At 36.7% G+C, this 143,283-nt stretch overlaps 1 protein-coding gene and 1 non-coding gene across 3 annotated transcripts; both read left to right on the top strand.

Annotated features, from left to right (window-relative positions):
• The first annotated feature begins 28,828 nt into the window (after window positions 1-28,828).
• LOC131050177 (uncharacterized) lies at window positions 28,829-116,323 on the top strand. Of its 2 annotated transcripts, none has more exons than XM_057984362.2 (20): window positions 28,829-29,282; window positions 60,538-60,672; window positions 60,871-61,017; window positions 61,154-61,244; window positions 78,866-78,984; window positions 87,249-87,439; window positions 87,646-87,856; window positions 104,269-104,512; window positions 104,977-105,165; window positions 105,277-105,518; window positions 110,395-110,590; window positions 110,919-111,127; window positions 111,747-112,100; window positions 113,577-113,669; window positions 113,843-114,061; window positions 114,153-114,392; window positions 114,528-114,737; window positions 114,838-115,077; window positions 115,165-115,368; window positions 115,543-116,323. In XM_057984362.2, exons 2-20 carry the CDS (start codon window positions 60,559-60,561, stop codon window positions 115,702-115,704), a joined length of 3,675 nt encoding a protein of 1,224 aa, XP_057840345.1. In that variant the 5' UTR covers window positions 28,829-29,282; window positions 60,538-60,558; the 3' UTR covers window positions 115,705-116,323. The 2 variants fall into 2 exon arrangements, with proteins under 2 accessions (XP_057840345.1, XP_057840346.1); XM_057984363.2 differs by having other exon boundaries at window positions 28,830-29,282; window positions 105,292-105,518.
• On the top strand, window positions 96,883-96,953 carry TRNAI-AAU (transfer RNA isoleucine (anticodon AAU)). Its single transcript has one exon. It is a non-coding gene; the product is annotated as a tRNA-Ile (tRNA).
• Window positions 116,324-143,283: the final 26,960 nt, after the last annotated feature.

The raw sequence follows: 143,283 nt of genomic DNA, 5'->3' as shown, positions 1-143,283 counted from the left end.
AAATGGAGGTAGAAATGGAATGCAGAATAGATATTTAGAGATAATGAGATATAGAAACACATGAAAATAGATCTATAGGGAGATAGAGATAGAGGGGACAAGAGAGTTGATAGAGATAGGTAATAAATAGGTATAGGTAGAGGAAGGTAGAGGGGAGAGATAAATAGAGAGAAGAGAGATTATTAGAGAGATATAGAAATAGGGGGTGATAGGGATATAGTGGGATAGGGAGAAATAGGAATAGAAAGAGGGAGACATATGTAGAGATAGATATAACTTGGGAAAAATCTAGATGGGATGAGAAAAGGAGTGAGATAAGTAGAGGAGGAATAGATAGATGAAAGATATGTTTGTGTGTTTGTATATATATATATATATAGTAAGGGAAAGGGAGGGAGATGGATTTGAAAGTGAGATATGAGAGGAGGAGAGAGTGAGATATACCTAAGTAAATAGAGAGAAGGATAGAGAGGTATATAAGGATATTTTCTCCTACGTCAACTTCGGCAAAGGTATGCATAGGATTAAAGACAACCTTCTATGATGATTTATGTAAATTTTTTAGTCTCATTAGTATGTAAATTTTTAAAAAATCATTATTTGCTACTTTATAGATGTTTTAATTCTTTTAGGATCAAACAAATGAACAAAAAAAAGACTTTATATGCTAAATTTCTAAGTATTTTAAAAAGTTTTAAAAATGGAGCATTGAATTCAAAAGATTATAATTAATTTTTTGTGTACACTCTAATAAAATTACCTTACCCATTTTATATGTCTCTAAATCGCCTTTTCAATGCCTATAAAAAATCAAAATTTTGATAAGAAATGCAAAAGTTATGCCCATTTTACTAAAGTATGTTTTTTAGGCTAAACAAAATGGATATCCATTTTGGAAAACATGACATCATAATAATGATGTCAAGAAATGCATATCTATTAATAACAGAGTACTCTTACTAACATATATTCATTTTGGTTTCAATATTAACAAACCAAATTCAAAAATGTCTAACCCATACAAAAAGTCAAAGCAAAATTTGTCGTGTTTAACAAAGTTTTGTTAGATTCTATGAAAAGCGAGAACCAAGCCAACATCTAATGTATCACATGCAACTCCAAGCAACAGATGATCGAAGATCAAAATAGCTAAATGAAGATAAATCTAATATGAGAGAAAAAATAGAGACAAGAGAATTTTGGAGAAGACTCTCACCAAGATATCACTGAACTAGTGAACGTGAGAGTATAGTGCTTATCATATAGAAAAATAATAACATATACATCCAAGAGGTGCATTAAATCCCACCTCCATAAAAAGTGGGAGGTTTTACCTACTACCCCAAAAAATGTGGGAGGTTTTTACCTACTTAGTAAATGTCAAAACATGTGGCATAACCTCCTTACATGAAAACAAAAAAAAGGAGTTATAAGAGGTGACACATAAAGCTGAAAGACGGTGAGAAACCTAACTACACCATAACCCACTTAGGAAATGATAAAATAGTTGTTATGAGAGGTGGCACAACAAGCCAAAAGAGGGTGTGTAACTCAACTAACCATGTGAGGTGGAGAGTTACACATGCATTTGAAGTATTTTGTCATGTGTCCTCATATTAACCACTCCTAATAACCTAAGAAAGCTTAATAATATATGTGCAGGAAAAATAAATACCCCCTAACATAAGGAAAATAAAAAACCTACACTAACACCCCCCTTTTAAGCATAGCTTAGGTGGGTGAAAAGATGGGTCCTGAAAAATGAGGCCATGTTAGGTACCCATGTACATAGATATCCCCCCAAAAGAAGAAGCCCCCCATAAGAGGAATAATCGCTCTCCCCTCCCCTCCCCCCTAAAGAGAGAGAGAAAGAATGAATGATTAAGAAACCCCTCTTGAAGTAGACACCTGTCACATCCCAAACAAATCTTGCAAATGAAGAAACTTGCTTTCGATGAAGGGTTTGGTGAACATGTCTACAGTCTTCTCTGAAGTAGAAAAATACTTAAGATAAATGATGCCTTTCTGAATCAAATCCCTTATGTAGTGCATATGTATCTCAATGTATTTCATCCTCTGGTGATGAACTAGATTTCTTGAGATTTGTATAGCACTCTGATTACCACAAAAGATGATAGTAGGATTTCTTATTGGAATACCAAACTCGGTGAGAATATTTTGAAGCCAAATAGCCTCATTGGTGGCATTGACTACCCCTTGATACTCAACCTCTGTTGATGAAACAACAATTGTAGACTACTTGCTCTACCAACAAATTGGACTAGAACCAAGCGAGAAGAAATACCCTAAAGTAGACTTGTGATTCTGAGAATCACCTGCCCAATCTGAATTTGTATATCCCACCAAGTCAATATCCATGCATGTTGAATATTATATTCCATAATTGTGAGTACCCTGAATGTAGTGGAGGATCCACTTAGCTGCTTCCCAATGCAATTCACGCGGCTCTAAAATGAATCTAAAGACCATCCCACAACATATAAAATATTTGTTCCTGTATGGGTCAAGTAGATGAGGCTCCCAACAAGTTGTTGGTATAAAGTGCCATCAACAAAGGGTGAAGAACACTTAGCCTCAAGTTTGACCCCTAACAAAAATGGAATTGGTGCAAGCTTATAGTCAGTCATGCAAAATCTAGAGAGTATATCAAGTGCATACTTCAGTTGTCCAAGGAAGATACCTAAAGAAGACTAAGTGATCTCAATCCCCAAGAAGTAATGTAGAAGACCCAAGTCTGACATCAAAAATCTATCATGTAGAGCAGTTTTCACTCCCTTAATGGTGGATGAGTGACCCCCTGTGATCAACAAGTCATCAACATAGAAAACCAAAAATGCGAGTATCATCCTATTGTAGAATGTATGTGTTTAGATAAGAATGACATCGAGTGAAACCAACTGTTAGAAGGAAAGAGTCCATCTTGGCATACCAAGCTCGAGGAGCCTGTTTGAGGCCATAGAGAGACTTTAGAAGTCGACACACAAGTGAAGGATCTTGAACAAACCCTTATGGTTACTCCATGTAGATTTCCTCCTAAAGGTCACCATGAAGAAATGCACTCTTCACATCCATCTAATGAACCTCCCAATGATGGGTTGTAGCTATAACAAGAACAAGTTGGATGGAATTCATCTCAGCGACTGGAGAAAAATTCTTAGAGTAATCAATCCCTGAAACTTGGGAAAATCCTTTTACTACTAAGCGAACCTTATACTTATCAACTGACCCATCTGCTACAAATTTTGTTCCATAGATCCACTTGCATCGAACAATTTTCCTTCCCTTAGGAAGAGGATCTAAATCCCATGTGTGATTCCTTTCCAATGAATTAAACTCTTCTTGCATTGCAACATCCCACTCGGGAACACCTGAAGCTTCTCAAAAATATTGTGGATCAAAAGTTGAAGCAATGAAGAGATGTGAAGCCTGCTGAAATTGTGCCCTTCTTCTTCTAGTATTTGATGGATCACCAAGCCAATCTCACACTGACTCAAATGTTTGTCGAGCCCAAAGAGGCATTGAGACTTGAGAGTTTGGGGGAGAATCATCAACCTCTTAATGATGACTATGAGAGGAATGTGAATCCTCATCATCATTGTCGCCATCTGAAGTAGAAGAAGAAGATTCCTCATCTAGATTAGGAGGATTAAGATCCTCTGAAGAACTGAAGAACTATCATCATGATGAAATGTCTCTAATGTGACAATGGATGGAGAAGTGGTATGAGAAGAACTAGAGGAACTCTCCTCAAAACAAACACTCCTCTTAATGAACAACTCATGAGTAGTGGGCTGGAGAAGTCTAAACCCTTTGACATCATCTAGATATCCAACAAATATACAAGGCTTGCTCTACGGATCCATAGCCTTGTGTTTCTCTATTGGAATGTGGGCCCATGCAAGAGAACCAAACACTCTGAAGTGCTTAACTATAGGTTTCCAACCAGTCCAAGCTTGAAAGGGAGTTACCCCCTTCACAGCTTTATGAGGAACTCAGTTTTGGATGTAGCACACAGAGTTGATCACCTCCACCCAATACTAAGGTGCTAAAGACTTGGAGTGAATCATACAATTGGCCATCTCCTTCAAAGACCTGTTCTTGCATTTTGTGACACCATTTTGCTGAGGACTATATGAAACTATGTGTTGCATGTTGATACCTTCAAAAGCACAAAATTGTTCAAACTGATAATTAACATATTCACCCCCATTATCTGTACACAAAATCTTGATGAACTTCACAAATTGTTTCTTTGCAAAAGCTTTGAAATCTAGAAAATTCTCCAAGACTTCAAAGTTTTGTTTTAGAAAGTAAACCCATGCATATTTAGAAAAGTCATCAATAAATGTCAAGACATGTCTAGCTCTACTGAAAGATGGTTGTGGAAATGATCATGCCAAGTCATTGTGTACCAACTCCAATAGTTGTGTAGCTCTCCATGATTTGCCTTTATCATACTTCTCCTCAAGATGCTTACCAAGAATGCATTCTTGGCAAACTCCATCTGAAAATTGAGTAGAAGGCAACCCTGAAACCATGTCTTGTTGACTAAGCTATTGCAAGTAATGGTAGTTCAAGTGGCCAAACTATTTATACCACAAACAACTCACCTCATCTGCAAGAGTGAGTAATGATGTCGAAGGAGAGTCAAGAATAAAGTGAGAAAACTAATATAATCTGGAATAATTATATGCTTTTCCCATAAAAACAATAGACCCATTATGCATTTCACTGATTACCACTGTATTTGGTGTGAACTCAACTCGCTTTCCAGAACCAATGTGAGTGATCTGAAAAACAGATAGGAGATTAGTTGATAAAGATGGAACACAAAGGACATCCTGAAATGTTCCTTCGCCCACATCAACAGACCCTCTCCCATGCACTTAAACAATAGCGTCATCACCCATTAGGGTGGAAAGCATAGAACATGGCTCTAAAGAGGTGAAATCATCTTCTAAAGAAGCCATGTTGTGCACCTAAGTCAATTATCCAAGAATCGGGTTGTGAAGCAACAACAACTAGGGCCTTACCCTTTCCTTTCCCCTTACTCTTATCTATGTCCTTTGAAGATCCTTCTAATGAACTTTGTTTGACTGAATCAGACACCTTGATATTATTCTTTTCAAGAAGATGTGAAAGGTGATCAATTTGTTTCTTTAAACATTTATGTTCATCACGACCAGGCCTCTTACAATAAGAACACCTGGCCTTCTCCTTCTTAGGTTGTTCACCTTTTGATGAAGAATTTTGATTATCTGCTTTTGAAGCAGATTTCTGATATTTCTTCTTCTCTCCTTGGTTCTTTTGTTTTTTATCTTTCTTATTAGATACTTTATGTTCTTTTGTGCCTTGATTTACAACTAAGGCATATGACCTAGAGGGCTTTATTGTACCTGTTTGAACCAATTTGTCCTACTCCCTAGTGAGTTCTGCAACAAGTTCATCTAGAGAACACATTTTGAATGTGGTACCTAGGGCACATTTTATAGTATAGAATGTAGAAACAAACATTGAATAGTTAGGACCAAGCTTAGAAACAATACTCAAGATTAGTTGCTTATCATCTTTCTTAGTTCCACATTGTTCCAACTGTAATCTTACAGACTTGAATTTTGTGAAGAAGTTTTGTATAGTGTCAAAATTGGTTGGATTCAACCCTATGAGTACATTCTCCAACTGATGACCTCTTAGCTCATCTTACTTACCAAAGAGATTTTCCAAAAGAAGGTCAAGGGAGACTGACATACACAAAGTACCAAAAGCTTCATCACATTTATTAAACCATTTAATCTTTTTTGCATCACCCTGAGGTTCAGTTTCAAGTCCCATAGTAACACGATGATATCCATATCTTTTCAGATATATTATCATCTTAGACTTCCATTCAAAATAATTATATGGTGTTAAAACAAGAACTGTAGATGCATCCATGATAGCAAAAAAGAAGATTGCAAAGAACTGGAACAAGAGCAAGAAAGAAGACACAAGAGACAACCCCCCTTTCCACTAGTCTCATAAATCACTCCCACTTTCCACTAGTCTCAAAAATCACCCCCCCTTTCCACTAGTCTCAATAATCACCCGCCCACCCAAATATTACAAGGTTGGCACTTTATAATTAGTGTGTTTACAAGGCTTTTTATCTGATTACAATGCTTTTGAAGGCTCCAATGGCCAAAAAATAGAAAGTTTTAATACAAATAAATTTGATACAAAATCTGAAAAAAATAGCCTTATAGTTGCATCATACTTTTCAATACCTTTCCAACAATTATTTGTTTTTTTAAAATAGAGTTGTGAGGTGAAAGATATGACTTGTAGAAAAAAATGCAGTTGCTTGAACCTGCAATATCTGATGGAAAAAGGAATATTTTTTTCATGAAACCTATGTGAATGGAAATTTCTTGTTTCCATCTTTCCGTCAAGTACTCATTTGCAAAAATATGACACCCGAGGCAAAAGCTATGCAACTTTTAAGAGAGGTTGTTGAATCTGCCAGCTAGAAAAATGGATCACGCCCTGTTCAAACTTGATTTATGCAAAAATTATTTATTTTTTGGGAGCAAAACCAAAAGTTTTTCGATACTGGGAAGAAAACCCAAAAATATTTGTTCCTGCAAATGAGAAGAAGCTGAAATTTTGAAGCCAAAATGAAAATAGCTCCAGTAAAAAATAATTCACTCTAGTTTTTTTACAGTGTCCTCCAAACTCCAATTTTGGTGAAATAAAAGTCACTTTTGACTTTCTCAATCCTTTTAGACACTCTGGAAATGTTGAAGAATCTTCCAATATTACCAAAAATTTGCAATCACATAGATCTCAAAAGAACACATATATATAAAACCAAATTAGAAGCTTATTTTCCTTTAAACTGTTATGATTCTCTAGGTCACACGAGAATGCAGGAGAAGAGAATTTCTGGTTTATAAGAAAAATATTAGCTATCTAATAGTCTCAAATCTCTCAAATATATCAGAAAAACAATGAGCTACACTAGACAACACAACTTTGATACCATGTTAGATTCGGCGAGAACCAACAACTGAGCCAAGATCTGATGTTGATCGTAGATTAGATGAAACTCCAAGCAACAGATGATCGAAGATCAAAATAGCCAAATGAAGATAAATCTAATATGAGAAAAAAAAATAGAATAGAATTTTGGAGAAGACTCTCACCGAGTTATCACTGAACTAGTGAAAGTAAGAGTATAGTGCTTATTATATATAAAAATAATAGCGTATACATCCAAGAGGTGCATTAACTCCCACCTCCATAAAAAGTGGGAGGTTTTACCTACTACCCTAGAAAAGGTGAGAGGTTTTTGCCTACTTGGTAAATGCCAAAACATGTGGCATAACCTCCTTACATGAAAACAAAAAAGGAGTTATAAGAGGTGTCACATAAAGCTGAAAGAGGGTGAGAAACCCAACTATCCCATAACCCACTTAGGAAATGACAAAATAGTGGTTATGAGAGGTGGCACAACAAGCCAAAAGAGGGTGTGTAACTCAACTAACCATGTGAGGTGGAGAGTTACACATGTAGTCAAAGTATTTCACCACGTGTCCTCATATTAACCACTCCTAATAACCTAAGAAAGATTAATAATATATGTGGGAAAAATAAATACCCCCTAACATAAGCAAAATATAAAACCTGCACTAACAAGTTTAAAATTTGTTTATTTCCCTGTTGCCAATTTTTGGACCCTCATGATCCTGCACACACCCCCAAACAAGATAAAAAATAGATAATCCAAATAATAGACATGAAATAAATGGATGTGTGGTAGAAACAAACCTTGTTGTGGAGGAAAATTTCTATCATGCTAAATAAAAGATGTATAGACAACTTTGTAAAAGACAATAAAAGAGAGCATTACCAATAGCTTGTGGATCCTCTCTCGAGACAATCTGATAGACATGACATTTTGGAAGATGAGAAAAGTCTTGATTGTTGTTGATGCTTTAAAGACAGAAGAATATTTTGATAAAGCTTCACTATGAGAAATAAAGAAAGAGTGAAATGAGCAATAAATGTGTAAGAGTTGTGAGAATGAAGGAGAAAGAAGGTTTTGTTTGGTCAAATGGTGAGGGAATCTATTAAACATATGTTTGGTTGCTACAACATGCGTCAAGGACAAAGTACGTAGAATATTCTAATTTAATTTTAAAAAATTATCAGGACATAGTGTGTTGTGTAGATGTCAACACATCACACTATTGTTTGAATAAAATGTGTTGATTTTCAAACCAAATACTGATTAATGCTTTGTCATTACCAAAAGCAAAATATGTAAGTGTGAAATTGACATCAAGTGTAATTTTTTTATCATAGTGGTGATTGGAGGGTCCAACTAACCATGACTCATTGTAAGTTTGATTTTAGCCAATAGTATGAAACCTTACTTTCATCTTCTAAAAGGTCCTCTAAACACACACAAGCCATATATCTTCTTTTAACCTATCAAGATCAACGATTGCCTCTTTGTTATGCCCATATATACGAGAAATACAACTTTAGAGATCCCAAGAACACCTGCAAGCAAAATACCTATCACAAGAGAAGAATGGAAGCAAAAAAGCAATAATGGCTTTGAAGAAAAAGATTATCATTAAGAGAGGGAATCAACAAAAAAGTACAATACAATCCTTATAAAAGGATATTAGCGACCCTGAAGGTGTGCAACCCTAAAGAAACCCTAAAGGGATAAAGTGTATTTAATAATTAACATAATTATTAAATACCTACCATATTATTAAATGCCTAAGTTTAGCTTAAGTGTAGAGGATAATAGACTAATAATTAAAAAAATAATTATTAGTTAATACATGATAACTCTAACACCCCCCCTTAAGATGAACTTAGGGAGTAGCTAAAAACAACTAAGGACTAAAAAATGCATGTAAAAAAATGCATGAAAGTAACAATGGATCCCGACAACTAGGCCTAACGAGGTACCCAAGTACAAAAGATCTTTGTAAAGCAGAGAAATAGAGAAAACCTCATGGGAAAAAACTCTACTCCAAAAAGAGATGAAGGCTAGTGAAGGATTAAGAAGCCTCCAAACTAGGAAATGTCCCAGAAAAAAGGAACAAAGGATAAACATGAAAACACCACTGAAGCATGAAGCTGCAAACATTATCGAAGAATAACTGTCGATCTTAAGAACCTCCACTGAAATAGAAGATGATCAGGTAGAGAAGACTGCAATATGCATGAGTGCCCTCAAATAACACTACTCAAATCAGATGGCAAACAAAGGCAAACAACTGAACTCGAAGATACAGATGGAAAAAAAACACCAAATTCTGAAGAGCTGATGAATCGAAGATGGAATATTGCCTCCAAAAATAGGAATTAAAGAGTGTCCATATGGTAAATGATCCATCTCACTGAAATAGATAGGTAACCAGCCACTGCATCTGCCTAGTAAATAGGAACAAATATTGAATACATAGCTCACTCCAACGAACCAAGGAAGCATTAGAACCAACAACCAACAGGTGAAACTCCCCCATAGTGCTGACAAGGGAGAGGTGTCAGGTACACTAAAACTGAATGCCAAGAAAAACTGCATGACGAAGAACCAGGAACGTCGAGAGTGCAGCAGAAAGTACAAACACATATAAAAGCTAGTGTCGTGGAAGGAACACTCACGCAAAAAAATGTAGATGGCAAACAAAGGCAAACATAAAACCCCCCCCATGGCACTTTATAATGGAGTGCGAGTACAATAAGGCACAAGATGTGCAAGATCCCAAGCATGCAAGGCATAGTGGCACTTTATCTTAGTGTGTTTGCAAAAAGGAAAATTCTTACAAAAATAATGTATACAATGCTCAAAGAAGACAAAAGGCTGGAAATACATGAAGAATAGCCAAAAACAAGTCATCCCACGCAAACGAGAAGCTTCCACGATCTCATATGTCCAAGTAACTCACTAGAGTGTGAAAACACAAAAGACTAAATAAAATGTACCTGGAGCAAAATCTGGAAAAGTTGCATGGATGGTTGTGAAGAGCTCTGAAACACCGTCCCAACGCCACTAGAATCGCAAAAAATGGAGAAATTGGCTAAAAGATATGAGCTCGGGACAGAAAACAACACCTTTTGACTTCAAATGGCTATAGAATGTACCAGCAACAAAATTAGGTGATAAAACCCACAAATCTGGAAGGTAGACGAAACCATCTTTCCGACGATATCTCGTTTACCAAAAAACGATATCGTATGCCCAAGTTATGTCCAAAAGAAAAAAAGAAAAAAAAAAAAAAACCCTCTTTTAGGCCACAAAGAGGGTCTCAGGGGCCATGCAAAGTTGTCCATACTGCTGTCATGCTAACGTCAATAAAATGTTCCTAGAATATTCCCTGCTTGTTGGAAAAAAAAAATGTTGCCTGAAAAACACGCCTGAAAAAAAAATGTCGCCGAAAAAATTTGACGGCTGCTGGATAAAATACCACCTATCAAAAAGGGATCGTCAGTCAAAAAAAACATTGCCAGAAAATATTGTCAGGCATCGAGAAAAGAGCTTCTGGAAAAAAAATCCGATGGGTGGGGGCCTCAGTAGTGACGACGGCTGGGAGGTGGGAGCTAGGGGCTGGAAGGCGATGGGCAAGAGGCGACTGAGCAGGTGGGCAACGGGGGCCCAACAAAAATTGTCGGCCTTGCTGCAACCGGAGGGAGCACGAAGGGGGGGGGGTGTATTGTAGGCCGTACGGATCAGCAAAGGCCCCCCTCCCCCATTTGCTTTGCAAAAAAAAATTTACAAGTTTTTTATTTCGCCCTGGGTATGCCATAAAACTACCCCCCAAAAAAAAAATTAATAATTTTTTTATTGAATTTCGAGTTATGCCCAAAATTGGGAAAAATCAATTTTTTTTTCTAGAGGCTAAAGTTGTCCAAATTGGACAAATTTTATATGAAAATGGGGGTTTTTGGGTGTTTTGAGGTCAATGGTGAGGTCCGTTTGAGCCCAAAATGCCCAAAAATAAAGAAGCACCCCAGATCCAAATACAAAGCTCTAAAAAAACTTGAAACCCTAGCCTCAAAAAATCTTCTAAAAAATCAAGAATGGGCAGCAACAAATCTGAGCTATGATACCATGAAGAAATTGAGAAATACAACTTCAAAGATCCTAAGAACACCTACAAGAAAAATACCTGTCACAAGAGAAGAATGGAGGCAAAAAAGCAATAATGGCTCTGAAGAAAAAGATTATCATTCAGAGAGAGAATCAATAAAAAAGTACAATACAATCTTTATAAAAGGAGATTAACAACCCTAAAGAAACCCTGAAGGGATAAAGTGTATTTATTAAATGCCTATGATATTATTAAATGCCTAAGTTTAGCTTGTGTAGAGGATAATAGACTAATAATTAAAAAAACAATTATTATCTAATACATGATAACTCTAACAATTATGCCCATATATACGATCAAAATTTAACAATAACTTTGGTAGATGACACCAAATCAAGAACTTTTGAAGTAAGAAATAGGAAAACAACTTAGAATCAATTATGTGATCCATTTGTATTTATAAAAAATTGCCACATATGGTATTCTTTGCATTATCCTATATACAATTACTTTTCCTCTTTGTAATTTGCTTGATTGAAGACCTTCAACATTGGTTTATTTAGATGCATGCTCCTTATTACTCTCTTAAGAAAGAAAATATGTTTTGAGTGATCAGTTTATCAAAGAAGTTGATAATGCACTTTGAGATGTTAGATCTTGAACTTGTTGAAGATGAATACTTGAAAATCTTGGATGTCTAGTTCTAGAATCCATTTTGACAGAAGATTACTTAACCGAGAGAACCAAGAAGACAACCTAAGCACAAAATGACTGATATCGGGTGAATTGACCAAGCAAACATGAGAGATCTAGAAAATACATGCAAGAAGACAACTCTGGACTGACAGAGATATAACCTCGTACAACAGTTTAATAAACTTCAGATGACAATTTAGATAACAGTCCTCTGGAGTGACTATAATCTCACTCGTAGCTAAGTGAAAAGTGTTGATGTCACTATGCCACCTCTCTACCAATGTTGTCAGTAAACCTCAGTTAATGATATACCGAGGCATGTCCAACAAAGAGGACAACCCACGTCTCTCAATAATATCTCTATCTGCCTATGTCAATCATGGAATCAGAGACCATGGCCTCAAAAATCGCTCTCGCAACTGAAGAACCCCAAGCCACTCCTGTAACAAACATAACATGTCCAAATATCAATTCCCACATCAAATTTGATATATCCAATCACAAATTCCATATCAACTTGAAACAATGAAAATCAAATCTAGTTTCATATAAGAAATCGAACCCATATCCAATCACAAATTCCATATCAACTTGAAACAACGAAAATCAAATCAAGTTTCATATAAAAAATCAAACCCATATCCAATCACAAATTTCATATCAACTTGAAACAACGAAAATCAAATCAAGTTTCATATCAGAAATCAAACCCATATCCAATAAAAAATTTCATATCAACTTGAAACAACGAAAATCAAATCAAGTTTCATATCAGAAATCAAACCCATATCCAATCACAAATTTCATATCAACTTGAAACAATGAAAATCAAATCAAGTTTCATATCAGAAATCGAACCCATATCCAATCAAAAATTTCATATCAACTTGAAACAATGAAAATCAAATCAAGTTTCATATCAGAAAATCCAACCCATGTCAAAATTGAAATTCATATCAACTTGAAACAAATCCAAATCAAATCAAGTTTTATCTATCAAATCCATATCGAGAAATCAACTCAAATCCATATCAAGAAATCAAAATCCATATCACAAGACTCATATCAGGAACCATATCAGAACTCCTATCGGACATCATATTCACGACAAAAAAAAAATCAAAGATCTAAAACAAAAGACAATCAGGATCATCATTCAATCACTCAGCTTGGAAATTCAACAACAAAGACAAATTCAAAATCTATCAAAAAATCACACATCTGCACAACAGACACAAAGATTGGCTACCACACCCATCCAGGAACACTTGGCAGACACCTACTCACCCCAACCTATCTCCCTTCCTCTAATTTTACCCCGCAACATCATATTTTCCTCCTAAATCACTGTATTTTTTGCCCACACGCTAAGACATCTTCCCTATGCACTAGCTAAACTCAGCTATGTGCTGTAAACTTTACCCTACGCACTAGACTTACCCTATGCGCTACCCTATTCCACCCATGCACCACCATCTTTCCCCTATGCGCTAGGTCTACTCTATGCGCTACCCTTTTCTCGTTATGCGCTATCCTACCCCCATGCGCTAGCCTAAACCTGCTACGCACTACCCAACACCCCCCCCCCCCAATGCGTTAACACGTGAAAATATGACAACAAAAAATGAAAAATGTGCTCAAAATCGACCAAACAAAAAGCAAAAGGGGCAAAATTTAGATGACTTATAGGTGGACCATATGTGGCAGGCCTCCAGTATCGATGAACGTGCTCGAATCGGTGTGAAGCATAGGGAACCAACATTTTGTCACTCTCCAACTGTCACTATCTCCAAAAGTCAACAAGCACAAATGATGCAAATAAAATCACTTTTCACCTTTTTATAGGGTAAAAGGAAATTAGGATTAGTAGGAGGGGCATGTATTTTTCTCATGCTCTCGCTTATAACCCTAGAAAACATCATTATCGGGAGATGAATCAATTAGCACGCATTCAACACAAACAAAATTCTAAAATGCGCTTAAATATACAACAAATATCAACAACAACCAACTTTCAATTTTTTGATTCATCTCCCGAGGGGGCATCATCAATACCATTTATCAAATCTATGGCACGAAATCGATAATATCGACACACGATATCACACCAATCAAATTTTGGCAACACATCAATTTTCTTTGAATCAACATGTGCAGACATGTCACTTCAAAGAGGGGCAAAATGTAGACGTATAAAAATGACCACTTTCCTAAATGAATATTTAATGTTCATTTTATTCTCATTCCTCTATTTAGTTAAATCTAATTTAATTAAATCATCCACATTCCTCTATTTGATTAAATAAATTATTCAATTTATTTATTTAAATTCACTTAAGTCTTTCATGTCATTTAATTGAATAAATCATTTTATTTAATCCCTTCTCTCTCCTTTTAATTAAATTTACGTTCAATTAAATTATTCACTTCAAATAAATAAATCTAATTTATTTAAATCCCCCACTTGCATCTATTTTGTTGAAATAAAGCAATTTATTTTAAATTAAAATTATCCTTCATCCACTTGCATTCTCCTACATCTCCCACATGCCTCCTAACCCTCTTTTTAGATTCTTCTAGAACCTATCTAATCCTAATCAATTAGCCTAAACCCTTCAATTATCCCCTTTCCCTAAATTTGAGGATGTCATTTCTCAAATTTGGAGTAAATTTTTCCAAAGGCATTAAAGCCTTTATGCCTTCAACAAGCTAACTTGTTGAGTTCCCCCAAATTTGGAAGGACTCTTACAAATTTGTCCCCAAAGTCTTCCAAACCATTAATGGTTAACTAACCCTTTTGGCATGGTTAGAGACTTTTTGCCTAGCTCAACCTTCATCTAATCCAAGGGTCTCATCAAACATTCATGGCTTTACCCTTGGTTATCCCTTTAACCCTTGCACAAGAGTTTATCCTTTGGGTAAAAGCTTTATCCAAAAGGTAATCTTAACCTAACCTTAACCCTTACCCCCTAGGGTAACCATGAGGTCTTCTCAAGCATTTAATGCTTCTTACATCTCCTCTCAAACAGTCTCTTGTTGACAGTTGTCACCATTTCATTGGTGAGAATTGTAAACATGGATTGATAACTTTCAATCCTGAACCTTGATAGGATCATCCAATCTTGACCCTTCATTGCCCTATTTTCCCTATAAATAGAGCCCATTCCTTCTTCAAAAGAATCAAGTCTTTAGCATCAAATTTATAGACATTTTACTAAGCATCTAAATTATTTTTATATAGCATTTAACCTCTCTTTGATAGAAATAGTCAAATCATCTTTATTTGTATAATCATGGTAGACTAGTATGATATGCTAGGATAGTCTTGTTACTAATCCTTTCATCTTATCATCATACGCATGCTAGTTAGTTCATCTTTTAATATCATGCACATTAGGATTGCATTCATGTTAGATTGATCAAAAGTATCATTCATTCTCATGATTGTCATCCCTAAGTCACTTTACTCAGTGATATGAGAGCAAAGGCATTGGCTTAAGGGGTCTTGTGAGATAGAGAACAATGAAACATCCCTTGGGAAGTTGAGCTATTCCATATAGCTCCATAACTTGCACCAAGAGTCCCATTGGTGTGTGGACTAGTCATGATTTCATAATTTTTGTTTCATTGCACCACTTTTCCCGCATACAATATCAATCCTTGAGATGGGATCCTTTGTGCTCCAAAATGGGGAATATTTATAGGTTTTCCAAGGCCAGGGGTGAGGTGGCAGGAATCAACGGTCAAGATTGAGTCTGGAGATATCAAGAGTCAAATTGGAGGAGGTTGGAGAAGAGGTTGGAGGGGGGACACTTGTCATCTCTGTGGTGACAAGTGCCAAGGAATCTTGCTCACAAGAGGGCAAGTGTCCAAGGGAAGAGACATGGCAAAAGTGTCATGTGTCTCAAGGGGAGAATATCCAACCCATAGGAGGTTAGGATAAGGAGGCTAGGATGTGCAAGATAGGATAGGGTTAGTTAAACCCAGGATTAGGTGGAATGGGTTAGGTTAGGGGGTAGTTATAAATTAGGAGGCATGTGGGGAATTTGAATTTAAAAATTCAAATAATAGGAAAAGGTTAATTAACTTTAAACAACTCGTAAATTGATTTGTTTTAATTAATTAGGGGAATAGAAGAATGAATTGAATGGGGGGGGGGGGGGGGATTAATTAATTTAGATTATTAATCAAAGGGGACTATTGAAATGGACTTATTAAATAAATCCTTAGATTTATTAATAAGTAGATGAATGGGGAATTTAATCAAATTGCTAGTGAATTCAATTAAATTGGGAAGGGGGATTAATTAAATAATTACTTATTTAATTAATTATCTTGAGACCATTTTTAGGTGTATACATTTTGCCCCTCTTTGAAGCGAGGTGTGATAACGCATTGATTCAAAGAATAACTCGATTGATGATGTTGATGTGATATCGGTTCGATGGGATGCCCTAGCCATTGATTGCTAAATTACGATATGATGATGCCCCCTCAGGAGATCAATTTAGATAATTGACCTTTGGAGTGTTTGGATATTTGCAAAATTGATTTCCCGATTAGAAATGATTTGATTTCTGCAACGTTAATTGATGAAAGTGTGAGTTCTTCGATCACTTTGATGTGGTTCTTGATGTGATGATTGATATATTTTGATTGAATTGATAATATTGATTAGATTGATGAGATTGAGATCAAGTCTAGTTTTTGGAATGACACCTCCTGTATAAGACAAAGATGATCAAAGCGACTGGTTTCAGGAACGATATATCCTATATAAGACTTGATAAAAACATCTGGTTCCAAGAAGGATACATCCTGTATAAGACATGATAGCATGGATTAGATGAGATGGATTGATAGAATTGATACGATTGATAAGATTGATTGGATAAAGAACTAACATTTTGTTGCCTGTTGCAGGAAGATTTAGATGTGTTGATGTTGGTGCATTCGCGGGAATAACATAAGATTCACTTTGGGTTGACAACATCTGGAGAGAGATGAGTCATTGTTCTGATTGTGTATCCACCTATGATGACACATTGATTATTTTTGCGATAGATTTGGCCTTGGATAAGATGAGCTTTTGTGATCCTATGCAAGAATGAAACGCAAGCTAAATGCAAATGCAATGCAATGATGCGATCGGACTAGTTACTGGGTTATTGCTTTGTATCATCATTGAGCTTTTTAAAATGTGGGAAGTGAGTGCAAACATCGATGGTATAATTGAACCATGATGATCTGAGAACTACTTTCCTGGATTTTGATATTGCAAGTTAGCACAAGCATCAAGGTATAATTGAACCTAGATGACCTAAGTGTTGCTTGCATAAAACAGGCAGTATTAACCATTTCTATATGTAAATCAGAAATGTCTTCGATGATACTCCAATGATCATGTCCTGAGATAAATTTGCACATTAATGATTAATTTACAGACAACAGACAAGAAATCATGTTCCTTCCGCGTTCCTCTAGTCAAAGACATCCTCGAGTCACTCGAAAATCATGATAGCGAAAATCAAGATAGACAGGTTGAACCAAAGTGTTAAAATCATTAGTCAAAAGATATCATCCATTGATATGTGTGTGATGTACTTAGACTGACATGTGATAGTTTGATGGTTGACAAATTGATCTTGTGTGCAACGTTGGTTGTGTCTCAGTTTTCACTCGACAAGTGTTGGCTAACAGTTGTTCTACCTATTTGATTAAGCTCAAAATGATTGAAAATGTTTGCCCTTGACTAGGTGCAAAATTTTGCCCCAAGCTTAATTATTAGGATACACCCAATGATCCAAACCATGGTGAGAAATCACTCGTGATGCCTGCGTATTTACAAAGGCTTTATTATGAATATGAACAACACTGATGAAAATGAATGCAATCAGAAGGATGCATGAACTAATAAATGGAAGAGCTAGTTGATAGATAGCGCCTATTGCCAGGTTTTCACCATCTATGTTTATTGCACTTTTTTCTCATATTTGATTTTTTTCCTCTGTTTTCGTTGTTTTTGTATTTTCTGATTTTCCACAGTTTTTTATTTTTCTTCTTTTTCATTGTTTTTTATTTTTTTTATTTTTCTTCTTTTTCACTGTTTTTTTATTTTTTTATTTTTTAGACATAAAAATTCTTCAGATGCATGCTATTGATGGGTTCTTCAAGATGATCCTCGTCTAGAATTGATAGTTGATATGCTCCTAACCCAAATGTTGTTGTGACCACAAACGGACCCAACCAGTTTGGTTCAAACTTCCCTTTCTTTTTTTGATTTAACTGGTTTCGTGGATTTTCCTTTAGTACCAATTCTCCAACTTGAAAGGCTCTTGGTTTGACCTTGTGATTATAACTTTGACACATTCTTTGTTGATATGCCTTCAAATGATCAAAGACATTTTGTCTTCGTTTATGGATCAATTCTAACTCTTGCAGTCTAGATACTCATTGTTCTTCATCTGGGATAAAGCCTTTTAATGATACTCGTAGAGAAGGTATCTCTACTTCTATTGGTAGTATTGCTTCTGATCCATAGACAAGAGAGAAAGGTATGGCACATGTTGGTGTGCGGATACTGGTATGGTAGGCCCATACAGCAAGGTTTAATTGAATATGCCAATCTCTACCAACACCATTCACTCTTTTTGAGGATTTCCAAAATAGTTTTGTTTGATGCTTTTGCTTGCCCATTCCCTTGTGGATAGTAGGGTGTGGAGAATCTGTGTTGGATCTTGAGTTTCTCATATAGCTCTTGTACATCTTTATTCTTGAATGATCGCCCATTATCAGTGATAATGGTCATGGGTATGTCATAGTGACATATGATGTGGTTTGAGATAAATGTAGCAATTGTTTTCCTATGATATTTGTGAGAGGTACTGTCTTAATCCATTTTGTGAAATATTTTGTAGCTACAAGAATGAATTTGTGACCATTGGATGAAGGAGGGTTTATCTTTCTTACTAGATCAAGACCCCTTGGTAGAAAGGCCATGAGGTTGCCAAAGCATGAAGTTCTTGTGCTGGTGCATGAATTAAATTTCCATGGATCTGACATTGTTTGCATGTTTTACCTATCTGAAAAGAATCTTGTTCCATAGTTGGCCAATAATAGCCCAAGCGTATGAGTTTTTTTGAAAAGGTAAGACCACTTGAATGAGTGCCACAAATGTCATTATGGACTTCATTTAAGGCCTTCTCAGATTCTTCTTGCTCGAGACATCATAAAAGAGTACCGTCTAGACCTCGTTTAAAAAGGGTATCCACAACAAGAGTATAATGGGAAGATTGGTGGATGAAATTTCTCTTTTGGTTTTTTGACAAGTCAGGAGGGAGGGTGTTATCTTTCAGGTATGTATAATTTTGGCCATAGCGAGAGGAATCATGCCCAACAAGGTGACAAATAGTTTGGGAATCAGGACAATTATGAGCAGGGTAAAACAACTCTTCCACTAGGAATTCGTAACACTCTTGATTTTCCTGCGTTTGAAGTAGAGAAGCAAGTGTTGTCATGGCATCTACTTCTTTGTTGTCATTCCTCATAATCTACTCAAAAAGTTATTTCGACAAAGTACTTCTTGACATCATCAACCCTCTTCTTATAAGGCATTAGCTTTTCATCCTTTTTTTGGTAATTGTCATTGATTTGATTGATGACGAGCTGAGAGTCTCCAAAAACCTGTAATTGTGTAATGTTCCATTTTATGACCATTTTGATTCCTGTGATCAAAGCTTCATATTCCGCTCTGTTATTGGTACATGGAAAGCTTAATTTGTACGCTTTTAAAATTGTATGACCTTGTGGCGTGATGAATAGAATGCCTGCTCCTGATCCATGTTGTGTATATGAACCATCAAAGTACAATTTCCATGTCTTTGTGCTGACCGTTAGGATATCAACATCTAAAAATTCAATGTGTAAAGGACAATCATCTTGAAGTGGTGCCTTTGCTAGTTGGTCTGCAATGACTTGCCCCTTGATAACTTTTATGTCCACATACTCAAAATCAAACTCGCTTAGGATCATGATCCATTTTGCTAATCTTCCTGTTAATGTCGCCTTGCTGAGAAAATACTTTAATGGATCGATTTTAGCAATCAGCTTGATGGAGTGAGATAATAGATAGTGTCTCAATTTTTGAGAAGCAAACACTACCGCCAAGCATGCTTTTTCTATTGATGAATAGTTGAGCTCGTACCCCACTAATGTTGTACTGATGTAGTAGATAGCTCGTTCTTTTCCTTAATTATCCTATTGTGCGAGCAAAACTCCTAATGATACTTCTATGATTGATACATATAGTAACAACAACTTTCCTTGAATTGGTGACATTGGGACTAGTGGTTGCATGAGATATTCCTTGATTTTGTTGAATGCTTATTCACATTGATTACCCCATTTGAAATGGACATTCTTGTGCAATAGATGTGTAAATGGTTGACATTTATCTGCTAGCTAAGCAGCAAATCTTCTGATTGACTGCAGTCTTCCTTGAAGTGATTTGAGTTGACTGATATTCCTGAGAGATGCCATTTCCATGATTGCTTTAACTTTAGTCGGATCTACTTCTATACCTCTAGCTGAAATAATGTATCCCAATAGCTTACCTGAAGTGACACCAAAGGCACATTTCTTGGGATTGAGTCGTAGCTTGTATTGTTCTAACCAGTCAAATATCTTTTCCAGTATTTCTAAATGTTCTTCTCTGTTGTATGATTTTGCCAATATGTCATCCACATAGTCTTCCATGAATGTATGCATCATGTATGGAATATCATTGTCATAGCTCTCTGATATGTAGCACCTGCATTCTTTAATCCAAATGGCATGACGTTCCAGCAAAAAGTACCCCATGGACATGTGAAAGCTGTCTTTTCTTGATCTTCTAGAGCTATTTTAATATGATTATATCCTGAGAAATTGTCCATTAGAGAAAACATGGAATGTCTAGTAGTTAAATCCACAATGATGTCAATATTAGGCAAAGGAAAGTCATCCTTTGGACATGCATTATTGAGATCTCTGAAGTCTGTGCATAATCTGATACTTTTATCGGGTTTAGAAATAGGAACTATGTTTGATACCCATTGAGGATATGCTACAAGTTTGATGAATCCTGCATCTAGTAATTTCTTTAGTTTTGCTTTGACAAGAAGAGCAATAAGAGGATGCATCTTCCTTAATTTATGTTTTACTAGTTTAGCTCCTGGGGTGACATTTAGGTGATGCATTATAAGATCTGGATCCAACCATGGCATGTCTGCATATGACCAGGTGAAATTGATTTGCCATCTTTTGAAAAATTCCATATATTTATGCATTTCTTGTTCTGATAGGGAGGTTGCCGGATGTAGAACCTTTGGTTTATCTATTGTCCCAATGTTAACTGCCTCTGTTGGTTTGATCAATATGGATGACGTTTCTTTATAATATTGAGGTAAGGTGTCAAATCTCCCATCTTTCGATGCCTCGAGGAGGTTTTCACCGTTAGATGTGTCCTTTCTTTTTACTTTTTCTTGGTCTAATGTTGCCAATAATTGGTTTTTAGCATTAGACCTGATATTGTTTTCTTTATTTTCACTTTTGCAACTGGGAGATTTGGCACCCAGTTGACTGGAAGATGTGTTGTTGAAATCCCTGGTGAAAGTTGTTGCGGGTTCAATTGGATTAAGATATAAGGATATGGCACGGTCATTAGGAAAGGTATCAATGGCGATATGTCTTTCATTTTCCCAGTCAATAAGTTCAGGATGGATTAGAGGTAAGGGGTCCTCAGGTTGAGATGCTTCAAAGGTATTAAGGGTCATGATAGAGATGTCAAAGTTTTCGATATGTATTTCAATGTCTAGAACGACACTCTCGTCGGAATGACCTCTCACAAGTAGCTCCTGATTGTCCTCGATTAAGTCCAAGTCAACTGAATGTGATTCTAAATCTAGTTCCTAACGTTTGTCCTGCATACGCATGAACTACATCAACACCTACAACTTCTCCGAAGCAAGATTCTTCAGTTGATTGTTCAGAATGATAGGAATCCCATTCCCATTCATTAGAATTTGTCTCACTTGCAGCTTACAATCTGCAAATTTGTTCATATAGTGTTTGATTTGTTTCTTTTGTTTTTCTTGCTAAATATTTTCTTCTCTCATATTCAGCTTCTTGTGGGCTGATATTGAGTTTTGTCAACCTTGCTATCAACTCTCCTTGATTTATGCTAGCTTCTTATCTATTTTGATTAGGAGTTAACTCTTCTTGGGAAGTGCCTTTAGTTTGTTTTTCCTGTTGATTAGAAGCTTTCTTCTTTTGCCATTTCATGTTTTCTTGTTCTCGTTGTTTGGTAGATGTTTCTTCCCTTTCAATTGCAAGTTGCTCTTGTCTGCCATCATGTTCATCTTTTTGTTGCCTGAAAGATGTGTCCTCTGGTAGAGTAACTTGTCTATACTCTAGCTTGATTTGTCTGTATCCTGCTGAATACGAGGTTGTATAGGTTCTGAGATACCTTCTCCCACATGACCTATTCAAGTGTATCCCATTTTCTGAAGGATTTTAAATCCTTTTCCATATTTTTCTGTGGGTATTCTGACATTGTTGATTTTTTGTTGAACTTCTTCATCCTTATATAGACACTGTAGCATATCTTTGTCTTTTGTTTCCTCAGATAATGTCCCAGCACTAACAAATGCTCCATCAAATATTGGAAGATGTTTCACAATTGGTTGTTGTTTAGAGTTTGATGGTTTTCCATAGGATTTAGGAGAAAGTGGTAACTGCGACAGTGAAAACTCTTCATTCCCTCAATCTCTTAGCTGCATTTGTTTTTCCATACTTGACAAAATTGAGGCAAATGATTTTTCCTTGGATTGTGTGCTTGAAGATGATGCCTCCCTATCATGAGGAACAGTGACCTCTTGAGCCAGTTTCAGATTACTACAGTACTGGAATGGATTTAAGTCTGCTGAGATCGTGATTTCCTTCCCATTGTATGGAAAATTTAGGCACTGATAATATGTTGATGGAAAAGTTTGTATGTCATGTATCCATGGTCTTCCCAAGAGTATGTTGTATGATAAATCCAAGTCTAGAACTTGGAATGTTGTTGCTTTCTGCAAAGGTCCCACTTTGATGGGTAATACCACAATCCCTTTAGAGGAACACTCTTCTTCATCATATGCTTTGATTGTGATATTTTTTCGGGGATCAACTGCATCTTCAGAATAACCTAGAGCACAAACAAGACTTAATGAGCAAATATTTAGGCCAACTCCCCCATATAATAAGACATGTTTAACACACGTCTTATGAATGAGGACTTCGATATGAAAGGGAGCATTATGGGGATGTTGCAAGGACATGCCATCTTCTTCAGTGAATGATAAGCAGTGAGGGGTTGTGAGGAGTCCTGCCATGGGTTGGAATTGATCTACATCATGATCTTTGGACACTATTGTATCTACTAATTCTCTTTTTAGAATTTCTTTGTGTGCAGGTGAAAGCCTTAAAAGTTCTAAGATGGATATTTGTGTGGGAGTTTTCTGTAGTTGATCCACTAGATTGTATTGTTTTGAAGTGGATGACGTGCTAGTTGTAGGCCCAGACAAAATAATTTTGGCTTCACTTCTTGTGATAGCATGAGCAGGTTCTTGTTGTTGTTTTTCTTTAATCGCAATCACATTTACCACATTGTCATATGCATGAGCATAGTTCACCTTTGCTTTACCCTTACCATTTTGTGTTGCTAATAATTCACCCTTCTCATAGTTAGGAAGTAGAGTTTTGAAAGATGTATGCGATTCGTTTGTCGTATGTCCATCCACAGTTATCACTCCATTATCAATCAAACCTTGGATGACATGTTTCAATTGCTGATAATTGTCCATTTGGTGTCCTTTATTTCAATGAAAATCACAATAATGGTTGTCATTCAACCGAGAAGGTTTCACTTGGGGTTCAAATTTTCTTCTTTCTGGCAAGGTAATCAACTTGTTTGCAAGAAGCGTCTTTAATGTTGACCCAAGTGGTTCACCAATGTTTGTAAATTTCCTACAAAAGAAATTGTTGAAAGTTGATTTGTGGTGATTGTTGTTTTGTTGAGTCACTGCTGAGTGATTGGATAAATTGAAAACTAGTTGCTTTGGTTTCACATTATTGTTATCAACTATCCCATCATTGATGACATTTTGATTCCTGTTCCAAAATTTGGGCTTATCATTGTTGTTGTTGCTAGTATTGTTGTTAGGAGGACTAACTCCTTTGCATAGCTTCAACTTGCCCTTCTTTACCATGGCTTCCTCCATCTTGATTCCATTATCAATCATCTTTTCAAAAATTTGATGACATTGCATTTTTAGATGATAGCTCATTTGTTTGTTTAGGTTGTCAATGAATATGTCCATTTTCTCATATTCTGACACCGTACGAGGATATCGTGAAGCTAACCGTCTCCATCTCTATAGAAATGTCATGAAAGGCTCTCCACTCTTTTGTTTAGTATTACATAGGTCTAGTATTGTGACCTCATGTTGTATGTTGTAAGAGTATTGTGAAACAAACTTATCCACCAATTCTGTGAATGATCTAATTCCAAGTGGAAGTTTGGAGAACCTAGTCCACTTAAGCTCTTTGGAAATAACCTCAACAGGTATGTATCCTCATGTGCAAACTCCATACCCATTGTGCAAAATTCTCGTATATTATCTTGGGGATCAGTGCTTCCATTATATTTATCATATCTAGGAGTTTCACAACCTGTAGGAAATGGTATCATGTTTAGATTTTTGTCAAATGGGTAAGTACATATCTCTTGAAGCGAGTACCTTCTAACTGTTCCTCTCTGCATATCTTGAATTCGTGTTTGCAACGTTTGTATTTTTTGTGTAAGAGCTGTGAGAGGATTATCAACATGATTTTATTCTTGCATAACCATGAGTTTGCGTTCTAGTATGATCTCGATCTCTTCTCATATCATCCCGACTCTTTCTTGTGTCCTCATTAGATTTGGCATTGTTGAGAATTTCTACGTCATCCTTTTTGGGAATGGAAGTTTCCTCATTAGATCTTGTATTATCAGGAATTGATGTGTCATCCTTTTTGTGACCGGAAATCTCCTCATGTCGTTCATTATCATGGAAAGGGTCACTTCTCCTTTGTCCTAAATTGCTCACATCAAAATCTTGGGGGAGTGTAGCACCAAATTTTTCTAACATTAGGAAGTATTTTTCTTTTTCTCCCTCCAATATTTTCTTCATAAATTTATTGAATTTAGGATCTTGTTTGATTTATCTGATATGTTGATCTGTTATGTCCTCTTCTTGTATTTCGCTTTGGTATGTCATGTTCCTATGATCTTCATCTATTTCAAATGTTTCTATTTCTGTTTCTTCGATCTTTCACCTTTACGCTCTAGTTAAAACGAGCATACACGTGTGTTGAATATTGTGCAAGGATTCAATTGTCTAAAAGGTGTTTCGATAAGTGACCGACTATCAATGTAGATATGATAGAGTGATATGACACAAAAAGATAATTCAAGTATTTGTAAGTTTGTAAGGTTTTCGATTTTAGGTTGGAGTGCAGTGATGATGATTTTGATAAGACCAAGTCCAATAGGAACGATATATCTTATGATATGGGATGAGGTTATCCTGATCAAATGTTGTAGTTTCGTGATCAAGAATGATAGATCCTGATGAGAAACTATTTTTTGAGTGATTAGTTTATCAAAGAAGGTGATAATACACTTTGAGATGTTAGATCTTGAACTTGTTGAAGATGAACACTTGAAAAGCTTGGGATGTCTAGTTCCAGAATCCATTTTGATAGAAGATTACTTAACCAAGTGAACCAAGAAGACAACCTAAGCACAAAATGACTGATATTAATTGAATTGACCAAGCAAACATGACAGATCTGGAAAAGACATGCAAGAAGACAACTCTGGACTGACAGAAACAAAACCTCGTATGATAGTTTAATAAGCTCCAGATGACAATTTAGATAGTCCCATACGATAAAGACAAAACCTCATACGACAATTTAGAAGCAACCATACGACAAACCGATAACAAAGAGTCCCTAGTAATCTGACTCGTATGACAATTTAGACAGAACAAAATAGTGAACTAGCTTTCTCGTACGACAAAGTAGGAAACTTGTACAACTTATGACAGAGCAGAGACAAAATTTTGACTTTGACAAATTTTTGACCAATGATGTTTAATGTTTTGATAATGTTTTCCAGTTTTGGATGTTTTAGTTTCAGTGCCAAGGATGAAAACACATCAAACACGCGATATGATAAGTGATCTCAAGCACAACATGCTAAATCCTAAGGAAGTTGGTTGAGAGAGAAAACCTTTGCTTGCAAACTTAGGTACACAACCAATAGCTAATCAAAATATGGCAGCTGAGTCTCACGCAATGGATTATCAACGCCGTATTATTCGACTCCAAATGCTAATGGGGGCATGATATGACAAGTGTCTTGGGAGAGTTACTATCTCTCTTGCACAAAGATTATCCCCCTTTCGGAGGTGAACTGAGTAGCTTCTATCTTAGGGTTCTTAGTAAGGTTTTCTGTTTGGAATTACCCCTTGCAGTCGCGCAAGCGCGATTTAGACACATAGCCCAACAAGGTACCGAAACAAGAAGTAGTCATGCAAGCGTGATTAAGACCGTGAGGCCCTACTAAATGTCCGATATGAGAGATCTCAAAAGAGAAAACTCAAATAATCCCATCCTCTGAGACTTTAATCCCGAGAGGCCTATTTTTTAGAGTGAGTCAAAAAGCTTAGGTCTAGTTGTACTCACTTGGGTCATTTTCACAGGGTGATTACTTTTTCCCACTATGACAAGCATGCTAAAGGTATTCAAATCTCAAACTAGAAGCGCTTCAAGGGTTGGGATTTCTGATTGTCCATACGGACAAGAGCATACTCTCCTACCATTAAGACAACTTCTCAAGCATAGAAGACGAGATTGTTCATTTACCAATAGCAAATTAAGTGTGCCCAGAAAAATTTAAGAAGACATAAAGTTTGGTTGATTTTCCTTAGGCAACCTGCAAAACCAATACATTAGTAATCACATTTATTTTGAGTAATTGATTCTTTGGCCCACATAATCTTGGACAAACGTTCTGCAGAAAACTAGTTAGGTTGCTAGAAAACTCACAAACAAACCAGGGTTAGCATTAGTAGTAGCCAATTTTAAGCATAAAAACCCTAAAATGAACTCTGTTTATGAACAGATAGAAACAAAAACTCGTACGAGTTTTCTCACCTAGCAGTACGAGTATTCCAACATACCCATACGAGTGCACAAAGAAACTCGTATGGTACTGAAAAGGTACTCGTACGAGATTCTGAAGACAGTACGACCAGATATCTATGAGATTGAAGATTTAAAGATGCAAGAGGCCAAGAAATGAGATTTCTTGCCCCACTGTGGGTGCCAAAATGTCGTGAGTGTGAAGTAGGGTACCTGCAACTATAACACAAACACTCAATAGAACATTACAAGCATGGTTAGCAAATTGAAATCAAATAAAAGATAAACCATGGCAAAGCGACCTATCGCCTCCTAAGAGATGCGAGTGTGGATTTTCTCTCAGATCTAGATGAACAATCCCAGTGATTTGACTACACCAAGATAGAGGATTTAAAATGATATGATGTGCAAGCTAGATGAATAAATGATTAAGCTAGATTGATCCAAGAAGCTAAATATGCTAATGATATGCATGATTATGCTAAATGATAGATGCAATTAAACTAGATGAGAGATTGATTATGCTATATGATTAAGCAATTATCCTAGAAGATGATCAAATTAAGTTATATCTAAGATGCAATAAATGACAACAATGCCAAACTAGAATGCTAGAAATGATATGCCTATAATAACAATGCTTGAGATGGGATCCTTTATGCTCCAAAGTGAGGGATATTTATAGGATTTCCAAGGCCAGGGGTGAGGTGACAAGAATCAATGGTCAAGATTGAGTCTGAAGATATCAAGAGTCAAATTGGAGGAGGTTGAAGAAGAGGTTGGAGGGAGGGACACTTGTCATCTTTGGTGACAAGTGCCAATGAATCTTGCTCACACGAGGGCAAGTGTCTAAGGGAAGAGACATGTGGCAAAAGTGCCATGTGTCTCAAGGGGAGAATATCCAACCCATAGGAGGTTATGATAAGGAGGTTAGGATGTGCAAGATAGGATAGGGTTAGTTAAACCCAAGATTAGGTGGAATGGGTTAGGTTAGGGGGTGGTTAGAAATTAAGAGGCATGTGGGGAAATTGAATTTAAAAATTCAAATAATAAGAAAATGGCTAATTAACTTTCAACAATTCATAAATTGATTTGTTTTAATTAATTAGGGAGTTAGAAGGATGAATTAAACGGGGAGAGGATTAAATAATTTAGATTAATTACCAAAGGGGACTATTGAAATGAACTTATTAAATAAATCCTTAGATTTATTAATAAGTATTTGAATGGAGAATTCGATTAAATTGGGAAGGGGGATTAATTAAATAATTGCTTATTTAATTAATTATCTTCAAACCATTTTTAAGTGCATACAATTATTATATTATATTTTAATATTTTTATTAAATTTTAATGTTGCGAAAAAATCTATAAAGACTATATTATTATTATTATTATTATTATATTATTGTATCATTCTATTTTTATTTCATATCATTTCTTATCTTATCTTGAAAAAAATTAGATTCTATGTAAAGACATTTTTAATCTCCATAATTAATAATATTATTTCATCATTAATTATACTATTATTTTATTTTGTTATTTATATTTAAAACCATGTATAAATATATTTTTTATTTTTATATATATTTATTAAAAATATTAATATATTAATCTTATAATAAAATAATATAAAATTAAAAAAATAATAATTAAAAATATTATATTTAATACATTTATTTTTCATTCACTGGGTAGTGTAATAGGCCTTGGGCATAATTAAAATTTTTTATGCCCAAATACAGCGCTTTTGATGTTTGGAGGAAAGGGCGTATTTTAATTAAGCCTCTATAGTGGGTATTGGGGTTTGGGAAGCTCACAAGAAGAGGAGGGTTTATCAGGCTTGTTTCAAATCCTTTGGAGGTCGATCATTTCGTTCGTCGTACTCTCAGCAAATAGAAACCTAAAATCAGTGTTGAGAGGTTGAAATCTTGACCAGGACTTGGAGAGGATTTGGAATATATTTGGAATAAGCAGTAAGGAAATTTTTGCGTCCAGAATAGAGGGAAGGGAAGGGCAGATTCATAGCGACGTTGTTGGTCTTGCCAGGGCCGTAGAAACCTATTCCTTCTGCTCCACATGGTCAACGATTGAAGCCAAAGTTCCATTAAGGGGTGCTGCCAACCAGTCACCATTTGTTCAAAACTATACTAGATGAAGGATAAAAGATAGTAGCTGGAAGAAAACAATCGGGAAGAGGTAAGCTAAATAAATCCCTTTGCAAAGTATAGGAAAACTACTGTTAATATAAATATTCATTTACATTTTAATAGCAGTAGCTGAGACGCGACTCCATTATTGTTAAAACCTCGTTCTCAAACTTGGCACAACACAGGGTATTTGAACTTGTTTACAGAGTTTCATTTACTGTTCTCTACTTTGTCTTAAAATTTTAAGGTGCAAATTTGTCGACATGACTTTATTTTCTTCAGCGATTTTACACAATTAAAGGTAATGTGCTGTTGTCGTTGTACGTTCGTAAAACATGCCTCTGTCACCTTCAAAGTCTCTTAGATTCAGTTTACTTATGCCATGTTGTGATGGATGGTTGGGAATAGTTTAATACTGTCATGCCTCACCATAAAGAGCAAAATCCAGATTTACCTATAGACTTATTAATACAAACTGGGCGGGGGAATTGATAAGGGCCGACCCAGTTTTTTAATTAAAAAATAACAAGTACCAGCAAAGGGCCGACCATAATTAAAGGACATCATTATTATCTAGAGGGCAATCAGCAAACAAATGATAAGCAGCGATTACTTTAATTAATGAACAGCGATTATACTTCACGAAGCAATGCTTAGAGTTGTGTCTCTTAGAAACGAGATATTCAAAGACTGTTGTAACACTTCAAATTGAAAGGTTATGACCCCACCGTTGAAGGTATAAGAGTAGGAAGATTCATTTTGGTAGAGGAATCAGTCAGCCACTGGGCGATTGGATCAATTATAAAAAAATGAAATATAGTGGTTTATGGTATAAGCAGACCAGCAGAATCATCAATCAGCAAGTGGGAAAAGAGAATCAATCAGCCATAGAGCGATTGAATCATCAGTGAAGATATCTATTTGGAATAGGAAAAATGTGAGAATTGAAAGGAAATCAGATTATAAAATAGGCACAACTAAATACAGCAGAAACAAATTAATATAGAATATAGATTGAGAGCAGAAATAAATATATTACAGAAATATAGGATAAGTAATTATTTAGTATTTACCTATTGTCCATCAGCAACCATGTTTGGAATCAATGCGAAATGTTAAATAGGAAGATGCAGCAGTACCGGTCTTCCCTTATCAAGTATGCTGCCCAAAGATGGATGGAATAGAGGTCCTGGCATACTTGTGGGTCAAGGGGCGGAATGGATTGGAGGTTCATTCTGTGCCCTTGGGCTTGGGTGAGGAGGACAGTTTCTCGCTGTCCTATCAAGTTTTTCCATCCGATTCCTAATATGGTTGACTATGGGAATAATCTATGAAATAGATATGAATGATCTTTGGATACTTCAATTTTTTGTATATGATCATAGATTCTTGATATTAATGCTTTTATATTAATTAATATTGTTTTTCTTTAAATTGATATTACAATTAGGTAATTTTATTATAGAATGCTATTTGTAAATGAATTGTAGTTGTTGGAATTGCTATTTTTTGGCAAAATCAGGTTTATCCCAAAAGGGGACATAACAATTGGTATTAGAGCATTGATCCTGCCAGCTTGCAGGGGAAAGATAAAACAATGGATGCATTCTAGTCAAAGAGACTTGAAGGTCTAAGAAGGGATCTATTAATTCAGTCCAAAAATATAGTTCAAAGTGTATAATGATCATATGATATACTAGTGCTTATAAGTAGATGACGGTAACCAAGTAAGAATGGCAAGTTATGAGGGAGCTTAATTCCCCACGGTTCAATATAGGCCAGTAAATGATAGTATTATGTTTTAAAGTGTCAAAGGGTAAAATGAAAACCAAGAGAGCCAAAAGATTCGTGACATTGCAGTGATGTTCACTATTCCTTTGGTATCTTGTTCTTCAACACATCTGTGAGGACACGTGTTAAGAATAAAGACAATTATAAGATATGCATCTACCCAAAGATACATCGGTAGGTCTTGATCATGGACCATAGGTTTGGTTGTCCCTATGGTGGACCTGTTCTCCCTTTTTTGATGTTTGCCTCCCTGCAATAAGTGTCAAACTCATTTAGGGAGCAGTTTGCATTTATAAATAGCTGCCCCATGTCTTCTAAAGATTTGATGCTAGCTCATCTATAAGAAGGGTATACGCTACACAATTTTGGTAATGACTGCAGTTAACCCCAGCTACCACCTAGGATTACCTGTACGTCCTATTACCTATTTTCTCCCCTTTGAGCCAAAAATAGCCTTCTAACGAGTTATAGGTCATATTTAAAAGTTTTAAGGGGTTTTGAATGGTTAAGAATGTCAAAGTATTAATCAAATGCTTTGGGTTTTATTGGGATGAGTGTGAGAGCATTAAAATTCCGCTTTTGTTGGCCAAAGTCTTGAAAAAAGGCAAAAATCATGGTTCCCACATTGAACAAACCAAAGTAAATTCATGTTTTAATGGAGGGAAAATAAAAGTTTAAAACAATAATCTTATGTTGCATTTAGGGTTTCTCTGAGTTTCACTTTGAGTTGACTTCACATCTTGCCCTTTCATCGCGGAAAATGGAAGTTTCTGAGAATAGGAGCTGCATGCAAGCTTTTCACACTGCTGTTTCATCGCCTAAGATTCACCAATAAGCTGTGATCTGAATCATGCAAAGGTTTTAAACGTGAGAAGAGCAGTTCCAAGGTTGTTTACAGTCGCTTCAGAGCAGTCAGGGGTTTATTTCAAGTGTTTTGGACATGAAGCATGCATTATGACAGTGAGATATATGTTGGAAAACCTTCTTTGAACCTGCAATCTGTCATGCAAAGCCAATGCACACCATCAGCTTTAAAGAAGGTCAGTTTCATCTTTCAAAAACCTTCCCATTGTCATTTGTAGAAGAGAAATTAAGGTTGCATGCATAGGAAAGGATTGTATCTTTGTATCCTTAATGCAAGATCATTGTCATATGAGTAGATATTCATAAAATTAATGTTTTGTCTCAGTCATAAAGATAACGGTTTCAAAAGAGTTGTTACAGTCATAATGCATAAAGGGTTTGTTATTGATATATTTCTATAAGATCTTTTCCCAAAACCCTACAAAGACATTGAAAAAGAAGGGCAAAAAGATTGTTATGTAGCCATGAAACATCAGAAATAGACGAATATCAGAAAGACAGCCCTCAAGAAGCTACAAAGCATGATCATATTCAAGGGAAATCAATTTGAACTTCAAAGCCATTATAAGAAATGCACAGTGTTAGTGCCAAGACTCCAATGTAAAAGAGGGATGTCACTATTAAAGCATAAGATACTCAAGGAGCCGGTGTCCTAGTAACATTCTCAAGGAGGAAAATAGTCTTGAAAAACCCTTCAAAAACTTTCTGAGGATCTTCCTGCACAACCAAGAGTAAGAGCAGATTAGACCAATGAAGTCAGATCTAGAAAATGTTTGACAGTCACTCCATAAAGAGTGAATAAGGAAGCAATACTGAATAAGGTGCAGAGACAGCTTGCAAGAAGAAAGAAAAGTACAAAAGGCATTAGTTAGAAATAGAACTCATCATGACATGATGCAAGAGTGACCTAGGATAGTGAGATGACTGCTCAAAAGGGCAGAGATATAACAATGCTTGGGATCATTATTGCAGCACCATACCTAGTCGGCAGTGAAAGGGACAAAGTGTATTGGAACGGGCAAAATGACAGAGAAAAGAAGTTGCAGAGATCTCAGTCAAAGCAATCCAAAGATCCACAGTCCAGTGGCAGATTGGGGAAGAAAGGACAGCTTGAAGAATGATGAAATGCTGCAATAATGATGGACTGCCAATAATAGTGACAGTCATAATGATAAATAGAAGATGCAGGCCTGTCGAGGTTCTTAGGAGCCATAAATGAAGACATAAAAGCAAAGAAGGAGCCACAACCAAGGATCAAGACCTAAACAATGAGTTTAGACAGTGCTATGATGCCATGGATATAAAACCATCAAGAGCACTCTTATCAAAGACTCGCTGCCATCGGCAAAAGATAGATATGAGAACATGGTCTCAAAAAGACAGAGATCAGTTTCCAAGAGACTGTTAAAAGAAAGAATAAAGATTGCAGTCCATGTTAGGTTACAGTCTCTGAGAAATTATATCATCATAAATCTCAAGAATAACAGTCCATATGACTGTCATAAGTTTTGACAGAGATAAAGATCAAATGCATAATACAGAGTAAAGAGCAGACGGCAGTCTTGAAGATTTAGGGTGGCGATTCATAAAGAGCAGTCCTAAAAAAGACACAGAGTTGCAAGTTGAAGATTATCAAACTTCATTCATAGGATGTCAAAGACCTATAATAGTATGCTATGGACATTTCAAAGAACTTGTCACAGCCACAAGAAGACAATGAATGACAGAGAGAATAAGAAAGTTTTAAGTGCATGACAATGATTGTGAAGAGGTGTATGAAGAAAAGGCATTGTTGCAACATATGAAGGCAGGGGACAATATAAAACCAGAGCAAAAGGACAGTAGCAGCATCTCTGAAAGACAGTGGGCATGTAACAGTTGAAAAGACAGTCCAAAAGATAATGAATGTGCAGAGGTTTGGATTGTGAAAAGATAGAATTCCATACAAGAAGAGAACAAAAGAAAGACACTCCTATAGAAGGCCATGACAAAATCCAATCCTAAGGATAAGATGCAATGAAACAAGGAAACAAAAAGCTTGATGACAGTCATAGGACCTTTTTCATTTCCATTTCAACATTGAAAATGCACAAAACAACAAAGGGTATGACAGTCACATAAGGGAATATGGCACAACATTAAAAGCCATGAATATGACAAAATTTGACAGAGAACAATGGAGGACAACAAGACCCAATTCTCAGAGGTATGGAGAGACATATAGCAGATTGAAGGAGCAAACCCTAGGGCAACCCTAGGTCTGAGACAAGAAAAAGGACAACAGTCTTCAAGAAACTTATGAGAATGTACCTGAAAACAATTCAAAATACAGTGACACAGGGCTCAAAACCATGAATGCAGTCATAAAGACAACAAAAGTAATGCAGTCCCAAAAGAGTATGTTGCAGAGACAATGATGAGTGATCATACATCAAAAAGGCAAAGGATGAAAACAAGGTAAAACAATGGTGTTGAAGATAAGTCAAACTCCATAATCAAGCACACAAGTTGAGGGTCAGTTCGAGGTTTTGAATGGTGGAGTGTCAAGTTGAGGGTCAGTTTGAGGTTCGAGGGTCATGCACCACTTCAATTTTCTTGAAGAAAACCCCATGCCTCTAAAGGCTAGTGTGAGTGTCAAGTTCAAATGCAACTCCTCATATCATGCAATCACCTCAAAATCAAGCCATCAATTAAGGATCATGCATCAGGGTCAGTCAGAGAGGCTAAAAAGGGGAGTTTTGAGACTCATGCATTCAGTTTAGGCCCAGTTAGAGTCTCCATATAGGTAGTGCATCAGTTGAGACAAATTTTGGAGCTGCCAACAGTCAGTTTGGGGCAGTTTTAAGGCCTTTTTTTCATATTTTTCAATCATGTACGACCAAGAAAGGCTTCATCATGTAAATTGACAAGAGAACAAAGCCAAGTCAGCTTCAGTTCAATTAGAGTTTGAGGACATCATTTAGATCAAAGGTGGAAGTCCACATTAGTTCCATCTTTCAGTAAGAAAAAAAGGCTTCTTTCAGAAAAACATTCATTGTACTCTTCTTTTCTCAATTCTTTCTTTCTGCTTATTGCACATAGCAAAAGCATTCAACATTGTAACTTAGATTACTTTCAGATTTTTAGTATTGTATGAAAAACTCTTTTCATTTCAATAAAAAAGGTTGCAGGTTCCTTTTTAGTTATTCTTGTTTTTGTGTTGTCAATGATAAAACAGTGCGAAACACGCAATGGATTTCAAAGAATTGATTGAATAATCAGAATGAGCAAAACGCTCATAAATAATACAAGCTATTTACAAGAATAGCAAGTTTCTAAAAAGAAACTGCTGAGAAGATCGAAGACGATCTTTCTAAAATAGAATATACACTGAATGAGCATTAATACTAAAATTAACATATTTTAGTATTCTATTACCCTCCCTTAATGCTCAATCTATTAACTACACCTATAGACCCCCTGAATTTTACAAATTTATCAGGACCAAGGGGCTTGGTGAATATGTCTGCTGGCTGCTCCGAGGTAGGAACATACAGCAACTGGATGGATCCGTCTTCAACCAGCTGTCGAATATAGTGACAATGCGTTTCCACATGCTTGGTTCTTTCATGGAAGATTGGATTCTTGGTGAGTTTGAGCACTCCCTGATTATCACAGAACAAGGGAGTAGGACCTGCCTGGGAGACATGCATATCCGCAAGCATTCGTCGAAGCCAAACCGCCTCACAAGATGCCTTAACTGCTCCCCGATACTCTGCTTCTGTCGAGGAGAGAGCCACTGCCTGCTGCTTCTTACTAGTCCATGTGACAGCACCAGATCCCAAACTAAACACATACCCTGCTGTAGACTTACGGTCATCAACCGAACCTGCCCAGTCAGAATCTGTGTAACCACTGAGTATAGGATCAGAACTCCGAGTGTACAGAAGTCCATAATCAGAAGTGCCACTCACATAACGCAGCACACGCTTCGCTGCTAACCAATGATCAGCCTTGGGAGCTGTCATGAAGCGTGAAATGTAGCTCACTGCAAAACTGATGTCAGGTCTAGTGGCAGTAAGATAAATGAGGCTGCCCACTAGTTGCCTGAACAGAGATTCATCCACAACTGGTGAGGATGACTGAGCTGAAAGTTTGAGCTCGGGTTCCATAGGAGTAGAGGCAGGTTTGCAATCCTGCATTCTGAACCTGTCCACAAGACTTTTGGCATACTTGGACTGAGAGAGAAAGATACTGGTCTCAGTCTGCCAGACTTCAACTCCTAAGCAGTAATGTAGAAGTCCCAAATCTGTCATATCAAAAGTGCGGCACAAATCCTGTTTGATCCCAGTGATCAAATGTGCTGAACTGCCAGTAATGATTAAGTCATCCACATAGACAACCACAAACAGAATATCATTACTAGTATGCTTGATATACAGGTTTGCATCAGATGGACTCCGCTGAAAGCCATGATCTGTCAGGTACTTATCAATTTTCATGTACCAAGCCCGAGGAGCTTGTTTCAGACCATAGAGTGCTTTGACTAGTCTACAGACCTTCTGTTCTTGACCAGCAACCTTGAATCCTGGGGGTTGCGTCATGTAAACTTCTTCCTGTAAGTCACCATTCAAAAAAGCACTCTTGACGTCCATCTGATGGACTTTCCAGCTGAACTGGGCTGCCAAGGCAAGAACGAGCCGTATGGTACTCATTTTGGCTGTAGGAGCAAAAGTCTCCTCGTAGTCAATGCCTTCTTTCTGTGAGAACCCACGAGCAACAAGACGAGCCTTATACTTGTCTAGGGTTCCATCAGCTTTGTATTTTACTTTGTACACCCATTTGCAGCTAATGGGCTTCTTCCCTGCAGGAAGATCAGAAAGGGCCCAAGTGTGATTCTTCTGCAGACTCTGGAACTCAGCTTCCATAGCCTGTTCCCACTCAGGTATACCTTTAGCCTCTGAGTATGTCTGAGGCTCAAAAACACTGTGTATGTTAGCCATGAGAGCAAAATTGACTGTATGCTGCTGTTTGTTCTTATTATGGGAGGTTCTACCCTCAATGAGCTCAGTATCCCCGAGATCACCAATGGTCTTGGCCCACCATTTAGGCCGGAGAGTAGAAGTGCTAACATCTGGAGGAGCTGGAAGAGACTTAGGATCAGGAACAGGAGCAGCAGGAGGAGGATTATTCTCCGAAGGGAACTCAGGTAGTGCATCATCGAAAATAGATTCTGTATCATCCCTCCCATCAGGCGAACCTAATGGAATAAGAACACTGTGAGGCTGATCCTCATAATTCTGCTCAGAAGAAGGGGACTGAAAGAATCCTTTGTCTTCATCAAATACAACATCACGACTGAAGATAAGACATTCAGTGTCTATATCTATCAGTCTGTAGGCCTTATGGTGATCACTGTATCCTGTCATCATGAGTTTCTGACTTTTGGAATCCAACTTGGAGCGCTTAGCATCTGGAATCCAAACATAGGCAACAGAGCCAAAAACCTTCAGGTGGCTGATCTGAGGCTTCCGACCAGACCAAACCTCTTCTGGAGTCTTCCCCTTAACAACCTGAGTAGGAGAGCGGTTAAGAAGATAGACAGCAGTAAATACTGCTTCAGCCCAATACTTATTTGGAACACTCCTGTGTTGTAACATAGAGCGAGCCATCTCAACAACCGTACGATTGCGACGCTCGACAACACTGTTTTGCTGAGGAGTGTAGGGTGTAGTCAACTGACGTTTGATGCCATGGGTATCACAGAAGTTGGAGAATGCAGAAGAACAAAATTCCCCCCCGTTATCTGTCCTAAGAGTAATGATACTATGTCCAGACTCTTTTTCAACAAAGGACTTAAACTTCTGAAAGATACTAAATACATCTGATTTATGTTTAAGAAAATACACCCACATCTTTCTACTAAAATCATCTACAATAAGCAAAAAATATTTGCAACCAGTAACAGAAGATGTATTCATAGGACCACAAATATCAGCATGAAGTAATTGAAGTACCTTAGATGCGCGCCAAGAATTTCCATGTGGGAATGAAGTCCGATGCTGTTTGCTAGCTTGACAGGCGCCACATACTCCAAGATGCTGGGTCTGAATATCAGGTAACCTTGAAACAAGTCCCTCCCGAGATAGCTGAGAGAGATACTGAATGTTGAGATGTCCATATCTCTGATGCCACAAAGTGCTAAGAGGAGAAACACGAGCTGCCAGAGCCACTTCAGGAGAATCACCAGTGTCAAGAAGCCTATATAGGCCATGATCCTCTAGACCAACAACAACAGTAAGACGAGTCTCCCGATCAATGATGGAGCACTTGTGAGCACTGAACACCACATCTAGTTGAGGAGAATTCCTCATAATCTGGCTGACAGAGAGCAGATTAAGTTCCATTCCAGGAACATAATACACATTCAGAAAAAGGAGAGTCCTGCCACCAGACTGTATCTGAACAGTGCCTCTGCCAACAACTGTATACTCCTCACCTCCGCCAAATACAACGGAATCACTGAAAGGTGAGAATTCTGTAAACCAGTCACGCCGATGAGAAAAGTGACGTGATGCACCAGAGTCGATGTACCAAGCAGAAGACCTGGCATGATCTGAAGACCTCTTAGCCATAAAAGCATAAAAGGCGGACTCCTTCTGCTCGGAATGTTCCACAACATGCGCCTTCTGGTGTGACCCTCCCTGCTTCTTTTGTTCAGAAGCGAGCCTCTGACGGCAATCTTTCTTCATATGGCCGTACTTGTGACAGTAATTGCACTGCACATTTTTCTTCTTAGCTCCATCCTGTGTCTGAGAAGAGCCTTTCTGCTGAGAAGACTGAGAGGATTGAAATTTGCCTTTATCCTTCTGAAAGGATTGAGCTGTGAAGGCATTTTCCGAGGAGGCTGATGTAGTACCACTACCAAATTGCTGTTTCCAGCGATCCTGCTGTAGAAGTTTAGTGCATAGTTTTGAAAACTTCAGATCAACATTAGTGGAAGTAATATTGAGGGTTTCAATGAAGTGTTCATACGATTTCGGAAGACTTTTTAAAGTGATTACAACCATGTCTTCTTCCTCCATAGTCCGACCAATAGCTTCGAGTTGATCTCGAATGTCCTTAATCCTCGTGAGGTGCTCCTGTAAGGACATACGTTCGTCCATCATAATGGAGAACAACTGATTCTTCAGAAAGAATGCTCGGCTCTTGTCAGATGTCTCATGCAATTCCTTCAGATGCTTCCAGATGTCAGAAGCTGTCTTGCTGGAAGGAATCTGTGGTAACTGATCATCAGTTACTGAGAGTTTGAGAAGCATGACTGCCTCTCGATTGCGTTCATCAAACTTATCTTGATCTGCACCAGGTGTACCAGGATTGAGTTCTTTACCCAAAACAAGCTGGTCAAGACGCCTATATTCAAAAATGGTCAACATACGCTGTTTCCAGATGTTGTAGTTGTGACCATTAAAGCGTTGACTGCCTTCTAACATCAGATTGGTGAGAGAAGCCATTTGCACGTTTCCCAAGACAAATTCCTGGCTGACCCAGAAAAATCCAATGACAACCCAGAAAAGCGTGCAAAAAACCCAGAAGGATTCTCCTGTCAGAATTTGGATTCGCGGGCTCGAAAATCGAGGCACCCAGAAAAAATGGACAACAACCCAGATTAGGGTTTGAAAAACCCACCACGAATCTGCAAGAAAAAATGAGCTTCGATAAAAACTGGAGGTAAGAACTTCAATCGAAGATTGCAGAGGTTGGCGCCATTGTTTGCAGAGAAAAAAAAACTATCGCCGAAGATGCAGGTCGTGCTTGTAGAGGACGACGCTGGAGAAAGTTGCAGGTGGCGACGGCGACGCTGGAGTTTGAAATCGCGACGTCGAAGATCGTTGCAGGTTACGGGAACAGGTCGCGGGATGTTGCAGGCGGAGGTCGCGACGCCGAGGTCAGAAACGAGCCCAGGGTTTGCACAGCGCCGCGGACACCACCAGGGACAGAGCTGCGATCGTCGAAAGTTGCAGACTGAACGACGTCGAAGTGAAAACGACGCCCCTCCCTGCGCGAACACAGGTCGCGACGACGCACGACGACCCTGCAGACAGAGGTTGCCGAAAAACGACGAACTTGCAGGTCGAAAAAAAACGACGATTCCGCCCCAGAAAACTTTGATAAATTTTCCAAAAAATAATTTCGAAAATTTCCACTAATTAGAAATTAGGATTAAAAAAATTTCCGAAAAAATTCCTCCTGTAGCTCTGATACCATAAAACAGTGCGAAACACGCAATGGATTTCAAAGAATTGATTGAATAATCAGAATGAGCAAAACACTCATAAATAATACAAGCTATTTACAAGAATAGCAAGTTTCTAAAAAGAAACTGCTGAGAAGATCGAAGACGATCTTTCTAAAATAGAATATACACTGAATGAGCATTAATACTAAAATTAACATATTTTAATATTCTATTAAATGAATGATCTGATGGGATTCTTGTGGTTTGTTTAAGAATCTTTTAATTTGTCTAATTTTTTCAATATTAAAGCAAGAACATTCATGTTAGATGCAGGTTATAGGTTGTGTTATTTTGATTTCAGTAATTTGAAGTTGTGAAAGCATTGTTTTTCTTTAGGCAAATGATGAATCTAAACTTTCTTATGAAACATTAATGTATTTCATGTTTTAATTTGAGTTGTGAATCAAACAAAACCTCTTTGATTGAAGTTGATTGTGAGATTAGGGTAGCAAGTAAATTTCATCATTTCGGTGCATTATCTCCTAGATTAGTAGTTTTCAGCTCAAAAGCAGTCTTTATATCTTTTTTCTTGTCAAGTGCAGTAGTTTTAGGAGGTGTTTTAGGGAATCAGCTCTCTAGAGGTTCATCCTCACCACAGGTCACCCATAGCTTGAGGATGATCCCATGTTTTACAGAATAGCTGAGTTTTACACTAGGCCTGGGTGCAATTTTTGATCCCATGTTCCACAAGATAGTTGAGTTTTATACTCGGCTTGGGTGCAATTTTTTGTGACAACATGCCCATATCTAGCCATAATAATCTGATGCCAAAGGGGAAGATCAGATAATTATCTTATCCAAGTAAGTCTTGACATATCTAGCTTCACAAGGGTATAACATGTACATGTCAATCATTTTCGTGTCATATAAGAGCCTAAGGCTGAACCATTCATTGATCCTAAGGCTGAACCATTCATTGCTATGCCTATCACTAGCTTAGAAAAGAAAAAACAAGTTTAATAGCTACAAACAACTCACTCTACAATTTGCTAGGGAATTGCCATACAAAAATGAAGATAAAGAGAGCGAGACTTCAATCATCTTCTAGATGCATCTTCTTGCTTTAGAACTCGGTCATTTCTTTCATTTCCTCTCAATGGGCCCTCCTTGATCCATCTAAGTCCAAGCAAGACTTGTATGAGAATCTAATGCAACGCGGCGTGGTTTGAAGCCATAACAATTCTCAATATGTTGCATGCATAAAGACAGGACACAATCAACAAAGCCCTAAAGGCTTCGATATAGGAACCCTATGATCTGAATCATGGAATGCCAATTCCACCAATCTGAAACATTACAGCAATCACAAATTCTAGAAAATGTTGAGCTACTGTGGCCTATCCAAAGACACATGCAAACTTCGGGAACCAATTATTTAGATCTTGTGAAAATTCATAGAGCATAGTTGTAAGTTAAGTAAAACAAAATAGTCAAATCTATCTCCAAACTAATAGTGCAGTTATACTCAAACTCATCTTTGGAATGTCACCAAAATTCGTATTCAATATCCCAATTACAAATTCACATGTCCAAGTTAAAATATTCATGCAAACTATGTGATACAAAACTCAAGATTGTATATTACAAAATGTATCCACAACTGATTAGATTCACTTATATCCTAATAAAATTAGAACCTTTAGATCAAGAAACACTATCCAATTGATAAGATTGATCTCAACATCAAATTTTGAAATATATCAAACTTGAAATCTCAATCCTAAAATTTCTTCTATTAGATGAAGGAAAAAGCTCTTCATGGATTCCTCTAGAAGACACAGAGAGTCTAAAATACAAATGCCAAATCCATGATTCAAACTTATCCCATGTATAAATAAAATGATATAACCTAGGTGATGAATTTTTGGGTTTCCAACTTAATGAGAGGATTCAGTCAAATTGCCTCTTTGAGTTTTCAATTTATTAAAACAACTTTACAGTTTAGATTACCATATTATGGTAACATGTCTAATTGAACATGGTACAAGATCTATCATAAATATAAATTATTTATCAAATTACTTCTTGTCATGAAGGATTGCACCCAAGACAAGTGTAAAACTCAACTATTTTGTAAAACATGGGAACATCCTCAGATTGTGGGTAACCTATGATGAGGATGAACCTCCAAAAGAGGGCTAGTTCCCTTGAAAGACATCCTAAAACTACTGCACTTGACAGAAAAAGGGATAGAAAAAATAACTTGAATTGAAAAACTATAGCCGTAGGAGGTGATGCATTGAAATTAAAGAATTTGATTGCTGTCCTAACTCATAATCAACTTCAATCAAAGAGGTTTTGTTTATTTATGACTCAAACTAGATCATGAAATACATGAGTAGCCTATGACCTACATCTAACATGAATGTTCTTGCTTTAACACTGTAAGAATGAGACAAATTAAAGGATTCTTAAACAAACTACAAAAATCTCATCAAATCATTCATTGACATTACAAAAAAACAAGAACAATTGAGAAGGAACCTGTTGCTTTTTATATTGAAATAAAAGGATTTTTTCATACAATACTGAAAAATTGAAAAAATAATTGAGTTACAATGCTTCTTGTTTTTTGTTGTGTGTTGAAAGCAAAGAGACAGATTTGAAAAAATAAGATTACAATGAATGCTTTATAGGAATGAAGTCTCTTTTCTTGACTGGAAGATGGATCTGTTGTGAACTCCACCTTGATTTGCATGAAGGACTGGAACTCTGCTTCAATTGATGGTCTTCATATTTGGTTTCTCCTCAATTTGCATGAAAAAACCTCCTTTGTTTGTGCAAGATTAAAAATCATGCAAAGAAGGTCCTGAAACTGCCCCAAATTGACTGTTAGTGGACCTAGAACTGTCCTTGATTGATTTCACACCCAGGTGGGGTCTTGGATCATGCTTAAACTGATGCATTTGCCTTATGAAATCAACTTTTAAATCTTCAAACTCCTCCTATCAGTTTGCATTATGACTTCAACTAACTGAATGGTCTTCTTAACTGCTCCTTGGTGACTAGGACAAAACACCCCCTCTTTGATCTGCATGAAGTTGAATTCTCTTGGTCGTGCAAAATGAAAAAGCACCTATTTTAGGGATCAAAATCACCTAAAACTGCTTGATTACTCTTCCAGAACTCCCCTCATCTGATGCTTGGTCAACATGGGACTCAAATCAGGCCTCAACTGAGTCTATGACCCCTTAAACTCATCTTAATGCATGGGAAAAGGATCTGCCTTTAATCAAAGATTATGTATCATTTTATGGCCTTCAATCCAACTATATGTATGTATTCTTTTCTCTTGTTACCTCTATTCTTTTAGGCATATGCATATACTGTCATATTGCACTGTAACCTTCTTATGTGCAATTAAGTTTCTTTGAAGCCCTGCAACTAACTCATCAAGGTCTCTGTATGATGGTGGACTGTCACTACCTTTGTAGCTCTATATCCCTTATTCATTGATATGACTGCAAACATTGGTATAATCATTCTGCTCTTTGTACCTTTATTGCCGTTCTAAATACCTTCATACTCTTGTGACTGTCCTTCCATTCATGATTGCGCCTTTCATACTTGTCTTTTGTAGAGTTGAGCATATCACACTTGTCCATTTGGTGTCACCGTTCATCATTATAGTCTCTTGGAAATTCTCATACTTTGGCTCTTACCGTACAACCATGTTTGGCTATCAATTACTCAGTGTGACTTTGATCTTATGCATTTCATGCCATTTACTTGTCTTGTAGCCCCATTAGGACTAATCATTAGATGTGCATTGTACTTTTATATGACACTTAAGGTCATGTGTTTCATGACTGTGATTGGCACTGCTTTTTCTTTATTTCTTTCAGCCTTTCAGACCTGCAAATCTATATGTCATTATTACCATGACTACATTACCAAACCTCCTTGAACAGTCTTCTTGCCTTTTTAATAGAGATTGTCCTTGCATGCACAGTAATAGATTGTCCTTTATAAATACTGCAAGTCACTGTTACAAGAAATTGAAAACCATTGTTATCCATCAAAAGGTCAAGTAGACTGTTATTTCTTCATGCCTTTGAAGGTTTGCTCTTAAAGTTTGCTTTCTATTCTCTTTTCTCTGATATGAATGCTGCTCTGTATCAAGAGTTTACCAATCATTGATCTTCTGTCACTGTTTTTCACAATGGATAGACTTTGCTTTTCATCCTCTCACAGCTCTTTGAAGAACTGTAATTCTTATCTCTGTCTTTCTTCGCTAGGAACTGTCATAACTCCTCAATTTGACTGCACTCTTCTCTTCAATCTCTATGCCAATCTCCATGCATACACTTATCATTGGCTTTTCAGTCTTTGTAGCCCACCAAGATGACTGTCTTCTACAAGGACTGCACCTCTGTCATTGAATCTCATGGGGATCCACCGTCTTTTGATTGCAAGAAGCTTTTGTGACTGTGAATGAAAACTAAATACTGCAACTATGTTATGACTGTGGATATCTTCCTTAAATTGCTTTCTTGCATTGTGACTGCAAACTTGAGATCTCATTGACTGTTCTATGCTCAGTCATTTACTCATTGTCATCAGCTTACAAAATGCTTTTTAGGTGGCTTCCCATACCCACTGTCAAGGTCATACAATACAAGAGACTAAAGACCATCATTGTTTATGCCTTCTCCTTGGACTGTCATTAAGCTATTTCATTGTGTCTCATGACAGTCAAAATAACTGTGGCTGCATATGGAGGTCTGAAAATTGTATCCATGCTCTAATAATGCTTTTAGATTATTGACCTCTTCAATATATCTAGAACGTTGACTATCTCTGATTCTTGACTTTGGTGACTGCATTTTACATTGTTTCTTTGGACTGTCATTTGTAGGACCTGTCCTTTGTCACATCCTATTATGCATAGGAGACTGTCATGTTTGTGACTTCAAGGTCACGAAGTTTCATTACTGTATACTAAGGTCTGCTTACTGTCCTTGACTTGTCTTTCCACATGCTTACTATCATCTACACCTTTTGGTCTTGCTTCAAGGGGTTTCCAAAACAGTCCTTTTCTATGGTCTTTCTTCTGTCCATTATCCCTGATCACTCTTCTCAATCTTTGACTGCATTGATCTCATAAAGCATAACAATAACAAAGCTTTCTTCCTATCACAACTGTAGCAGTTTTGATATTTCTCATACGATGAATCTGCCTCAAGAATCAAATAAAGAAAAACCCTCCATGATGTGCACAAATGACTATATTCTTCCTTTGTTCTTAGAAAGAACAACAAGAGAGTCTGAAAGAGATGAAAACAGACCTGGCACATGAGCTATGCATGCATGATCACTTTGCATGGCATAACTATAATGATCTTCATGTCTTGCTCAAGTCTTTCCATTCTCTCTTCTCTATCATATAAGCATATTTCATATTTAAAACCCTTACATCAACTCTTTGACTGCTTTGAAACTGTTCTTTGAAGCCTTAGGACTGCTCTTCACACGCATAGATCTGAACTTGCTGCTTTTCACCATTCCTTGGTAAGTCTTTGATTATGAAACAGAGGTGTAGAGGGTTTGCATGGAGCTTGTTTATCAGGAAACTTCATTTCCACGATGGAAATACCAAAACTGAAAGAAGACTCAATGCGGACACAAAGAAAACCCTAAATGCAACGTGAAGTCTAATGATTCTCAACTCCTACTTTCCTCCAAATGCTAAAATGAACTCAACCTTGACCTCTTTAACGTGGAAAACTTAAAATATATAAATATTTGGCTCCTTCCATGTTAAGCACATGACTCTTCTTTTGAAATAAATGAGGTTTTTACAAAACAAAGGCTTGCATTTTTATTAAAACCACCTAGACATAAGAAATAAAAGGTTCTTGATACAAATTTTTACCTTTTTAATCTCCTAGGGCTGTATGAAACCTCCTAATAGGACTTAGGACCTTCTATGATGTTATTTTTAACTTGAAGGTGAAAAATAAGTAATAGTACCTGTTGATGTGTTTTTTATGCACCTCAAACACAAAATAAAATACCAAGGTATCTTATCCTCTCTTGAACAAAGTCTCTCAAATGCTATGCTTCATGATCAAATGAGACAACTCCAAGGTTCTGAAATGTTAGGTCTTGACGTATGGATAATGAATGCTAGAATCACAAGGGGACTTACGTTGTACATGAATGCTTGAATGTTGCTGGAACTTGATCATCCGATATTGCAATCTTGTGATGCTTTCTCTCTTAAACTAACTTGAATTGGAAAAAAAGGACAAAAGGGGAAGGGTTTAGGAAGACTAATCTACTCTTAGGAATGTAAGTAGTGAATGACTTGGTGAAACTCTACTAGGCTTTGCTTTGCCATGCAACGAACAACTCCACTAAGTTTAGTATGATCTTCTAAGGTAAGCATAAGGCGTTCAAATCACCATCACCAATTTAAACACCATCAAGACGATGCATACCAATGAAGAGATAACAATTGAAGTTAAGCTTGAATGAAAGATCTAGTCAACTATGCAAAACACTTTACAATCAGCAAAATGCTAGTAGTATGGATATACGAATTTCACCATTAAGCACCCACTAAATCTTCCTTTCATCTAATCAACATTAAAACAAATGAGAAGTAGAAACCATGCAACTTGTTGAGACAACACATTTCACCATATCTTCAATGAAAAGAGTATATTCATTTACAAGTCTTAGCAACAATTTCTTCTTCTCCTACTCTACTCTAACTTCTAACTTCTAATCTATCCATTCTCCTAATTTCTAGCTCTTCAACTATTAACTCTTAACCTTTACAAATGAGAGAACTAAGCCATATATAGAGGTCTCATTACAATGAATGGCTCAGATTGATTCAAGATCAATGGCCAAGATCACAAGATAAAACCTTAATGAGGGTTTGTTACAACCACCATTACATTGACCAGTGAGAGATGAGGTTAGGTGAGATGACCAATATTTGATGTAGTGCCACGTGTCACTTGTTTCATTCTTGAATGAATGGTGACCTGGAACCCTTTGATTGGACGAATTGTGATTGGGATGCCACCTCAGCTTGCCTTGTAGACTTGATCATCTCTTCTGAAACTATCTTTCTTCTAGATCAAGTTTGTATTTTTATCTCATACTTGTAATTTCGTCCTTGTGTAGTATTTCACCTTGAGTCCTACATTGATCTCCACTTAGACTGGAATTCTTTGTGTTTACCCCTTCACTCTTCATCGCCTTGTTATCTTTGAGTCCCTTATCTTTAGTTCATCATCCTCTCATGAATTCAAACCTCAATCCCTCTTTCTTGCATTGTGTTGTTGATGAGAATCCAACTGCGTGGTAGATTCCACTCTTCATTATGTTGATGCTAAGAGGGAGGGTAGTTGGTTCTTCATTCCATACATAAAATGTGGGAAAAATAAAATGTCAAATCAACAAGGTAGGAAAATTGATGGGTGCAAGGACATTTAAATTCGGCCATGTTTCCCTTTGCCTTTGCCCACCAAATGAAATGGTGGAGAATCAATCTCCATCCAGACTATTTAACTTCCAATATCGTTTTCTTTTTGGCCTTTGAAAGTTCATTAAATTTGCAAGGGGAAAATCGATAGCCATTGGGACTTTGTCTTTCATCATTAATTCACTTTTCCTTGCATATTCCCTTCTGAGTGGAAATCCGCCTTGCATTGGGATTGATTGTCCTTAAAAATCTCATGCTATTTTAGTCTCCAGTCCCTTGGTGGAAAATCGATGTCCATTAGGATACTTAATTTTGGTCAAATCCTTGTAATTTAGCCCCAAGTGGAGAATCGACCTCCATTAGGGGCACTCTATCCATGTTGTTTTTGCATCATTTTGATCCTTTACTCTCCAAGTGGAAAATCGATTCTCATCAGGATTCATGTTTCCTTATGCATTTCATCATCGTAAGTCAAGTGGAAAAACGACCTCCATTGGGACTCTTAATTTCCATTGTTTTGTCTTGAGTGGAGGATCCATGGTCATCAGGATTTTCACAATAGAACCTTCATTTACTTGTAAATTAAAGTCTTGGAGTGGAAATTTGACCTCCATCACGACTTTTCTTGTCCTTAACATTGAATTGGTAATTTGATGCTCACGAAGAGGTGGAAAAATGTCCTCCATCGGGACTGTCTTGATTTTCATGCTTTTTAAGTCCAAACTTACCCAATTTCATTGATTTAGGCAGTATAAATTCTATTTTCATCGGGACTAATAACATTTTCAAGTTCATTGCTCTTCCTAGGAGTGGAAAAACGACTCCTATAGGGACTTTTTGCATTTTGACACAAAATTCACATCAATTGGCAACATTTTCATCATTTTTGCTCAAATTCAAAGGAAACATGGAAATTCAATTTTATGAGGACAACTTGACTCATCTAGGCAATTTAGCACTCAAGATGAATTCCTTTGCAATTTAACAACTTTTACATCCTCAGCCAAGTGACAACTTTGATCCCGATATGACACCCTCTCATAAGCAAAGGCTAAAACCGAGAGATTATTGCTAAGCCAAGACAATCTACGCAAAACACCTACCTAAAAAGTGAAAAAGTGGGGGTCCCCATTTGCAAAGGGGCGATGTGTGAAAGCGTCACAACAGTACCCATTGTCAATCCAACTTAGTCATTGAACACAATCTCTACTACAAATAAGGCAAGAAAGAAGACAGTTCCCGGAACCATCTCTTAACTTTCTAACAAAGAACATTGCATATAAGGTTATAGATGTGTCATATTACTAATCCTCATCTTAATATACAAAAAAAGCCCGTCCCTTGCTTTCAGTTGAAGAGATATCTATGACATTATGCAAATGTTGGGTCAAGCAAATTGGTTCTTTGCAAACATAAGTGATGCCAAAGAAAGAAATCGATCCTCAGGATTGATGACCTTTTCTCTAAAGACTTAGGGACCTTGCTGATTTCCAACTCTTGGTGATGTTGTTGAGAGTTATTGACAAAATATATCATAGTTCATATTTGTAACTTGAGATAATATCAGAGCTGCGCAGCAGAAGCTAATTACATCATAAGGAGGATTACAAATCTCCAAAGGTAGGCAAAAGATTTAGTTGATAAGATTAAAATTGACATTGCTTGTCATTGCTTGAAGACAAGCAATCTTGGGAAGGGTGGACTGTCATGCCTTGCCATAGAGAGCAAAAGCCAGATTTATTTGTAGACCTATTACTACAAATTGGGCGAGGAAATTGATAAGGGCTAACCCAGATTTTTAATTAAAAGACAACAACTACCATCAAAGGGCTTACCATAATTAAAGGACATCATTATTATCTAGAGGGTGAGTTAGGTTCAATGCACCTAGACATGTTGATTTGGAATGACTGGATTGGTTGATGATGAGTGAGCGCCACCTCAAGCCTTGCACTTATCCCTAGCAATATCTCTTGATACTCAACATTACCAAGCCCTCGATGTGATGATGATGGGTCACATTCCCTAAATTGCATCATCTGGATCAAGTTTTTAACTTTGATTAACTTTGATCATATTTCACTTTCCATTTTCATGTTTTGGAATTCACCTTCTTGTGATGCATTTCCACTTTCAACCTTGGATTCTTTAACCTTGAATGTTCTTGACCGAGATTATTTCCTTGTTGCGTTGACTTTGATCTTGAAAAATCCTTGATTTCCTTGATGTAGAATCCTGTCAATTATATCTTGAATGTCATCGACTTTGACTTCAAGATTGTTGTAAAATCCCCTTCATCATTGCAATGTTGAATCTTGCTCTTGTTGCAATGTCTTGATCACTCTCTTCAAGTGATGAAGTCACTCTTCATGTCATCTTTTGTTCATCTTCTTGCATTTGTGGATGTTGTCTATTATTGGTGATGAATTCCTCTTCATTTGCCATCATTGCTTGTAAATCTCAAACTCTTTCTTGCCTTGTGAAGTCTTGCTGTTCATCCTTTGCAAGCCTTAGCATGTACATTTTTAGCCACAATTCCTTGACAAGGGCAAAATTGCAAGAACCTAGTGGATTAGTGCCCTTCTTGGTTAGGATTGCAAGTGGAATGTGCAATTGTGCCCTCTTCTCTTGACTTATCAATGCTACCTCTTGGGCGAGATTGCAAGATTCATGTGCCATTGCGCCCTTAACAAAGCTATCCCTTGCACTCTCAATGTTGTCATATTCCTAAGCAGGATTGCAAGGGATACAAGGAATTTTGCCCTTTTCATATGACTTAGGCAATTTGCATTGTTGAGGTTCCATGACTTGAAAGGTGGAATTGCAAGGGGAAGAAGAAACTCTTCTTGAGCGGACTTGGATCATGGAAAGGAAATGTATTTCTTTGGCAGGATTGCCTTAGGAAGGTGAAATAGCGCCCTTGCCAAAATTCCTCTTTCTGATTCCTTCATGTTGCGATACTTCGAACTGTTGAGTTCTTGATATCCTTGCAAGTTGCGTCTTCCTTCTTCTCAAGCTTGAACATTGATTCCTTTTGTTGTCATTGTTGTAGAATGTAGAGTCCTTCAATTTGTATTGTTGAATCTTCCATCTACCTCTTCAAGTTTTTATCCTCTAGAATGCATTGATGACATCCTCGCCCTCAAATGCAAACCCTCATGCTTTTCCCCTTGCACTAAACCTGAAAAAGAACACACTTTGAATCAAGAAGAATGAAATAAAATTCAAACTTACACATTCATAATTCATGAAATAATATTAGCACTTCACTAATCATGTTTCCTCTCTAAATTTTCCTTGAATTCGCTTAAACAACTTCTGATTTTACCCTTAAATGCTGGAAGTCTGCTTGAGAAATCTGGAAATTACTTGAAAAAATCATAAATTTCTGGAAATGCTACTCTTTCAAGATCTGAAATTGTCTGATTAATGGATAAACCTCCTCAAGACTGGGTATATTCCAGTTTGTATTCTGCTTGAACAGCCATCCCTTGCAATTTAATCATCATCTCCTTTGTCACCGTACTAATTACTTGATCAAACTCAGGTCTCTTGCTGATAATTCTTTATGAAATATTCTTGACAGTCTGCCACAGGTCGCATTTTCTGCTCTGCTCCTTAAATCAGATCTAATTGCTTTGAATGAATGAGAAATGGTTGATTTTGAAAATCTTATAGCATCTCTCAACTTTGAATTAGTAATTCCCATATTAGGCCAACTTTTTAATTTTTGCAATTAATTGCAATTGAATCACCTTTGGGTCAGCTGTGTCTGTTTTGGAGCACTCAGACCTTAAACCTCTTGCACACGTTCCTATAGGAGATTTAATTATCCTGAACCTTAGGTCGGCCAGCTTCATTTCACCTATTTTTGCCTTTTAAAATTTGATCCCAATTTAATCAGTTCGGCTGGGTGAGAATTTCCCTTGTTTGGATGTATATAAATATGAGATGGGCACTTACCTTGGAATTCACATCTCAACCATTGCATTCCCAATCTGAAATTAAACCTAGGTCTGCTCTGCTATGCGAATTTAAATCTGCTCTTTAGGATAAACTCAGATTTCTTAGATCTGATCCTGCTTCACTTTAGGATGATTTGAGATTATCTTCTCTGCAAGAGCCGACTTGTTGACTTGATTGATTGAAATTGAATGGGTGTTATTAAATTGTATGCCTTTCTTTAAGGTACCAACCTATCAATCATTTGGACCGCAATTTCATGATGGTGAGGAAATCATGCCTTGGGTTTGAGCTCAATTGCGAGGCAATGAGGGAATTCCGCTTGGAGTTGAGTGCAGTTGTAAGGCCATGTTGAAATTCTGCTCTCTAACCATTAACTTAGTCCATTTTACATTGCAAGCCTTGAGTGCATTTCTATGTGGGAAGGAAATTTTCATGTTTTGAGTGCGGGATTGCACTAGGGCTTGGATATTCCACTCATACTTAGTGTTTTTCTAGAGTGCACTTTAAGCATGGAAAGGAATATTGATACTTGGAGTGCAATTCCACCATGTTTGTCAAGAAATTTCCTTGATCGGGGCGCAAATTAGAGGTGAACAAGAAAATCTTCAAGTGCAATTTCATATCCTTTAAGGCATTGAGCACATTTCCTATAGTGTCAAGGAATTTTGCCTAGGAGATGAGCGCATTTGAGACATTGTCAAGGAATTTTCAAGTTAGAGTGCATTTGCACACTGGACAAGAACACATGTCACCTTGAAAGGAAATTTTGTTGGTTTGCAAGGAAAACTTGATGATTTAAAAGGAAGAATTTGAGTGCAAATTCCTCTTAGAGAGGAAAACTAAAACTAGGAAGGAATTCAAAATTTTATCCCTTGGAGAAGGAATTTTCATATTAAGAATGTGGGATCACTTCACTTTCCTTTCAAATAAACCTAACAATAATTTTTTGAGGAATAAATTATAAAACCTAATAGTAATTTTTTGAGGAATAAGTTATAAAACCCAGAAGCAATTTTTAAGGAGAAAATCGAAAAAACCGAGGAGAAAAATTGATAAAAACCCAGAAATGATTTTTAAGGAGAAAATCACACAAAACCCAGAAAGCCGAAAAAACAGATAGGAGAAACGACCGTTAGAAAATTGCAGAAGAACAGAGTTATCGTGGGAGAAAAAAACAGCTTCATAGGACCTAAAAATAGTGCAAAAACATTGAAACCCAGGTAGAATGGGCAAACACTTGGATTGCAGAAGATACGAATGCGAGAATGGAGAAAACTTGCCCAAAAGAAAAACACGGTAAGGGTTTTTGTGATTTTGCAGAGATCTCCAATGCCAGAAAACCCTCAAATGCACCAGAAGGAAGGAAAGCGGCTCACGAAAACTCCACTTGAAACAAACTACCAGAAACCCTAAAAAAAACAGAGTTGTTCTGTCCATTAAAAAAACGATTAAATTTTTTTGGAATAAATTCTAGGCAAGAGGTCGTGGATTTTTTTATTTATTTTTTAAATTGCCAAACTTTATAAAAGCACATTGGTCCATTTTGATACCATGTAATGGTAATTGTATATCCAATAATGAAAACGGAGTTTACATATATAGGCAATTACATTATGATGTTTCTAAACGAAGCAAATGTAAACAAAAGGCAGAATTAGAAACTACCTGAACTAACTAAGATGACCATTAGAGAAACATTACATTATTTTAATAATTTTGGCACTTGTATTTTCCTTGTTTTACTTTTCCTAATGACATTCCTCGACAACAATTGACAATTTTTAGACAACTTGACAACTCTCTTACTTTAACAACTCTTCATCTTGTAAATCTTTTCATCTCAAATCACATTTCCCAACATTTTAAAGATCGCTCTACTAAGGATCCTATACTTGAAGTCTTCAAATCAGTGATTACCCCTGGCAAGGACAAACTTTTACATTTACTCTGTGGATTGAACAATGCATTCTCATCCCAATCGACAAAACATCACCTTCCTTATTAGAGCTAGGAGACAAGATTGACTGCCAAGCCATGCAAACTAAGCAAAAACACCTATGCTAACAAGCAAAAAGAGGGTGTCCCCATTTGCAATGGGGCAATGTGTGAAAACATCACAACAGTAACCCCTGATGTCATTTTTCTTGCATTGAATTGATTCAAGATGGATACCAAGCACCCTAGATTTATACTGAACTTTTTTATATTGCGAAGGTCATATGCCTCAATATTCCTTATTGTACATCATCTTATTAGTTCACTCCTATCAGCTATTATTTCATCTTAATTCTGAGGCAATGGATCTACCATCCAATGGGAGAAGTCTCATTTATTACAATATTTTTTTATTGCATTATGTTGTAGGACACTTGAAGTTTTACCTAATTGTATGCCTCCACATTTTGCATACATGTCCACTAGGATAGTTGCAACTATAACATCTGACAAAAACCCCCCTTCCTCTATGCTTTGATAGATATCCATACATTTTTCCAAAGCTTCCATTTTGGCACAGGCAAGGAGAATGCTGGTAATGGTTGTTGAGTCTGGCTTTACACCTGCTAATTGCATTTGATCAAGAGTTTCTAAAGAAACTCATTTTTGTGCATATCCTAGAAACATTGGAGTCCATGAGACCACATTTCAATGAGGCATTCTGTCAAATGGTTCATTTGCTTTGTATATACTTCCACATTTTGCATAGATGTCTATTAGAGCATTTCCAACTATAATATCTGACAAAGTTCCCCCTTCCACTATGCTTTCATGGATTTCCATGCTCCATTCCAAAGTTTCCATTTTGGCACAGTTAGGGGGTTGCTGTGTAATGTCCCCTAATTGGCCCTAATTTAGCCCTAAATCACAATTTCCAAGTAAAACAAGAAATGGAATAGAGGAACATTAACTTAATCATATGATATACCTCATTTATTGATGGAATTCAATTGTAGGGAAGCTAGGATAAGGTGAATCGATAAGTTACCTTAGAGATCCTCTACCCTAGGCCCAAGAGCGGATATACCATCCCTTTTGCCTCATGTGGTCCATGTCATCCATATGAGGTGGTGTACCTAGTGAGGTGTCCTATAACCATTCCCCTTCATCTTGTCATCTAATCCCACTTCCTATGATTGGACTCCTTAGCATGTTGATCCACCATGACAGAGGGTTGAGGTGTATTTACAATAGGTTGCCCTGGGAGTTCATCCCTTCTAGGCCCAAAGGCAGTACCCTTTGTACCCCCTTGGCCTAATGGGACCATTTGGTCACCACCATGAGATGGCGTACCTAGAAGAGTACCCCGTTGCGGTTCCCCTCCTTGTTCTCTCATTGCCCCTATCATGGCTGAATATAACAATCAAGCAGGATCTGCAATGAACCCTAAGCAGTCATAAACAGTCAAATATATATTATAAACAGTTATAAACAACAGCATATTATTAATCATCAATGAGCAGATAATATTCATCATGCTGCGCATAAAGAACTTATACCCAAACCCACAAGTATATTCGAACTGCTGTATATTTAATTATTAATATTCAATCTAATTTCATTCCCTGATTTAGGTCTGCTCCTAAATCTGCTCTTTCTTCCTGCCATTCCTTTTAATGATCTCTCCTTTATACTTTATTGGTGGAAGAGTCACCACCTTTTAATAGGAATTGAGGCCACCTTCCATAACAATTAAGTCATTGCTTCTTTTGACAATAATATATTATTCTCCAAATTGATCTCCCTCCCCCCTTTTACTCAAATGAACTTTCTTCCTGTTATATCTTCCCATGTGAGGGAGAGGTCACATCTCTTCAACATGCCTGCCCCTTGGCAAGAGACACAACCTTTTACAATTAGTACCCTTTGAAATAGTACAACCCTTCATAATTCTTGCCCTTTGAAAGAGACACAATCTTATCTACTTCCCATTCCTTTCTTCCTCCTTTAATCCTTCCTTGATTCGCATGCTTCCTTCATTTCTTTCCTCCTCCTTATCACTTTTCAAATGATCTCTTCTCCCTCTTATATCTCATGTTTGAAAGAGACAACTCTTCATTCCATGCCTTTTGACCGTTCATTAACTTAATTACATTTTAATTATATTATTTATTATTTTATGTCTAATATTATTTATTATTAAATCCTATTTCAAAATGGGGACATTACATGCTGGCAAAGGTTGTGGCTTTGCACCTGCCAATTGCATTTGCTTGAAAGTGTTTAGAGCCTTGTAGACAAATCCATTTTGTGCATATCCTGCAATCATTGCATTCCATGAGACATCTCTTTGAGGCATTCTGTGAAACACTTCACTTGCCTTGTCTTTGCTTCAACAATTTTGTATACACATCTATCGGGGTAGTGGCATCTATAACTTTTGACAAAATCTCCTCTTCCTTTATGCTTTGATGAATGTCTATACCTGTTCCAAGCTCCCATTTTGGCACAGCCAGGGAGGATGCTCACAAAAGTAGTAGAATTTGGCTTTACATCTGCCATTTGCATTTGCTTCAAAATTTCTTAAGCTTTTCCAAAAAATCTATATTGTGCATATCCTGCAATTATGGCATTCCATGAGACAACATATCTTTGAGGCATTCTGTCATGCAGGTCACATACCTTGTCTATGCTTCAATGTTTTGTAAGCATCTCTATTGTCTACCAGAGCATTTCCCAATATAAAATCTGACAAAAATCCCCCTTGTATCATGCTTTCATTAATGTCCATACCCTGTTACAAATCTTCCAGTTTAGCACTGTCGGGGAGAATGCTGGCATAGGTTACGGATTTTGCCTTCACATTTCCCAATGGTATTTGCTTGAAAGTTTCTATAGCCTTATCAACAAGTCCATTATGTGCATATCCTGTAATCATTGCATTCCAAGCGATTACATCTCTTGAGGCATTCTGTCAAGCAGGTCACATGCCTTGGCTATGGTTCCATATTTTTCATAAATGTCTGCCAGGGAAGTTGCAACAATAAGATATGGCAAAAATTGCCCTTCCATTATGCATTGATGGATGTCCATACCCTGTTTTAAATATCCCATTTTTGGCAGACAGGGAGGATGCTTGCAAAGATCGTTGAGTCTGTCTTTAAAGCTGCCAATTGCATTTGCTTGAAAGTTTCAAGAGACTTTTCAGCAAAATTATTTTGTGCATATCTTGCACCCGTTGCATGCCATGACATCACATCTCTTTAAGGCATTCTGTCAAACAATTGACATGCCTCGTCTATGCTTTCACATTTTGCATACATATCTACTGGAGGATTTGTAATTACAACATCTGACAAAATTTCTCTATTCTTTATGCTTTGATGTTAAGTTACCAAGTAGCCCTTAAGGCATCCCGCACCCATACTAGGTATGTTTGGGTATGGATTTGTTGGGGGTATGCCCAGGGTATGTACCGGGCATACCCAAAGGCGATGAGTGCCAAAAAGTGACAAAAAAGATATTTTTTGACCCTTTTTTTGCATCCAAAAACCCTAAATGCCCCTAAAAGCATTATTTCACCAATACAAATATCATTTTGCTCTCTTCACTGTCTCTTTTCTCATTTTCTGGTTAGGTTTTCTCACATCTAACACCTTGTGCAGCTTAACACTATTAAATGAAGTATCATACCATCAAGAACTTACACAACTAAAATTATCACCATTAAATGCCAATTGATAAAGATAAATATTAAATATTTAACTATAAATTGGCATTTAATAATTATCTTTAGCACTATAATTTTGGCATTTGGCATTCATGCATTGATCAATGGTGAAGTCTCATACTATCAAATTTATTTAATTTTACAATTCTGTATATATCTTTAAATTTTACACACACACACACACACACACACACAAAGTCATAGGGTTCGCCAAATTTCGCCCATGAAATTCAAAATTCAGTGAACTTCAAAGAATTGCTGAAAAATCGTTGAAATTCACTACAAAATTCGTACGGATTATATGGCCTAGCATTTTTAATAAAATATATTTGAGTAAAACGCTTTCTATAGGTGTTTTTCCCGCTTCTTAAGGGTTACATAGGATTTTTTTCGCGTTTTTAGGGTTCCGACTTTATCGAGGGTTTCAATAGTATTTCCTGAAGATGGACATTTTGGAGCATTTGAAATATGGCAGCAGACGGACATTCTGAACCATTGGAAATGTTGCAGTAGGCTTTTCTAAGGACTCTGCAACAATTTGCGTTGAGAGATTGATTACAAATATTTACTCAACATAACTTTCAAACTAGTTTTTATATTATTAATTTAGGAATTTATTAGACTTAGATTGTTTCGAAATATTTAACATAACTTTTAAACAATACATTAAGCGATAGTTTTATTATTATTAATTTATGAATTTTTTAGAATTAAACTTTATTATTTTTATATTTAATACATTTATATTTAAAGTTAAATACTTCTAATTTATTAGTGTAATATTATTTGTCTAAAATATTAATGTAAATTTTAATATTTTTAATCAATAAATATAATATCATATATATTTAAAATTTAATATATTTTAATTTATAAATTATGTATTTAATTTTATTAAATATATGGTATATTTTATGTATGTGGTATTAAATTAATATTTTAATTTTATATGTTTTTGTGTGGACAAATTTAAATCTATTTATTAATTTTAAACTATTTTGAGCATTTTGTGAAAATAATATTTATATTTTAAATAATTAAATTTATATAAGGCGACTTTAATGCCAATTTTTTTTTCGAATTGTTTTACCCTCTTCGAACTTCATCTGAATTTTATTGTTGTGGACTCGAACTTGAATTCGAACCTTGTGACTTACGGTGCGCGCACGCGCACACGCACACACACACACACATGTACAGACGTATACAAACCCACACACCCAAGGGAAGAATTTTTTTTCCCATACCCACGTAATGGGTTCTTGTACCCGTACCAGCAACTTAGCTTTGATGGATGTCCATACATTGTTCCAAAGCTCCCATTTTAGTATAGGCAGGAAGCATGCTGGAAGAGTTTGTGGAATTGAGCTTTACACCTGCCAATTCCATTTGCTTGAAAGTTTTTAAAGTATTTTCAACAAATCCATCTATGCATATTCTGCAACCATTGCAGTCCACGAGGGCACATCTCTTTGACTCATTCTGTTAAACAGTCTGGCTTCCATATTTTGCATACACCTTTGTCAGAGCATTTCCAACTACAATATCTGACAAAAATCCTCTTCCATTATGCTTTGATGGATGTCCATGGCCTGTCCCAAAGATTCCATTTTGGCACAGGCAGTGAGGGTGTTGGGAAAGGTTGTCAAGTCTGGCTTTGCACGTGCCAATTGCATTTGCTTGAGTGTTGTTTCTAAAGCCATTTCAACAAATCCATTTTGTGCATATCCTGCAATCATTGCAGGCAAAGAGGACACATTTCTCTGAGGCATTCAATAGATGGCAGGTTCATTGTTTTCCCCAATTTTATGATGCTTGATATTCATGGCCAGCAGTTCAGATTAAGTGCAACATTTTTTTTTATAAATACCTTGCTGCTTGATGTGTTGTCCATTACAACTGAAGGTCTGACCAGGGTTGGGGAACTGGAAGCACTTGTAAAATCATCCAGTTTGGGTGAACATGTTTTGGGTTCAATCCCAACATTTGACACTACTCATCTGTATTTTGTTTTAAAACACTCAAAATTTACATATAATCGAGACAAATTGGATAAGACAACTCAACACTATATAGGAATTGATCACATTCTTAAACTAAAAGAATTCAATTAATTTTTCTCAAGCACATTGGACATTCTTTGCTCTTTCTTTCATCTTGTTGACCTCTGGCTTTAGATACAATGAAAGTGACAGTGTTTTTATTTTCTTTGCCACATTTACAATTTCTCTCAGTTGAGGAACACCTAGAGTAACATTCTTGGCATTAGCACCAGCATAATGGAGAGTATCCAACATCATCTGAGTAGCAAGTCGACTGATGGATTGTGCTGCAACACATCCCATCTTTTCCCCTGGGGCAACTAGAGATTGAAGGAAACAAGATTCATTTGCACCAACAACCCATTCAATGCTTCCTTTGTGAGGCGGTACTCCTTTTGGACACATTTACTTGCAAATGTACTTGAAAAAGAGTGTTGCATTCTTCCATGCACAAAATTATATCAGATCTCTTCTCTACAAGAAGCTTTCACCTTTCTTCCCTGAAAGTCTAAGATCTGCATTCCCATCATCTTCCTCCACAATGGTAGCTGCATTTTTTCTCCCTGAAAATTTGTCATCCTCGTACTCAATTTTCTGAAATGACATCCTTGCACTAATAACCTTATTTTTCTTGAGCAAAAGTGTCTGGTCCAGATCAACCTCATTTTTTTCTATTAGAAGAAATGCATTCACATTGCATTTATTTTCTTTCTCTGAAGTGATGGGCTCTGCATTCCCATCCTCCTCCTTGTCATCCACATCAGCCCCCTTCACCTCACTTGAAATTTCAAAATTTGCACTCCCATCATTGTTCCTATTGCTTTAAATCCCCAATTCTATGCACACATCGGTCTCAATCTTGTTTGCTTGAAACCCTAAATGTGGAGCTTCCATCCTCTACAAAAACCTTACTCAAGCCTCATTTTTCTCTCTTGAAATCTCAAACTCTGCACGCCAATCGTTCATGTCAATCTCAATTGAGGCCTTGTGGTTCTCTATCTTCTCCACAGGGCTGCCATCAATTTCTGGGCCATCATCAGCCTCTCCAGTGGGACTCACAAAACTACCCCTGCCCTTTTCCTTTCCAGACCTCCCATTCAGAAAACAAAATCCCTCGTCAATAACACCCGTGTTTGCAAGTCTCAAATATACTCATATAGTTCAAATGTTAACAAAAAATGTATCAGTAGGTTAGTCAATCTAGGCCGAAGTGTTTTATGTTTCTAAAATTGCATATTTGACATTTTATTATTGCAGGTTTGCAGACTCTAGAGGGCAATGGAGCAGTCTCACAAGGCTCACAGAGGCCGCCAATCAGGACCTTCTGTAAAGAAAAAGGAGAGAGCAGACAAGAAAAAACGTGGAGTTTCTAATGACAAGCATAATCCCAAGGTTTGTTGCCTACACATGATTGTCTTCACTCTTCTCTAACTAAAATTTCTAGCCAAATACCCTTAACTTCATTTTTCAATTGAAAATTTTAGATTGGTAAGCATTTGAGTACAAGGTTGAACCTGATTGGATAGATATAGACATTATTATCATCCTTGAGAGCCCTAAGTTACTATGATTATCATTTTGCTTTTACAGGCATTTGCTTTTAACTCTTCGGTAAAGGCCAAACGTCTGCAAGCTGCAGCAGCAGAGAAGGATCAACGACGACTTCATGTCCCCACAATTGACCGTTCTAATGGGGAACCAGCTCCCTATGTAATTGTGGTACAGGGTCCTCCGCAGGTAAAAAATCAAAAGAGTATTAAAAAGAGCTTATAGTTATTGATGTGCCACTAGCTTAATTTACTGACTTTCTAGTGTGCAACCTTTGTTCTTAAGTTCTTGATAAACTGCAGTGATCTTTGGAGTCTTTTTTCAGGTCGGGAAGTCTCTAGTGATAAAATCCCTTGTAAAGCATTACACCAAGCAGAATCTTTCAGATGTTCGTGGTCCAATAACTGTTGTCTCAGGTTTGTTTCTAAACTGGTAGAATATTCAAAAGTGATTTTTTCATCTTCACAGATATATTTGGTTTTCTAAAATATTAAAAGATCATTTTTATTGCTAAAAGGACATTGTTAGAATGAACTTCTACATGTGAAGTGGAGAGATTCTTAGTCATAAGAGAGAGGTTGTTTGTTTGTTGTATATAATGATTACTGGGCTTTCTTTTAGGCTTGGATTGAATTATATCAGTCATTACTTGCCTTTATTTTTGAGCTTGTGTGCTTAGTCATTTTAGTTTAGTTTGGTGGACACACCGCTATTTTATATGCATGCAGTCAAAAGAACAACAGTGATTGTCAGCTACATACAAGTGGGATGATTTCTAAATGAAAATAACTGCATTCACGAGGTTCGTCACTCTAAAAGGCACTAAACACCCACTTAATTGATGCAAGGGCTGGCTTAACTAAAGGAATCAATTAAATCCTTGTAACACCCCTTCTATATGTACATAAGAAATGATCAATTCTTATGCAGTTTGCAGTCTGTGAAGTCTTCAGACTCATGATCAATCAATCTCTATAATGCACAAGTAGTAAAGGAATCCAACACTTTTTAGTTGTCGTATTAATGGAGAAACAGAAATGAGCCCAAATAATAATAAAATGAAGGTTGTGGCTGTATGTTCCAGTAACATTTTTTGTTCAAATGCACCTGGTTCAAATTCTTATGAAGGGTTCCAATCCATTTTGCTTGTTTGCACCTGATTCTTAAAGGATGGACAAAAGATGCAACTTCTTAGAAGATGAGGGCATTTGCAATTCTTGTATGAATTCTTTTGATTCGATGTCCTTGATTGTGACATCTAATCCGAAGGTTGTGCCCTTTAAGAGTACAGATTCGAATTAAGGAGAGGATACTATTAAAAAGATATTGAGACAATACTAAATTAACACATACCAAGGAAATATCAGTTCAAGGAGTTGTGTGATGCATGTGTTCTTGCATAATAATTAATAAATAAACAGAGGAATAAACTCTAAAGTAATAGCAATGGATTGAATTATTAGTGAAATAATAGCACAACAAGAAGTTAATATAAATTATACATAAAATTTATTTTCCTGATAGTTATACTTATTTTCTATCTCTTTGTTCTGGCATTTGTCTAGATTCGTTATGTAGATAGGCATTATTTTGACTCTTGAGGATGACCTAGATCAGAAACATAGGATACTAGTAATCATTTAAAATCTCTTAGTTGGGATCTTAGTCTATTTTCACTTGTTTCAAATTTTTGTAATATTTTGGCATCCAAACTGAGTTTATAAAGGAAAATTTCCATTAAATCCATAATATGGAAGTCTTTGTATGGATCTCATCTGCTGGCATGTTGAATGGTTTGTCTGGACTGGTGTGCATTATTAATGTAGAGCGTTGGACATAAGACTGCATGGTCAAAGCAAAGATGTTGATAAATTCTCTTTTATGGTTAAAAGAGATTCATATTTATACTGTCACGAATCGTTTTATTTAATATTGTGCAATTTAAAGATGTAATGTGATTTTGAAATTTAAAATGGATTAGATCATTCATAATCTAGTATGAGGAAATATAATATGCTTTTTACTCCTGCAAATGATATGAAATTCAATATTCTTTTGGGTTTGTCAATGCTGATAAAATTTTGAGTGCAAGTAATGTAGGATGAGGTGAAAGAGGTCGAAGGCGAGAACACGGATCAGGTAGAATTGCTTTTAATTGAACGACTTCGATAGAAAAGGGAATCTTTCACACACCACATTAGGATTTATAATTTGCATCTTGAAAATGTGGATGATTTAAATGACCTTATTTGAGTGTTTGTTCAAATTGAAATGATGAATTTGGGATGAGTAGTAGATTGATTTAAATAATTATACATGTGTATTGATTGTATGATGTGAGTGGCGATTGAATTGAATTTAAGTTGCATGAGTAATAGTGAAATATTAAGCTTTATGGTTAAAAGAGATAAAATGTGTAGATGATTCGAAAACGAATATCGACCCTAGGTTTTTATGTCCTCCTTGTTCAGGTATGTAAATGTATGAAAAGAGTACTTACGAGTTTAAATTTTGTAAATTGAATAATAGTCTAATATATATATATATGAGAAATTTATTCAATCATATACATATATCAATAACCAATTATCGTGAAATTTGACTTCGTCAAATGTTTTGTCTATTCATACGAAATTTGTCTAATAATAATTTGATCATCTATTTGTAAATATTGAATATGTATGTATGAAATTAAATTAGGAAATGAAAATCCGATATATATATTTTTTTATCAAAGAAAAGGTTTATCAAAGAATATATTAAAAACAAAGTTTAATGTTTAATGAAAAGTCATTTATAAATAAATTATAAAACAAACCATATTACACATAATATTATATATCACTTTATTAAACATGTTAATAAAGGTGGCGGGTTGAAAAAGGTGGTCGACCGTCGAAGCCAAAGGAACAGCCGCTTTGGTCGGTTTGTTGAGCAGAACCCCCTCCATCCACGGTAGCCGCTATCAAAGCATTAATGCAGGTCAAATGCGGTGGGAGGCAATAAGGTAAGATGTTTAAGGTAGGCGTAGCTTAAGGGAGATACTACCGACTACCACTACTCCCATTTGAAACGTAAAAAAAGTGTAAAACACTCCCACGACTTGGCATGCAACATCACTCTGCGGTGGATAAGCTGAAGTCGACAGATTCCATGCAGCAATCAAGCTCCAACTGAAACGGTTGGAAGTTTTAAACAATAAGACTCGAACTTGCCACGAAACAAGGGTGGTATTTAATCCATAAGACTGCGTGGAGATTATAATTACAACCACTTGACAATAGAAATAGTGGAACAGTAAATAAGACCCAGAGGATAGCAGCAAACATAGCCAAAGATTAGAATAAATAGACGTATGCACACACTCATTCATTCATTCTTTCTGACACGAGATTAGAAGAGCGATAATTTCTTGAAGGGAGGGTTAGAATAGTTTGATAGAAAGGAAGAATAGTTTGATAGAGAGGTAGAATAGTGTGATAGAAAGGAAGAATAGTTTGATAGAGAGGAAGAATAGTTTGATAGAGAGGAAGAATAGTTGGATGTAGAGGAAGAATAGTTGGATAATATCGTGGAGATTGAGTGATAGAGAGATAGTTGGATAGAGATAAGAATAGTTGGAGAGAAAGAGAGACGTGCGATCAAGGCGTGGAATCATTTGACGAAGAACGACAAGGACAAAAGCTTACAATCCACTCTAAAGTTTCCAAGAGGTTAGAATCCTTTGTTTATGCTTTATTTTATTTGTTAAATTTGGTATAGAATGTGTAGAAATGGAAGTTTAGATAATAGATATGTACGTCCAAATGGGTATCAATTATTAATATCGTATTTGAAATGCTTTATAAACCATTATGGAATAGAAGAAAAGAATTTAGAGAAAAGAAGATGTTAATATCGTATTTTGCACAAAAATAATTAGTTTAAATTCTATTTTTAGAATTTGTTTGCGTACTTTTGGTTACATATGAGATTAATTTCATACATGTTTAACACCTTCTATTGTATGTACTTTATTTTGGTCAAAAGATTGATTTTAAGATTATTGCTTATAAAAGTTTATCGTTTTTATGAAAGATTGTCTTCGAAAGATATATTAGACAAGTAATGATTAGTAAGCAACAAAAATGATATCTCTATTTTTGTTTTAAAAGAAAAATTGTATTCTCAAAAAAATTTGTGTTTGAGGGAATCAAGCTAGGGTTAAGCTTGAGTTGGAAAAATTTACCTTTCGGGACAGGTGCCGAATGTGGATGCTTTAGGGAGAATAGTTGTTTTTTCCAACTATTATTTTGCTGTGCATGGCATATACTCGGGCGAGTTATTGTTTGAATTATCCGTATAAAAAGATGGAAATTCCTTATTTATGCTCTCTACCACATCCTAGTATGATAGCGAATGCTTGTTTCTTAGAATGAACTAGGAAAAATGAAAATGCATATATTATCTAGGCATGCACCAGATTCCCTCTTGCTTTCGAATTTCTTTGGTTAAACCAATTCGTGCAGGGTCGGGTATTCTTGATTGATCAAGAATTCCAGGGAAGCGTAAGCTTCAAGAATCAGGCTCTTTTTTCGCCTAACCTTGAAGCTTACGCTTCCCCGGAATTCTTGGTCAATCAGGAATACCCAACCCTGCACGAATTGGTTTAACCAAAGAAATTCGAAAGCAAGAGGGAATCTGGTGCATGCCTAGATAATATATGCATTTTCATTTTTCCTAGTTCATTCTAAGAAACAAGCATTCGCTATCATACTAGGATGTGGTAGAGAGCATAAATAAGGAATTTCCATCTTTTTCTACGGATAATTCAAACAATAACTCGGCCGAGTATATGCCGTGCATAACAAAATAATAGTTGGAAAAAACAACTATTCTCACTAAAGCATCCACATTCGGCACCCGTCCCGAAAGGTAAATTTTTCCAACTCAACCTTAACCCTAGCTTGATTCCCTCAAACACAAATTTTTTTGAGAATACAATTTTTCTTTTAAAACAAAAATAGAGATATCATTTTTGTTGCTTACTAATCATTACTTGTCTAATATATCTTTCGAAGACAATCTTTCATAAAAATGATAAACTTTTATAAGCAATAATCTTAAAATCAATCTTTTGACCAAAATAAAGTACATACAATAGAAGGTGTTAAACATGTATGAAATTAATCTCATATGTAACCAAAAGTACGCAAACACATTCTAAAAATAGAATTTAAACTAATTATTTTTGTGCAAAATACGATATTAACATCTTCTTTTCTTTAAATTCTTTTCTTCTATTCCATAATGGTTTATAAAGCATTTCAAATACGATATTAATAATTGATACCCATTTGGACGTACATATCTATTATCTAAACTTCCATTTCTACACATTCTATACCAAATTTAACAAATAAAATAAAACATAAACAAAGGATTCTAACCTCTTGGAAACTTTAGAGTGGATTGTAAGCTTTTGTCCTTGTCGTTCTTCGTCAAATGATTCCACGCCTTGATCGCAAGTCTCTCTTTCTCTCCAACTATTCTTATCTCTATCCAACTATCTCTCTATCGCTCAATCTCCACGATATTATCCAACTATTCTTCCTCTACATCCAACTATTCTTCCTCTCTATCAAACTATTCTTCCTTTCTATCACACTATTCTACCTCTCTATCAAACTATTCTTCCTGTAAAGCGGAAAAATCGAACCCTAGTTGTTTTCCCCTCCCCAACTCCAAGGAGAGAGAAGGGGGAGTCACTAGGGGTCACTAGGGTTGATGGTTTTCACTTAGGGGAGACTTTACATTCAAAAGAGGGGTTGAAACCCACAAGATCCAATCCCACGCAATGCAAGATTGGATTCTAAATGAGTTTCAAGGGTTGTGACATCAAGGATACCCTCTTTTGTAAAGAATGTAGATAGAAAGATTGAACTAGGAATGCATGTAGAAGCAAGAAAGATTCACTTATAAACATAGATAGGGATATGGGATGAAGCTGCGGACTTGGAATTAGCAGTAAAATGTCGAGACGGTGCTGTTCTGCAAATTTGAGCTAAAGTTGACGGGATGATGGCGCCCGGCGTGCACACGGTCCTCCGAAAAATCCGCGAAACGAAGGGGGATCTGTTTGTCTCTGCACAAGGATTCCAGATCTTCAATTACAGCCGCGTACCTGTAACCTACACACAGAAAAGAGAGGACGATTGGGGGGTTAGGGATGAGGGGTTTGCCTTTAGGTCAAACCCCGGTTTTGGAATTAACCAAGAAATGAGAATGCTGTAAATGTAAATGTTTGTAATGTAAACAAGTACTGATACCTTGTTGTAAGAATGTTTGTATTCTTACGTGCGAAGGTGTAATGTATGTAGTATGTTGTATGTTGTATGTGATCTCCTCTTCAATGGTTGAATCCTTGTCTTGAATGCAACACTTAGCCTTGAATGGAGACTTAGAATGCTCAATTGCTTGAAGAAATGCTTGAATGCTTGAATGTTTGAATATTGCTTCCGCGTCTTGTTCTTGCTTATTTTCTTCCTTTTTTCCTACCTCCTCAAATGGGAGGGGAAATGTAGTTTATATACTTGTCAATTAGGGCTGATAGGCTGATTTTCCCGACCTTAGGCCGACCAGGGAACATTATTTCCCAAATTGCAAACTTAAAGACCCGATGCCCAAAAGAGACCGGGCCCAAAATAGGGCCAGGGACCAGGGCGCTGGGCGCCATGGTCTTGGGGGACCAGGGTGCTGGGCGCCCTAGTCCAGAAGGACCAGGGCGCTGGGCGCCGGGCGCCATGGTCCCACCTCCCGGGACAGCAGGGTGCAAGGAGGGATCAGGCCAGGGTGCAGAAAAATGCAGTTTTTGGTGTTATAAACAGGTTTCGGGGTCTCCATTCAGGTTCAACGTTGCGCCGCCATCGTGAAGACCCAAATGCAGTCGAAATTGCAAGTGTCGCAATTTTAGGACGCTACATTTAGCCCCCACTTTAGCGGGAGTATAAGCGTACGCTCATACTTCCGGTAAAGTACAAGGAAACAACATTGAAAAAATTTCACCACGTCAAGGAGGCAAGATACACCAAGCCCCCAGTGGACTAAGGATCTTACGACTTCGATTGACAAAGTAAAAGGGAAGATCACGAGGGAGAACCATGACTGTTAGTAGTAAGGTTCCCTCACTATGAGTCATGCAAGAAAGATATCAAAAATTTTCAAGGCAAAGCTAAATTTGTCAAGAAATTTTCAAGTATCTTGAAAAGATATGGACGGGATGTATGCCCCCCTACGTTAAAGCGATCGCACACGCCTCACCGGGGGTGATTGCTTTAAGGTAGTGATACATATAAGAAATGAGAAAGGAAAGGAGCACGTTATCACAAGGATTTAGCCCCCAAGTGTGAGATAAGCCCAAGGATAATAGACACAAAACACAAAGCACAAGGTGACTTCGCTTTCCTCGGGGTCAGTATGCTTTATGATAATTCATGTATATCATATGTATGTATGCATAATTGTTCTTCATTCCCCAATCAAGGAAGGTCACCTAGAAGAAGGGAACACGTGTCTTTTGAGTCAACATGAGAGAGACCAAAAGAGATCTCAATGCTTTGCTTCGTCCTCAAGTAGACAACACTAAGGACAACAAATAGAAGAATAAGAATAACACATAGAAGAAGTAACAAAAGAGATCAAGAGAGGAGGAGAGAGTCTGCTATGCTAATGAACTAGTCTAGCACGTCATCTACCCCCCGATCTTGCTGATCAATATTACGGGAAGGTAGGAAACACGCTAGAGGAGGAACATCCAACACAGCAGATGGAGCTATCACAAGATCCAAACAAGGGCTATGTTCATATCCCAAGCCACGGTGTTCTTGTCTAGGAGCTAGGATAAGTGCTTTAGAAAATTCGTTAGATAAATGTTTATCGACATCAACGTATTCATATTCACTATCAGAATGAACAGGAGTAACATTTTCATCATGAATAATATTTTCATCTATATCATCATCAAGATTTATAAAAATAGGATCTTTAACTCGCACAGGATCAAGGCCATCATGCATCTTATGTTTAGGAGATTTCGGCTCAATCGTCGGCTGAGGAGAAAATGGAATAATACTGGCTGAAGGTGTTTTTGGGGATTGCAAAGTTTGAGAAGCAGCTGCCTGAGCTCTAAGACGACGCTTTCGTCGGCGTTCACGTGCAGAACGATTTCGTCTAGTCTTAGTAGGAAGTTGCGAAGATTGAGGAGGAGGAATGTTCTCATCCTTATCACTTGGGTGTTTAGGTTGTGGTCTCTTAGGTTGAACAATAGGAGAAGAGGAAGGTCTCTTCTCTCCATAAGAGGAAGGAGGAGGAACTGCTCCATATAAGGGAGGAATATTTGGTTTAGGAAGGAGACCAAGTCCATCATGACAAGGAGGTATAGGTCTACCTTTAGAAAGTTTATTAGGCATAGGCATAGTCACATTCATAGGAATGGGTTGGGAATCTTCTTGAGGAAAGACATTAGTTTTATCTTTCAAAGGAAGAACTTCCTTCTCAAGAACGATAGGAATATCAAGTTTGGGTGTTCTAGGTTCACTTAGAGATAGGATCATGTCTTTCTTCCACTTTTGATAAGATTTGAAAAGATGATCACTTCTCGGAGGAAGAGATTGGAATTGTTTAGGCCAAAAATAATCAATAGGAACGCTAGAAGTTCTTTCAGCTGGTTTAAAGAGACTATGATTGACAGTAACAACTTCACCATTATGGGGAAATTTCAAACACTTGTGAATAGGAGAAGCAATAGCTTTCATGGAAGACAGCCAAGGATAGCCTAGCTTCACACGAAATTGTTCGGACGATGGAATAATAGCAAAGCTCACATCAAGGGATTTGTTATGAACCTCAATAGGTAATGTAATAGAACCAATTGCAGGAGAAGAAAATGCATCAAATAGTTTCACAACCACATTTGTTTCATCGTAGATCACTTGATTCAATTGCAAAGTAAAAAGAAATTCTTCAGTAATGATATTAACCATACAAGAAGGATCAATAAGCACTCCATGACAAGGTGTACTCTTGACTTTTGCAACTATATATAAAGGACCATCAGGTGCCTTGATAGTTTCACTGGAATCAAAGGTGATGGAAGCTTCTTTAGGGATTTTCTGCTGCTCTACAAAGTTAATCACATTCGGAGTCATAGACACAAGATCATCAGGTGAGACAGAGGAATCATTAGTATCAATCGTATTAGAGGTATGAGAAGGTAATGGATCAGTAAAAATCTTAAGATTTTGGTTAGGAGGAGCTACAGATGTGTTGCCTTTATCATTCACACCAGAAACAGAGATAGTATTATTATCAATCAAATCTTGAATTTTTCCCTTTAAAGCAAAGCATTTTTCAGTATCATGCCCAGGATGACGATGAAATTGACAAAAAGATTTGTTATCAAAATAGGGTGAATTAATCTTTGCAGGGTCTATTTGCCTTATAGGAGGAAGAGTAAGCACATTTTGTTCCAATAACTTATTCATAATACTATGCAATGATTCATTCAAAGGAGTAAACTTTCTTTCTTTCTTGAAAAACTTAGAAATAGGAGGCACACCTGATGCCGCATTCACATTGTTGTTGATGATGTTTTCATTGAATTTAATGGACTCTCTGTTCGGTTTAAACTTCCCAAATGGTTGTTGACTACTATCACCCTTATCACTCGGAGCCATAGGATTTGCTTGTTCCATTTGACTCACAGTCAGTTGATAATTGTGAAGAGTTGCGCACAACTGTTGGAAAGAAGTAAACTCAGAAAACAGAAGTTTTTCTCTAATATCTTTTTGTAAATTAGAAATAAAGATTCTTTGAATATCATTATCAGGCACTAGAAAAGAAATTTGAGCATACAAATGCTTATATCTACCAATGAAATCAGTCACTTTTTCTTTAACACCTTGTTTACAATGCATTAAATCAATCAAAGTAACTTTAGGACTTATATTGTTTTGAAATTGTTGAATAAAAGCATTTGCAAGTTGTTCAAAAGAAGTAATAGAATAGGAAGGCAACGAGCAATACCATTGTAGGGCTTTATCTCTTAATGTTCTAGTAAACAGTTTTGCAAGCAACCTTTGGTCATAAGCAAAATCGGTACATATTGTTTGAAAGGTCTTAACATGTGTTAGAGGGTCACCCTTACCATTATAAAACTCCAAATGCGGAATTTCAACATGTTTAGGGGGGATAGCTCGAACAATGTCAAGAGAAAGTGGGCTCGCAACATCAAATGTGGGCACACTAAACTTAGCTTGATTCATAGAGGCAATTTGTTGCTGTAAAGAAGAGACAATTTGTGCAAGATTGTTAATGGTCGCTTCAGTCGAAGAGTTCATATTAGACGTGTTAGATTGTGATGGAGGTGTTATGTTATTGAAAGAAGGTAGAGAGTAAGGTGGTGGGACACTGTGATAGTTAGTCATAGGAGATGATTGGAAAGGAGGAACACTACAAGGAGGAATGGAAGGGTTAAATGAATTGCCCCCTTGCGTCATGTTCATTTGTGGAGATATAAGAGGAACACTCATTGAAGGAATGAATGAAGAAGTTGGATTGAATGAAGGAAGAGGGTTGATTGAAGAAGAGGGATTGCCCCCATGACTAGTGATCATAGGAGGAATGTCTTGTATTGAAGTAGTCATTATGTTTGAAAAAGTAGGCATACTAGCAATAGGAGTTGTCAAAGGAATAGAATGATTAACTTGAGTAGGAGGTTGTGTATAACTTAAAGTTTCGGCACAACTCTTCATAGGCATCACATTCGAATCCACAATGTGTGCAATGCCACGCAAAATATCAATTCCATTCTTATCACTTTGAACCATACGTTTTAGACCCTCAATTAATGAAAGAGCTTCACTATCGGGGTATTCTTGAGACATCCATTGTCGAAAATCATCAAATTGGTTATCCAATTTCGAAAGTTGTTCTACAGAAACCTGATGGAGAGCTTCTTCATCATTAAGAGGATTAGAGGAATTACCCATGTCCTCGTTCAAAAGGCCATTCAAATTAGGTTCCATCTCCTCGGTAATTACACCTTGGAAAGACTTAATTCTAAGGCTTCGTCTAATGGGAATAGTGTAAGTAGGGCTTATTGTTGTAAAACTCATGCACTTAAGAAAGAGAGAAGATTTTGAATTTTAGAGGTAGCAAATTTCAATAAAATCAGCCAATCTCCTAGATTTAAGCTGTTAAATGCAATCAGGACAATCTCCCGAAATTTCGGAAAAAATGTCCGGGACTGTGGCGAACGGAGTGCACACGGTCCTTGCAACTTTTTTTGAAATTTTCAGGGATGAAAGTTATGATGATTTTAAAGCTAATCTGAAAAAATTGAGTGATTTTACGATCTGTAGATAGGCCAAATTAAAGTTGCAATCTCAAAATTGAACCCTACCAAGATTGTTGAAAAATGTAAAATTTGAATTTTGGAAAAGAGGGGGAAACTGAAATTTTGAATTTTATGATTTTAGAAGGAATACTGAAAGCAATGCAAGTTTCAAAATTTAAAAGTTGACTCGATTTCATGCAAAATTCGAATTTGAAAGTGGAAATCAAAGTTGCTGCAATTAAACATTTAATTTCAAAAGTCACAAACTGCAAAAATTTGAATAAAACATTGAAATTTCGAATGAATGCCAACACACTTTTCAGATTTAGGACTGTAAGAAACACAATTTTAACACAAATTTCAATTTCAACAATTTTTGAATGATTAGAAGCCTCAATCCAAGCAATCGCTAGACCAACTTTGACTTTAATTTTGAAAGTGTTAAAATTGATAAAATCAGCCAAAATTCTGGATTTTAGCAGAAGAATACAGTAAGATCTAGCTCACGAAATTTCGGAAAAAATGTCGGGGACGATAGCGCTCGGGGTGCACATGGTCTTCGCAACTTTTTTCCAAATTTTCAGGGATGAAAGATATTGTGATTTTATTGCGGAATCCAAAGTTACAGCCGATTTGGAGGTGTTTTGATTAGTGAAATTATCAGTCAAAGGTTGAATCAAGGTGGTCTTAAAAATTAGGGTTTTGACATTTAACCACTTAATTTTCAGAATTAAAGCACAACTATGAATTGACAATTTGCAATAGAAGGGTAGATCTGAAACAAGCATTAACAATTAAACGTTTCACAAGTTTAATTACTAAAAAGAAAATTTTAGGGTTTTTATGCAATCAACCTCTAAAATTTGCAAAAGATCAAACATGGAAATATAATTAGGAAAGCAAAATTTTTCAGATTTAACCATGAATAATCAGAATGAGGATGTTCACGTCGGGTTCACCAAAATGTAAAGCAGAAAAATCGAACCCTAGTTGTTTTCCCCTCCCCAACTCTAAGGAGAGAGAAGGGGGAGTAACTAGGGTTGATGGTTTTCACTTAGGGGAGACTTTACATTCAAAAGAGGGGTTGAAACCCACAAGATCCAATCCCACGCAATGCAAGATTGGATTCTAAATGAGTTTCAAGGGTTGTGACATCAAGGATACCCTCTTTTGTAAAGAATGTAGATAGAAAGATTGAACTAGGAATGCATGTAGAAGCAAGAAAGATTCACTTATAAACAGAGATAGGGATATGGGATGAAGCTGCGGACCTGGAATTAGCAGTAAAATGTCGAGACGGTGCTGTTCTGCAAATTTGAGCGAAAGTTGACAGGACGATGTCGCCCGGCGTGCACACGGTCCTCCGAAAAATTCGCAAAACGAAGGGGGATCTGTTCGTCTCTGCACAAGGATTCCAGATCTTCAATTACAGCCGCGTACCTGTAACCTACACACAGAAAAGAGAGGACGATTGGGGGGTTAGGGATGAGGGGTTTGCCTTTAGGTCAAACCCCGGTTTTGGAATTAACCAAGAAATGAGAATGCTGTAAATGTAAATGTTTGTAATGTAAACAAGTACTGATACCTTGTTGTAAGAATGTTTGTATTCTTACATGCGAAGGTGTAATGTATGTAGTATGTTGTATGTTGTATGTGATCTCCTCTTCAATGGTTGAATCCTTGTCTTGAATGCAACACTTAGCCTTGAATGGAGACTTAGAATGCTCAATTGCTTGAAGGAATGCTTGAATGCTTGAATGTTTGAATATTGCTTCCGCGTCTTGTTCTTGCTTATTTTCTTCTTTTTTTCCTACCTCCTCAAATGGGAGGGGAAATGTAGTTTATATACTTGTCAATTAGGGCTGATAGACTGATTTTCCCGACCTTAGGCCGACCGGGGAACATTATTTCCCGAATTGCAAACTTAAAGACCCGATGCCCAAAAGAGACCGGGCCCAAAATAGGGCCAGGGACCAGGGCGCTGGGCGCCATGGTCTTGGGGGACCAGGGCGCTGGGCGCCCTAGTCTAGAAGGACCAGGGCGCTGGGCGCCATGGTCCCACCTCCCGAGACAGCAGGGTGCAAGGAGGGATCAGGCCAGGGTGCAGAAAAATGCAGTTTTTGGTGTTATAAACAGGTTTCGGGGTCTCCATTCAGGTTCAATGTTGCGCCGCCATCGTGAAGACCCAAATGCAGTCGAAATTGCAAGTGTCGCAATTTTAGGACGCTACACTTCCTTTCTATCAAACTATTCTAACCCTCCCTTCAAGAAATTATCGCTCTTCTAATCTCGTGTCAGAAAGAATGAATGAATGAGTGTGTGCATACGTCTATTTATTCTAATCTTTGGCTATGTTTGCTGCTATCCTCTGGGTCTTATTTACTGTTCCACTATTTCTATTGTCAAGTGGTTGTAATTATAATCTCCACGCAGTCTTATGGATTAAATACCACCCTTGTTTCGTGGCAAGTTCGAGTCTTATTGTTTAAAACTTCCAACCGTTTCAGTTGGAGCTTGATTGCTGCATGGAATCTGTCGACTTTAGCTTATCCACCGCAGAGTGATGTTGCATGCCAAGTCGTGGGAGTGTTTTACACTTTTTTTACGTTTCAAATGGGAGTAGTGGTAGTCGGTAGTATCTCCCTTAAGCTACGCCTACCTTAAACATCTTACCTTATTGCCTCCCACCGCATTTGACCTGCGTTAATGCTTTGATAGCGGCTACCGTGGATGGAGGGGGTTCTGCTCAACAAACCGACCAAAGCGGCTGTTCCTTTGGCTTCGACGGTCGACCACCTTTTTCAACCCGCCACCTTTATTAACATGTTTAATAAAGTGATATATAATATTATATGTGTAATATGGTTTGTTTTATAATTTATTTATAAATGACTTTTCATTAAACATTAAACTTTGTTTTTAATATATTCTTTGATAAACATTTTCTTTGATAAAAAAATATATATATCGGATTTTCATTTCCTAATTTAATTTCATACATACATATTCAATATTTACAAATAGATGATCAAATTATTATTAGACAAATTTCGTATGAATAGACAAAACATTTGACGAAGTCAAATTTCACGATAATTGGTTATTGATATATGTATATGATTGAATAAATTTCTCATATATATATATTAGACTATTATTCAATTTACAAAATTTAAACTCGTAAGTACTCTTTTCATACATTTACATACCTGAACAAGGAGGACATAAAAACCTAGGGTCGATATTCGTTTACGAATCATCTACACATTTTATCTCTTTTAACCATAAAGCTTAATATTTCACTATTACTCATGCAACTTAAATTCAATTCAATCGCCACTCACATCATACAATCAATACACATGTATAATTATTTAAATCAATCTACTACTCATTCCAAATTCATCATTTCAATTTGAACAAACACTCAAATAAGGTCATTTAAATCATCCACATTTTCAAGATGCAAATTATAAATCCTAATGTGGTGTGTGAAAGATTCCCTTTTCTATCGAAGTCGTTCAGTTAAAAGCAATTCTACCTGATCCGTGTTCTCGCCTTCGACCTCCTTCACCTCATCCTGCATTACTTGCACTCAAAATTTTATCAGCATTGACAAACCCAAAAGAATATTGAATTTCATATCATTTGCAGGAGTAAAAAGCATATTATATTTCCTCATACTAGATTATGAATGATCTAATCCATTTTAAATTTCAAAATCACATTACATCTTTAAATTGCACAATATTAAATAAAACGATTCGTGACATCCTTCCCCTCTTGGAAGAGACATCGTCTCGATGTCTTGCCACTCATCAATATTCACAAAACCATAATATCTCACAAAATGTCAATCTCACCTCAAATTCAAATACCAAGAGCACACAGGCTACCCAAGTTTACATCATAAAATAATAATAATTGTTTCAAAATATCCAAAATTAAATAGCAGTTATTTCCTAAGAAAGCAAATGATGAAAATGACGGTCAATCGTCTCAGCGTCCTCCCAAGTAGCACTATCTTTAGAATATTGGTCCCACTGAACCTTATACTGAGTGAAATCTCTGCTATGTAGCTTCACACTACGCTGATCTAGGATTCGAATGGGCTCCACTAGCATCACCCTTGGATCCTGAACCTGTAAGGATTGCCAATCAAGAATATGAGATGCATCAGCATTGTAAGGTTTCAATAAAGACACATGAAACACATTATGGATTCGAGTTAGAGCAGGGGGTAAAGCTAATCTATAAGCAACTGGATTGATAACCTCCAATACATCAAAGGGTCTCACATATCTTGGAGCCAATTTTGATGATTTTCCAAACGAGATAGAGCTCTTATGAGGTTTGACTCTCAAAAAGACTTTATCTCCTGCAACGAATTGTCTAAAAGTTCTATTTCAGTCTGCATAACTCTTCTGTCGGTCAGCTGCTTCCTTCAATCTACTCTTAATCAACACCATCTGTTCATCCATTTCCTTAAGTAAATCTGGACCAATAATTATCCTATCCTCTAGTCTATCCCAGCTGATAGGTGTTCGACACTTTCGCCCATAGAGTGCTTCAAAAGGTGCCATACCTAATGATGCATGAAAGGAGTTGTTATAAGCAAATTCAACTAAGGGCAAGTACTCCTCCCATTTGTACTGCTGATCCATGCAATACATTCTCAAAAGATCCTCCACTACTTGATTAACCCTTTCTGTTTGGCCGTCAGTTTGAGGATGATATGCTGAGCTAAAATTTAGCCTTGTTCCCAATGCTGCATTCAATGTTGTCCAAAATCTGGAAGTCATCCTGGTATCCCTATTAGATATAATAGTTTCTGGAATCCATGTAACCGAAAAATTTATTGCACAAATTTCTTGGCAAGAACAAATGATCCATCTTTTAGATTACCAGGTATGAAATGTGAAACTTTAGTCAACTTGTCCACCACTACTAAGATAGTGTCATGCTTATTCTTACTCATCAGTAATCCTTGAATGAAATCCATACTGATTACCTGCCACTTGTATTTTGGTATAACATGTTGAAATAGAAGTCCTGCTGGATGAACATGTTCAACTTTTACTCTTTGACATTCCAGACATTGTGCTACATACTCAACCACTTCTTTCCGGAGTTTAGGCTAGAAATACAATGTTTTCAAATCAGCTACCATCTTTGTTATTCCAGGGTGTCCTGAATAAGGTGTATTGTGCATCTCATGTAAGATCAACTTCCTCAACTCTCCTCCTTCTGGTATATACATCCTTCCTTGATATCTCAAAATACCCTCTGGTTCTATCTCATATCCATCATAGCGATGGTCTGAAGAGTCTCTTTCCAAGGCTTGTTTAACTCTTATATAATGTTCATCTTCGGAAAGATTCTGCAACACTTGTTGCTTCAAATTTGTCCTTGTTGTAACCATTGCAGATAGGTGTCTTCTTCTGTTGAGAGCATCAGCTACTCTATTTTCCTTCCCTTGGATATATTCAATACCAAAGTCATACTCACTTAGAAATTCAAGCCACCTTCTCTGTCTTGCATTTAGGTTAGGTTGTGTAAAAATATATTTCAATCCTAAATGATCCGTTTTAAGCTCAAAAGGCTTCCCTAAGAGGTAATGCCTCCACATTTGCAATGCATGCACAATAGCTAGTAGTTCTAAATCATGCGGAGCATAATTCATCTCATATTGCTTTAGCTTTCGTGATTCATATGCAACCACCTTTCCTTCCTGCATCAATACTGCTCCCACACCTTCACCCGAGGCATCTGTAATTACTACAAAATGTCCGTTGGGATCTGGTATTGTTAATACTGGTGCTGTTGTCTATTTTGCAGTGAATTAGAACTTCCTAGTTTCCAAACCCAAGTTAACCTTTATGTTGCACCACTAGGATCATATGATGTGATCTTAGGTATTAATTGGTTGACTGAACATAAAGCCATAGTGAACTGTGAAGATAAGGTCATTAGTTGCATGGATGATTTTGGGAAAAAGCGCCTGATTCTTGTTCTCGTTTGCATTCGAAAGACAGAAGGAAGCGACTCAGACTAAAGATCGACGGATGCATCTTCTTGTATATTCTTAAGGCAATTTGGAAGCCTAAGTAGGAAATAAGAACTTCTTTGTATTGGATATTGTATTATTCATGTGCATTATTATGATATATTCGATGTTTGCTTATATCTTGTATAAAATATGCTTAGAGATTGAAATTTTAAGTTTATTTATGAATAAAGCGTAGTTTAGGGTTAGATCCTAGATTGACGTCTTTACATATACGTTTCCTCTATCACAATGTAAAAAGTGTTATCTCTAGAAAATATGAATTATTCAACCATTAGTGTATAGGTTCACTTAAAATCTATGTTTTTGCAAAACCATACAAAAATGTGGCCAAAATTGATGTTCTAATTTTTTTATATTGAGAAAATAAAAATACCATGAAAGCTAAATTAGCTAATCGATGTGCCAGTTCTTGCACCATGATTATCACAAAGTGCTTAATATCTTTATAGAACATAAGGTGTCTCCACTTTTGATTCTACGATTGTATATTGAGGAAGGTTGCTTGATCTTAGATGTTAGAGACATAGCCTACTGGTCAGTCTGTTTGTTCCTATTTAGGCAATAATAAAACTTGTTTTTGGATTGTGGTTCAGGTAAACAGAGGCGACTGCAATTTGTGGAGTGCCCAAATGATATGAATGCTATGATTGATGCAGCCAAAATTGCTGACCTTGTATTGCTTCTCATCGATGGAAGTTATGGTTTTGAAATGGTGAGTGCAACAAAGTGTGCATGGATATTTGTAGAAGGGTTCAATGTATAATTCATTGTTCTCATAGCATCAATACATTTAACTCTTTCTTGCAATGCATGTTTCAAATTGTATTTCTAAGGAACAGATTGTTATGGTTCTTATTATGTAATTTGTATTGAAATTTATCAGATACGTTCTTCTTAATCATGTATTTGAATTTTTGTATATACCCTGCCTTGATAATTTGTTATGCAGAACACATTAAGAGTTTTATTTTGAAGTTGCAGCCTATCTTGCTTTAAATGGAGTTGCTGGACGCTTCATCTGCTTGACCATACACCTGTATATATGTATTGGATATGAGCATGGATGCAGTCTGAATATGGCTGGAATACTGTTTTTGGACACATCGGAATAGTAGCCCAAATTTAGATCATATCTGGTGTTTCTGGATAGGGTACTGTTGATGTGTTTTTTAGGCACATGCAAATACATAATAAAATACCTTAAGTATCTTATCCTCTCTTGAACAAAATCTCTCGGATGCTGAAGATTAGCTTAAGGATCATTCGAGACGACTCCAAGGTTCATGAATGTAGGGTCACTACGTGTGGATAAGCTCTATTGGTTGATGTGATTATGCTGGAATCATAAGGGGATTTACATTCGGATGTCTGAATGCTTGATTTGCTTGAACTCGATCATCTGATGTTGCTATATGGTGATGCTTTTGATCCTAAACTAGCTTGAATTGAAAAAAAGGGCAAAAGGAAAGGGCTGTGAGAGTCTATTCTAAGACCTAGAATGTAAGAAGATAGTTGAATGATTAGTTGGAATCCTACTGGGCTAGGTCTCACTATCAAACTGAACAATTTGACACAAGCTCAGTGCAATCTTCTAAGGACTTTTCAAAGATACTCAAATCATTACCATCGAACATTGATCACCATTCAAGTTAATGCATAAGCAATGGATGTATAAGGATTCAAAGTTAAGCTCATATCACTCTAGTTGACCACGCAAGGTACACTTACAATCAGCAAGAGGCTAGTGGTATGGACAAAACGGATTCCACACAAATACATTCAATAAATTCCTCCACTCAATTTAATTAATTTATCATCTAACATGAAGATCCAACAAGAAACCATGCACATTGTAAAGAAACAACACACTTCACCATAACTTCAATGAAAATGGAGTTCATTTACAACTTAGGCAACAATTTATGCCTTCTCCTTCTAATCTAACTTCTATTATAATTGCTATTCTATTCTCCCCTATTCTATTCTCCTCTTGCTACTAACTATTCGCTATTAACCTTTACAAATGAAGAGTTTGAGCTTTATATAGAGAGCTCAATTACAATGAATGGACAATATTGAATCTTCATCAATGGCCAAGATTTTATAATGAAACCCTAATTAGGGTTTGTTACAACAAACTCTCCTTAGCCAATGAGAAAATTACATTCAGTGAGTGTGGACCAATAAATATCAAGGGTAGGTACATTGGAGTTTGTGGATCCATGGGTGAGTCTGGTGCATTGAATCAAGACTTGCTGAGGTAGACCTTTCAGATTGGTGGAGTAGTGACTGGGATGCCACCTCAATCTTTCACTTTGTAGACTTGATTTGATTCATCATCATGAAAGGATGTTGATAGATATCTCTTGATGCTCAACATTATCCAGTTTGCTCAGTGTAATGATGATGATGAGAAGCAAACTTTGATTAACTCTTTTGAAACTATCTGCTTCTTAAATCATGTTTGACATAGGTCCTGTGATGACTTTGGTCAATCCTCCTCTTGCTCCTAATATACTTGATGAAAGGTGCATTTGGTTGAATGTAGTCCTTCCTTGTATTGACTTCGATTCTTGGATTCTCGAAGGGAATTCAAGATTGTCAAACATTCCTCCATCATGTAGGTTATCTTTCTTTATGTACCACGGCCTTGAGGTAGTTGAATGATCTTTCTTTACAGTCCATGATAACCTCGTGCTTCCATGATGTGGTGAGAGCCTTCGAACACCTTGAGATCTTTTCTTCATTGATGTTTGTTGATGAAGTTCTTTAAGGCATTTTTCTTGTATCTAGTCCTTGGTGTTGAAATTTTCTCCTTGAGATCCTTGTTACAATCTTCCTCCAACTTGGTCCTTTTGATCTCCTTCCTATCTCCTGCAAAACAAACAAATGGGCATCAAACATACATGATATATAAGCTTTACATACTCCCATCTTAACTTGATCTTTTATTCTATATGTTGCAGATCTGATATGTGCAGGCTTAAGGGGGGTCAATCCTTTGCTTGAGCAAATTTGCTGTCCTTTTGATGAATTCACTCCTTCCTTTGTGAATTTGCTGTTGTTCTGATAGAATTCTCCCCTTAAAGTGACTGATTCTGCTCCTTTGCCAATCAGATTTGCAAATGATGTTGATTGGGTTCCTTGCCTTGCTGATGAAATTCACTGACCTGCCGCTGACCTTCTCAAATTCGCACTTGTGCTGCCTCAATTTCTCTAAGATGCTGTTAAATCTGATAAATTCGCTTTCTTGTCGAGGAAATTTGCTGTCTTGCTAGTCAAATTCTTCTATTTGCTGGGTAGATTCAGTAGGTCTGCTGTTTAAATTGATAGTTGTTTTGAATGTTTTGACCCTCCCCTTATAGGTGTTTAGAGTAACGGTTATGTCTTTTGGGGTGCAAGGCCGACTTGATAACAAATTACCTTTCTCATGCTGGCCGACTTCACCTTCTTGCCAAAATGCTTGACTTCATCTTCTTGCCAAAATGCTTGAATATGAGGAATTCGCGCAAAACAGGGGGCAAGGTACATTATTTCACCAAATTCGCATGGGACCTTGGACAAGGTACATTGTTTGACAAACTTCGCTCCTGACCTTGGGCAAGGTACATGCTCTTGACAGATTTTGCTCCAATCAATGAGTGAGGTACATGTCCTCAAGGTAAGATTTGCTCCAAACATGATGCAAGGGACAGATTCAAGACAATATTCGCTCCAATCTTGAGGCAAGATACATGATCTAACCAAATTCGCTCTTGGTCTTGGGCAAGGTACGGGACCTAAATGAAAAATTCGCTCTGATTGGAGGGCAAGGTACATGACCTAAGGAAAGATTCGCTCTCAATCCTTAGCAAGGTACACAACTTGGTGAGAATTTCACTCTGGACCCTTGGCAAGGTACGGGGTTTAAATAAGAAATTCGCTCAATGTCCTTGACAAGGTACCCTGCCTTAAGGTATTTCGCTTCAGCTGGTAGCCAAGGTACATGAATCTTGGAGAAATTCGCTCCAAAGTTGAAGGGACCGAGCCTCAAGGTGAATTCGCTCAATTTGGAGGGCAAGGTACATTGTTTTAATGAAAATTCACTCCAAATTGAGAGCAAGGGACAGGGTCTTAGTAAATTTGGAAATGAGGGGCCCCAGTCTTTGCAAGCAAAAATTTGAAAGAGCTTTGCAAGTTGATTTTCATGTCAGAATTTTGATTCCCCCTTGCTACTCCAACACTTGATTGGCTTTATTTGTGTGCTTTGATTGATATCTTGCTAAGCAGAAGTTTCATGTCCATTTGCATTGACAAGTTTACTTGATCAGATTTCGATTATCTCACCTTATTAAGACCAATCGGCTTTAATGGCTTGATTTGTAGGAGTTGATCTTATTGATCAAACTTTAGTTGCTCTTTTCCAATCCGTCCTCTAGCACATCATCTGCACTTGACAACTTAGTTGGTCATTATCATTTGGTTTGCACAAGGAAGCCTGATTGTATTTTATCCTTGATCAGATTTTGATCACCTGCCCTGTGAAGACCTCCAAGCGGTTGAGCTAGTTTTCATTGCATTGTTGAGAAACATTCATGATTGTGAATGCAAGAACAAATTGTAACAATGAAAACATTAGTTCATAATCTTGCATTTAAAATAACTTTTATGAAATCACTTTTTAAAAGGAGGTTTGTAAAGCAAATTTCATCATGTAATCAACTGTTTCACTAATCCTTTCCATGATGTCTAAAAATGTGGAACTGATGATGTTGATAATGAAATCCACTCAGATTTGTATGTAATCCAATTGTTTCTCATTCACAGTTGCTCTCTATCGAGTTATTAGCATCTTGATTGTTCAATCATACTTTGGAAATTATAGAAATGCAACAGTAAAAAAAATGATGAAACAAAGTGCTCAAATCTGGGCATGAATGCCCTATCGCTTCTTCCAAAATCCTCCTCCTTGGCTGGCCTCTCCCTTATTCAATACTTGTCTTTGAATTCTAATTTGTATGTTCAACTTCGTACTTAGCGATTCCCTTTCTGCTTTGGAATTATTTGAATTGCCTTATGCCAGGTAGGCCTCCATGAACAAATTCACCCTTGAATCACCTTAATTCTGCTATCAAATTGCTGGACTTGATCTCCTTCAACGTCTTGTTCTAAATCCGATTCTGATTTTTATTAAGTATGCATCTATATCTACCTGTCATCACTTAAGATTGACAGAAGAAAGTGATGGCTTTTGCACACAGTTCACTCCTGCTGAGAATTCGTATTTTGAGTGTGGCTTAAACCTGCACCTTATGTGAAGTGATTGCTTGAAACAGTCTGCTCTTTTATAATCTGATTTTGGACACGTCTTTTGTTTCAAGGGCCAGCTTCCTATCCTTTTGTCGCCACACCTTGCATTATGTATCATCGTGGCATGTGCTGGGATATTAGGAGCCAAATAGAATGATGAGGTGGCTCTTTTCTTTTTTTAATTATGCCTTAAAATTTTTTACCTTCTTTCATCTTTAAGCTTTGATGGGCCCAAACAATGATACGGTAGGAAGTCAAAAGAAATGCTCTAAGCTTTAAAAGAACCCTTTTAAAATCTCCACTTGAGATTTGGTGGGGCCCAGCATGTGATGAGGCAAGGATGGATGAAGAAATGTGAGGTGTTGAGGGAAGGCCACGGGTGAAAGGGAAGAAGAGGATGTTGGGGGAAAGGGAGACATAAGGGGTATGGATGTGGGAGATAGGGGATACGTGGGGGAAGGTAGATTTAGGATGTGGGAGGTATAAGGGATAATGGAAGGAGTTAGGATACATGGGGAGTAAAGTGGAGTGGGAGGTATAAGGGGGTGCTGCGGTAGATAGTAAAAAGGGTAAAGGGGAGGTATGGGTGACGTTGGGAGTTATAAAGGGTAGGAAAATGGTAATTAGGAATAAAGGTGGGAAATGGGAATAATTAGGTAGGTAGGGAGGTTAGGATAGGGATAGGATAGGGGTAGGCTAAGGGGTATAGAGGTAGGAGGGTGGAAGATGTAGGTGTGGGCAAAGGTAGGTATAGGCGAAAGTGAAGGTATGTGTAGGTCATAGTATAGGTAGGTGTAAATATAGGTGAAGGGTAGTGGATGAGTATACTAGGATGGGAAGGGGGTTAGATAAATGAAGGCATAGGTGAAGATATGGTAAATGGAAGTGAAGCATGGTAGGGGGGTGGAAATGGAAGGAAATGGAATGGTGAAATGGTGATGGTAATGATGAGAAATGGAAATGGGAGTGATCGGGTTTGGGCACCCACCGACAAAACTGGGAGAAGTGGAGGGGATTATGTTTTGGCTGGGCAAAGGGAGTGTTGAACCTCACTTCATTCTTAAGAGGGAGACTTGATCAGCTCCTGAGCAACTACAAACAAAAGGTTAATAGCAAAGACTCGACAACAACTAACAATTAAGCCAAGACGACTAACCTAGAAAGCGAAAAAGTGGGGGTCCCCATTTGCGATGGGGCGATGTGTGAATACCTCACAACAGGTACCAGGCCATGTGGAGCCATAGGGCTATAAAATAACATCAAAAAACCTCAGAAAAGATGAACTATTGAAAAAAATTGTTATAAAAACATGAATTACTAGAGTGAACTTCTCTCTATGTATGGCCAATTTTATGTAATATGCACCCCTTAGATTTTGGTTTTTTGAAAGTTTGCCAAGTAACTTAACAATAAACAACATCCCTGTAATAGGTCACTGCTGAAATAAATATTGTCATTTGAATCCTGCAAGTGCTGAGTACATCAAAATTTCAATTGAGATGTCATTTGCAGGCATATAGTCATTTCATATTAATTAGTATTGAAATAGACATAAGCAAGTACATTAAATACCTCATATAAGCATCATAAATAGCTTGTTAAGGTCTGAACCATTGAGTAGAAAGAACAGGTCTGAAACTCGCACGAATACACTCAGCAACAGCTTGAAATCTCCAGCAATAAACTCCCAATACTCCAAGGCAATAACCATGTAATCACCAACATAGGAGTTAAGTCTTCAACTGATTTGTCACTCCAAGAAAATTCTGAAATAAGCTTTTGCAGGTCTGAAATTACAACAGCAGCAGTACCAATTCTGAATTTAGCACCCCAACAAGACCACTATGCATGAAACCCTCACCAACACAGACCAAAGTATTCACAATGGAAAGTGGATCTAAACTTAACTGAAACCCTCACAAATTCTCATGGAAGGTGGTGACCCAGCTTACCAGAATTGTTTGAAGCAATACCCATAAACATGGGATCAACCACCAACTAGAGCATCAAGATTGTAGGTTTACGGACCAGCTTGAGAACAAGGATTTGACCAGCAACATAACCCTGCAAACTTAAATCAAACACACCAAAAAACAATGCCGTAAACAACATGGAAAATTTACCATAAATATGGGTCCAAACAGCCATCAAAAACCCATGAATATTGAATCCTTTTGAATACCCGAATCACCAAATTCTCTGAAACTCAATTTATTTTCTGAATGGAAATTCCAATTCCAGCTAGGGTGGATCTTTCACCATCAAAACCAGCAGATTGAAGAGGGTTTTGGTCATCAACAACACCTAGAAGAAATTCCTTTGTTCATTCCAACAACATTCTGTTATGTGTGGAGTGCGTAAACCTTGTATGAATAAATGAGAGCCCAAACTCCAATTTATACCGTTTGGAGGAAAATTTAGGGCTTTCAAATTATAAGTATTTTATCTCCCTCCAAAAGGGTCCCCATAACACCTTTTTAAAACAACTTTAGTTCCCCACAACCTGCACGTCCAATTTGGGAACATTTACTTTACAAAACATTTAACACTACACTTGATAATAAAACACCACTTTAATACTTAAGTTTAAATATTTAAAAATAATTCCAATCACCTTATGGGAACTTGCCAATACACCGGGAATGGAGAATCTAACATGCCTGAACCGATTGAAGCTGGAAGATGATAAGTGATGTTGGCACAAGCACATACTATAAATAGCGGCGTTCTCTGAGAACCAAAAAGAACAAACCCCAAAAAACCTATAAATATCTATGCCATGCAAGCATTTACTATAAATAACAATGTTCTTTGAGGACCAAAGCGAACAAACCCCAAAAAACCCCAAAAAACCCAAAAAGATCGATGCCATGTAAGCACTTACTATAAATAGCAATGTTCTCTAAGAACTCAAGAGAACAAACCCAAAAAATCCCAAAAAGATCAGTGCCATGCAAGCATTTACTATAAATAGAAGTGCTCTCTGAGGACCAAAGAGAACAAACCCAAAAAACCTAGAAAGATCGGTGTGATGCAAGCACTTACTATAATCAGTAATTGCTGTTGAAACCCATTGAACTTGAGAACTGAGCTCACCAAGAACATTAGGACACTTCTTGCACATCTGAGAATCTAAGGAAACCCTGAAAACTGGTCAACACTCGCAGAACAAGATGGCGTAAAAATAAGGACATTACATTTTATTTAGTATTCTAAAATTGTTTTTCTGTGCTCTGCTAGATCTATCATATTATTTAGCTTCAAGTTTTAGATACCTCCTTATCATGAGTCTCATATCACACCATTCCATTGGGTAACCCAGGAGCTTTACATGTAGATTCAAGATTTTATTAGTGGGCCACGTTATCTTCTAGTTGATAGTTTAAACCTTTCTGGAGTCATTGGATGTCACTAGCTGAAGCTTATTTCCTGTCTTTCCTCCCTGATCCGTAAGTCATTTTATATGGTTAGTTCTTTGGTTATGAAAGCTTCTCTGTAAAATGTTACACGATCTTTAGCATGTATTGAGAACATGCAACGTTATTTGTGTTTTGGACCTAACAGTTGGTTTATTCACATTTGAGGCTAGAATAATATATTTTCTTATAGTTAATTTGGTGTGTGTGTATTATCTAAGTGAATATGCTCTTTTATTTACCTTTCAACTGTAACTTGCTTTTTTGACAGGAAACATTTGAGTTTTTGAATGTTCTTCAAGTTCATGGATTTCCTAAGGTCATGGGAGTTCTTACACATTTGGACAAGTTTAAGGATGTAAAGAAGCTGAGGAAGACAAAGCAACGTCTCAAACATCGGTTTTGGACAGAGATATATGATGGTGCAAAGCTATTCTATCTTTCTGGTCTAATTCATGGAAAGTAAGAGTTTGTGTCTTCCTAAACTTTTTGCTTTAATTACTGTGACTGTGAACTTTTAACATTGAGTAAATACTATTTTTGTTATGAGATGGTGATGTAGCTACCAGTATTGAAGTTACAAGTATTTACTGAAGAAGAATTTATTAAGTGGCCATTGTTAGTTATTTAAATATTTTAACTTTTTTGTATTTACATTTTTCTTTCAGGTATCCTAAGCGTGAAATACATAATCTTGCAAGATTTATTTCTGTTGCAAAGTTTCGTCCCTTGTCGTGGAGAACTTCTCATCCATACATATTGGTGGATCGTTTTGAGGATGTCACTCCTCCAGAGTGTGTACAAGAAGACCAAAAATGTGATCGAAATGTTACTCTTTATGGTTACTTGCGTGGTTGCAATCTGAAGAAGGGAACAAAGGTAATTTTCTGTTTTTGCACTCATGTTTTTGTTCAATTGGTGAATTAGTTTTTGTCATTGGTTCTCTCACCTTAAAAAATTAAAACTGAATGCTTATCATCCGTAAAGCCAGAAAATTTGAATTGTCTTCAAGGCCACATTTTTATTTGACTAATCATTTTTTTATAACAAAGCATGACATCTCCCCTGCAGCTGGCAGTATTTGCAAATATTCTTGAAACAAAACTGATTTAAGCACCTTTTGAGATATCTGATGTATTGCCCTGTTTAACAAAATCTACAAATCGTAATGAAGGCAACTGCTAAGTGATTGAACATCATCTTGCCCTCCATAATCTCTGAAGAGCAAGCAGTCTATATACAAGAGAAGTAAATCTTGGAAGTAACCAATCGAAGCCACAAAATGATGCAGTCACCAAACCTCTCAAAAGAGAAGGGTTTGATAGCCAAACTTGACATCAGCAAAGCCTACAACAAAGTGAGTTGGAACATTCTAAGATTTTTTTTTGAACTTGACACCATTGATCCTGTATGCTTCTCTCTCTCTGGAGATGCTCCCTTTTTGATCCAACACATGAAATTTCAGTTAGGAATGCAGGCAAATCATCTCGCACAATCTCATCTGAGCTCAATGATGGGACCACAACAAAGTAGCCTGAGGACCATTAAATTATGGTTAATGGTTTGGATGGATTCTAGTAGACCTTGAAGGAGCAAAGGGACAGTGTTGTAAGAGACTACTGCAGAATTGAAATCATCAATTTCTAGGATTCTACAACACATAAGGATGTTTAAAGCTCTATTTGACAAACAGCTGAAGCTAAATCAAATAATGAGATAAACAAGAGTCACTTTGAATGGGCAGTTGAACACACCATTGTGGTGCATCTAGAACTTGATGTTACTCAATCTTTCCAGATACTCGGCCAAGGCAAGTTTGGAATAGGATGGGAATTATGGTAGCTCGTATTCTCAAAGTTGATGCCTTCATGTGGCTAGCCTCAAGATATTTACACTAGAGATGCTGTGAAAAGGGGATTTAAACACCCTAGTAGGTGCGTCCTCTATTGACAACTCAAGGAGTGCGCATAGCACCTCCTTTTGGTGATTTTGATCTTCAAATCTAGCACAAGGCTTTAAACAAGTTCAATTTGAATTAGGTAATCCCGAGTCATTTCTTAAATTGCTATTGGCATGGTCTTGTCCAAACAACAAATCCCAACTTGAGGATCTTTGGAAGGTCTCCCCTCTCTGATTACATGGAGCATTTGGCTAGAACATAAAAATAGGAGTTTTCCATGATCAAAACCTCTCTTTGGAACATTGTGTTGCCAAAATTGAAGTGGCCATTTTAAAATGGGTATCCTCCCAAGCCAAGATCCACCCATATGAATTCAAAGACAAAGGCGAATAAAGAAGACTCAAATTAATCTTATTACCTCTAATGGGACAAGAGATTTCAATGTCACCAAGATTGAAATAAGATGGACTCCTCACCCACTATATTTTGATGGTTTTAGAAGATAATCATGGAATTGTTGGTGCAAGTGTCACATCAATGATTGTACAAGTAAATTGGTAACGAATTCAGTTGTTCATATACTGAGGGTACTTGAACAATGAAAAATAGGATGTTGCCTTAGTTAAAGGCTTAAAGGTACTTTGCCACCAATTGTGAATATTTCACCCTTAGTAGTGTAAGATCTCTTAGTGATCTTCATCTATGCTCTCACTCCATGTCAGAGCTTGAATAAAATTCTGAATGCAGTCAGGCTTCACAAGAAAATCTTCTTCTTTTATTGCATACATGAAGCTCATAAGTTGACAGATCTTCGAGTCAATGTCAACTTCTTCCATGGTGCATTCTCCTAGGTTACAAATTGAGTCATGAATGTTCGTGTTTGTGTTCATGGTTTGGCAAGGAATTTTTTTTGGCACAATTTTGTTAGTTGACAAATATTGGGAAAAAATAGTAATTTACTTCCAGTATATAAATCTACATTTTTAAAAAATTTGAACAATAAGAATACAAGGAAAATTAAATTGTAAGTCTGTAGTATAAGATTTATATTTAATAAATTAAATAAAACTTAATAAAAATCTGGAAGCATAAAACTTTATAAAATAAAAAAGTTAATAATTCTAAATTAATCACTAAATAATTATTATTCAAATTTCAAATAATCATATAGTAATATATGAATTAAATTTGAAAACTAATTTGTTTCCTAAAACTTAATAAAATATAAAAATAGAATAAAATAAATATTAAAAAATTGAATCTTTAAAATGTAAAACCAAACTGAAAACAGAAATAAAATTTCATGAAAATGTAAATCTTCATAAAACTTTTATTTATTTTTGATATGTAAAGGTGGACTTGGGTTCATTCTCTTTGCATTAAACCATAAGTATCTACACATAAAAGGTATTTAAGAGTTTAACTATCTTGTGGCCATTGAAAGCTAGAAAGTTAGAGCTTTCTTGGCCAGCAAGAAGATACAAACCATAAACACTTAATAGACATATGCTAAAACCTAGACCAAAACAAAACATAGCAACAACTATGACAATCCAAACTAAAGAAATGAACCAGCTTCCTCCATGTTACTCAATGTCGTATTTCAAGTTACCTCACTTGCAACTAGACTAGTATTCTTGATCTTCTATTTGATGGAAAGCTTAGCCTTTAATGCCTTGTCTTGATCCACATGAGGAGGAGGTGACTAGGCATCTTTCACTTCATGTAAAATATCATCAACAAAGTTAAAAAAATAAAACAAAAAAATTAGTGCTACAACATGACCCATGAGACCACAAATAGATAGCTCATTTAAATAAGATTAAAGACGACATTTTATTATTTTACTAGTGGAATAGGAAATGCAAGATATGATAGCCTTGATTTTGTGGACATTGATATTTAAAGATCTTCACCAATGTTCCATGGGTCTTGGGATAGGGGGATGGCAGTGGGATGGTGGTGGGGTAGGAGTTTGGGGGCAGAGCCCCTAGTGGGGTTGAGGGATAGCATTTCTAGTGTGATTAGGAGATGTGATCGAGTCCCCTAAGGGTCTTGGGGACGTCTTGGAGTCTCCTTGTATTATCCAAAATAGGGGAACATTTTAGAAATGTCCCTTGGTATGTGGTGGTATTGGTAGACTGAAAGGGGGATATTTCTGCCAAGACCATCTTAGAATCCTCATCTTTAAAACAATTTTTTTTTTTTTTTGGCCGGGGGGGGGGGGGGTGGCAAACACATCCTTGTAGAACACCTATCTTCACTAAAAGGTCTAAGATGATAAGAAACCAAGGTGAAGTGTGGTATGTTTTTATCCAAACTTATTAATAGTTTATACTCAATGTCTAATATTATTGAGATGTGTAGTATTTGATATTTAAAACAATTAAAATTCATTTTTTTCCATGTGTTATGTTTGTTAGAGGTTGCATGAGGTGAGGGAGTTATGAGTAAAATTTAGGAAGAAATTGCAATTATGAATGGTATGAACCTCAATTATTCTTCCTGATATAGTTGAGGCTAAAATGATTGCAACTGTCTATTAAATCCTTCACAATTTCTTATTTATGACAAACTTTAGTCTTCTTTGGGCTTGAACATGCTAGGTTTGTTCCAATTTGGAGAAGAACAAAATTGGTTTGGATTGTAGGTATGCCCAATGTTGATATTTAGTATTTTTGTAATCTTTTATACCTAAATAGAATGAAATTTCAATGGAAATTAAATGGAAAGTGTCATTTTAAAGAAAATGGAAGGTTTGATTTTCCAAGTTCTATTTAAAGGGACAAGGGAGTAGTTGCAATTCTCCAATTAAAATTATATGCCAAAATTTGTTTTGGCTTGTGTTGATGTGGTTTTTATGACACCTCGAACACAGAATGGAAAGTGTCATTTTAAAGAAAATGGAAGGTTTTATTTTCCAAGTTCTATTTAAAGGGACAAGGGAGTAGTTGCAATTCACCAATTAAAATTATATGCCAAAATATGTCCTGCCTTATCTTGATGTGTTTTTTATGACACCTCGAACACAGAATAAAATACTAAGTATTCTATCCTCTCTTGAACAAGGAAACCTCATATGCTAAACTATGTGATCAAATAAGGCAACCCCAAGGTTTACAATGTGAATAGTCGACTTTAATGTTGGATAGACTTAGTGAAAATAATGTGATATTGCTGGTAACACAAAGGGTCTTACATTTTGCTGGTACGTGGAACACTAAACCTGACTTGAAAAATAAAAGACAAAAGAATAAGGTTAAGGAAATATAAGCTAACACCTAACAATGCAAGAAATGATTGCTGACTTAGTGAAATCAAACTAACTTTTGCTTCGCCATGAGGAAACAACTACACAAAGATGGTGCAATCTCCTAAGGGTACTCAAATGATTTTCATATCACTTATGCACACCAACACAATGAACAATGAACATAGAGCGATTGAAGTTAAGCTTTCAATATAATTTTAGACTAACCATGCATTATTCCAAAAGGTATGAACATGTAGGCTTCACCATTAATCAACAATAAGATCTTCCATTCAGCTAATCAACTGCATGTAAAATTGATTTAAATTAACTTAAATCCACCATAGTTTTCAATGAAAATCATTTGTTTATTCCAACATAGTCTTGACAACAATCTCTAATCTTCTCCCACTGCTACTTCTACTCTACCTCCTATTATTGCTTTGACTATTGATCTATTTACCTTTACAAATGAGAAGGCAAGGCCTTATATAGAGGTCTTGATTGCAAATGAGGGGCAATGATTGATTACAAATCAATAGCTGAGATAATTCAAGATAAACCCTATCTAGGGTAAGTTGCAACTAACTCCTCTTTGACCAGTGAGATCATTACAATATTTTGGACACGTCCTTTGAATGTGGAAGAGTGAGAAATGAGGTTAGTGTTGTGACGTTTTCACACATCGCCCCATTGCAAATGGGGACCCCCTTCTTTTTAGGCCCTCCTGGTTTTTTGGCTTGTGTTTTTGTGGTCTTTTCGCAGCAGTCTTTGCAGTCTCTCTGCTTTGCAAGTGTTTGGGGGTCATATTGATTAAATCTACTTTTTGTTTGAGTGAATTCGGCTAAGTCTAGGACTCGTTTTGTGAATTTTAAGGTTTTTGCCTTCTGTCCTAGATTTTAGGGGTTTCAGTTAGGGTTTTTGGAAAAGCTGAACATACGTCTGGAATTAGGGTTTTTGTAAAATTTGAGCCAAAACGGAGCAACTTTCTATTTTTAGAAAGTTCCTATTTTTTAGGGATTTTACTGAGTCCCGGATTGGTCTAATTTTGCCAAAAATTAAACTTACTTTTTTTAGTAAGTTCTATTTTTAGTAAGTGCTTTTCTGACCTATTTTGCCCAAACCTTGACATTTTGAAACACTTACTATTTGGGAAAATCTATTTTTGGCAGGATCTTCATAGGAAAACACTGAAAGCTGAATATCTCCGAAGACGCTGAAGACTGAACGTTCCTGAAGACCATTTCTAAATCCGGAAAAGTCAGAAGGCAAACAAGTTGGATCAAAAATGGTTAAGTTTGGAACTCCTATTCCATAAGAGGAAAGCATGCAAAATCATCCAAGTCCAGAAATTCACATCAATCCACCAATGTCATCCTGATTGGAAAATGGCCTGAAATTTGACTAAGTCTGGAAATTTGGAAGATCTTCCAAAATCCAGAATTTGCATTATGATTCCTATGGACTTGAAACCACTCTCAAACATCCTGACAATATATATAAAATATAACTTAAAGTATAAGAAAGGAAAAAGACATATTGAAGATGCATGGACATGGCCAAAATGCGCCCAAGCCAGGGTTGGGGCGCCAAAACCAGAAATGCATTCACAATTGGAAAATTCCACCTCTCCATGGACATGTTGAAAATGCGCCCAGGTCTGGGTTGGGGTGCTGAATTGAGAAAGCCATTCACAGAAGGAAAATTCATGAATCCTTGGCGTGGTAAAAAATTTCACTCAAGCAAAAAATTTGAAATTTTGCCTAAGGCACGAAATCCAAGAAGTCAAGGAGGAATAAAAAGCAGAATTCCCCTCAGGCGAATTTTCGATTATCCTATTTTTAGACACCAAATCCCGACCAAATGTGGAAAATTTTATAGATTCAGAATCGGGGTGAAATTCTTCATCCAATGACCCTGGCTCCTAAATTTTAGGAGGATCCCTAAAAGATAGGGATGTTGAAAAGGAGACATGGACAATTCACCAAACAATGAAATCCTTCCTCAGGAGGAATTTCCGCCCCGACCTTGTGGAGGGCACCAAAATGAACAGTGCACAAAGAGATGAATTCCTTTATCGAGGAAGAATTGCACCCAAGAAGAAGAAATTCCTGGAAAAGATGAAAATTTGGCTAAGTGTTGGAAATTCCTTCCTTCGAGACAAAATTCCAAGCAAGGAAGAAATCACACCCAAGGATGAATTGAACATAAAATTTCTAAGGCAAGGAAGGAATCAGGGATGAACTGAACAAGAAATTTCCCCCCCAGGGAAAAAATTTGAAAAAATCCATTCTCGGGCATCAAGTCACATCCAAATTTCAAAAGTTTTACAGATTTGGATTCGTAGGAGAATTTTCTCTCTCCTGGACCGTGGAACCCTAATTTGGAAATTTTTCTAAAAAATAGGAAATGTGCAGAATCGATGAAAAACCTTCTTCAAGCAAGGAAAGTTGAGGAGACTTCAAGAAAATTCTTCCTGAATCGAATTTTCCCTCTCCAACAATTCCGGATGTGCAGGAGCGAATATACGACGACAGAGTCCATTTGCATGGCGAGGATCTATTGAACGCATGGCAATATGGTGGCGCATTCATTACCGGAATATTTGACCAAATGGCAACTTGGTCATTGCATGTTGAATTTATGGCAGATTCCTTTTGCATGCAGCCGCCGCATGTGGAAATGATGGAGCATTTATGACATAATGGGGTGATTTTTGCATGGATGAATATTCAACGCATGTTGGGCGAATTTGAAGGAGGTGGTCCATTTAATGTGCAATGGATGCTATTCTGGGTACTTTTGAATTAATTGTAAATGGCCATGATGGGTTATTAATTGGAGATTCCCACCTTGTTGCATCTTGAGTGGAGAATCTTTTAGGGAAAACCCTAATTAGGGTTTTGCATGTAGCCAGGGCTTGAAGCCTATATAAGGGGTGACCCCCCTCATTTGTAAAAAGGGGGAGCTTGTATGAAATTGTTGCGATAAGTTTTTGAGAAAATAATAGTGAAACGTTGTTCTCTGATGGTGTCCGCTTGAGTTATTTTTTTCAAAACTTGCATGGTTTCACCTTCCTCACTTAGATTAGAAGTAGTAAAGTGCTTTGATTTCAATGGAGAATGTAATTGTGTTTGATGAATTTCCATGGTTCATACTTTTTGTATCTTGCTGATTGTAAGTTGCAGTGTAAAGTTAGCCCGAGCCACTAAACTTGTGCTAAGTTTGGTTGTGGATAGTCGTTTGGATTGCGCCGTTTTGGGTATTCAAATGCACTTTCTCGATTTGAAAATCCTTCAATATCCTCAGAAGATTGCACCGGTTCTTGCGGAGTTGTAGTTGAACTTGGCGAAGCAGAGCTTGGTTTATTTGAAATTTGTCCACCAGAGCACTATTCATTGTTATCAATGCCCTTAGGAGTAGATTTAGATCCTTCAGAACCCTTTCCCTTTTCTTTCAGTTCATTTTAGTCCGTTCGAAGCAATAGCATCGCAGAATTGCCATATTCGATGATGGAGTTCCAGCCACAACAAAGAAGTGAAAGAACGATGCACACGTAAGGCCCCTTGGATTACCAGCAATCACATCAGCCAACTGAGTCATGTCCACGCATTGAAGGAACCTTGGAGTCGATTGTTTGAACTTCTTGCAATCTTAGCATGCAATCGTACTTTGATCAAGAGAGAGTGAAGTGACCTTTAGGCAACTTTATTCTGTGTTAGACGCTGTCATAAAAAACACGTCAACAGTTAGGTACATTGAATGATATTTGATGTAGTTCCACGTGTCACTTGCTCCTTCACTGTATGAGTTAGGTTCAATGCATCTAAACATGTTGACTTGGCATTGCTTGGTTGGTTGGTGATGATTGGGCCCCACCTTAGCTTGCACGTACCCCTAGCGATATCTCTTGATACTCAACATAACCCAATTTCTTGATTGATTGTTCATATTCCCAAATTGCATCATCTTGATGATCAAGTTTCTAACTTTGCTTAATTCTTCTGAAACTATCTTGTCTATTAGTTGATCACACTTCACTTTCACATCTTCATGTTCAGTAATCCTTCTTGTGATGTTTTGCATTTCATTCTCAAATTTGGAATCTTGAAACGTATCTTTCTGATGCAATTCTTGACTTCATGTTGTGGAATTCTTTGTGTCTACTATCATTGTGAAGTCTTCCTCATGTTCGAGCTAATTGTTATCTTTGCTTTGATCTCGTGCATCGTAACGTCCCCTTGAAAGATGGAACATGTCCTCAACGTCTTTATCTTTACTTTTGGAATTCGTGGTCTTGAAAGTCCTTGATTTCTTTGTTGTTGTAGAGTCCTTATGTTGACCTTGGATTTCCCTTGGAAATCCAAGTTCAATGTAAAATCTTTCCTTGTAGAGCAATGAGAATTCCAACCTTGATTCCTCTTGTCTCTTCCATGTTGCATTTTGCAGTGTTGAGGCTGTGAAATCCTCCTTCTGACACATGTGCATCTTCTTTGAAGTTCTTGAGCTTGTTTTTCCTTAGTTGAGCAATCCTCCTTATTGTTGAGTTCCTTCTCTTGATGAAGTGTGGATCTTGACTTCCTCATGGTTTTGTGCCTTTATTTTGTCGTTGAATCTTTCATCCACATCCTTGAATGACCTGTTGAGTCCTTCATCTTCCGTGCCTTGAATGTGTGGATCTTGTCTTTGTATTGGTGAGTCTTGTTGGTGTTGGAAATAAGCCACACCCAGACCGACGATGGACTGGTCCAAGAGGGGCCAGTAGCTCAGTGGTAGAGCACTCCAACAATGTTGGAAGGTCCTAGGTTCGAGTCCTAGCTGGTCCATGTCTCAACATGGTATCAGAGCCAAGTCCAGGCTAGGAGTCCCAAGCACACGAGAGGTGTGGCTTAAGGGGGGTGTTGGTGTTGGAAAGGATCGACGATGGACTTGTCCAAGAGGGGCTAGTAGCTCAGTGGTAGAGCACTCCAGCAGCGTATGGAAGGTCCTAGGTTCGAGTCCTAGCTGGTCCATGTCTCAATAGGTACACCCGCCTAGGTTCTGCAGAGCCTAAAGTGAGGGAGTTAGCAACCTAATTGGTTCACTCCATAAGTTGGCCAAATCAATTGGAAGGTTCGAAGATAGGATTCGGCATAACCTTAGAACTTATCCAATCTGTTGATTTGAGATCCAACAGTTAACCTTGATTTTTTACTTTGGTAAATTTTGAACTTTTCATGTTTAGTGAAAGAATAATTGTTGTATTGCTTATTAAGTCAAAGTCAGTAATTGTTGGATGCCTTGGCACATGCCCTAAATTGCAAAAAAATTCTTTTGGATGTGTTATGAAAGATGTGTAAGAGCATACATTATGAGGCATACAAGCATGATTAAGAGGGAGGTTTCAAAGTGGATTGGGAATCTTGACCCACTAATGACATTCCTTAAGTCATCTTTCTAAAGGTGGTAAATGACAAATAGAGTGTGGGTGGTAGGGATTTATAACTTATTATTTCGGGATCTTGTTTGGACCCACGATATTGCCTTTCAGTGGTTATTTGGTCCCCCATGAGTCTAAATATTGAAGGCTTGAGATGGAGACATAGGAGAAGAGTGTTTTGTGGGGTTATGATGTCCACAGAGGCAATAACTTGATACTAAGGGAAATGCATCTAAATAAAAAACGTTGAAAGATTTGAGTCAAGATCTATTTTACTTAGTGTTAGCCCAATTTTACACTAGTCAAAATTTGAACTTTTGAACTAAATTTATCACTTGACTAGTCAAATACTTATGTTTCTTAAGAAATTTCAATATTTCTTGTCATATGGTTTCGCTCAAAAAGACTTTATTGAGTCCAAGTTGATGGTCGTCATATGTTAACAGGTTAGTGCATAATGCTTGATTGTCAATGCGATGAGATTCTCCAAATACTATTGGCACCAAAAGTGTAATCGGCTAGTTTGTGTGTTTTTAAAAGTTGTCAAAATAAGGAGAAGTTGGAGAAGTTGTTCACTTTAATCGCCATTCAAATATAATTGACAAGTTGGCCAAGTTTGCCAAGACATGGATGAATCTATTGAAAGTTCTAGCAATCAGTCATTTTGGTTGATTCATCAAAGTCATCATAGTGCTGAATATTGGCAAGTTGTGGTACTTTTACAAATCACCGATGGGATAAAAAAAAAGTAAAGGATATGCGAGGTGATATAAGATAGTTTACTTGGTTTACAAAGAAGTTGATACATATCACCATCAGTGAAGTTGGTTGGCTTCACTAAAATACCGACACATTGAAATATAGCCAGTCCATTTCAAAAGTTGGTTTTACTTCAAACTGTTGAATCTCTCATATGTCGACAAGTTAATTCCTTCTCACAAGTCATCGATGAAGTGAAGACATGAAGGATAAGTGAGGTTATCGGAAAGTTGGCCAACTTTCACAAATCACTGACGAAGGGAGTTTCTCGTTTGTTTATGAAGACCAAATATGAGGTAGTTATAATAACTACTTATAGATAACTACTTCATTGAAGCATTATGTGCAAATTCATGGTGAAGGTTTTACAAACTATCAAGCAAACTCATTTGACATATGAAAAGTTGGTTCCACAATCTTTGTTACCATTCTCCTGACCTGCGCAAATTGGGAGCCTATGAACAGAATATGAACATTCATCGAAGCATAAAGGACATGTCACTTCCATTTAATGTTGTAGTTGCAAGGCACTAGTCGATATACATGCAAACTTGGCAAGCACGTTCAAAGCATATGAACAGTTTGATGGGCCATCTCAAAGAAATATGGGCGCATGGTGTAAAGTCAAATTCCACAACCGCTGCTGGCATTCTCCCTGTCTGTGCAAAATGAGAGCTCTCGAATGGGTTTTAGTCATGCATCCGAATATATCGCGTACACTTCAAAGAGAGGTTATCTCATGAAATGCAATGTTGCGGATTTTGCACTAAAACATATTTGTTGAAAACAGTTATAAGAATTTCAAAAAAAAAAATGCGATTCACAGTTGTAAAGCCGAACTCTGCAACCTTGGCTAATATCTCTCTACCCGAGAACTAAAAATGGGAGCTCTGGTGCAGGGCATGGACATCCATCAAAGTATCATGTGAAGTGTTTGACACAGTGCCTCAGACAAATGTCGTCTCAAGGAACACAAGGATAGCAGCGAGTGCACAAAATATATTTGTCAAAAAGCTTTGGAAACTTTGAAGCAATGCAAAAAGCAGGTGTAAAACCGTATTATGCAGTCACATTGTCATCTTCCTTGCCCGCGAGTTCAGTAATGTAACTCAGAGAAATATGTTCTAATGACAAGCAAATAGTGTAGGATATGCGCATCAAGGATTTGTGCAAAAGTCTTTAGAAAGTTTCAGGAAAACCGTGCCAATGGTCTCCCTGTCTACGCAGAATGGGTGTTCTTGAACATGTTATGATTATGCATGCAAAATGTACAAGCGACGAGAGGTGTGAAGACAAGATTTGCAATGTTAGCCACCACCCTCTCTGCCAGTGCAAAAATGGAAGCTTCGAACGATACACAATGTGAGAGCACAAACAAGGCACGGTGAACTGTTTGACAAATGTCTCAAATCGATGTCATCTCATGACATGCGATGATTGCAAGATATACAAAGATGAAACTTCGCAGCAAATGCAATTAGCGGGTGTAAAGTCACATTCCACAACCTCAGCCAGCAATGATTGCATGACATGCTAAAAAACGAGAAGTTGAAATGGCCTTAGGAACCTGCAAGCAAATGCAACATGCGAACAAAGAATGGAAGCATTGACAAGTCTCATTAATTGCATGATCAAACACCTCAAGAAGATGTCGTTTCTAGGAATGAAATAAAACGATTGCAGATTGAGCATAAAATGGAGTTGTTGAAGAGGCTTTAGAAACTTCAAAGCAAATGCCAGGCCAATAAGGCCGATTCATACAACCTTCACTAAAGTCCTTTCTGTTTGTTCAAGACGTGAGATTTTGACAGAATGCTTCCAAGGGATTCAATCTCATGAATTTGATGAATGCATATAAGCTCTGTTAAAGATCAAAACATTCTTGAAGAGACCTTTCAAATATATGCAAATAAGTCAACCTTTAATGATACAGCGTACAACAATTTTAATTGCAGTGGGTGAATATATTTATTTTGAAGCTATTTGGAAAAATGCTTTGGAAGGACACATTCAACACATACAATTGGAAGTCTTCTCATATTATGCATACACAAAATGTGGAGACAATGTCAAATGGAAGAAAAGGTTGATCATCAATGTGATTATGGTGGATTTCTTCCAAGACCAAGTTCGTTCTTGATGATTACAAGCAGACACATTGCCACTTTGACATGGCCAATATCTCACTTCTCTCTTTGATGTTATGGGCCTCAAATTATCTCTTTTTGTAAAAGTGATATACAACTACAAGTTATCACTATGAAAGTTAGGTAAATCCTAACTTGTCTCCAAAAACGGTAGTTATCCCAAGTGATTAAATTAGATAGTTATTTTAAGTGATTCTCCTAGGGTAGTTATCCTAAGTAGTTGCGAGGTAGTTATTTCAAGTGATCACTTTGGTAGTTATTTTAAGAACTTATGCTAAGGGATTATGTTAGGTGGTTATCCTAAGTGTTTGCTTATGATAGTTATCTTAAGTGGTTATTGTAAGTGGTTACCAAAAGTAGTTATGAGTTGGTTATTAAGGTGGTTATTGCAGGATGCCTATAAATACAAGGCCAATTCATTTGTAGGGGAGATACTCGGACAGAGGGGAGACTATGGAGAAATTCTTAGAGAAGTAGTTTGATGAATTTTGTGTTTGGACTTTGTATAGAAGAGTTCTTGAGATTGTATAATTTCATGAAGATAATGAAGGATGTATTTAGCTCGTATGTGCTAGATGTGCTTCTTAAGTTATTATTACTAATCTTTCATATGTCAAATTGGTGATATCTTTTGTCTATGTGTAAATCATCTGTCATCTATTGGATTGCTTACAATTCATGCAATTGATGTAATGAAACACAATCGAGCTCTGGTATCTTGGTTTGGATGTGCTAGAGTTACCCATCTCTTCGTATGTTGAGATATTTGCGTGTCAAACTTATATTGTGCTTAAATCCCCCTTTGTAATTGTTATCTATTGTGAAATCTCAATTGGTATTCGTATGTCTATTGTTGGGTTTTCTGTTCTTTAGTTCTATGTTTTCTCCTTTATGTACTTTCAGGTTAAAAGTACACAAAAATCTCAAATACCCCCATCATACAAGGGAGCTGCCCCTGTCAAATCAGAGGAAGATTGCAGATTGATTGCAATCTCTCCAACTGTTGGAATGGTTGTCACTTCTCTTCGGGCGAGTAGGGTCAATTTTAAAGGAGAATTCACAGTGACAAATCTGTTTACCAACACTTAGCTAAGAGTTATTTTATTTTATTTACTTTATCAACACAATTTTTTATTTTTATTTACTTTTTTTATAATTTTATCTACACTTTTTACTTTTTTTTTATTTGAAAAACTATTTTCAAATAATATACTTGCTCTTCTTTTGTTTCATTTTTACTTTAAAAAGTGTAGTAAATATTATATACATATATTTACTTCTAAATAATTTCATATTAAAACAGATTATAAATTTTTGATGCCTTTATATTTAAAAAATAAATATTTGCTCTAAATAGTTTTTCATTCACCTTTGTTACTTTGATTTTTTACTTCGGTAATTTTTGAACTTTTCATGTTTAGTGAAAGAATAATTGTTGTATTGCTTATTAAGTCAAAGTCAGTAATTGTTGGATGTGTTGGCACATGCCCTAAATTGCAAAAAAATTCTTTTGGATGTGTTATGAAAGATGTGTAAGAGCATACATTATGAGGCATAAAAGCATGATTAAGAGGGAGGTTTCAAAGTGGATTGGGAATCTTGACCCCCTAATGACATGCCTTAAGTCATCTTTCTAAAGGTTGTAAATGACAAATAGAGTGTGGGTGGTAGGGATTTATAACTTATTATTTTGGGATCTTGTTTGGACCCACGATAATGCCTTTCAGTGGTTATTTGATCCCCCATGAGTCTAAATATTGATGGCTTGAGATGGAGACATAGGAGAAGAGTGTTTTGTGGGGTTATGATGTCCACAGAGGCAATAACTTGATACTAAGGGAAATACATCTATCTAAAAAACGTTGAGAGATTTGAGTCGAGAGCTATTTTACGTAGCTAAGAGTTATTTTATTTTATTTACTTTATCAACACAATTTTATTTTTATTTACTTTTTTTATAATTTTATCTACACTTTACTTTATTTTTATTTGAAAAACTATTTTTAAATAACATACTTGCTCTTCTTTTGTATTTCGTTTTTTATTTTACTCTTGAAAAAGCCACCATTTATTATTTTGGTAATTCTTTGTCTTGTTTTTACATTAAAAAGTGCATTAATATGCATTTTAAAGTTTTGATAATTCTTTATCTTGAATAATATTTAGAGCCAATATTTATTTTTAAGATACAAAGATATCAATTTTTAAATTTTTTTTATAATTCTGTCTTTGTCTTGTTTTAAACTATAAGAAATTATAAGCTACAATTTTTTAAGAAATTAATGTCTTTTAATCAGTGAACCACATGGATGCATTTCCTCCCCCCCCAAAACCTTGTGTTTCTGGGACGAGGACATCTTCGAGACATGGGGAGGGGGACTGGGTGTCCCCTGTAGTCTCACCACCGCCATCAGGACGTCTAGAGATGTCGAGGATGTCCAGACGTCTCTAGGATGTCTCGGGGACTCCTAGGAGTCTTTTGGCCGTCTCGTGGATGCCTAGGAGTCTCCCATAAGCCCCACTTAGAAATTCGAATGCTAAGCAAAACTGGTCGAAAATTTGTGAAAATGGCATCCTTGTCTTCAAGCCAGTCTCATTCTCTTCATCAGATATATACATGAAATATAACATTTAAGTATAAGTACTTTAAGTTATATTTCATGTATATATTGGCAAGATGTTTGAGAGTGGTTTCAGATCTCGAGGAGTTATAATGTAGATTCTAGTTTTTGGAAGATTTAAAAAATTTTAGATAGTCATATTTCAGTAATCAGCAACTTCCTATCAGCATTCTCTCTCTCTCTCTCTCTATCTCACTCTCTTTATCTCCCTTGAACTTTAGGCCTATATATAACCTATCACTCTTCCTCTATCCCCTCTCTCTACCTACCTCTATCTCACTCTCTTCTCTCTCCCCCAAGATCTAGACCTATCTCTACATCTCTCTCTCCTACCCAGGTCCCTGCCAGGGGTGCTACCTTCAACCTCATTTTGGTATTGCCCCCAAACCCCCCATCAAACTATAATTGTAAGCAAGTAATAAGCCAATGATGAATCATGATCATAAATCATATTTTCCATATAATAGAAATCTCCAATTTGACAATTTCATTTGTCAAATTTTATTTCGAAATTAGTATTCAAGAAATCTTAGTATTTAGTATTTTTGCAATTTTGCTATTTTACCAATTTCCCAAAGTTTCATTTGAAATATAATTCTTATACATCTTTTTATAACTAGTTTTTCAAGTACTATATGTATATCGGCATTGCCCCCTTGCCACCCCCTTGCCACCGTCCCCCTGCCATTTCCAAACGGAGGGTCCTCGAAACCTGTCCCTGCATCCCCCCATCCCCAACGGCTGTGGAACATTGCTTAAATTTAAAATTCAAAATAATAAGAAAATGTTAACATTTATTGTTTGAACTTGAATTTCTTGGGCAAAGTAAGTCACTTTGAATTTTTTTTTTAAGTTGTAAGATTTAAACAATACTGATGCCACATACTATCTGTTATGTATATTTTGCCTGAAACTGAATACTAAAAAACTAATTATCTTTGGTTATGTATAATTTACCTGGAACTGAATACTTTAAAACTAATTACATAAGAACTTTTCTTTTTAAATAGAAAGAAACAACTTATAAAACAATGGACAACATGACAAATGTACTGAGGTGCATGGTTCTAAATTATGACAACATGGGGCATGCTGTAAGTAGAACTTTGTCACCTCAAAACTACACATTATATCATATTCTCAAATCTTTTATATTGTAAGAAGAATTTTTGGTTGACACTTAAGACTTCGGCAGGTACATATTGCAGGTGTTGGGGATTGTCATTTGGCTGGTGTTGCTAGTTTGCCTGATCCATGCCCTCTGCCCTCAGCAGCAAAGAAAAAGGGACTGCGTGAAAAAGAGAAACTCTTTTATGCACCAATGTCAGATCTTGGTGATCTCCTGTACGATAAGGATGCTGTTTACATAAACATTAATGATCACATGGTTCAATTTTCCAAACAAGAGGATGATAATGAAGCAACCGAAGAAAAACAAGGTACTTTGCTATTTTCATCATGTTAACAAATAGGTCTTCGACATCCCGCAACTTCTCATTTTTTTGTCATTTTTCCTTTGATGTTTCTTTTTACTGAGGTGAATTTTTCTATGTATCTTCTATATTTATATTTAGGTCAGGAAATGGACTACAGATGACAGGGTAGAATAGTATAGGAGAGGATTAATTAATAATTAACACAAATATACTGTGTACCTGCTTCTATTTTTTTAAGCCACGTCTTTTAGTATTTAATCATTATAGCTTTCGGAATATTGTGCTGATTCAAATAATCACCCCGGTTTTTTTAATATAACCCTTCTATCTTCCTATTCTGCTAACTTACATACTTGGATGGCCTTGGTTTGTCATTACATCCTGAGTTGCTGTTCAGTTTCCAAACCACAAAATTTGGTAGATGTGTTGCTGCAATCTAATGGAAAAATTGTTTTCTGTTTATTTAGGAAATGCTCCTGATGTGGGTGAAGTCCTTGTAAAAACACTTCAGAATACAAAGTATTCTATCAATGAAAAGCTGGAGCAGAGCTTTATACAACTTTTTCGAGGAAATCCAAGAAAAGGTGCCAATCATACAGATGAGGGAGAACAGTGCAGCAGTCAAGAAGAGAATAGTGATAAAGAAATAGAAAATGGTAATCAAAGTGCTGGTCATGGCAAACATAGAGAAAACAATCAGGGCTTATTTATTTGTATTATTTTAGCGGATACTGTTGATTCTGGTTCGTGTTCTGATAGTTTTTCAGATGATGATGATACAGGGAGAAGCAATGAACTTAACCATTCCCCAGACAAAGAATTGTCAAATGGAAATGATAGACATGCCATTATCAGCGCCGATCTTCCAGAAGAGAAGGTCACAGACATGTCTGATAGTGAGGGGGAGCCGCATCTAAAATGTAATATGAGAGAGGTATCAGAATTTCAAAATGGAAGAATGAGGAGAAAAGCGATCTTTCTTGAAGATGAGAAGGAGAGCAATCCAAAGGTATGCTTATTATTGTTTTTGGTGATTTGAGCCTTTCTTGTCATCTAATTAGATGTTAGTGTAGGCCTCTGATGCCATTATCTGTTAGTATAGTCTTTATCATCTGTCTTCTTTCTTTGTCAACGAGACTTCAATTTTTAGGGCTTTGGCTGCTTTATCAGGTGCCTTTTTCTTGTCATATTTATGAACTTCCTCCCATTCTGTGGGAACTATAAACCCTTTCTTTCATGGAATAATTATCTTAGGAGTTTCCCTTCTTAAAATCAAGCATATATGTCAGAGAATGCTTATAAATTTGTTTACTAATTCGACCCTCTTGCCTTGTAATTAGTATTTGTTTAACGGCTATGCATAGAGATCATCTTAAGATGACTAAAGATACATAGTTCAAATCAGGGAAAATGTTTTAGTTTAATGACTAGGCATAGAGGTCATCTTAAGATAACTAAAAATACGCAGGTCAAATCCCACAAGAGTTAATTTCAAATCATCAATGATGTATAATTAAAGACATTACATGATGTGAATTTAGGAAACTAAGGTACTATATAATAAAAGTACAGAGGTGGTCATCTTAAGATAACTAAAAATATGCAGGTCAAATCCCACAAGAGTTAATTTCAAATCATCAATGATTTATAATTAAAGACATTACACGATGTGAATTTAGGAAACTAAGGTACTATATAATAAAAGTACAGAGGTTCCACACAACTAGACTGTATTTGTTAAATGGTTGCTGTTAATAAAAACACTGCACAAAAGAATTTAGGTCACTAAGATCTCATTTATTAAGTACATGGCGACTGCATCACTAGATCATTTTTATTATATGACTCTCTTACTAAAACGCATTTAATTAATGTTTACAGTATAACATAACACGAATATGTAAAATCCCCTTTTAATCTTTTTATTTGAATGAGACAACACATTTCTAAATTTTCAAATTTATAATTATAGTAGAGGGTTTATTGAATGTCTACCTCTAGGTCCTCTACTTAGTACTTACATTAAAACAACTTATTACTTCATATGTACTCATAATGCTTTTTTCTAAGTTATGTTCTAGCAATGAGAACAAAATATTTGGCTCACTTTAGTTTTACTTTAATTTTACTGTGTCAAAATTGTGCTCGAGTCATGGCTCTCTTATGCATTTTGGCCGTATGCCCATCATAGATTCATATATAATCAACCTGAGAAGTCATTGTACAAGCCTCATTTGGTCAATTTTGCATTAGTGTTCTCCCTCATCATCCTCCATGTGCCTACCATGTTTTGGAAGTTGCGAAGGCCCCAACAATTCTAAATGTGGAGGTCTTTTTGTTCAAATTCCAATGATTACGCTAAATGTTGGAGTTTCGGAGTTTTCCATCTTGTCATACCTTTCCCTCGACCCTCACTTTTTCCCTTGTCTTTGTTGGAGCTCCAAACTTCCTCTTACCAGCATACTTTTTCCCCAACGCTTGCATTTTGGCACTTTGCACTAATTTATCTTTTGGAGTTGTAGTATCATTCATTCTTTATGGCACGAGTTCCTTGGTATTTCCAACTTTTGACATTTCTCTTTATATACATTTTGGGATTTGGAGGCATGAGAATATCTTTAACATGCTACTTTTGGCATGGGTTATGAAGCATCTTTGACTTTCGATCCTCGACATTCTACACTATGCTACCTTATTGGGTTTAGGAGTTCAGACATATCCTTATTTGCATGCCTTGTGTGATCGATTCCTCAGTATCCTTGATCCTCAACTCTCAATATTTTCTTCATGTGTCCTTTTGGAATTAGTGATATGGAAATACCTTTATTAGCTCACTTTAGGCATTAGGTAGGATGTACTGATGATCCCTGACAAGTGGTATGTGTAATGAGGCATCCCTGACCCTTGAACGTCGAAACCTTGAAACTCTTGCATTTTGCACTGTTTACCCCACACCTACCTCTTTGGATGACTTAGGTCGCCATTAATGACCAAATTTGTTGCCGCAACCACTCCAAGAAGGTTTTGTACTAAAAAATAGTCGTTCATCTTAAGGGTGCAGATTCACATGTACTTTCAGCGATGAAGGATGGAAACAACCTATGTAGTAATTAATATTGTGGTCGAGTTTCGGCTCTTGATAGTCTTTGTTCCTATTCTAGATTGCTCATTTAATGAAGTTTTCACGATCTAATGAAGTTCTTCATCGATTCTTGAAGTGACAGGGCAACCAACAAAGCACTATATATGCTAGTTCATTTTCCAGAAAGGCTAGTCATTTCTCTTGTCAAGGAGAGTCCGCCATTTCTCTTTTCCATGTGACTGCAAGTGTGGAGGAGCTTCTAGGTTTTCAAATCTTGCAAATCTAGTTGCTGTTAGAGCAACATCGTTTGGAAATCACAAAGAGGTTAATACCATGAATGATTCTTGCATTTGAATGTCCCCACAGTTCTCTTTGTGGATCTTTTAGGAAATAATAGCTTAGGGTTTCCTCTTGCCACTTCACTGTTATGAATGTAATGACTATTTGATTAATGGGACAACGTGCTAAAGCATTGCAAGGTTTGTAATAGTCATATCTTAATTGCATAAGAATTTCTGCAGTTTGAGATGGATAACTAAGAATGTTCAGTTGCTTGTTATCATTATTTGTGAAGTATGTAGTTGCACAACTCATAGTCCTTTTGATTTCTGTGTGTTGTTTTTCATGGTTTACTATAACTCCGTAACCCAAAAAAAGGCACTGGTCTTGGAAGTAATGATCCACCAATATTAAAAAAATAAACATTATTCACTAGTAGATTAGGAGTAGGACATTAGTTTTTATGCACCTCATGGCCCAGTTAGCGATCCATAACTGTTCTCACCTTTAGAAAATCGTGTTGTTCATTTCCACATCCTGCAGTTGTGTTGATGTGCTTAATAGCTTAATAAGAATTCTTATACACAGTAGGTTAGTCTATTGTCTAGTGACAACTTTTGGAACCAAGCATACACTGGGTGCTATTGCAAGCTCATCTATTTGTCAATATTCAGTTTGAACAATTCTGTTAAAGATACCTCTAGGGAAGCCCCCCTTGATCTAGTTGAGCCTGAAGTGAAGGAGAGTTTACCCACTCTCAATAATTGCTCCATTATTGCTCTGCCTGATCATAAATTAGAGGTTTGTTACTCTGGGTTTGACACCCCTGGTGCTTCAGAGAAGCTTACCTTAAGGAATTTAGTAACCTACAACTTTGAGCATCAACAAATTCTTGCACCAAAATATTGGAACTTGTTTTTGCTGAATATCTAGAGTTCTAAAAATCTTTTTAACCAAAGTGCTCCATTATCTGCAGCATATGACAGAAAGACAGAGACACAATTTCTATACCCACACTGAAGCAAACAAATCATATAAGAATTTTTAAGCTGGCAGTGTTTGGAGTTAAACAAACAAAAAAATCCCAACAGATTTCAACCTTGATTCTTCCTTTTCAATCATATCTTAGATTAGTTCATTTGGCTTCAGGGTAAGAATCATGTGCTCACCTTGCAAGCTGTCATTTTGCAGTGAAGCTTCAATGGGCCCTCTATCCCATAAAACAAATCCCACACCTTCAGAAACAACTGGCTTGTCTCCTGCAACCATGACTTACCTGAATGATTTACCCTTTTCAACATCTTTTGTAGTGCATTCCTCCATATTCAATGTCATGAGCCAAACATCATATGGAACCGTTACTGAGCAACAACTGCCAATAGGGCCTCAGATTCTTGACCATTAACAACATCCAAAACTAAAAACTTTGGTTCTCTCAGAAATTTCAATACAAAAGGTGACCAAATACAAAATGAAGCTAGGGAAAGACAGTACAAGGTAAAAAATCAAACACAAAATTAGCAAGGAAATGCAAAACCTATAACACAAAATACAAAAACTGAACAAGAAGACAACTGTCAGCCGGCATAGAGGGAAGTGGCAACAATGGAGGGTGAATCTACACCAACTCCTTTGCACTCCGCTCACCAATCTTTTCAAAATATATAGTTTTGGTTGAACACTAGTCTATTCTTGGTTTCCTTTAAAGGCTTTAGTTGAAATGCTATTAAGCAAATATACCATATACACTTCTTCAGTCCTAAATTTGTTTGCTAAACATTTTCCTTGAAACATGCATCTGATCATTTCACTTATAGCTGCATTTCTTTTCATTGACTTTTTTCTGCTTTGGAATATAGGCAGCTATTAGCTGTTTTCAAATCCTATGGTCTTTGAAAAATTAAATAATCTCTTTTCAGTAAATTTCATCGTCATTCTTGTCCTTAATGCATTGATATTCTGATCAGAGTGCATTTTGATCCAACTTTGAAATTTCTGAAAGTAATCATATGCCCATGACTTATTTTGAGAAAAATCATGAAATTATCTTTGAGCTTTAGTCCACAAAATATAAGAAAATATCTTGCATGTGCAATGTCATTGACCTTCACAAGCACACAAATCCCTCTAAACGAAAGAAAGAAATAAATAGCTTTGATATACATGAATGACTAGAGTAGGTACGTGGGGCTTGAAGTCAAAACTACAAATTATACTAGCATACTACTAAAGTTAAAAGAATATTTAATGAATTAAAAACATAACCATACACACATACATGCACGCTTGCAGTCTCTCACACAAAAAAATGAATCCAAAAATGTTATAAATTTGATACTTTATTTGGTTACGAGCTTGATACACTAAAGATATGGTGCTACTATTTCAGCTATTCCTAAAACTATTATACCATAAGTTGTTATTAGCATTTTTTATATGTTGTGCTTCTTGAAAAGATTTATTTTACAAGAAAAAGGAGACTTTGACATGTACACTATTCAAATATGTTACCTATTGTTTACAGGATTCTTCTGGGAGTGACAGTGAAGATGGCTCACAAAGTGAGAAGAATATTTCTCCAAGTGATGAATACAACAGTGAAGATGAAGAACAGGAGAACTGCATTGCAACTAGAATAAGCAGAATGCCTGATTCTGAAAGAGGGCAGGGTGGAGCATCAGATAGATGTGAAGGATTATCAGAAGATGAAGATATAGATGGTACTTGTTACTACCGTGATTAAACTTTGAGTTTTTAAAATAAATAATCAATAGGATTTGAGGAAATTTATATGATGTAATATCTATTTAAAGTTAAAACACTGATAATGCACCAGTCAAGGATAGCCTCACATAGTATCCTTTGCTTCTAAATTGCAGGGCTTGTCCAATGTTTAAATTTTAGACCTATTTTGTTGCATGGATCTTAATCATACTGTATAAATATCACTGTAATGAAGTTATACGTCATCATTAAATTTACACATCATATTTTGAAATGTCTAAATATTGTTTGCTTGCTTTGCATGCCTGGTTCACTCTTTTCAAGATACAAGTTTGATGGGTGATGCTTCAAAATGGAAAGAAAATTTGATTTCTCAATCATTTTTGAAGAAGAAAATAAATCTGATGGACCTTGTGTATGGTCAATCTGCATCAATTCCCACTCCAAAGTCCTTTCAAGGACTTACAGAAGATAGTGACAGTGATGGTAGTGATGAGGAGGAAGTGTTCAAGCTAAAACAGAATTCTGAAAAGGTAATTGGTAATCTATTGTCTTTGGTGATAGTTTTGCCAATGATTTAACTATTTCGTCCGAAACATATGAAATGTAGCTTAAAATAATTGACTGCATATAAATTAATTACCTTTTTGAAAATGCTAACGAGCCATTATGTATGGGATTCATATTGTTCTTGGCCACTGAACTATCACCTTTAAATGTTGAAGTTCCTTGTAAAACATGTATCACCAAATATAGTGCCATATTTTGAATCTCTGTTGCTTCAATTTCGACCTCTAGATGGAGATGTTTCTCATCAGAAAGTAAGTCCCATGTTGTAATCATGTTTTGGGTCTTGGAGACTTGAATTTCAGGAAAATGTATACAATAATTAGGAAATGGAGATTTAGGTGGCCTCAGCAAATGATATCAGCACATTGAATCTAACTGATGATATGGTATATGTTTTATGATGCTTCCTTGTGTATTGGAACCTCTCCACATTCTTTCTTTTCCTCCAAACAGGTCACGTTTACTATGGAGTAAGCTAATTGTGCAATGGAAAATCATTTGCAATTTTTTGCATGTTTTCTGTTTTTTAAGCAATTACATTTACACCAAAGACTTAATATTTTTCTGCTTGTACTTTGACAGAAAAAACATGATATGCATCTCAATGTTGAAGATCCAAATGCAGATGACTGCACTAAGTCACAGGTAGACGATTCACAGCTAAGTGATTGGTTAAATCAGGATGTCATTGAAAGCATTCGCGACCGCTTTGTTACTGGTGACTGGTCAAAGGCTGCTCGCCGAGGTGAAGAAATGGGTGGGAGTGATGAGGATGATGATTCTGCCTTTGGAGATTTTGAAGATCTGGAGACAGGAGAGAAGTACGGAGGAGATGATGCTAATGATAATTTGGAGGACAGTAAAAAATTGAAGTCTGCAGAAGAACAACGAAGACTGAAAAAGCTTGCACTTCGTGCCAAATTTGATTCTCAATATCCTTTTTGTTTTCCATAGTCATACAATGGCTATATTCTTAAAGATTTTTAGTTTCCATAGTTCATAATATTGAGAAACAAAGTTTTTGGAAAGCACTATGTATCTAATCTCCATCAAGATCCATCCTCAGGATGATGCAGGATTACAAGTCTAGAGTTCCCCTTGTATAGGTGACTACAAGAGTTGGGAAAATCCATTTCTAAAGAGTTAACGGTGATTAGGTACACATCCAGCTTGGGCACAATAAGCTAAATGACCACCTAATTCAAGAAAGTTCGGAGACAAATACACTGAATGTGAGCATTAGTTTTAAATATTAAACCCAAAAGATTATTAATTAAGCACAAAGTTAATTTTTTTAAATGATTAATCAATACATTGGCAATTATTGGTCATACACTTTATGTATAGCTAGCCTTAAGGAATACCCTAATCCAGGAACATCATCCTCATTCAAGTTTATGGGTTTCTTAGTAATTTCAGTAGCTTCTCTGAGACAGTTCTCCCTAACTAGTACGTTTGCCTGTAGTCTTTATTTCTTTGCAAATTCTCAACCTGAACTCTTCCATTTCAAACTTAAATAGGAGCCCTTTCTTTTGCTGCTTTGTAGAATAATGCAAAAGGTTCCACCCCTATCTGATCTGGACAATTCTCCCTAAAGTTGCCTGTATTCTTTATTTCTTTGCGAATTCTCAACCTGAACTCTACCATTTCAAACTTAATAGGAAATCTTTGCTTTGCTGCTTTGTAGAATAATGCAAAAGGTTCCATCCCCATCTGATCTGCCCTCAATATCACTAGTGTGTATAATAAGTTCCACAATGGTTGAATGTTCCTTAAATGGTTGCAAGACAATTACACCTCTTTTATGTGTCCGTTAATGTGTAATCCTTGGTTGTTCTGTTTCATTATATCAAAGGTAATTTGCTCTTTCTGTTATTCTTTCATGTTATCTATTTTCTTCAGTCTAAAGATTTTTTCTTTTCTGAACAATTTTTCTTCAGTCTAAACACTTTTAGTTTTCATTGTAAGGGGGGACTCTTATATTCTTATTCCTATTTCCCTGGTAAGCATCCCAGATATATTCTGACCTTTATGCTGCACGTAAGTTTTATAATAACATTTCTTTGTCTAGTCAAGTATACTCGTTAGACTACTAGCATGACAGTAGTCCTTTGTACTTGCAGCATAGGTTTGATCTTGCGATAATGATGGAAGGTTTAAAAAAGTGAAGTCTAATTCCATTTTGAATAAAACAACATCCATTTTATACTTATGCAAATACTAAAGGCAGCATTTATTTTTGGTATTGACCTTAAAAATTACCTTACATATTTCTTTTTTGATTGACTACTTGCTTATTCAAATTATGCAGCTTCTTCATGCTGCCTTTATTACATGGTGTTTTTTAGTTCAATTATTATCCAAGCTAGACTTTTCTTTTCTGGATTTATCCTTGACTACTGCCTTACATATGATGGATCTGAGCCTTTGGACAAAGAAGAGGAGGATGTGAAAAAGACCAAATATCACACAAGTCAAGCTGGACAAAGTGACTTCTTAGATAAGGTGAATGGCATCTAATTGCTTTAGGACTGCCTATAGATGACCAGATGTCTTTGCAGAAATTATTTGGTTGCAGTGCTATCTTTTTATATTACAAATGGGAGTCTAGCACGGTGATAGCATTACAAAATCTTGAGTACATTAGATTTAATTAATGGAATGTCTTCCTTTTTCAGATTAAGGAAGAGATAGAGCTTCGTAAGCAGAGGAATTTAGCTGAGCTTAATGAGATTGATGAGGTTACTCGTCTTGAAATGGAGGGATTTCAAACTGGTTCATACTTGAGGTTGGAGGTTCATGCTATGCCTTTTGAGATGGTCAAATATTTTAACCCCCGGCATCCAGTCCTGGTTGGAGGGATTGGTAGAGGGGAAGAAAGTGTGGGATATATGCAGGTTTGTCATCTGTCATCTATCACTGAAACAATCTTTCTGAGAATGATATGCTGCTTAGACTTGAGGATTTCCTTTGCTTAACTATTTTCAGGTTCGATTGAAGAGGCATAGATGGCATAGGAAGGTATTGAAGAATCGGGATCCCTTTGTAGTGTCTATTGGTTGGAGGCGCTATCAAACATTGCCGGTTTACTCCCTCGAGGATAGAAATGGGCGCCACAGAATGCTTAAATACACACCAGAACACATGCATTGCCTTGCAACATTCTGGGGCCCTCTTGCACCTCCCAATACTGGGATGGTTGCTTTTCAAAATTTATGTAACAATCAGGTTTGTACGAGTCCATAGTAATTTTTCTAAATTTATCTAACAATCAGGTTTTGAAAATTGCACCTTTTTTTATCTGGCACAAATTAGATTCTTTCAGTGTTGGGTTCACTTAAAATAATTCAATTATTAATGCAGGCATCCTTTCGGATCACTGGAACTGGTGTTGTATTAGATTTTAACCATTCGGTTCAGATTGTTAAGAAGCTCAAACTTGTGGGGTACCCCTTCAAAATTTTCAAAAACACGGCCTTTATCAAAGATATGTTCACATCAGCTCTAGAAGTGGCTAGGTTTGAGGGTGCTTCTGTCAGAACAGTTAGTGGAATCCGAGGTCAAGTGAAGAAGGTATTATAAAAAGAATTACGAACACAGCAGAATTCTCCTTTAACATAAACATAGAAATTGTTTTTGATGTGACACGAATATGATCTCATGTTGCTTGCAGGCTGTAAAGTCTGGACAAGGGAAGGAAGGTAGTGTGAGGTGCACTTTTGAGGACAAAATCCTCATGAGTGATATAGTTTTCTTAAGAGCATGGACTCGAGTTGATATTCCTCGTTTCTTTAACCCTGTGGCAACATCTCTTCAATCTCGTGATTATGTTTGGAAAGGCATGAAAACTGTTGCAGAACTCAGAAGAGAGCAATCTCTTCCTATTCCTGTTAATAAGGATTCTTTGTACAAGGTGAGGAAACTAGCATTATACTGGGAGACTATTTTGTGTTCTTACATTTGATGACCTTGTTACTCATATTGGTTCTCTTCATTACAGCCTATAGAACGACAACCCAAGCAATTCAATGCGTTGAAAATACCGAAGAAACTGCAACAAGCCCTTCCATTTAAATCGAAGCCAAAAGATCTTCCAAAACGAAAAACCCCTATACTTGAAAATCGTCGTGCTGTGGTTATGGAACCTCATGAACGGAAAGTTCACACTCTTGTCCAACAACTGCAAACAATAAGAAATGAAAAGGTAAATATTAACAGTAACAACAGTAAGCAATTATTTTGTAATTTTCTTTCAAAGATTTTAGGTCGAGAAAATTGTATTGGATTGAATGCCATTTTCTATGAGAGATACCTGATCAGAAAGGTTTACACTGTATCTCGATTACTAAAATGCTATTTAACTCTTATTTACTTGCAGATAAAGAAGCGTAAATTGCAGCACCAGGAACAAAGGAAAGCATATGAATTGAAAAAGGCTAAAGATGAACAGGTCACGAAGCGACGACAACGTGAGGAACGGAGAAAACGGTACAGAGAAGAAGCAATGCAGGAAAGACGCACAAGACAAAAAAATGAGTAATAACTCGTCTGTAAATTCAGAAAAGTACACAGGTTTCAACTGTTTCTGTTGAATTCTATGAAGCTACAGTACCGGCTAAAAGCATTTCAAAAGAGAGTTGGAATTTCATGAATTTTAAGAAATTTCAAACACCCAAACAGAAGTGCTGTTGTTCTTTGCGGCAGTATCTGCCCATGATTGGTCAATGGATGTGTCAGCAACTTAACAGCCCCTGGGCAAAACCATAGCAACTATATTTAGCATGGAACTTTCTTTCTCAGCATTCTGTGATCAAGATTGATGTAGTATATGCGTTTCAAGAGTATTTCTGAAGGGGCGCCAAACAATAGCTGTAATCTTCACAGTTTTGAGCAACATTACATTGCATTTTTTAGGGTTGAATAATTTATTGGTTAAAGTTGTATGCGATGGTCAAATCAATTCCCAATTTTGACGTACTTTCTTAGGTTTTGAGGTTCAGGTAACTGAGGAAACAGCTTGACACATTATGATGCTTCTAGAGCAATTAGCAGAGAATTGACAAAATATTTTGCACCATTTATTTCCTCACCAGCATTGTATGTCTCTAATCACTTAAAGCATAATATACATATTAGTATACTATCATCATTGCTATCTATGCAGTCCATAAAGTGACAGCATGCTAATCTCCCAAGGACTATTTTGTAAAATCAATTATGCTTGACACTGAAGGCTAAATCTGTTAGTAAGGTGCAGTTAATAGTCTCTCAATCGTGCCATTTGAATATCCTTAATAGGAGAGTGTTAATATAATCCATATTTTTGGCATGTTGAATTTGTTTTGTGCCATTTGCTTTCAATAGAGGCTTCTCTTGTCAACCTTACATTTGTTATTTGGATGGTGTTTTGTTAGAATTTTTGTATAAACAATAATTCTGTTTAAGAACGAATGTCTGAGCTAGCCACAAATTTAGATTAAAAAACAAATATTCTATAGAATATAGTGGTCATCATTACCAAAAAAAAGTTTTACAAAATACATGAACCTATTAAAATCTATGAATTAAGATGACATAGTCAAAGGTAAAAGTATAACCCAATCATTTCCAATTATGAGGTGAGTTAATTCAATATAATCAAGACAAAGGTGGCCTTGTTTCAAAAAAAAATTGTATTTAACTACCATCGATCATAGATTGAATGAATAGTAATGTTTGTGTATTTTAGTTCAATATGAACATATCATTATTAGTTACCTAAATGAAAGTAATGATCTATTCTTATCAGTAAACTCAATAATTCAAATGAAAGTAATTATCTATTCTTATTAGTAAACCCAATAATTGGGTACAATATATACTCATGATGAACGCTATCCTATGTCAACAAAATATTTATACCACTAACTTTATTTAAATGATATTTTGACCAAATAGAAATGGGGTTGTGATGGATAGAATCGATTAAATTATCATACAAGTGAATCGGACTTTGTGATGAACCCTTGCTGGTTCAACTCTTCAACTTGAAAGTTCTGATTTTTATTCTGAAACAATTTAGATTTGCTTTTTATTAATACTAAGACACCCAAACAATGGAAGATGGCGCCAATAAATGATCAAGTTGAAAAAGAAGCCTCCAAACCACAATACTAGGATTGGGAGTAAACATGTGTCGGTCATGAAGAAGAAAGCTAGGTCGATTCCGCTCAGCTGTATGCTTATAACTACTATTGGCCGGAATCATACAAAGGTTGTAATGCTAGAAAGAGTTATGATGATAGCACTAGTTCAAGCTAGATACACCAATAAGTAGGTTGTTAATGCCCGGAATAAAGGCAATCATGTACTGGTATTTCTTTGGCTCTTCGATCTCTAGAGTCGGGGGTGCAAGGACAACTACAGATTAAGTTCTCCGCTAGTTCAAGCTATAGACACCAATCCTTGGCTGAGACACTTACCGGATACGTAGGTAGGTTGGCAAAGGTTGTGAAGGCATCAAATCACACTTACTGGCATCGTACACGGCTCTACGGCCCCGCCCCTTCTTTGGCTAAACGGAGACAAAATGGTTGCAGGATCGGCTGCAGAAAAGTTGATTCCGGTGACTGGGGAGAGATAGGATAGAACAGAGAGTTGGTTATACGCTGTAACTGTCTCTAATCAATCAACTACGCCCAAGCGACTGAATAAGCGAACGTACAGCCATCAAGAACGGGGGATAAACGGGATAGAATACGTACACAGAGAGCTGGGTTGATAGGATTGGCTGAGCGTAAGTAGGTAATCCGCTAGTGACATATAGATTATCGGATACGTAGTCTCCACCAAGGACAGGGAAGGATAAGTAGGTACAAAACGAATACTGGTTAAGCGCGGTGAATGCTTTCACTTGCCTTCAACTTAATTCCATTACTGAGAGATTAATTCCAATTCGTATAGGATTTCTTTTTAGCACGCAAAATCATAACTAAAGAAGATCGATTCCTAGTTCTGAACGAGGGCCCAACTTACCTAAAAGTCGATTTGGTAGACCAATTTGCTAAGGGAAAAGTGAAATAAACCCATTATGAAATTCGTAACACAGCTAGGGAAATAGTCTATTGCCAGTGGAAGGTCTCACCGCCTCTCCCAATCGTCTGGTACTGCCCTGTAAGCTTTCTCTTCTTGCTCCGGGGCGGTTCGAATTCTCCCGTCCGGTAGCAAATGGAACCTAACACTCCGCAACGGAACACTATAGACCCAGTGGCAACTGCCTTATATATGTGACACCCTCGTAATGATGCAGTCTTCCGTTTCTTCGGGTGGCGAACAGGATTTGAACCTGCGCTTTCCAATCTTACGTGGGATTGGCGGACTACCTAGCTATCCGACTGCCACTTTGTTATCGTCAGTTCGTTGCTCGATTTTGGTATCCCTGGGATGGCAGAGAGAACATGAAAGAAGGGCACACATCTATATCATCATAATCTCCACCATAAAAGCCCGTAAAGGCAGGATCTATAACAAAACTACGAGCCAAGTAGAGCCCTACGAACCTGGACTTCGAAAGAAGCAGTCCCCGATGGAGAAGGCACAAATAGGGAGAGTAAAGGAGGTAGGAGTTAATATAGTGTAGGCCGTTAAAGTAGGAGCAGTGACTAGCCATAAGGTCAAGTTAGCATAAGCCAACCCCTTACAGATAGACACAGCAGCACCCAAAGCCAGCTAAGATAAATTAGCAGCCTACCTCCCCGAAAATTAAACCAGCTAGCAAACCTCCAATTAGTCGCAGCAGATACTATAACAATGATCAAATAGCAGTTCAATGGTTTTAAGTAGCTATCAAATAGAAGTAAGCTAGCACGATGAGAAGCAAGCAGAGTCATTCATCAAACCATCCAAGACATAAGAACAGCTAAGCCAAACAAAGACCTAAGAAGAGCCAACATAGTTAAGCATTAAATCCATAAACCAAGAAGCAATAAATCCCCTTTTCTTGGAGAGCTCAGGTACTAATTGTGCGAATAAATGAATTGGTTGCAGTTAAGATGTGGGTTCGGGATATCGAAAGTTGCCCCCGACTATGTTCCGACATATTTGCGTTTTCCAGGTGAACACTTTCCTTCACGGAGAAGAGGAAAGCCATAATGAGGGGTATTCCCACTTACGCACTGGACCTTCATTCACGAAGCCTTCGGGCAGTATGATGATGGTTTGGAGTAAGCTTAGAGTGGGTCCCACAGCTCTGTGTTTTCAGGTGATGGCTAGGGATCCTCATCCTGTTATGATTAGTGTGGTTAGTGTGGTTCGCTCAGCTGTTATAGCAATTATCGTCCTGTTATCCGCTGCAACAAGCACTAACAAGCTCCAGTCAACTAGGCAGTAACTATCGTCGAGAGGTGCCTATCCTGCTCTTGGAGACTATATGGATTGTACAGAAAAAAAAGCATTAAACCCCTTATAATCTCCACCTCCCCATTATGAGGTATAAAAAAAGAAAGTTGATCCAGCGTAAGTTGATTCGGTTTAGTAAGCATATGAGTCAGTTGCTTCTGTTGACCCATCACTATCTCGTCTAGCATACCTTCTAGCATATTGATAGCCTGTTATAGATTCATAACAACCAAACACAAAGGTACCAAAAGCCACATCACAGCCAATAGTGAAGGTGGTAAAGGTACAGCCAGTTGATCAAGTTCAAGCACATAGAGAAGAATCATCATAAGAAAGAAAGGCAACATGAAGAGAGGCAATAGAGGCAGCATTAGTTTGAAAATGAGATCAAAAGCTAGTTGCATATCCAGATACAGATCTAGATTCAGTAGTAGGGTCCCTAGTCCTAGATCAAGGTTGAGTCCATGTTTGAGAGCCAATAGTATTAGATTCTATAGTAGTACCCACCAATGAAGTAGCACTACCACCATATAGGATGCACTTTATGAAAATAGATATAGAGCCACCATCTTGCCTAGTTCCATTTGTTGACCCAGTAGCAGATCCTCTAGTTTGAGAGCCAGAGCCTCACCCTGGATCCCTCCTTGTTTGAGAGCCATAGCCCAGTGATAACCGAGTGGATCCATAATCAGTTGGTCCATATGCTTAGTCAGTCCTAGTCGAAGAAGCAGATCCAGGTGCAGTATACTAAAAAAAATGAATGAGAAGCAGCAGCTATACCCCTGCCATCAGCCAAGGGAGCAGGTATATGAAGATCGAGCCCGAGCTGGAAAAAGTAAAAGCGGTCGCTGCAAATTGGGTGAGTTCAAGCCGTTCAATTACCACCTCACAAGCTTCTAAACAATACTATGCGCAAGTATCTAGGGCAGTACGAGTTGTTAAGGATGTGAAGAGCCAAGTGTGAAGCGACACGCACACGAGGTCGTAAACAATCAGTGCAAGCCATTAAGACTGATCCTACTCTCAGTGGTTCAAGAAACATCACCAAACTGGACGGTGGTTTCAACCATCACCAGATTTGAATGGCTTTTGACTTTTGATACTCGGATGCTGCTAGGTGACTTGCCCTTCGACTCGCTAGTGTTTTTCTCGTGTTATCGTGTAAGTACATGACGGCTCTACGAAACAACTCGAACGAACAGAGTGACCGGGAAGGGACGCAAGCCCAGCAATCTGGGAAATCAGTTTAGGAGTAGTAGGATTAACAGCGATGCCGGGACCTTTGGGTAAACGGAAAGGTGGCACCCTTTTATGTCATGGAACCACGTAAACCCACTTGATGCAAAGCGAGGAACTCAACATTCTTGCAGCCTAGTCAGGGCGGGTCAAATCGTATATTGGTGTTTTTTCGGCTTTTACCTCATAGATTTGCTGGTACAAGCACTCATCCGGAATCTATGATGAATCAACACTTGCTTTGCCGTCGCTCGAATGGAAGATGTCACGTATATATTGTAGGAGCGGTACGAGTTAGCCGGCTCAATAGTGATCACGGGGCGAACAATCGCAAAGGAGTAGCCCCATAATCGAATACTGATCAATCTCACATTTTGTGTCCACCGTTTCAGAAGCGACGCACGCTCCGTTCGATCACGGATATCACATATAGAAAAGATATCCAAAATCTAAGCAGATAACCTAACCGAACCCCGGACACCATATCGAAAGCACGGGGCGAAACAGACGTAATTGTGCCTAGAGCCTTACATTAAACAGGTGATTGACGCGTCAAGCAGGTTCGAAGATACGGTCGGGCGCGCGAGCCCATTCTAAGTGATAAAAGTAGCCCCCGGAAAGAGTTCTATCAGAACACACCACCTGACCCGCTGAACCCGGGGAACCATAGAACAGAGGCCAGACCAGGGTTCTCTCTCTAGTGACCAAAGGATTCATTCGGAAGCATCCATATAGATACTCAGTGAGACTGCTTCTTTGCTTTGGATTGATTGGCTTTACCTTATTGATTTATCGGGGGCTATATTGGGCTCTATTAAATAGACAATATCTGACTTGCTACTATCACTACCTTAACTACTCACACCGCGAGGCTCTATAAACTCATAACTCAGATCACCTTCTCTACTTATCATAGGTCCGCTTTACTTGCTACAGGGGGAAGGGAGATCACTACCACTTTACCTCTCACTTTGGTGGGGGAGACAGTAGGGACCACCGACCTGTTAGCTTTGGCTACAATAGCGGCTCTAGGGGATACCCTTATCACTCACTTGGCGGTGACCACCTTAAAGGCTCTAGGGGGGGGGGGAGGCTACTATCATAGGAGGAGAGCACACCACAACTTAAGATTTGAGTGTTCTAATTACTACTACAGCCATAATTATTACCATAGGGATAGAGTTTTTGCGCGTGCACATGCATAAATAAAGTAGCCGCCGACGAATAAATTGAAACTTCATTTTAATTGAAAGGCTTAATTTAGGAGAAGATGTAACAGGAAGAAATGCTGGCTCTGCTGCTGGTGCTACTGGATCAACTTATGGATCGACTGAATAAACCGTATCAACCTCTAGCTCTGGATCTATAGGTTCTGTATATTGCTAATGAACTAGATATCAATATGCTTCCTCTGTCCCTGCCTTCGTTACTGCTTCTGTCTTTTATATGCGTCTAGATCTGCTGTAGGCTATGGCTGGTACTTAATCAACAGAGGCGACTGATTCAACTGCTTCATTTGGACCACCTGTCTCTGCTCCTTCCTTTGATGCTGATAGATCTACTACTGGTGTATCTGGCTCACAATCTGGATATGTATCTGGGTATGGAACCTAGCGAAGTGAAGCTGCTACTGATGGATTTGGATCTATATCTATATCGACTGGATCAACTAGGTAAACTACTTATGCTGTCTCTATATACGATGCTATTGGCGCTACTTTGACTGGATCGACTGGTTAATCTGGACCTGGATCTGGGTATGTATCTGCTAGGTCAACTAGTACTGGGTCTCACTCACGAAGGGATGGATCTCGAACAGGCTATGTTATGGCTGCTGATGGCTCTCGCCTTACGAATCTCATAACGGCAGTATTTGTCTCTATAAACCAAGCTATATACGCTATATACGAGCTAATTCTCTTTAGAAACAAGTTAGAAACAAGAGAGAAGAAAGCAATAAAATAAAGCAATAAGCAAGTAAGAAAGCCAGGGGTTCCCAACTTAATCCTAAAAGCAACGCCTAGCTTAAGAGATTAATTTTTTACTTAAATAAATTTAAGTGATGCACTTTGTGATTTTATATTAATATTTTATTAAAATATTAATTGCCTGTGGAACCACTTAAAAATTCATTTTTCTCTCATTATTGCTTGGAAACTGAATCTGTCAGAAGCTGGGGCCACAGTTCGCTACGCCAATGAAAATAGGACCATGTCTATTTTTAGCAGTTTTCCCTAAAAATTAGGAAATCCTCATATAATGTCAGAAACCGATGAAACGAAGACCAGACCAGAACTCAACACTGAATTAGAACAAATAGACAAACCACTCCTCAAGATACTGCATTACTGACCCCCTTATCCATACCCTGTTAGCCTACAAGGGTCCAAAAATAGGCTAACTCCTCAAACCAATGCCCCTGACTAGGATGGAGACATTACATTCCGCCCTCCCAAAATTTGCTTGTCCTCAAGCAAACTTAATGCTGGATGTTGTAAAATGCTATCACACTCCCAAGTAGCATCCTCTATCGGTAGATCCTTCCATTTAATAAAAAATTCCTTGATGACACTTCTTTGCAAATGACAATCTCTGAACTCTAGAATGGCCTCAGGTACTAGCACTAATTTCCCCTCATCATCTAGGGGTGGTAAAATTGCAGAAGGAACTATATGTTGTCCCAATGCCTTCTTAAGGTGTGACACATGGAGCACATTATGAACTTTACTATCAACCGGTAAATCACTTGGAAATCCTGAAAGGACCATAGTAATGTAGCTTGAGTTTCTTTGAGCCCTTCTTCCTAAGAGAGGACTGTCTATAGGGCTGTAGCATCAAATACACCATATCCCCAATCTCAAAAGATCGCTCAACCCTCCTTTGATCAACATATTGCTTTTGCTGATTCTGAGCCTTCTGAATATTATCACGAAGTGCTCTCATAATATCTTGGTTCTCTTGTAGCAGATTCCCAGCACTCGATACTCTACAATTGCTCATCAATAACTCCATAAATTAGGAGCATCATATCCATACAAAGCTTTGGAAGGTGTCATCTGAATAGTCATGTGGTGAGTGGAATTATAACAATACTCGCACAAATGTAACCACTTCACCCAAGCCTTCTGCTGCCTTGAGATGTAGTCTAGGGGTGGTAACTGGTACTTGGAGTGAGCTCTGTCCCACAAAGTCAGAATAACTCCTACCAGAAGTGACCCATGAACCTATTGTCCCTATCACTGACAATACTCCGAGGTAAACCATGCAATCTAAATACCTCACGAAAGAATAAATCAGCCACCTGACCAACATAATAAGTAGTCATGATCGGAAAAAAATGTGCATACTTAGTCAACTGATCAACCACCACATAAATGTTGTCTCTCCCTTGGGGTTTTGGCAAGCCCGTAATAAAGTCCATAGATGCATTCCCACTTCCTGTCAGAAATAGGAAGTGGCTGAAGTAACCCTGCAGGAAAGCTGTGCTCTTGCTTGTTCTGCTGGAAAACAAAACACTCTTTGACGTATTGAAGAACATCAGACTTGAGACCCTTCCAAGAGAATCTCTCTCGTACCTGCCTATAGGTCTTAAAGAACCTGGGATGTCCAGCCATAGGTGAATCATAGAAAGTCCTCAATACTATGCACTTCACCTCAGAACCTGGGACTAAAAATATCCTCTTTGTAAATGATGAGGTCATTCACAAGAGAGTACCTACTGTCCTGTACTGTTCCATCTGTTGGCAAATGCACACTCCAATGAGAAATTGTAGGTGATTGAAGGTTTTGTCATTGATAACAACCTTGCAATCATATGATACCGGCAAGACTAGATACCGACACCGACAACGACAAACTCCACACTGACACACAGAACATCGACAGTGAAAGGAAGGATACCGACACCCTGACCGACAAGAATTTTGTTTGTAATATATTTTGTAATTAATTGTAAAATCATTGTAAGTTGACATGGCGAGTTGTACTATGACTCATATATGTATGAGATCATTTTGTAATAGGAAATATGTGTGATAGGATGCAAGATAAGCAAACCTAATATGCGAATTATAGGCTAAGGGTTTATGTATGTAGCAGAGCTTAAACTGATACTAGATCTGGCATAACAGATGCTAATTTGAAGCAGTATAAGACATTGGATTAATATAATCCATTTTTGTAAGTCAGTGTGACTTCTTTTGTAATTGAGCAGTGAGCTCTAGGCACTTGGCCTTCCTGCATGTGCAGGCCCCTATTGTAAGAGTAATATTCCCTTATTGGCCAGTAAGCGAATATTGTGGGTCACAAATCCCACCGAGGTTTTTCCCACACCGGGTTTCCTCATTAAAATACCATGTTATGGTGTGATTCTCATGTGGTTGTTTATCTTCTTGTTTACGACATTATTTCTTGTTTACCAGTACACAGTTTTAATATGATTTTCATGTTTTAAGTCAAGTAAATTTATTAACCGATTAGATACTGATTCACCCCCCTCTCAGTATCTTTGGGAATCCTAATCATAACACCATCAATAATACTAGAGGCCCATAGATTCTTGGCATACTCTGCTATAATCAAGTGCTTCCAATCTTCGGACACAACTGCCATGGAGCGCAATTGGGGGCGGTGAGATAAAGCATCAACAACAATGTTCTGAGTCCCTTTGACATAGGAGATGTCAAAATCATAAGACCGTAACTTGTTGACCCACTTCTGTTGACGTTCATTTAGATCCCGCTGTCCAAGAAAATGCTTCAAACTATTATGAAAAGTTTTGACACAAAACTTGTTGCCAACTAAATATTGCACGAACTTGGCCATTGCATGCATGATGGCCAACATTTCCTTATCATAAATACTATAGCTCCTCTTTGAACCTTGAAGCTTCCAACTCTCATAAGCTATAGGATGACGATCCTGCATAATTGCTGCACCAATACCCTTTCCACATGTGTCATAATGAAGCTAAAAAGGTTTGGTGAAATCAGCTAAAGCAAGAACTGGACATGTAGTCATCAATTGCTTGAACTTCTCAAAACACTTCTGTGCGAGAGGTGTCCAAACAAATGCACCAATCTTGGTCAAATCAGTGAGTGGTGCGACATGTCGTGAAAAACCACTAACAAACCGATGGTAGAAGGCACATAAACCAACAAATCCCCTGAGTTGAGTTAGGGTCTCAGGCGTAGGCCAATCAACAATGGCACGAACCTTATCAGGATCCATGCAAACTCCCTCTGTGCTAATTATGTAACCCAAATACAAAAGTTTTGCCATTCCCAATGCACACTTGGACTCTTTGGCGTAAAATGACCCCTTGTCAAGTATGCCTAAAACAATATCTAAGTGAACCAAGTGCTCCTCCCAAGTTCTACTGTAAACCAAAAAAGTCATCAAAGAAAACCAGAACAAATCTCCTCAATTGAGACTGGAAGACCCTGTTCATAGTGGACTTAAAGGTAGCTGGTGCGTTGGTCAACCCAAAAGGCATAACCAAAAACTCATACTGTCCACAATGACATCTAAATGCAGTCTTCTCAATATCCTGCTCCTTGACACTGATCTGATGATAACCTGTTCTCAAGTCAATGTTGGAGAAGTAACAAGCTCCGTGAAGCTCATCTAACAACTCATTGATGCGAGGAGTGGGATACTTGTTCTTTATAGTCCTTCTATTCAACATATGGTAATCAATGCACATTCTGAGTGCACCATCTTTCTTCTTCACCAAAACAACTGATGAAGCGAAAGGAGATTTACTCAGCCTTATGTGTCCCATTGCTAAAGTTCTTTGATGGTTTTCTCAATTTATCTTTCAACCGCTTGGGGTACCGGTAAGGTGTAATCATAATGGGTTAGGTGCCCTCTTCAAGCTCAATAATGTGTTCTATGCCTCTATCAGTAGGCCTACCAGGAGGTATGTCACTAAACACCTTTGTATGCTTAACTCTAAGCTCCTGAATATCTGAATGGTAAGGTGTTTTATGCTGCTCCTCATAAGTAGGCATTAGTTTACACTCTGCTGCCCAATCCACCATGTCATGCTTGATAAGTCTCTCCATTCTTTTAAGAGTGATCAATTTCAAGTTGCTGGCCTTGATAGCTTTAAGAACATGATTAGTCCCATCAACCCTGAATTTGATCTCCATATCTCTGAGGCTGAGTGTAAATTCACCTATGGCATGAAGCCACATCATGCCAAGGACCACGTCCATGTTTCCCATGTTAACCACATAAAAGTCAGCTTTGAATTCATAATTATTGAGTTTCATGGGTAAGTCTGAAATCATTCTATCACAAGTCAACACATTACCATCAACAACTTTCACTCTTATGCCTTCAAACTCTTGAGTTTGAATCCCACGCTTCTCCACCAACCGTGCATCTATGCAATTATGAGTTGCACCTATATCAATTAGAGAAATGACTCTTTGACCAGCCAAGAGTCCACGCAACCTAAAAGAACCTTCTCCTTGCGTGCTAGACATATGAGCTTCACGTAGATCGAATTCTCCTTCATTTTCAACTTCCTTTTCTGAATTTTCAGTCTCAGAATCATTTTGATCAGCTTGCTGGTCTGTGTTATCAGTCATGTTTTCTCCCTCATAAAACCACTCCATATTTCTAGTTTGACCCTTAGGTTTGAGGGGACAATCATGGTTTTGATCATAAGGGCCCTTACAATGAAAACACAGCTTCTTTCTATGAAAATCATTAAGTGTTTCCTTATCCAAAGGCACTGTAAACTTCTTCCCTTGGTCCACATTTTCTAAATTCTTTTGATCAAACTTGCTGTCATTAAATGATGAGAATGGTTTTGAGTTGTTTGGAGTGAACTTACTACGAGTGGTAAGTTTCATGCTACGTGCCTTCCTCATGGCTTCTTGCAAGGTAGGGGGTTCAAAAGCCTTAATCCAACCTTTCATAGGCTCATAAAGACCAACAAAAAGAATGACCAACCTTCTCTCTGAGATGTTAGTTACCATAACCGAAAGCTTCTGAAATTCACTAATATAAGATTCCAAGCTACCCATTTGTTTCAGCTGAGCTAAATCCCTAAAATACAACTCTGGATCTCTTTTATCAAAACACTCAACCAATCTGTCAATGAATTCTGGGTATGTAGTAATAAGGTCATGATGCAAAGTCACCATCCCATGGTGCCACCAATCATGGGCTACCCCATCCAAATGCAAAATTGCAAACTTAATAGCATCTTCTTCTGACATAGGACGTTCAAGAAGGTATCCAACTTGCTAATCCAAGCTCTGGCTGTAACTCTACCACTGCCATCAAAAGTAGAAAGAATGAGCTTGTTGGTTGCATATTTGAGATCATTAGTTTTGTTCCAATGTTTCCTATCATTCCAATTACACTTCTTGCTGTGTTCCCTCTTTTGACTCATAAACATGTCAAAGTTAAGATGTTCCTTAACTCTTGGTGGTAATGCATCCCATTCATCATGAAGTGTGGTCATGTTAACCGTAAAGGCCACCTCATCTTCCTCCTCAGCCACGTCCTCTTCTTCAGGTTCATTTCTAACAAAGGTTTGGCGTGTAGGCCTATCATAGGTGTGTGTGGGAGTCACTCTTACCCTTGAGCGACCAACAACACTACCATTTTCCTCCTGGTTCTGATTATGCCCCCTTGGCACAATGATCTGTTGTATGGCTGTAGTCAACTACTGTAACACATTTGCCACCTGTCGCGGCCCTGTTACTAAACCCCTCATAATAACTCTGACATCTTGGTCCTCATTGTTCACAACCTCTCTGCGTGGCTCACCATCATTCCTATCCCCCATAATTTCCAAGGGTATTTCTTTAGTTTGATCAGGATCACCCTGTAAATCAGGTCTCCTGCGTGTGTAATACCTGTGAGGCCCAGTTTGTTGTTGATGCATAAAAAATTCCAACCCTCCAGGAAGGTAGGAACCTGGCTCTGATACCACTATGATGAACCCTTGCTGGTTCAAGTCTTCAACCTGAAAGTTCTAATTTTTATGCTGAAACAATTCAGATCTGCTCTTATTTAATACTAAGTCACCCAAATAGTGGAAGATGGCGCCAATAAATGAGCAAGCTATGTGTTTGGAAAACAAAAACCTCCAAACCACAGAAGAATTAACAACAAACAACAAATAAGAAACCTACAACAAATCTGCCTTGTAAGAAACCAAATCTGCCCCAATTTAATTCAATTTGACTTCTGAATGAAGCCAACCAAGCTACAACAATTCGATTGATCTTTCACAATCTCAAAGCTAGTGAATTCTGAAGAATGCACGCTCTCCAAAATAGGTCCAAACCCTAGCCACCATAACCAAGTGCTCAGAAGAAATGTCAAATGCTCAATATCAATGAATGAGGTTTAATTTCCATCTTGGCTGCCTAAATACCCCAAAAGTATGATTTTTGGCAATTAGGGATTTAAAAATTATAACTTTCTTTTAGGGTTCCCAACTTAACCCTAAAAGCAACGCCTAGCTTATGAGATATTAATTTTTCACTTAAATAAATCTAAGTGATGCACTTTGTGATTTTATATTAATATTTCATTAAAATATTAATTGCCTGTGGAACCACTTAAAAATTCACATCTCTCTCATCACTGCTCAAAAACTGAATTTATCAGAAGCTGGGGCCATAGTTCGCCATGCCAATGAAAATAGGAGCATGTCTATTTTTAGCAATTTTTCCCTAAAAATTAGGAAATCCTCATATAATGTCAGAAACTAATGAAACGAAGACCAGAACTGAACTCAACATTGAACTAGAACAAATAGACAGACCACTCCTCAAGATACTACATTACTGACCTCCTTATCCATACCATGTTAGCCTACAAGGGTCCAAAAATAGGCTAACTCCTCAAACCAATGTCTTTGACTAGGATGGGGACATTACAGACTTTAGACAACACATGTTGCACCCTTGCTAGGAAGATCTTGCCAAGTTACTTTTGTTCGTAGTTGAGTGGGGTGAGATTTAGGGTTGGTAGTTTTGAATGTTGATTTGTCACAATTGCACAATCAACTCTTGCAATAGGTTGAGGTTTTCTTTTCTTATTTTACTAAAGATGCTTAATTGTTCTCTAGTGTTTGTGAGGTTTTTACAAGGTGAACTTGATATGAAAGATATTTGTTATGTGTTTTTTTTAATTTTTTTTTTGTCATGTGTGTTTTTTCATTGATTTTCTTTCTGGTGGGAATTTTTTGGATAAGAAAATTATCTTTGATCTCATTTAGAAATGTTTCAATTTAAATTATTCTTACTCTAAGAAACATTGAGCACAAAAAAATTAAAAAAATGCTCTAATTCAAATTATCTTTACTCTAATAAGATGCATCAAGCACAAACGTTGAGTGAGAAAGAAATAAAATTTGTGAAAGAAAGACAAACTTGTTTTTGTTTTTTGAACTTGTTGGATGCTTTGTGGAAATTTTGAGGGCTTTATTTCTCTTTGTTTTTAGTTTTGATTTTCAATGGGGAAGTTAAATTCAAGTAGAAATTGTTGGTGTTGGAAATAAGCCACACTCGGACAGACGATGGACTGGTCCAAGAGGGGCTAGTAGCTTAGTGGTAGAGCACTCCAGCAACGTATGGAAGCTCCTAGGTTCGAGTCCTAGTTGGTCCATGTCTCAACAGAAATAACTTTTTTTATTTGTTTTTTATTTTCAAATTCCTAATTGTCATCTAGTTAAATTATTTGCACCCAAAAAAATTCTTTGTAAATGGATGCAACTATATGAATTTTGCTAATGCAATCTTTATGTTTGATTTTGTGTTTTGAATTTGGCACTTTTTATCGAAATTGAGAATTTTTGAATGATGCAAGCAAAAATTTAACTATTTTATAGAAGCAAATGACTTTTTAAATTATATGAAGACAAACAAAATTTAATTCTAACCAAGGAGAGACACCAAAATGTTAGTCTTTTTCAATTAAAATTAGGTTTTCTAATCACTGTTTGGAAGCTTTTAAAAATCAATTAAAGAACTTGTAGAACTTCAAAGAAGCTTTTGCATTGCTTGTGCTAGCTTGTGACCTTAGAGATTCTAGCTTCTCTTGTATTCTCCTTTGTAGTGATTGGGGCCTCTTGGTAAAGATGATAGAGTAATTATATACATATCCCTTTTCCCATGCTTCTTTATTTTAAAGAACTACATTTTTGGGATAGGGAAGCGTTGGGTCTGGGAATTGGAGATTACTTGGAAAGTACAGGAAGCATTTAAGCTTTTATGCAAAAGGGAAAAGACTCACAAATTCTTGTAAGAGCATTATGAACATTGTAGGTGGAGGTTGCAATGCAAAAATTACCTAGTTCTCTAAAGGTGATTCACTATGCTTGTGTTGAGATCAAGGAAATAGGGAATGCAAGCTCCGAACAAGAAGTTGGAAAAATTGTAGTAAATTACTTAACCTTCCAAATGCCAAATGCAAGGGGAGTATTTTTAGGCTTGAAGCCTCTCAATCATGGGGAAGTGATTGGGAGTAGATTGTAGAGTTGAAGGATAGGTGACTACAAAGTTGATTGAGAGTCAAGGGGAGAGGATAATTAATTAGGTCTAAAATAAACTCTTAATTACAAAAAAAAAAATGGTGGAAAAAAGATCGAGAGTGAAGTAATTATGTGTCTACCAAACACAATAGCGTTGGCTCTTTTGGGGTCAAGATTGCCCCTTTAGCAAGGTTGGTCATTTGTGCAAATTGATAGCTTCAGACATGTGACTTGCGCAATTGTATAGTCTTCGTCAAGACCTTTTAATTGAAGGTCACAATACGTTTTTGGTGTTGCACAAGCACTTGGAACTTAGTTAAGAGGTTGAACAAGGTGGGTAAGGGGTCAAGAGAGATGGAAGAACTACCACCAAGATGGAAAATCTTGAGAGATTGTGTAATTCATGCCATGTGGGTTGTGATTTGGATTACCAAATCATCATTGATTTTCCATGTTAGCTTGTGCAATAACCACTTACATATTTCCCCCTTTGGTATGCTGGTTTATATAGTAGGTACCATTCTCAAAGAATGGCATCCTAGGACCCACACTTACCTACACTTACTTTTGTTGGTGTCCCACATTCGAACTTGCAAAATTAAGTGATTAATCACATGTTGTATGGTAGTTTTGAAAATGAAAGTGAAAATTGATTACAAAGTTTACTTTGGGTGTGTGATTTGAGAAATATTACCTTGTTTGCTCTTGTTTCTCACTCATAACTTGCAAAACCAAATTCGACAAGTTGACTCAAGTGCACTTTTGAAAATGATTATTTGAAAGTAAGAAACAAAGAAAAGAGGATGTACCATTGCTAGGTCTATATTGCATTACTTTGCCTTAATGATTTGCAAAATTGATGAAAGAGAAAATGAGTTAGAAAAACAAAAACCTACTCTACAAAAGCAAAATTGAAGGTAAACAAAGATCATTTATACAAGCAATATGGAAGAATAGAGAAGCAAGATGAGTACAAAAGGAGGGGAAATGAGTAAATGATGGGAAAAATCGTGAAAACAAGTAGTCAATGACAAACTTACAATAAGGAGATCAAAACTATGACCGCTTCTTAGCCTTTTGTAGATCTTTAGGTGTGAAATGAGAAAAACTCCTTTTAAAACGTTAGTTTTAAATTTTCTTTATTTGAGTTGAAATTGCCTATAAAGTTTATAATTTGTTCATTTAAACTGACTAACTTTTACTTTTACGTTGATCTCTTACTTTTATTTTATCAATTTACATTTTGGTTTATTATTTTTAGGCCCACTTGGGCCTATTAGGGCATGGCTAAGGCCAACCCTTCTACCAAGGTAAGTTATTCGAGCGACCTTGCCACTTAAACTTGGAATGTTGGGTTACTACATGAGTCACCCGAGAACCCTCCTAATTGCTCCTTTTGGTAGAATCAAAGAATAAATTGAACGTTTAGATGTCACTTTTTCCTATATTCATGAATTTATCAATATTTTCTTAGTTTTCTATTTTTATTTTTAAGATTCTATTTATTTTATGTTTTTTCAACATTTTGTGACTTCTATGATTTCCTAATTTTAAGTCTTAGTCTTTTTTCCTTGCATTCACCTAGAGCAATCATGACATATGGACACATTGGAGGCATTGTTTGTTGTGGATTATGCCACCCTCTAGTGTGTTAGTCTAGCTAGAGTAATACACAGATTGATAGTTCATCCTTCCTTACACATTGCTATAACATTAATAATATGACATGTAAATTGGAACACCTTTTGATTTGTTTTTTCTACCAAAGAGTGGATCATCACTCTCTATGATGTCAAATGTATACTATGTGTTCCTATAAGAGGGAAACACATTTCATTACATTAGAGAGTGTGAGAGAAAGAGACCAACTTGGGTTCACATAAATGGAGTTACTTCCCTTGGTGACAGGTTTGGCATTTAACCTACATTCATTCCTATACTTGCCATTTTGTACTTGTGGAAGGTTTTGATTGGCTTGATTTATGCTTGCTTCTTAGGAGACAATAATGTTCATATGCTTAGGTGGTGTTGGGAATTGATAATCCAATTTCTTGAGCAAGGCACAATTTATTCATGGGTGCTATAGTGTCACAAACTGTACTCCTTTAATTATGAGTCTACTTTCACACTCCCTGTAGCACTATTTTAAGTTTTTTCATTCTTTTAGGACCATTTCTTGCCTTGAATTAATCCTCAATTTAAGAATATTAGTCTTGCCTTACTTTAATACTTCAACACACTCCTATTTAGGCCCATACTTTAAGTGCACCCTTTCTCGTAAGCATTTCAAGCTTATTTGGGTTCTATCCTATTTTAAATTTCAAAACACTTTTTTTGTCACTTAAGTGTTGTCAATCCTAATATAATTTAAATATATAGTATTATTCGGGTCTGAATATCTTACTGCGCTTAATATCTGGCCTATTTTGTCGAGACTAAGATAATTGTTGCCATAGTTCAATGCTGTTTGGCTAAAAAATTGGGAGACTAATGCGTCGACCTTAACACTTCTAGATCTGGTCTCAAAGTTGGGATATGACCATTGTAAGTTGGCCTAAAATGTAAATTACCTTGAGAACCCTATATAAGGCATCATTATTAATTCATTTTATCATCTCATCTTTACAATTCAAGAGCTATCATTCCAATTCAAGAGTAGATTTAATTATAAGGAACATCAAGTTACATTAAGGCATCTTCAATTATGTTTTTTTATGATGGATTTTGTGACGATTTATCATGTTATGGAGTCAACACTTGGATGAATTATCCTAAGAGAATCACATCATCAATAGGTTGATGGGATTGGGTTTGATCCCTCCTTTTCATGTTTAGACTAATGAAACCCATTTTCCACCACATTACATTTTGGTAAACCTGACATGTCGTACACTTCCATATTTTTTGATTTTCATTTTCATGTTTGAGTTGTATGCATTTAATGAATTCAAATTTACAATCATTTATCAAAAATATAACCTATGCACTTAGATCATATTTCCAAAATGTTTCAAGCATGTTGTTCTTTCCTATATTGCATATTCACTTTCTTAAAAACTTTGAAAGTGTGATGTATGAAAATAGTGATCCAAAAATTGAAGTAAGAATTCACTCATTCCATACAAAATATTAAAATGAGAAGAAGTCAATGGATTCAACCTCAATTATATTAGGAAAAAGACTAAATGTAGATTAAGTTTTGTTCTCTTTTGATTGAATTAAAGATGCAATTGAAATAATGTAATTTGAAGGCTGGATCTAGGGTAAATGATGAGAACTTGACATAAAATAATGTAAACAACAAATTATAGGCACAATATGCAAACACAAAGCTAATAGGAGTAGAAAGAATATAGGCACCTGTTGAACACACCATAGAACTGAAAGGGGGGGGGGTGAATTGGTCTGGACCTTACGATACTTTACTTCTGATTTTTTAAACTTCAAACCACAACTATAAAACATTAAAGGACAAAGCACAAAGCACAAGAAACACATGAACACTAGATTTACATGGAAAACCATAAACAAGGAAAAACCACAGTGAGAATTATGAATAATTTATTACAATGTTTAGCCTCAAGGCCAAGGAGCTCATTGCATCTTCTAGGACTTGCAAAACTAAGGCACACAACCTTACAAGAAGATACAAAGGTCTGTACACGCTGCCAAAAGGAACACACCTTCTTCTGACATATACATGAAATAGATGAATTGAAATGAACAAGATTTATTTATTATGAAATTGTCGTTGAGCCATTGTGTCAAGTGACCAATATCATGACAAACACACCTAACATCAACCACTATCTCAAAACATTGTTACACTAAAGATATCATGATCAAAGCTCTTCACAAACTGATTTTCACACAAAATATGCTTTCATATCATTCACATCTACTTCACACCAATTCACATAGTTTCATTCACAACCCATACATTTGCACACTTATATATACACAATTATTTAGTGAAACGTCAACTATGTCGACCATAGACAAAATAAACAATATTACATAAATTTGGCCACCTAGAGCTATAACATCCATTGCAGTATACTTCAGGAGATAAAGGTGACCCAAACAAATCATAACACACCCTCTAAAGTTGATTCCAATGAACCAGACATCCTAACACATCCTTCAAGGTCAACATCAAAGAAAACATGTAGATAAACAATAAAGCACACCAACCAGTCAACCCAAAAAACATCCTCCAATGCATAATACTCAATGCTGATCTACACACTACCTCAATGCATAACAACATCCAAAATCAACCTCCAATGCATATTCAGACCAAAATTAAGCCATGGTTCAAATAAGATACACCACCTCAATCAAATGGAAACCAAACCAACTGACAACACAAAACTTAGAACAACACAACTCCACTTGCTAATCAAACCAACATCCAAAAAATGAACTAGAACATTACACAAACCACATGATCATGTCCTCCAAGCCACGAAACTTGAATCCACATATTAGAGAACAACCAAGCATTCTCTAAACTAATTCTAACATACACCTCACAATTAGAAACAATAACAACCAACTTTACTATCTAAGCAACATGAATCCCATAAACTTGATAGTGCAACATACACAGATCTTAAAAATTATATCTAAAACCACAATCCACAATATTCTCAAACCAAAGAAATACAAAACATTCATCGACTAAGACATTAAATACTCTTTCTTGCATATTGAAACTTCTACTACACCAACCTTTCTAAAACACCTCAAACTTACTTCACACCACTACCAAATCACACAACATAAGAGAACTCACTTTTAGACCATCTAAAACACACAATGACATCAATGACAACACCAAATAGGTTGACATAAATGAGAACTCAACTCACCATAACTCAAGTTTCCAACAACACCCGTGTTAGCAAATTCGACCTAAAAGTACGGGACTGTATGACTCCGAGCATCCTAGTCGTACAACTATTAGACACAAACAAACAAATATTTCATAATTATTATGTCACTCAAAATTTGTTCCCATAAATATAATTCATGGGACTATGTGGTTTTGGGTGACCTAGTCCTTTGCTTTTTTCTCCTGCAAAAGTTGGATTTGATTGTTGTCAATTTTTTTGCCAAAACCTTCCTTTGTAGCTCTTGAATATGTTGCTTGAACATATAAAGAAAGGAAATGGTGTTGTTAATGGGGGTTTGCCTAGGTCAAACCACATGTTTGAAATTAACCGTTGAATTGAATTGAAATTGGAAATGAAAATATTGAAGTAAATGTTAAATGATATACCTCAGATTTACTGCAATTGGTAATGGATGATGATGTAATTCTCTTTGAATGTAATCAAAAGCATTGATGCGATACCAGGAGTTCATATGCCATGAACATGAATGGCCTAATGAAACACACATGCTTGCATGAAGATCGATTAGACTTTTTCTCCATGATATTGAAATGTTTGAAGAATAGAGTGAATGAAATGATGTCTTGAGTGCTTGAAGATGCTTGATGTGGATGCTTGATGACTCATTAATCATGTGTATAGGTGGATTGTGGATGTCAAAATGAATAGGAAGAATTTTCTTATAAAGGTTTCGCAAGGTAATTTAGTAATTAAGCTAACCTCCAACAGTCAAATTGAGACATTGAGAACTGAAATCGATAGTGAGGGATAGTGCATCGACATACTCAAAATAGACCATGTTTAAGGAGGATCAAGATGCCCTAGGCGCCTCAATTTTGAACTAGGGTACCCCAATCCACCAAAAAATAGGGAGGACAAGTGGGAAAGATGAGTGCATAGCTTGAGGCATAGTTCAATTCTCTGCAGAGATAGATGACATCATGTTTGAGGTGAAAAGGTCAAAAATGGACTTGGGGGAGAGCTAAGATGGGACACACTAAAGTAGGAGCACAAAAGGTGGTGTAATTTATGCAAGGTTACAATTTATGATGCTACATCTAGCCCCTATTTAATGGGATTATGGGCTTGTGCACATACTCATGGTAAAGAAGTAGAAAGACATATAGGGATATGAGCAATTGGGATCAAAATCACATTGAGATAAGACACCACTAAATTCGAGTGAACAAGCCCCCAAGATTAGGATCTTAACTCATACAATCATAAACAAGGACACACAAGACAAAAAGACAAAGAAAAGATAAAAAGACAAACAAAGAAAAAAAGCACACAAAAGAGGTTAGTACTAAAAACAAAGGCTCCAAGTCAACTAGTTGAAGAGACCTCGATAGTCAAAATGTCTCAACCGCTAATATAATTCTTAGAATACTATTACAAGAGCACAAGTGGTCACTTGAAAAGAGCAAGAGCATGCATCAAGTGATGAACCATGATCCAAAAACTCACAAGTTGTATTTTTTTATGAGTTCACGGGGAAGAGAAAGAAAAATAATGGATTCCATGGGCTAGCAAGTTGTATTATGCTAGAGGTGATCCATGGGAGAAAGAAAGAGGGAGCATGGATTCCAAGGGCTAGACAGTCGTGTTATGCTAGGTGATCCATGGAAGCATATATTCTCATGGGAAAACAAGTTGTGTTATGTTGTGTGATCCATGTGGGAAGGAAGAATTGAAGTAGCAAGCTATATTATGCTAGTTCCATTCATCTTGAAAACTAAGAAAAAGGAGTTGAAAGGTCTAGCAAGTTGTGTTATGCTAGTCAAATCATCTAAAAATGTTGCAAATTGAAAAAGGATATCCAAGAAAAGCCCATTGCCTATAGGGAAATCCACTTAATTTGAAAAAGACAACTAGATGAAGCATTGTATGCAAGGAAACCTGCAAGTTGAATTGGAAAAGGATAACCCAACAAAGCATTGTATACAAGAAATTTCACAATTTAAATTGGAAAAGGATAACCAAGAAAATCATTGTATATAAGGAAATCCACAACTTGAATTATAAAATGATAACGAAACAAAGCATTGCATGTGAGGAAATCCACAATTTGAATTAGAAAAAGGATAACCAAGCAAAGTATTATATGCAAGGAAATCCATAATTTGAATTGAAAAGAATAACCGAGCAAAGGATTGTACGCAAAAAATATACAACTTGAATTTGAAAGGGACAACCAAGTAAATCATTATATGCAAGCCAATCCTCAAATTTAGTCAAACATAAGCAACAAGGAGGCCATGATATATTTCTCCTCTTGAGATGTTAACATAGCCTTGTGTTTATGTATTAAGGTAGAAAGATCAAAACAAGGAAACACACCTTCATCACCAATGGGATATCCTTTAAACAACAATGCACACAATTCCAAGTTAAAGATGCATAACTCTTATGAGCAAGAAAAAGATAGTTATAAAATAGATATCTTGTAACTTGTGTAAAGGGATCCTTTTGAGGGATGCATAGAGGAAGAGATATTTACCCAAAGATATCTACCTCCCAAAATCAGAGGATATCTTTAATAAGATGACATATTTGAAAGGGGAAAGAGACTGATAATGCACACCTTCCCATTGTTTGGAAAAAGTGGATTCTTAGTGAAGGATTGGACACCTTCACTAAGGAGAGATTATTCATAAAAAAATGTACCACTTCAAAACAAGGAATAGGTCCAATCAAGGAACATGTATCTAATCACATGTAGGACCACTTTATGCATGAAAGAACCTCAAGTTATGAAATAGGCAGCTCAACAAAGGAAAAGGCAATTTTTGAAAAAGAGAGAATTGAAATATTATTCTTGCCCCGCAAGCAAGGAGAAAAGGTAAGACCATTATGTTGCTATCCACGTATTATTGCATATGAAGTTGTACCACCATGAATAAAAAAGAGGCCCCACTAAGGTATGGTGCTAATGTCACAATGAGGAGCAACACAATAGGGCGAAGGGAGTGCTAGTGCACTACCTCCAAATTTGGATCAAGAGAAAGTATGATGTCTGGTGTAACATGGATAAGAACTCTATCACATAAATCTTGGACAATTTTTTTAAAATATTTACAATTACCAATAGAATGAGAATAGCTATGATGAAAAAGGCAATGCAAAGTACCATCTTTGTTCTTATAATTATTGATATATCTCACAAAAGGAAAGGTAATGTTTTCATCGTATTTGAGTCTCTAAAATTTGTGGCTAGTTTTCTTGATTGTCAACATGGATAGGTCTTGTGTATAGGCAAGGTAAAGGAGGGAAACAATTTTCTTCTTGTTGTAAAATAATTGATAAAGAAGGAGGGGGAAATATTACACCTTCTTTAGTGCATTGTGACAGAGGATCTATAGGGACCTTAATTCCTTGTTCCATTTTAGAAAGTCCTTGTCCACTATAGCCTTGTTTTGAAATAACATCATAGCCAACCTCATAAGATATTTTTAATTTTGAAGGACTTTCATTATGGTTTTTTTTGAAATTTTCTATGTAAGGACATGTTGAAGGCCAAAGGGATAAATAGATGAGTAAGGAATATATTTTGTAGTAATATTCTCCTTTCTATCATCATTATTTATTTCCACTTTGTTAGGTCATGAAGAAGGATCCTTATCATCTAAGTCTTCATCTTTTCTCAATGTTATATTAGGAGATAGGTCATGAATAAAACACATAACATCATCTTGCCTCAAAATATGTTGCTAATTAAGATAAGCTCTATGAGAATAAAGACAATCTAGAATGATTGATGTACCAACATGATTACCTTGCCCCCCTTGCTCTAAATATATTTATGAGAAGAGGATGGTTCAATGTTACTCTTCAATGTTTCTTCCCCCATCAAGAGATCATTGATAGGAGTACTGATTCTTTCCTCATTAACAAAAGATAACCTAGGAGAGGTACAAGTGTTGTTCATTTCAAGATCATCTCTAGGATTATCGAGAGTATTGCCCACCAAGGATTTAATGAGATTTACATATTCCACTAATTTCCTTAAAAATGTTAACAACATGAAACATGGATTAAATCCTTGAAAAATGATTTATAAGAAAGAAGTATTGTTGAAATCCTTATTATACAATATGTGAAAGGACTATGAAAGAATGCAAGCAACATGAAACTGAAGAAGCTATTATCAAACACATGATTTTGATAATAGTAGCTAACAAATAATGTAATCCCATGTGAAATAGAAAAGCAATTAGATTTTGTGAATTCCACTATGAAAATCAGATCAATAAAATACCAAATAAAAAATGTGTAAAAGCATTAGGTTAACCAAAATATGATGTATGGAAATAGGGATCCACAAATTTAGGTATTGATTCACTTATTTCCATACAAAAAATTGAAATGAGAATGAAGTCAATGGATTCTGTGTGTGTGAAAAGTGGACTAAGAATCTGTATCTGCAAGACACAACACTTCAATCAAGTCATTACATGCATGGTTAGATAGATGTAAATATGAATATGAAAACCATAGCAAATCGACCCATTGCCTTCTAAAAGATGCGAGTATAAGATTGCTCTCATATTATCAAAAATACCAGTGACTAGACAACATCAAGACAAAGGATTTTATCTATAAGAGCATGATGAATGCTAGATGTATGCAATATTAATCTAACAATATTTTTGCAATATTAAACTAAATGATTTAAATCAATATGAAATAATTGATATGCAATGAGCCTAGAGCAAAAACAGTATAATAACGATATATTCTCCAGCGTCCCTTTGAATGAGAGATGAGCTTGAATTTATAAAAAATTCAGAAAGAAACCAATGGTTGAGATCAAATGATGATGAGCGGTCAAGATTTTCCAAGAGGAAGTACAATCCAGGTGAATTGATGTGATTGGATGCTTTTCTCAGTTTTAAAGAAAATTGAACTAAAATTAAGATTAAATCAAGAAAAAACTGATTTAAAGGAAATTGAACTAAAATTAAGATAAAATCAGGAAAAAAATGATTTATTATCTATTTCATTCAATTTTAATATTTAATTTTTTTAATTGCTTTCTTTGAGATTATTTATCAATTTTTAATTTGTTTTTTCAAGATTGTTTCCAATTGATTTCTGTAATGCAATACACAACACTTCAATCAAGTCATTACATGCATGGTTAGACAGATATAAACATGAATATGAAAACCATAACAAATCGACCCATTGCCTTCTAAAAGATGCGAGTATAAGATTGCTCTCAGATTTGTATAAGCAATCTAGTGACTAGACAACACCAAGACGAAGGATTTTAATCTATATGAGCATGATATTAATGCTAGATGGAAGTAAGATTAATCTAACAAGATTTAAGCAATAAATGAGATAAATGATCTAAATATGTATGCAATATTCTCAATGAACCTAGAGGAAAATCAACATAATAACAATACATTCTCCAACCTCCCTTTGAATGAGAGATGAGCTTGAATTTATAGAAAATTCAGAAAGAAACCAACGGTTGAGTTCAAATGATGATGAGCGGTCAAGATTTTCCAAGAGGAAGCACAATCCAGGTGAATTGATGTGATTGGATGCTTTTCTTAGTTTTAAAGGAAATTGAACTAAAATTAAGATTAAATCAAGAAAAAACTGATTTAAAGGAAATTGAACTAAAATTAAGATAAAATCAGGAAAAAACTGATTTATTATCTATTTCATTCAATTTCAATATTTAATTGTTTTAATTGCTTTCTTTGAGATTATTTATCAATTTTAATTTTTTTTTTCAAGATTATCTCCAATTGATTTCTTTTCTCAAATTTTAATTCTTTTTTGTCAATTAATTCCTTTTTTGATTTATTTCCATTTTTGAAGATTTGTGCTCATAATTGATTTATTTAATTGAATTAATTCCTCTTTCTTGATTTGTTTCCTTTTTTGAAGATTTATGGCAATTTGATTTATTTAATTAAACATGCTAGGATATTTAATTAAAATAAATAAGATAATTGTTTAAAATGATTTACTTGGAATGATTAATTAATTAAATAAATATTTAATTAATATTGAGTGATTGATTTGCCATGTGACATTTGATGATTTTTGGAATTAATTGTGTGCTCAAGATTGATTTAATGGCCTTTGGTTAGGACTTTGGTGACGTTGTCGAGATTAGGGGCTCATGGTTTAGATGACCATTTTTAGGGTATTACAATACCATGTTCGAAAATCCACTCCCATGATATGAGAAAGGAGGTCCCTCACATCAAGGTAAGAACCAAGATAACACGAAAAACTATACGCGCGCATCATATACCTATACTGTCAATAACCTTTATGATGCCAATGAACAAGTTGCAACCATTATAATCAAAGTTAAAGATCCCACATGCAACATTGTTACTTGCTGCAACGAGATTATTGTACAAGGAGCACCATTAAGAGTGACATACATGCCCAAACAATATAGCCTTGTGGACCAATTGGATAAGACACCAACACTCATTTCCATACTAGAGATTTTGTGCCTATCACCCTCACATAAAACCATCTTGGATCAAGCTATCCAAGAAGCATCAGTTCCATCCAACCTCAATACAGATTAATTTCAAGCCATGGTTGGAAGTCTCAAATCATCACCATGTCTCACTTTTGCTAAGAATAACGACGCTTCCTTTCAACAACCTCATAACGCCCCTCTCCACATTGAGGGATTCATACATAAACACATAATCAAGCAAGTCTTGATTGAAAATGGAGCTAGCCTAAAACTTTGTACATTGCAGTTAATCACATTATTGGGATATGCAGAAGCAATAGTTGATGCCTGAAAGAGGATCACCATCAAGGCCTATGATGATGTAGAATTCTCCTTTAAAGGATGTGTTACTCTACCAGTAAGGCTAGGACCTGTGGTGAAGAATGCAGTTTGTCAAGTCCTATACCTCCCTCTTCCATATAATATCCTCTTAGGAAGACCATGGATTCATGCCATGCAAGTGGTACCATCCACTTACCATCAATGCATCAAGTTTCCACATAAAGGAGTGGAGATTACTATTCTTGGTGAAGCCAACCCATTTGCCTTTTGCAACAATATAAGGAATCAACCAAATATCATAGTACCCAACAAAAAAAGAAG

The sequence above is a fragment of the Cryptomeria japonica genome, chromosome 1 (assembly GCF_030272615.1).
Source record: "Cryptomeria japonica chromosome 1, Sugi_1.0, whole genome shotgun sequence".
Taxonomy (NCBI): domain Eukaryota; kingdom Viridiplantae; phylum Streptophyta; class Pinopsida; order Cupressales; family Cupressaceae; genus Cryptomeria; species Cryptomeria japonica.
Note: the sequence above shows the minus strand (reverse complement) of the source record. Positions and strands in the feature narration are given on the sequence as shown.

Excerpts from the sequence above, each read along its gene's own strand:
- LOC131050177 (XM_057984362.2), top strand. The coding sequence starts at position 60,559 with ATGGAGCAGTCTCACAAGGCTCACAGAGGCCGCCAATCAGGACCTTCT. Across the intron at positions 105,166-105,276 it reads TGATAAAGAAATAGAAAATG|ATGATGATGATACAGGGAGA; the intron begins GTAATCAAAGTG and ends ATAGTTTTTCAG. Across the intron at positions 113,670-113,842 it reads AAAGTGACTTCTTAGATAAG|ATTAAGGAAGAGATAGAGCT; the intron begins GTGAATGGCATC and ends TTCCTTTTTCAG.